Source organism: Mauremys mutica, chromosome 7 (genome assembly GCF_020497125.1).
Source record: "Mauremys mutica isolate MM-2020 ecotype Southern chromosome 7, ASM2049712v1, whole genome shotgun sequence".
Classification (NCBI taxonomy): domain Eukaryota; kingdom Metazoa; phylum Chordata; order Testudines; family Geoemydidae; genus Mauremys; species Mauremys mutica.
Genome location: NC_059078.1, coordinates 60215646 through 60358344, shown reverse-complemented (window position 1 = coordinate 60358344; position 142699 = coordinate 60215646). Strand labels below are relative to the sequence as shown.

The window sequence follows — 142699 nt, the reverse complement described above, 5'->3', positions numbered from 1 at the left end:
AGTCATGCCTGCGGGAGCTCAACCGAAGCCGCGGGACGAGCGCCCCCTCCGCAGTCATGCCTGCGGCAGGTCCACTCGTCCCGGGGCTGCGGTGGACCTCCCGCAGGCATGACTGCGGCAGGTCCGCCGGCCCCCAGCCTCCCGCCCTCCCCGGCGGCAGGGGACACCCCCTACATTTTGCCGCCCTAGGCACCAGCCTGTTTTGCTGGTGCCTAGAGCCGCCCCTGCATCCAAGGGTATGTCTATGCTTCTTGACTTTAGCAAAGCTTTTGATTCTTGCCAGCAAGTTAAAGAAGTATGGATTGGATGAATGGACTATAAGGTGGATAGAAAGCTGGCTAGATTGTCAGGCTCTACGGGTAGTGATCAATGGCTCCATGTCTAGTTGGGAGCCGGTATCAAGCGGAGTGCACCAGGGGTCGGTCCTGGGGCCAGTTTTGTTCAACATCTTTATTAATGATCTGGATGATAGGATTAATTGCACCCTCAGTAAGTTCACAGATGTCACTAAACTGGGGGGAGAGATAGATATGCTGGAGGGTAGGGATAGGGTCAAGGGTGACCTAGACAAATTGGAGGATTGGGCCAAAAGAAATCTGATGAGGTTCAACAAGGACAAGTGCAGAGTCCTGCACTTTAGGACGGAAGAATTCCAGGCACCGCTACAGGTTGGGGACCAACTGGATAAGCAGCAGTTCTGCAGAAAAGGACCTGGGGATTACAGTGGACGAGAAGCTGGATCTGAGTCAGCAGTGTGCCCTTGTTGCCAAGAAGGCCAATGGCATATTAGGCTATATTAGTAGGAGCATTGCCAGCAGATTGAGGGAAATAATTATTCCCCTCTATTCGGCATTGGTGAGGCCACACCTGGAGTATTGCGTCCAGTTTTGGTCCCCCCACTACAGAAGGGATGTGGACAAATTGGAGAGGGTCCAGCAGAGGGCAACAAAAATGATTAGGGGGCTGGGGCACATGACTTACAAGGAGAGGCTGAGGGAACTGGGGTTATTTATGCTACAGAAGAGAAGAGTGTGGGGGTTTTTGATAGCAGCCTTCAATTACCTGAACAGGGGGGTTCCAAAGAGGATGGAGCTAGGCTGTTCTCAGTGGTGGCAGATGACAGAACAAGGAGCAATGGTCTCAAGTTGCAGTGGGGGAGGTCTAGGTTGGATATTAGGGAAAACTATTTCACTAGGAGGGTGGTGAAGCACTGGAATGAGGTTACCTAGGGAGGTGGTGGAATCTCCATCCTTAGAGGTTTTTAAGGCCCAGCGTGACAAAGCCTTGGCTGGGATGATTTAGTTGGTGTTGGTCCTGCTTTGAGCATGGGGTTGGACTAGATGACCTCCTGAGGTCTCTTCCAACCCTAATAGTCTATTATTCAAATGCTACAGCCGCACAGGCAGCTTGCAAGTCCAGGGTCTGATGTGGTCACTTTGTCCTCATAGATCATAAGCCCAGCTGGCAACTGAGCCAGGGTGGGTCACAATTGTGGGATATATATCAAAGGAGGAAGGTGAGTATCAGTGACCATTGAGAGGCCTCTGCCTCCAACAGGCTGTGGTGCATTTCCAGCCACCTCTCTGCTCTTGCTGATTGCAGCTGTCCCTCCCTGAAGTAACCCATTGAACATAGGTGGGAATAGGCTCTGTTGCTGTGTAGCTGGCCCTTTAAGAGGAAAGTGGCTTCAGCTCCATCTGTGACACAGCCCACTCTCCTCCCCAGGTGGGAAAAATGAAGTTCATGGGCCTCAATCAGACTGCAGGGGTAGATAAGGGAGAGGCTGTGGGGAGGTACAGTAGGGCCTGCTTCAGAAAAGCTGCTTAGCTGAAGAATGCAGCCTGTACAAAGCCTTAGGGGAGCTGTGGAAGCCCTACTTCAAGGGGATTTATTATAGGAGCTGGATTAGATTAAGTAATTTACACCTTCCTTCCCCTACCCTGTACATGTTTGGGGGAATATTGTTTTAGAGCTTCTTTGCTGTGAGTAGATTATTTCTGGGACCCTTGGAGGGAAATTGAGGGGGGCTATAAGACTGCTCCAGGCCATGCAGGTGGTGTTCTGAATGTGGTAACCCTCTTACAAGCCCATTTCCCTCTACACTTGGCACTGAGGAGCAGCTGATCCCATCAATGTATAGGGGAGGTCCCAGCAGGATTGTGTCCTAAGTGACCCCAGGTTGTGGGGCTGGTAGTGCCCCCTGAAGGATGATGGGTTTGAGGTGATTCTGCTTGGGTGGTGATTGCTCTGGGTCTCTGGATGAATTCCTTTGTGTTCCTTTATTAGAGACATTTTGCACAGGCATCCTGTTCCGTAAGGGCCTGATCCAAAACCCATTAGAGCTGACTGACAGATGGCCACTCATGTTGGATCAGGAGCCCATCTGTTCCTACTCACTTGCTGTTGCCTCAGTCCCATGGGTGGGGCAGTTCTGAGCAGCATAGAATCATAGAATTATAGAATCTCAGGGTTGGAAGGGACCTCAGGAGGTCATCTAGTCCAACCCCTTGCTCAAAGCAGGACCAAACCCAACTAAATCATCCCAGCCAGAGCTTTGTCAAGCCTGACCTTAAAAACCTCTAAGGAAGGAGATTCCACCACCTCCCTAGGTAACCCATTCCAGTTCTTCACCACCCTACTAGTGAAAAAGTTTTTTCCTAATGTCCAACCTAAACCTCCCCCTCTGCAACTTGAGACCATTACTCCTTGTTCTGTCATCTTCTACCACTGAGAACAGTCTAGATCCATCCTCGTTGGAACCCCCTTTCAGGTAGTTGAAAGCAGCTATCAAATCCCCCCTCATTCTTCTCTTCTGCAGGCTAAACAATCTCAGTTCCCTCAGCCTCTCCTCATAAGTCATGTGCTCCAGCCCCCTAATCATTTTTTGTTGCCCTCCGCTGGATTCTCTCCAATTTATCCACATCCTTCTTGTAGTGTGGGGCCCAAAACTGGACACAGTACTCCAAATGAGGCCTCACCAGTGCTGAATAGAGGGGAATGATCACATCCCTCGATCTGCTGGAAATGCCCCTACTTATACAACCCAAAATGCCATTAGCCTTCTTGGCAACAAGGGCACACTGTTGACTCATATTCAGCTTTTCGTCCACCGTAACCCCTAGGTCCTTTTCTGCAGAACTGCTGCCCAGCCATTCGGTCCCTAGTCTGTAGCAGTGCATGGGATTCTTCTGTCCTAAGTGCAGGACTCTGCACTTGTCCTTGTTGAACCTCATCATATTTCTTTTGGCCCAATCCTCTAATTTGTCTAGGTCCCTCTGTATCCTATCCCTACCCTCCAGCGTATCAACCACTCCTCCCAGTTTAGTGTCATCTGCAAACTTGCTAAGGGTGCAGTCCACACCATCCTCCAGATCGTTAATGAAGATATTGAACAAAACCGGCCCCAGCACCGACCCTTGGGGCACTCCACTTGATACCGGCTGCCAACTAGACATGGAACCATTGATCACTACCCGTTGAGCCCGACCATCTAGCCAGTTTTCTATCCACCTTACCGTCCATTCATCCAGCCCAAACTTCTTTAACTTGCTGGCAAGAATACTGTGGGAGACTGTATCAAAGGCTTTGCTAAAGTCCAGAAATAGCACATCCACTGCTTTCCCCTCATCCACAGAGCCGGTTATCTCATCATAGAAGGCAATTAGGTTAGTCAGGCATGACTTGCCCTTGGTGAAATCCATGCTGACTGTTCCTGATCACTTTCCCCTCCTTTAAGTGGTTCAGAATTGATTCCTTGAGGACCTGTTCCATGATTTTTCCAGGGACTGAGGTGAGACTGACTGGCCTGTAGTTCCCTGGATCTTCCTTCTTCCCTTTTTTAAAGATGGGCACTACATTAGCTTTTTTCCAGTCATCCGGGACCTCCCCCGATCGCCATGATTTTTCAAAGATAATGGCCAATGGCTCTGCAATCTCATCGGCCAACTCCTTTAGCACCCTCAGATGCAGTGCATCCGGCCCCATGGACTTGTGCTCGTCCAGCTTTTCTAAATAGTCCCGAACTATTTCTTTCTCCACAGAGAGCTGGTCACGTCCTCCCCATACCGTGCTGCAGAGTGCAGCTGTCTGGGAGCTGACCTTGTCTGTCACGCCCTGCATGAGAAGGACCAGGTTATAGGGAATCAGGGCTTTGTATTATCAATGCACTGCACACACTCATCAACAACCTCACAACTTCCACTCCAGCCAGCAGGGGCTGTGTCAGCTCAGCACCCTGATCATCAGGTCCCTTTAATTTGGGCATCTGAATGGGGATTTAGGTGCCTCACTGCAGTCACCTGGGGGGGGGGGGGGAATGGTCTGCTGAATGCTGATCCTAGCACTAATGTACTTCATGGCCTTGGTCAAGTTGTTTTTTTTGTGTGCCTCAGTTTCCCCATCTGAAATGCTGGGCACCCTAGCCTGAACCTTTGGGCCCTGGTTCTCAGTGGTCAGCACTAGACCATGCTGTCTATCCCAAACAGGAGGTTTCCCAGCAGTGCTCTGTGGGCAGCAGCAGCTCTTGGGGTTCACTCAGTGGCAGTTAAGGGGCAGGGCTGGCTTCCCTGAGCTGCCCTGGGGGTGACTCATGTGTGGTGGTAGCATCCAGGCACCTCACAATGCGCTACAGCAGGGACCAAAATGAAGTGGAAACATAGCCTGTATGTGTGTTTGAAGCTAAGGAAAAAGCCTGGTGTCCATCTGTTCTCCTGGGCTTCACCATCCAACCCCAGTGTTGCTTTACCCAGCAGGAGGCTGCGGTGGTCTGGAAAACATGGGAGTAACATGTCTTCCCTGGCCCTGCTGCAGAGGGGTGAATGTCACCCTGTCACTGCAGCATGATGACTCTGGGTTTCTTGGCCCTGAGCTCTGGGCTGGGCATGCTGGTTTGGAATGTTCAGCTCCAAAGGAGATGGAGGAGACTGAAACCCCACCCAAACAGGGACTTGGAGTGACTCTCCACACCCTCCATGGCTGCTCTTCCAGGCCCTCAGCTGGGAAAGGGGCCCTAGCCTTTCACACCTCTCATGCGGCTGGCTTGGATTAATCACTGATTCAGTGGTCAGATCCTTGTCCCATCCCTCCTGCTGAGCCCTCCCTGCAATGGATTCTGTAGGGCTGATGTAGCCCAGCTCTCATGGGAGGCTTTCCGTGTTCTACAGTCGATCTCCTCTTCCCGCTGTCTCAGTAGCAGGGCAGGGCTGTGCCATCTGACGTGCGAGGGGATGGATTCACCCAGGCTGCAGTCTGGCAAGAGGCCGAGCTTCAGAATCCAGGAATTGCAGGATTAGGGGCATCTAGTCCAGTATCCTTAGGGTGACCAGATGTCCCAATTTTATAGGGACAGTCCTGATATTCGGGGGTTTGTCTTATATAGGTGCCTATTACCCCCCATCCCTTGTCCTGATTTTTCACACTTGCTATCTGGTCACCCTAAGTATCCTGTCTCTGACAGTCACCAATGCTAGCAGCTTCAGAGGAAGGAGCAAGAAGTCCAGCAGCAGGGAGTTATGGGATGATCTCCCCATCCCTGGAAAATTCCTTCCGGACCCACAATAGCCAGATGTCCACTCATGCCCTGAAGCAGGTGGATTTATCCCTTCCAGAACTCGTCAGTACATTTTAGTCCTTACTCTGGATATTCTTGTTATCCCTATAAATGATGCAGGTGAGCGGCTGTTTCAGTTGTCTCAGTGCTAGCAAGGGGTAGAGTAGAGAGGGTTCTGAGCAAAGCCCCCCATCTGAGCATAACTGTGGTGATGAACCTTTGGCCCCTGTGGCCATCATGGACTGACCCAAAATCCTAGATCTGGCCATCAGGTGTCTCTGTGGCTCAGGCTCATCTTACGATCAAAGCTGTGTGTTCCCCCTCTTTCTAACAGCGAGTCTTTCCCAGGGCCGATGAGAGGGGTGGAAGCCGGTACAAAATTACCGGAGCCCAGCGGTCCAGAATGGGGCTTGGGGTCTGGCTTCCCTGGCTTTGTTGGCCCTGTTTAGCTCATCCACCCTTGCTGGGGGCCCAAAAAATGTTTTTCACCGGGGCCCGAACCCGTTCTCGGCGGCCCTGGACTCTCCCCCTGTGGAATGGGCTGGGGATGTCTCTGTTTCCTACCTGCGTTCCTTTCCCTGAATTTCAGCAGACATTGGCCTAGCATCAGAAATACTTTCCAGCCCTAAACTGCCTCCGGCTACATGGCAAATTCTGCCCTCCGCTAATAAATACATAGGTGCAATTCCTATGGCCTTCAGTGGAAGTTGCACTCCTTTCAATAAGGACCAAAATGGGCCTCTTACATCTGGGACACTGATGACTGAAACAGTGCTATTTTTAGATTAGCCACTGGAGGCCAGTACATGACAATGTATTTCCATCAAACACACACAGCAAAGCCCTGATGTTGCGGTTCATAGATTCCAAGGCCAGAAGGGACCACTGTGATCATCTAGTCTGACCTGCTAGAGGCACCACAGGGATCTGAATCCTGGATTTCCTGTTTATTAGGCAGGCACCTTAACCAACTAAGCCACAGCACCCTCTAAAAGTGCCTCGCTGATATTTTGCTATCGGCTGTGTTGTGCCTTGCTAGAATGAGTACAGCTGGGTAGAAAGTTTCCAATAATGTTTTTCTGTTGGAAAATGCGGATTTGATTAAATGGACACATGGTGCAGGCATGTGTCGATTTCAGTGAAATTCCTCTGGAAGCCAGGCAAATTTCTGACAGACTCCTGCCTGCCAGACAGGTTTGCAAACCTACCTGGTTTCTCATAAGCTCGCCTTCCAGATCCTCAGCAGCCTTGTTCTCCCAGGGCTTCCTGACTCCTCAGCAGTCCAGAAGCCCCAAGAGCCTGTTCCCAGACCCATGAACTGTCCAGCTCTTTGCCTAGTAGGCTGCCAGGGTTCCAGGCATCTCTCAGGAAGCCTTGGAAACATTTCAACAGGGAGAAAATTAATTGTCAGGTTTTTTTAAACAAAATCTTGGGATTTCTTTTCTTTTTGGTTCCATTTCAGAACAAAATGTTTTTTTTGAAATTTTGAAATTGCCCACTGAATGGGGTTTCCAGACACTCTAATAATGACCTGCCCCCTTCTGCGAGGCAAGCATTTAACGAGATAGTGTCAAGGGTTTGGGGGGAATCCACAAACAACTGTGACTCCTCGATGTTTTTAAAACTCATGGGCGCTTGCAAATAACATATTGCCTCACCAATACTTTCCATTAATAATAGCAGACTTTACAGATGCAAATACCAAGAGTATGCTGCTCTCCTACAGTCACTGCAGTGACTCAGCAATGAAAAAGAAAGCCACCATCTCCTTATCATTGGGCAACATTTTCAAATGTGGGTGCCCACATGTGGGCATACAAGACACCTCAATCAAAGTGGTCTGATTTTTTTCAGAGCTGTTCAGCTCCTGGCTAAGCTAATGAAGTGGGAGGCGCTCGGTATTTCTGATGGTCTGCATGGGGAAATTCACCAGCAGAACTACACTGGGATAATTATACCACTAGAGTTGTACCATATAACTCCCGAGGTGGACATTCAGTCCAGAATAAGAGTGTCCACATCATAGGGAGCTATACCAGTATAATTTCAGCAATAGAACTATCCCAGTATAGTTCTGCTGGTCAGCTTTCCCCATATAGATAAGCCCTGAATCTCAGGCCACTTTTATTTGGATGCCTAAATATAGTTTAGCTTAATTTTAGGCTTCCAAGTTTGAAACATTTAGAGCAGAGAGAAATTCACAATTTTTGTTGTTGTTTTTTTTTTTCATTTCCCATTACTTACTTTTGCAATTGGTGCAATTTTTGCAACCCTTTCAAACTGAGGAAGGCTGGGGGGTCTTGTAGCTAAGGCAGTGGGCTGGAACCCAGGAGATCTGGCTCTGATTCTTAGCTTGCCCTCGGACATTGTGAGGATTAATGTTTGCAAGGTGTTCAGATATTATGGTGATAGGGCTATATAAAGACACACAATTTATGGTCAATTGGATTTCTTTTTAAAGCAACAAAACGACTCTTTGCTCTTGCAGAAGACTTTAAAAAAACTTCACTTTATTAATTGCATTTTTGGGACTATTTTTCCTTCTCACTAGTGCACAAATTATTTGTGCACCATGGCAATTCCCCACCCCCCATCAGCCTCCCCCTTTTTGTTTTCTTGGGGTTTTATTTTTGCTTTTTTTTTTTTTGCAAGTTCACTATAAAATTGAAAAACCCTGTATTTCAAGTAGTTTTGCATTCGTCCAGATGAAAACCAGTACTCAAGAGTTGCCTCGAACAGGACTGTCTGGATTTGTTTGTTCTACAAGTAAGCTTCCACATTATCAAGAGATCAACTGTGGAGAACCACCTGTACCTTTGAACTGCAGGTTGAGCTCACAGTACTGCTGTGCTGGGCCTACTAGGTAGAAAATGAGCCGTTACCTTGCAGGGCCCAGTTCTCCAAGCCTGGTTCGTGTCAATGAGTACTCTTGCAAAGTGTCAATGGGACAAAGGTCAATCTGAGTGATGTGAGGGTTGCAGATTCAGTATCAAAGAGAAAGCAGCAGCGTGTGTCTATTTATTTCTGCCTCCCATTGCCAAAGGCTTTTGAGAATCATTTATCAGGGAAATGCTATTGCCATGATCAGCAGAACATCTAAATTTATAAAACTTGAGGCTGGATTCTGATCTCCGTGTAAATGGGGCATAACTGCACTGACTTTGATGAAGTCGGTCTGGGTTTCTAGCAATGCAAGTAATGAGAATCTGGCCCCCAGAGCTTAGGGTCTGGTCCGACACCCTTTGGAGTCGGTGCCTCTCTTAACTTCCAAGGGCATTGGATCAGGTCCTCAGAGTCGGGGAACATGAAGAAGTAGCTGCTAAAACAACTGATTAAAGAATCTGTCTGTAATATTTAAAAAGGCCTGTTTCTTCTGCTGAAGAGATGAATTTCTATAGCATCTTCTTAGATTGTCAGCTCTCTGGGGCAGAGACTGTCTTTCTGTTCTGTGTTTGTACAGCACCTAGCGCCTTTCCTGTTCTGCTTATAAGTTTGTCATTGAGTTCACCATTATCCTAGGCTATTGAATGTAAGTACTCCAACTTCTGTCCCTTTGGTAGTGGCTAGCACTACAATGCTGGAGTTAGCCCCTATTTTTACCAAAGGGATCTTCAGTGACCATATAGTCTTGGTTTCTCCTCTCATCTTCTTTATTATAGATTGTTACTGATAGTGTAATAAATCTCCTGGCTCATTACTACGCATAACAGTAACTTGCGTCCCCATGATCATTTACGATGTATTAATACACTATTATTTCATTTCCAGTTCCTTTTTTTAAAGGTTCTCTCTTTAGATGGATCTGTGCAAATGTTAAACCGATGCTGCTAGATTGCATTTGGGTTTTGTAGAAACATGGGGGCTAATTCGCCTCCCACTTTCGTCAGTTTATATTTATGGCTAGCCATTGACTCGCTCCTAATTCTCACCAATGTGAGAGTGGAATTGGGTGTCAGGTTTTTACTAAGCCTTTTGTTTCCATGCTTTCTGAACTTTCTTCTATCCTGTTTGCTGCCCTAACACAGCAGGGTCTGACTAGCCTGTTGCAGTAGCGCAGGAGAGCAGGAAAGTGAGTGACTAGAGATAGGCCATGAATATCTTCACTGTGAAAAATGGCAGCAGGGAAGTGAACAGCATGGATGGTGGAACGGAGGTAATCTGAGTTTAAAAAATTTATTACAACTGAAAAATTTAAAACATAACAGCAAGCTACAGCCAGCACTGTCCGTTCTGCTTTCTGCAGGCCAAATCCCTCATTACTTTGCGCAGACACACCCACATCCTTACATAGCAACGACAGCTACTCCACCCGATGAGCTCAGGTGCTCTTAATATCAGAGGTAAGGAAATTTTGTTTAATAATGTGAGATTTGTTTTTTTTAAGTGAATGACATGTGGGGTCACATCTTCCCATGTAGCCAGATGGCTAAATGAGCATTTAGGGCTACCTGCTGGTAAAGGGGATGTGGCTGGTGGAAGGGGGCATGACTGTGCTGTCCCTACACCCTAGTTATTCTTCACTGGCCTTGGTATCCTTCAGATTGTAGCAGGCTGGACCAGGTCAAACAGAGCAGCCCTAAGTTTGAGAGGGCAAAGATCTCTTAAAGCAGCCTTAGCATCTCCTGAGGCCCCGCCTTTTAAAAACATATTTTAAATCTGTTGAAGTTTGAGCAAACTCTTGTCAGTCATTCTTGAATTCCCCAAAGCTGCCAGTGAGGAAATCAGCACAGAGATTAAACACCACAACCCCAAACTTTTGGTAGTCCTGACAGCAGAACTGAGAAAACCTGAGCACAGAGCTAACGTCAGGAGTGGCCCAGAACTCCAGAGACCCCCGACAATCTGGGACGGCTTGCACAATAGGCCAGACTCTGGAAACTTCTGCGTGATCCTGTGATCATCATGGGGAAACAATGTGAGGGGTGGAGCTGCAGCTGGCAGCGTTGTTTGCTACCTCAGGGCGTGGATGCTGCTCTCCAGAAAGGAATGTTACTGAGACAGTTATTGACCCCAGAAAGCTGGGCACCGTTCTGGGGTGTGGGAGGAACCACTCCCTTACAATCTGTTTTCCAAAGCCTTACAATAACTGCAATTCTCCCAGGGTGGCTTGAGCACACGGTGCCTGGGCTCAGTCTCTGAAGGGGAACGGGGTCTAAAGTGGAGATCAATCTCTCCAGGTTGGGCTGGTCTGCCTAAGTCAAGTTGGCCTAGGCCAGTGGTCCCCAATGCGGTGCCCGCGGGCGCCATGGTGCCCACCGGGGCATCTATGTGCGCCCGTATACTGGCCGGCGGACGAGCATCTGCCAAAATGCCACCAATAAGCAGTGTCATCCAGAGCTGTCGCCGCTGAAATGACGCTGATTTTCAGCGGCAACGCCTATGGATGATGATGCTTGTCAGCGGCATTTCGGTGCCGACGCCTAATGACATTGCCGCTTCTCAGCGGGATTTCGGCAGATGCTCATCCGCTGGCCACGGTCCTCAGTGACTCGTTGTCTGGTGCCTGCCAGACACAAAAGGTTGGGGACCACTGGCCTAGGCTACTATGGGAGTGGGAGGGCTGGGAGGACCAGCCAGTCTCTCACTAGAGGGGCCTTACAGTTCATAGTAGTCCAGTCCCTGATTTTCATTGGGCTGCCTGGCATTTTGAGAGCCGTGGGCCCGTTACACTTGTATCCATCTTGCTCAGGATGGGCTGATTCCCTCCCCCTCCCCCCCTCCCCCCAGGAAGGCACACATGACCAGGTCTGTGTATCCCACCGAGGGATTCGGAAAAGCCCCAAAGCGGCCTTGTTTGGCCAGCTTTAGTGGGTGGCGGGGGGGAGGGGGGGGGCTCATGACTCCATCACCCTGAGAGTAGGTGATAGAAATGGAATTTTCACTGGGCTACATCTAGTTGCTTTGGGCCTGGCTAACATACCATTTCCCTCCTTGTGTCATTCTGGTGCTGCTGTGTTTGTCAGAGGCCCTTGAGTTCCCAGACCTTGCTCCGGCAGAGAGGGTGCATCTCACAGTGCCTTCTCCACATGGGGCTCTGGAACACCCTTCCCTCCTGGGTCTTCACAGCCTCAATGTAGTGCACTTCGGTGCAAGCTGTAGGTGTCCTTTTTTTCTCCTAGGCTTTGTTGGGAGGGGTGGGGCACCAAGTGGGGATTAGCTGAGGGAATTAGTGACTTGTTTTGTTAGGGTACAGATAGTCTTTTCATAATTAGAGAGCAATTGATCCGAGTGTTGTAGGGTGCTCTGGGCCACACTGGTATCTTGACATTTATCTGGCTGTAATTTCCATGTTGCACAAGCCCCTGGGGCTAAGACAGGCACATTGTAAAAAACAGAAAGGGAAATTCAAACTTTAGTCAACCAAGTTTGCATGTGAGGCTTTTAACCAGGGAAGACCTGTTACTAAGCAACCGCATCTCTGCCAGTGAGATCATCTGTACAAAAACTGGTCGAACCATGTCTTTAGGGTGTTGCCTTGTGAGGTTTATAGAAAAGGAAGGCGCTCATTTGTACATTTTTGGTGCAGAGGTGCCAGTTAGACCCTGCAGCGGTCAGTGTGAATAGACCTCCAGAGAGCAGAAGAATTATTTTTTCTTATTTTCTAGTGGTGAGTTTGCAGGAAACTTTTTTGTCTTTCCGATTCACATGTGCTCAAGACCTTTAACTTTAAAAAGATCTAACGTGTAACTTCCTTTATTTGCAGGAAAAAGAATTGCTACCAAGTGTACCATGGCGTGGTGGAAGGGCTGGGTAAGTAGAGGAAATACTGGAATGTGAAACTCTCTGTACATGATTTTAGAGGCATATTGTCATGCCTCAGACAATATATAAAATCTATGTGTAGAGACACAGTAAAATCCTTCCACTTACAAACTGACCACACCTGCTGCATGATCACTCTGTGTCCATGTGTTTGATTGAGGAATTTGTTAAATATGTTTGCTGGTTTTTAAGCAACAGGCTGGCACTGTTATTAGCTGGTTGCTTATGAGAGGGGTTAGGTGGGTGGAGAATTTACTGAAGGACAGCTAAGCTGAGGAAGTGAGTTTTGCATTTAGTTCTGAGAACTGTGAACAATTTGGTCTGTCTTCTCCCTTGTGGGAGTGAATTATATATTCTAGTTCCAGCGCCTGCAAACATTCAACCTCCCATTGTCATCAGCCTCTCGACTGGCCACCAGGCTGATTGTTCCAGCTGTGGTGGTAGGTCCTGGTCCTGGAAGGAGATGTGGTCTCAAGTAGCTATGCCATTGCCATGGAGAGTTTTGAATATCAGTACAGGGAGCTGGACTCAATGGGGAGCCAGATTACAATGTTCCTTTAAAGTTCATATTACTTTGAAATGTATGTTTCAAATCTGGTCGAATGTCTGAATGGCTTTCACTGAGGCAGACTAGACTCATCCTGTACCTAAGGTCAAAAGTGGAGGGCAGCAACTGATAGTCTGTGTAATCTAGGCCCCACTGAAATTATGGTGTGACCTGAAGGCACTCAGTAGGGAATGGAATTGCTCACCCTGAACAGTCACCTACCAGCCACCAGAGTTACCAGGAGCCCTGTCCGCCGTAGAGCGGGTCAGAAACATTTTGATGGCACATTTTCATTTGTTCCATTGGAAGCCTCCTGGCTTCTTGCCAGCTGGGCCATTCAGCTCTTCCAGAGCCCACCTAGCAGGCTAATGGGGAGTCAGGGAGATCCAGCTCCCCAGACTCTAAGGCACATGGCTCTTAGGCAGCTTAGGTTCTTGCACTTTCCAGGGTCTCTGGCTCTAGGGCAGCCTGTCAGGCAAACTGCCCCACAGCTGGGCAGAGGATAATTCCCTTCTGCAGAGAACTTCAGAGCTTTGGCTTTTGTTCCAAACTGGAATGAAACCAGATTCTGAAATCTCAAAATCCTCCACAGAATGGTGGTCCAGTTCTCCACCCAGCAATGGCCAGCCGTGTTCCAAACACCAGCGCCAAACTGTCATCATCCTTATGGGGTTTGTTTAGCTGTCTTCCATTAACTGTTTTGTCCCAAGGCCGCCTCCTCTCTCTATTGCCCAGTAGTTGGGCTCTATGGTTCTCATGTGATACAGATCCGTGTATACCTCAGATCATGCATCTCCTGGTGCTTTTACTCTATCCGGTATAAAATATGGAGAACAGTGAGGGCCAGGATTCTACTTCAAGTGGACAAAACATTTGCTCTGGTTTTTGACTGTGATTGTTACTGGTAGAGTTGATTGGAAAATGGACAAACCATTTCATGGAAAAATTTCAAATTTGTTTCCATTTCACAGGGTCCAAATGCAACAATTTTCTGTGTTTTCTCATTTTGCCCCCCTCATATTTCTCCATGAAACTATTGAAATGTCAGCATTCCTCTCCCCCCATTTCACCACCGGGTCCAAGAAGATGAATAATGGGGGGGAGGGACATGACTTTTTCCTTTTTTTCCCTTTGTTTTTTTTTATTTTTAATTTTGCTGCTCTGTCACTCTTCCAAAGTTGGAGGCACTTTGAAAAATGAGAGTGGAAAGAGGAAGCAAAGCACGGAACTACGACCACTCCAGAGCCCTGGAGATTGTTCTTTTTAATCAATAAAAAAGTGGGGGAGGGAAACAAAGTTTGAATTTTCTTTTAGCTTTTGAAAAACAGAGTTGAAAATTTCAATTCAAAATACAAAATGTTTTTTTTTGTTTGTTTGTTTTTAGAAACTTTCCATTTAAAAAAATCCAGGCAAAACCCACATTTTCCCATGAAAAACTTAGGTTCTTGGACAAAACGCCACTTTTCAGTTAGAAGAAAATTAGTTTGGAAAATTGTAACTAGAGATGGTCACAAGTAAAAAAGCCTAAATTAGGAGCATGTCAGGTGGAGTAGATTCCTCTGCTTGCCTGTCTAATAGTCTTGCTCATTATGGCAGTGACACATACATTTACTCATTTCAGTCAGCTAGCTATGTGGAGTCACCTGGAAACAAGCAGCCAGATGAGTCTCAAACGGATTCTTGTCCTAACCTGATATGGCCACACCTTTCTCCCTCCAGAGGCTATGACAGCCAGAGAACACAAATAGAGGACTTGGGTGGTTGTGAGTCATGCCTGATTCCTTCTAGCCAGAACTGACTCAAATCCCTGATTGGGATTTTTTTTAAAAAGGGTCATTTAAATTTGTCTGCCTTGCCACCAAACCCCTAAACATTAAAACTCTCCTTTGCACTCCCCTAATCTTGGAGTCACGGTGCACCAACCTGGAGCACTCCCCAGGCTGCTCTAACTCACACTCAGGCTGCTAACAGCCCACAGGGACTGAAGCTGCAGCCAACAGTGGAGCATCTCAATCTTGCCTTTTTTCTTTGCCCACATCACTTCTGCTAGTAGCAAGGAGCAAGGGGCGTCTTGATGTTGGTTATAAGGAACAGTGTGGTGATCCTTCAATCCAGGGTCAGGAATGCCAGCTGAACTGCCACCTTCCACCAGAAATATAGCACAAAGTGGCAGCCCCTCACTTGAGGATTTGGCCCTTCGCATGGCTCTGGAGGGCAGTGAAAAGGAGGACAATGAATTTGAATTTCATGCAGTGGCGAAATGGGAGTGGGAGGGCTGAGGAGACAATGCAATCAACAACAGGGAGGAAGATGTTTAGCAGGGCAGCTAACTTTGGGTGTCCATAGGGAGGTTGACGTAGGTATGAGAACGAGGATAAATAAAAACAGAGAAACAGCAATAAACCTAATAGTCAAACTATGGGCTAAGTAAACCTAACCCCAGTTAACTAAATCTAGACAGAGGAACCCCCTTGGCCCCTAATATAGAAGGAACCAAGCTTCACATACAAGGAAAATTATGTAAGTAACTCTCACTATTCCAACTGCTTACAGTCCTAGACTGTGTCTCAAAGTGAGCTAGATACAGGAGCATGGATGTACGCAGACAACTTTCCATCCACACGGATGTTTTCCTTTGTTTCTTCTGCATAGAGCTAGGCCACCCCAACAGCTGCTTTCAGGCAAATGTAGTCAGCTGGCAGGAACCTTCGATTCATAGAGAATAAGAACAGAAGGGACCATTATGATCATCTAGTGAGTCTGACCTCCTCTTGCGTGACATGGGCCATAGCATTTCACCTTGTGGTTCCTGCTTAAGTATAAATCCTTTCTGCTATTACCACTGGTGCAGCCTTGGCCTCCACACCTCTTTTCCTAGAGATTTACTGAGCAGTCCAAGTTCTTCCCACATACAATCTCTCTGCTGCCCACATCCTTCCAGCCCACAGCCTTCTCCAAGTGAGCCTTGCCAGGTAGAAGAGCTTGAGAAAGATTCCTCCAGGACTCGCATGCCTGGTTTCCAGTGAGATTTTGCAAGGTCACCAGCATGCATCTCCACCCTAGCATTACTATGGGCATGGTTCCCAGGCTCCTGCTCGGCAGATAGCGCTAACAAAAGCCGAATAGGGGTGACTATTGGTTCCATTAGCTCTGCATTGGAAAACTGAGTCCAAGGTTGTCAATTGCCTTTCATGGAGAAAAAGAATGTAAATAAACACATCTGACTAGTCAAAGAAGACCACTGACTTCCCTGTAAGGTTCGGGATAGGCTTGGAGGCAGATGGTCTGAAAGTCTAGCAAGATATGTCATGTTGCTTTCACAAAAGCAGTCTCCTAGACCTGAGTCCAGCTGATCTGGAGACTTTGGGGTCGTCTACATGGGCAAGTTTCACCAGTTATATTGAAATGGCTATCCCATATGGACTCCTAGTCTGGCACGAGTGCCTCTTTCAGGTTTAGCTTCAACCCTTTCCCAAGCAACATAAACTAACTGGAAAAGGCCCTCTTATACTGGAAGCTGTCCACCAGGGGGTAATACCAGAACAACTGTATTGGTGTAAGTTCACACTTTTAGTTTACATCAAAAATCTTTCCCATGTGGACAAGGCCTAAAGCCCCAAATTATCTGGAGTTGGTGGGTAAATCGAAACCTGTCCCCAACTAGCTGCATTAGGTGAACCCTACACTGCAAGGCTGGGTTTGGGATGTTTGCATCACAAGATTGAGATGTGTTAAAATGCTACCACTTAATAAAGAGTACAGGGAGGAGAGGGCTGGCCATTTCCCTGCAGTTTGCCCAAAGATCACCTCTAAGCCAGGACCCCAGGCCGTGCATGAAGGAAAGAGATTCTGGCTCAAATTTGCTAAACCTGAACTTCTCCAGTTTCATCCACCCTTGCAAAGTACACTGGTTCCTCTTGCTTGGCCTGTAGCGCTCCTTTGGTATGCCACACCCTGTGAAGCCAGTCATGCCAAACTCCACCTCAGTCAAGGAGCCAGCCAAGTAAAGCTATGGCATAGAAAAGCCCATGTTTTCAACAGGGATAAGCCATGGAACAGATGAAGTTATGTGTAAAACTATCCTGCATGATAACACTCTGGTTATAGCAGCGGTATAGTATCACACACAAATACTCAACCCTGCTCATGATTTACGTGATGCCTGGAAAACTGTGCTTAAAATGGCAAGCTATCACTTTAAGATCGAAGGGTTTCCAGGTCCTGCTTGCAGGATAGGGGCTCGGTAGGGAAGCTTGTGATCTGGGCTTGCAGAGTCAGTCTACAGAAAGGCAACCAAGAAGAAGGTGGGGTGAGTTGTGCTGTTGTTTTAGGGAGCAGCCTGCTTTGTTTCTTTCTGTTTGGGGTCTTGTGTGTTATCGTTCTGGATTCTGAGAAATAAAGTTGTATTACATTGCAGCCTTTCCAGCAAGAGTATTTTGTGTGTTTATCTAACTTGTGCGTGTATATGTTGTCAACATAACAAGATACCACCTTTCAAGGCAACAGGAAAGTCCAGTTTCGATAGTCAGGTCTTTCTGCTGGGACTGCCATTAAGGAGTTAATGAGCACCTATTGCAATAGTGTAATTTGTGCTCTAGGTCCACCAGGACCTGGACTGAGCCCCATCAAACTAATTTCCCATGTGATACATAGTTGCCTTTTCTTACAGCGTGAAGAAGATGGCAGCTCAGTGAGAGGCGCCCTGAGCTTTGACCCCACACCCGATGCCCAAGTTCTGTATAAAGCCATGAAAGGACTGGGTGAGTTGACTCTGTCTATTACCAGCCATGTATTCAAAACATTCTACACTTCAGTTATAGCATTAGCACAATTCCCTACAGAAAAGCACAGCTGTTTATGCCATCACGCGGGAACTCAGAAGCCAAGCTGCTCCAAAATGTGCCTAAATTCCCTCATTATCAGGGCAGTGAGTTTGGGAAGGTCAGATGGGTAATATCCTTGGGCGTTTTAGACATATCTTGCCTTATTCTCCTGCACAGTGTGTTTACATCCTATCATTGTTCATTTCCAGGAACGGACGAACAGGCTATAATTGATGTCCTCACCAAAAGGAGTAATGCACAGCGTCAACAGATTGCCAGATCGTTCAAGGAACAGTTTGGAAAGGTTATCCAGAGAAAGGACGTTGTGTGTTTGTGTCACCCATTGGTCTATAGGCACTGGTGTTGTAGCTGTGTTCGTCCCAGGATATTAGAGAGACAAGGTGGGAATATCTTTTATTGGACCAACTTCTGTTGGCAACAGGGACTAGCTTTCAAGCTTACACAGACCTCTTGTCTCTCACCAACAGAAGCTGGGCCAATAAAATATTCCCTCACTCACCTTGTCTCTCTCTAGGTATTTTATGGAAAGGTACAGAGGTGACGGGCACTGACACTACTACAATGCAAGTCTACCTTCTTAATGGAGGCCTGTGTTCTTGGGACCAAAGGGTCTATCTACTGCAGATATGTGTATAATTAATGGCCATGATGTTCTGCAGCATCCAGATTTCTTGTCCAACACCAGTCCCCTGATTTATTACCAGGCTTGGGCTGGCCAAAGCATGTGTGCATGAAGAGCAGAGCTGGTTGGAAAGCCACAAACTTCCCTATGGGAAATTTCAAGGGTTTGGGTTTGTGGAAGGGTTGTGGGGATGAATTCTAGAATGTTTGTGAAATGCCCAGATATTGCAGTTATTGGCAGGGGCACTACAGAATTACCTAGACAGAGTCCACTTATAAGGGTGGCCTCCTGATCAGCCCATAGGTGCTTTTATAATAAGCCAGTCAGCATGACACTGTGCATCAGCTTTGTTGCTGTAGCTCATCATGAGGGTTACAAATGAAGATTCAGGGAAAGTGATGTGCAACGCAGTGAGAATTGGATGCACTCTTCCCTTAATTAGATCTTTCGTGTTTAACAGGATCTTATTGCCAGCTTGAAGTCTGAACTGAGTGGCAAGTTTGAGAGACTCATCGTAGCCCTTATGTACTCACCATTCAAATACGATGCCAAGGAATTACATGATGCCCTGAAGGTAAATCAGTGACATGCTGCTTATTAAGTGGTAGCAGGAACACTGTGCTAATTTCCTGTGCTAATACAAGTGCTTAGTAACTGAACTGGATGAACCCTTTCCACGGTATCGTTTCTCAGCAGGCCAATGTTTATAGCAAATATTTGGTTGGATACGCTATTACAGCACCTCTTTAGTGGAAAGGGCACCCTTTAAAATATTATTTATGCCTTTGACTTGAGGCCAACAGCAGAACTGTGAAAAACTCCCTATTTCTGGTGAAGAATGATTGCTGAAAATTACAGATCTCTGGTTTATTGCCATTTCTTGCTCTATAAAATTCCAAAGATCCTCTTCTTTCTGTCCAGACAGCCACGGCTCTGATCTAGGCCCTCCTCTGCTGTCTTGACAACCATAACCTCCTTCTCTCTCGGGCCTTCCCTACAATGTCAGGTCCCCACAAACACAGCTGCTAACATCATCATCCTCACCATCAGTGACCACATCACTACATTCTTTGAATCCCTCCAATGGCTCAAGTTCGAAGTTCTTGTCATCTCCTTCCAGGCCCATCACATAGGAATGGATATACTGGGTCACACAAAGTTCCATCTAGCCCAGTATCCTGTCTTCCAACACTGGCCAATGCCAGGTGCTCCAGAGGGAATGAACAGAGCAGGCAATCATTGAGTGATCCATCCCCTGTCACCCATTCCCATACTTCTGGCAAACAGAGGCTAGGGACACCATCCCTGTCCGTCCTGGCTAGTAACCATTGATGGACCTATCCTCTATGAACTTATACAGTTCTTTTTTGAACCCTGTTATAGTCTTGGCCTTCACAACATGCTCTGGTAAAGAGTTCCACAGGTTGATTGTGTGTTGTGTGAAAAAATACTTTCTTTTGTTTGTTTTAATCCTGCTGCCTGTTAATTTCATTTGGTGACCCCTAGTTCTTGTGTTTTGAGAAGGAATAAATAACACTTCCTTATTTATTTTCTCTGCACCAGTCATGATTATCATATCACCCCCCCTCCTGCCTTAGTAGTCTCTTTTTCAAGCTGAAAAGTCCCAGACTTATTAATCTCTCCTCATACAGAAGCCATTCCATATCCCTAATAATTTCTGTTGCCCTTTTCTGAACCTTTTCCAATTCCAATATCTCTCTTTTTGAGATGAGGCGACCACATCTGCATGCAGTATTCAAGATATGGGCATACCATGGATTTATATAGATGCAATGTGGTATTTTCTGTCTTATTATCTGTCCCTTTCTTAATGAGTCCCAATATTCTGTTTGCTTTTTTGACTGCTGCTGCACATTGAGTGGATGTTTTCAGGGAACTATCCACAATGACTCCGAGATCTCTTTGTTGAGTGGTAACAGCTAATTTAAGACCCCATAATTTTATATGTATAGTTGGGATTGTGTTTTCCAATGTGCATTACTTTGCATTTATTCACAGTGAATTTCATCCGCCATTTTGTTGCCAAGTCACCCAGTTTTGCAAGATCCCTTTGTAATTGTTCGCAGTCTGCTTGGAACTCACAACACATCCCTTGTTCCCTGTTGTCTACATCAAATTTGCTCTGCAAGAGAGGCCATCATCAGCCGCTCATTCATCAGTTTCTAACACCAACATCCCTGCACCTCCTCCCAGCCTGTCCTTTGTGCATGGGAAGCCCTCCTTGGACCAATGCATAAGGCTACTCCCCTCTCCTCTTTCAAATCCCTAACCACTGGCATGAAGCCCATAAGAAATCAGCCAGTGATGATGACTGGAGGGGCAGGATAGGGTAATGTCTTCTTCCAAGTCAGAAGAGCTTGGTATGGGATATTTGCATCCCAAGGTTGTGATGTGGGACTTTATTTCTCTACTTCTGACAATTTTCAAAATTACCAGTAGGAGAGCAGCTTATGAAAATTGTATGTAGGTGGCTAGATTTGATTGCATCACTCTCCTCACACCCTTCTAATGCCACTTGTCATCGAAAGCCTTGATGAATGCATTGTACATGGGCAGAGCCCCATAAAATCAACCTCAGCTCTAGGATTACTCAGAGGAGGGGTGAGCCTTAGCAAACAAATCTGTACTGAAACCGAACAAGTTGTGTGTGGTTCCTGGTTTCACAGTGACAATTTGTCACAGCTCGGCACACAGCCTATGGCAACCCTCAGACACTTTAACTTGAGGCCTAGTTTCTAAAGATAGCTTTAATTGCATGGCAAAATATTTTCTCCCACTCTTTTTTTCCTTTTCCACTTAAAGGGTCTAGGAACAAGCGAAGGTGTCATTATAGAGATCCTGGCATCACGGACAAAAGTGCAAATTAAAGAAATAATCAAAGCTTACAAAGAAGGTAAAGCAGCTTTTGCTACACTGTGTGTGATGGGAGCACTGCAAGGGTGTTTTGTGCAAATTGAATTAACTGCTAACATTTTGTGTAGTAAGGCGGGATCTTTAAAAGAGCTCAGTGTTGACTTCCCAATGGAGTCAACAGGAGTTGGGCCTATGCTGGCTGCTTCTGAAAAAATCCCACATTTAAATGTCCCATCTAGTAACAGGCAAACCTCAAAGGTGTCATGGGTTTAGTTCATGTGGGTAGCAAGCAAACCGATGTTGGAGTTATGGAATCTTCCTGTCTATGGAGCGTTATTTGTTCACCAGTGTCCACTTTAGTTGGACATGCCCCAGTTGGGAATCTGTCAAATTTATGTCCATGCCCATCCTTCGGTCCCTCAAGGCTCCAGGCTCTGGCCTTGAGAGAGGGTTTCAGAAAATAAGGCCCGGATTCCGTAAGGTACTTAATTAAATACATGCTTGGCTTTTGAGCATGCGCTTGGCCCCTTGACTTCATGGAACTACTGATGTCTTAAAATTAGACACCCTGCTGATGCGCATTTCTGAGTCGGGGCTAAGTGAGCTGCTCACAGCCATGTCTTTCCCTCAGGTTACCTTCTTGGGGCCTGCCAAGCATTCATTCGTCTCTGGAAGGCATGGTGACACCTCAGTGACTCACTGTGCCTTTCAGTGAGCACACATCACCCCCGCCTCTTTTTGCTCCTCTTTCCCTTGCAGAATGTGGTTCTAACCTGGAAGAGGACATCAAATCGGACACAAGTGGCTACTTTGAGCGGATATTGGTTTGCCTCCTTCAGGTAAGGTTGTGATGAAAGAATGGGGAGCCAGGGCTCTTCATCTCCCCTTCTTCCAACTGGGGTTAGCAGTGAGTACAGGCCTTTTATTGCAAGCCCACCTGCTGCAGGTAGCCATAAGAATTACTAGATAAATCACCCGCACAGATAGACCCCCTGATCTAGATCTCTGCTTTAAAAGCTGATGCCGAGTCGAGAGTTCCTTTAGGCACTAGTAGTTAGCCTCCAAAGCTGCTTCTGTCAACTCAGCCACTGGGGGCACCATCCTACACACCATCCATTCCTATACAGCAACCAGGGCATTGCTCTCCAGCTAGTTTCAGAAGTGATGTACCCCAATTGCATTGTGCCCCCTTTCCATATCCTGCCCCACAATCTTCAGAGAGCATCTACACACATCAGAATTATTGACCTGAGTTAAGCAATAGCAACAGATTGGCTCCGCATCATATGAGTGGTTTTAGCCAATCACCAACCAGGATTTTTCTCTTGTAGTGTACGTAACAATATGGCTTCCCTACCTTGCAGGGATGAAGGGCTGGGAGGATGAATTAATCCATCTGTAAAGTGCTTTGAGATCCTCATGCGGGCAGCATTGTAGGAAAACAAATAACTGTGTTTCCATTGTACCCTCCTAGGGTGAGAGGGATGATCCAAGATGCTATGTGGATTCAGTGATGGTGCTTCAGGATGCACAGGTATTTCTATAAAGTGACCGGTCCTTTACCATAACACTGATTCTTATGGTGTGACCTGGTAGGGAATGCAGCAAAGAATCCTGTGGCACCTTATAGACTAACAGACGTTTTGCAGCATGAGCTTTCGTGGGTGAATACCCACTTCTTCACTTGCATCCGAAGAAGTGGGTATTCACCCACGAAAGCTCATGCTGCAAAACGTCTGTTAGTCTATAAGGTGCCACAGGATTCTTTGCTGCTTTTACAGAACCAGACTAACACGGCTACCCCTCTGATACCTGGTAGGGAATGGAATTACTCACCCTGCTGTAATAATTAGTTACTGTCCCAGTTTAAACAAAGGCAGCGGTGTGAAAGGGTCTAGCTCGCCTGGCAGGAAGTGACACTGTAAAATCGGTTATCCAAGCAGTGCTCCAGCACACATCCAGCAGGAGAGGAATTGCTGCTTTGCACCAAGCCGCATGAACCCCTCCTCTGTGAGATCCATGCCTCGAATGTCACTGGGAGCTGTAACTGATGTATTTCAATCACAGGCTCTTTACGCTGCTGGGGAGAAGATACGGGGCACTGACGAGATCCAGTTCATCACGATCCTGTGCACCAGGAGCGCCACCCACTTGCTGAGAGGTACAGAGCAGGGGGTTGCATTCCTATGCACAGCAGCGGCTTCCAAAATGAGAAAGCATCCCCTACAGAAAGCAGAGGCGAGGCCAGCCAAGGCCAACCGGGACGCCCAAAGTTAGGCAGCTAAATCCACATTTAAGGAACTAAATACACACCCTGACTTTTATTCAGAGGTGTTGAGCATCCAGAAGCTCCCATTCACTTTGGTGGGTGATCTGAGCACTCAACACATCTGCAAATCAGTCCATTTACTGAAGATTCAGATACTATAGAGACTGGTGTGTTAGACAAAGATGGCTGGAGATAGAGACCAGGTGGGTGAGGTAATATCTTTCACTGGACCAACATCTGCTGGAAGGCACAAGTTTTTGAGTTTCATGGAGTTCTTCCTCAGGTCTGGAGATGGTAATCACCTTGTCACCTTCTCCAGACCCAAGGAAGAGCTCTGTGATGCTCAAAAGCTTGTCCCTTCCACCAACAGAAGTTGGTCCAATAAAAGATATCATATCAGAGAGAGTGTGTGTCACTTCCTAAAATGCATTACAACATGCTGTTCATACCTGTGGCATTGTTCTATGTTGAAGAATCACAACACACCCAGGTGGAATCTCTGCACCAGGATCCTAAGAACATGATAGATATTAGTGACAGAGGGAAGTAAGACTTCAGACCGTCCCCTGAGCAGCATAGAGCTGCCAGTGACCACAGACTGTTCAGCCAAACAGGCTTTGTTACATTGGCTGTTATGCCAAGGTTCATAATAGGCCAGTCACCCGGTGGAAATTTAGACCATGTGCCTACAGCAGGTGAACCTGAACTTGGCTTCTGTGGCCTCTTGCTAGGAATCTGAGACCAACTCCCTCTTACATTTCCAATTATAACCTCACAGAATCAATTCAATATTGCTGACCTCGAGAGATCAAAAATCATGAGTTTTTTAAAAAAAATCAAATTGTTGATCAGAGAAGGGCTGGAGGGTAAATAGTCTGAGATCCACTCACCTAATGAAATGCATCATGATTCACATGCACACATTGCACTTATATTACTTTTAAAGGTCATATTAAAGAACATTAAACCTCTATCAATCATTCATATAAGTGATAATGTCACAGTAAAAACAATATGGGTTTGGTTTAGCCTTTTGTAAGAAGCAGCTCTTCCCTGATTTCCCCCCACCGCTCTGAGAGCTGAGTAATGGTATCCATTTAAAATTCAGTTCATTTCAACTTTGTTCCAGCTCAACTTATTTCTGATATAGGCCTGAGCTGAGGAGGTCATCTCCAATCTGTTAGTGTCTTTCACTGTAGTATCTAAGCACTGAGGTTAGAGGAGATAAGCTTGAACGCTGCTGAGGTTTAAATTTGAAGCTCACTGTATTACACAGAACCATAGGGTTAGAAGGGACTGTAAGGGTCATCTAGTCTAATCCCTTGCAGTTGCAGGATTTGTTGCGTCTCAACCATCCAAGACAGATGGCTGCCCAGCCTTGTTTTGAAAACTTCCAGTGAAGGAGATTCCATGGCTTCCCTAATACACAGCTCTTCTTTAATGGCTAGCTCTGTATGCAGGTCTAGAAGTCAAACTTGAGGCTTAATAGTTCTGCACTTGCAGTGTCTATGCCCTACAGAGAGAGAAAACAAATCTTCACTGCTGTGGTTGAACATGAACTTTTTGCAGGAATCTGAGTAAACCCAAAGATCTTGGAATTTACCTCTGCATTTTTGCTTATGGTTTTCTCACTTAGTGGTTTGTTTCTTTTTGCATGGAGGAAAACAACACGTTCCAAGCTTCCCCTGGTGTTTTTCCCCATCCAAAAACTGAAGGCCCACAAGCAACCCAGATCTTGTGTTAGTTCAGTGTTACTTCGGCTCCCTGAGCCAGTGACAGCAGCAAACACAAAACTGAATGCTAGAGCCATGCATATCCCTCTGGAACCTGATTTAGATCAATAGCCAAAGACAGGGATTAAGGGCCAGATTTCCAAATGAATATAGATCATTGGGGTTGGAAGAAACCTTAGGAGATCATCTAGTCCAGCCCTGTGCTCAATGCAGGACTGATCCCCAACTAAATCCCCAAATGGCCCCCTCAAGGGTTGAGCTCACAACCTGGGGTTTAGTAGGCCAATGCTCAAACCACTGAGCTATCCCTCCCCACAATGAGCAAGCCTGTATTTCCATATGCAAGCCAGTAATTACATACACCAGCGCCCATCTTCGTGCATTCTTACCCATCATATGCACATGCGGATACTTACTTGGGTTTATGTGGTGCCAGCATTTTTGTTTCTCATTTTTGGACCTGATCTAAAGTCACTGAAGTCAATGGGAATCAGGCCATCCACTTCTGTGGGCTTTGGGTCAGGCCCCTCAGAAGTGCAATCAGTGGAAACAAGGCACAAAATGCCTGGGGAATTGTTTGGTCTGGATGTAAAAGTCCTTTGTTTGTTGTTTCCCACAGTCTTTGATGAATACCAGAAGCTCGCCAGTAAAAGCCTAGAAGACAGCATCCGGAGTGAAACCCATGGCTCGCTAGAAGACGCCATGCTGGCTATTGGTAGGGGACACAGGACACCCTTACTCTTGTCTACACGTCTCTTCTACTGCGGTAGTGGGCTAAGCACATCCATCCCATAATACCGGGGCACTTCTTAGCTGCCTGATCCCATGGGGCTGTTTAGAGAAGGCGATAGGGAGTTGAATTATTATCATCTGCTGTCCCTGGGTTAGACCGATCCCAAGCACTAACTGAACGTTCTCCTGTGTCTAGTGAAATGCACAAGGAACATCCACAGTTACTTCGCAGAGCGGCTGTACCATGCCTTGAAGGTAAGACTGTTATAGTACAGGCTGTTCAGAGCGGGCCTGCGTCTCCTCTCGCTTCAGTCTGAAGCACTGAAGGGGCAGTGGGGTAAAACTGGTGCAAATGAGAGCAGAGTCAGGCCCAGCCCCTTTGGAAGAAGAGGGACATGTAGGGTTGAAGTCCTGAAGGAGCTTACTTCTGTGGAGTTGAGACTGGCACAAGGAATCCAGTTCCGCCCTCAGCTGCATAAGTGCAACCCCTACGGAGGTCATCGGATTTGCACTTGGTATAAATTCGGGCTGGGTTTTGCCCCTAGTGGTGGTTAAATTGTTCTGGTACCAATAAGTTTGCTGGGTTTTAGGATGCATTTTTCTCAGTGACATTAAAACAAACAAAAGAAGTCTAGGAGGAAGTGCATGAAAATCCCTGAAGCCTTTGAGGCTGAATGTGTCAGTGCTAAAGGGGCTGTTTAGCCCACTGATCATAGATGTAACAAAGAAATGTGGGGTCTATGCAGTCCCCCTCAGTGGAAGACTGCAAATGAGAGAGGCTTCCCCCAAGTTTTTTGCTACTGATGAATATCACCTTCATACGGGTAAAGGACTAAACAGATTGGCTGGAGCCCTGGGCAGATGCTCTGAAACGCTATCATGCTTAGCTGTGCTGTGTGCACCAATAAACCTCCGTTCTTGCTTGCAACGCTGCAGGTCTCTGGCTCCTGAGTTTTTCATGCACAAAGATTGGCAGTCACACCAAACTGCAGGATGGGTTTTGTGACACCAGGGTGAGAGGCAGAGATGTGCTAAATTCATTCCCAGCAGCATCTGAAACCTGATCTCCTCCATCTTGGACCAACTTGCAAACACTAAATCTGCCTTCTCTTCTCCCCACCCCCATCCCGAAAAAGAGAGAAAATGAGATCATGCTTGTCATAAACAGATAGTTAAGGGTTAAGGTCTCTTTTACCTGTAAAGGGTTAACATGTAGTACCTGGTGACCACCTGACCAGAGGACCAATCAGAGATAAGATTTTTTCAAATCTCTGTGGAGGGAAGCCTTTGTCTGTGTGAGAACTGGTTTTGGTTTTAACAGAAGACAGTCATGTCTCCAAGTTCTCCTGGAGTAGTTTCTACTAATTAATAGTGAGTATTAATTAGAAAGGCGAATTAGTCTTATGATTTGATTTCTATATTTGCAATTGTGTGTTTGCTAAAGGAAATGCTTTATTCCTGTTTGCTGATATTGCTTTTACTGAGAAAAGGGGGAGAGGGGATTCTCTCCAGAGATTGATAAGGTTATACCCTATGAGTGTCCAGCTTGGGCTCATAGAGATTCTGTATTTTTCTTTTTATTCTTTAATAAATTCTTTTCTTTTCTTTGGACTTGGTTAATTCCTTCCCTTGGGGAAATTCAGGGGAAGGGGAGGGGGAAGTGGGCTGCTTCCCTGTGTATGTGAGATTCAAGGAGTTGAATCAGGGGGGAGGGGGAAGGTTCCTCCTCTGTGAATTGATCTGTGTTCCCAAGGGGGGAAACAGGGGTGTCCCGGCCCACGGAATTGACCGGGTGGTGGCAGCCGAAGGGGAGACCTACCCTAGGATTTTGGGGTGGGGGAAGACATGCGGGTCCTCACTTTGAAACCGCCCAGTTTCAAGTGAGGGTAGACTCCTGACAATGCTAATACCCAGCGAAGTGATAAATGTGTCATTGCAGGGGGCAGGCACTTGTGATGGGACCCTCATAAGGGTCATCGTTTCCAGGAGCGAAATTGACTTAAACCTCATCAAGGCTGAGTTCCTAAAGATCGCAGGCAAATCCCTCTCCACCATGATTCTGGTAAGCAACAGCTTTGTTGTTGTTATGAATCACTGACATGCCTTTCTGGTACATCCATCACCATGGTGTCTGGGTGCTGTCATAAGTGTTCTGGGTGAAGGACTATCCCCCAGTAAGATTGTGACTCTCCCCTTCATAAGTCCTCCGAAAAGAGTCAAACTCCAGAGGGAATTGGGGATCCCTCCTTGTCCATTAGGGAAACACCTGCCTGAGCAGATGAGTTATGGAATGTCACCTGCAGGTGATAGGACTTGTGCTCAGACTAGTTGCTGATGGAAGCTGGTTCTACTGCCATAGGCTCTGCACCAACCAAGCTCTGCTCCCACGTGCTTTGAGCTCCGCCACCTGAAGCACTGTGGTTGAACGCAGCTGCTGTCCACTGTCCTAGCTCCCTTCCAGCCCCTGTGTGGTTCAGCACACGTTGCCCATTCTGCCCTAGTTCCTCTGTCAAGCTGAACACCACCAGCTGGCCTAGCAGAGCAGTTTGGAGCCAGCAGGGGCAAAACAGTCACTCATTTAATCTCTGTGGTTTTGCAGCCACGGGGGATGGTGCTAAGGGTGGGGTTTTGCAGAGGGCCGTGGCCCTGTTTGGATTGGTCAGAAATATTGCAGGCAGAGCTTTCTGCCTGTCCTCTCCCACGCAGAGCCAAGGGGCATGGAAATCTCTTGGGCCAACTCCTCCAGGGGGATTACATCCATGTTGCTCTGTCATAGATCCTAGCGAGAGCCCCGTCCAGCCGCTCCCTAGGGCTGCAGCAAAGGGAATGCCAGGCTCTGGATTGCCCAGAGTTTTAAGCCCCTGGAGCCTAAATAGAGTCCAACCATTGCCCCAGTGCTGGGTTCCCTAGGCACACTCTCAGAACACAGATCTTCTCTCTGGCACCTCCCGTGGGAAGCTGGAACCAGCTGTCCTGTTCCTCGCCCCTGGGCACAACGGTGACTCTTCAGACTCCGGTGTGTTTAGACACGCCCTGTCCCAGAACTCCACCCCAAAGGTGTTTAGCTTAACTCACTCAGGGGCACGTGGCAGCTGTGAACACACACTTTGCACAGAGTCTAACGCATTGACGCTCTTCTTCTTAATCATGTAAAGCACAAGAGGGCACAGATCATATAAAACAATAAACACCAGATGCCAGTCCCTGCCTGTTTCCTTTCCACTCTAGGGTGTCCTTTGGGCTGGGGGAGAGAGCCTTGCATTGTCCAGAGGCCTTCTGGGTGAACTGGAGGAAAAATGGCTATGGTGATATACGCTAACTGGGGATCTGGCCCATATATTGTGTGTGACAGGTCTAGAAACTGAACATTTTCCAACCCCCCATCCAACCACCGAATGCTTTGGAGTGGGATTCTTTTGGTTTCCAAGCTGGTTGCTCATCCCTAGTAAAAAGCCCCATTGTACAATGGGGTTGAAATCGCAGCGTTCTGTCATTATGGTTTGTTCCCTTCCCCTGTGCAAATAGCACAGAGGCCCCCACGAGCAGTCCCCTGGGAAATCTTTCTGTAATTAAGGTCCCTTCTTCTAATCTCCATTGTCAGTATCTGTCAGGTTGATTAATGATCGGTTGTCGAGGGTCCTGACTGAATAATAATTCCTGCTGAGACGTTGCAGTAGGTCCCCCAAAATACCCAGAGAGGATGAAATGAGCATCTCATCACTTTCTCGTTAACACTCCCCTTGACAGAGACTGAGAGATGTGTCTGTTTCCTAAAAACTTGACTTACGAAGCACATTGACTAAGGAAGAGTTCTACGCTGCCAGCGATCACGGGGGCACTAAAACTTCGGTGGTGCAATGTGATAATCAGTGATGGACGTAGATTGAGCAGCCAGCCAGGCCATTTTAAGGATGCACTGTAGGCCCTTGATCTGTAAGCAACAATGCTCTATGCCCCTTTGGGATTTGAAGTGGTGATGATACAAATTTGATGCTTCACAATTAAGTGCTCCACCCTTTCTCTGCCAGTGAGTGGGGAGAATGATGCGTAAATGCTCAGGCAGTTTGAACCTTGAGTACAACAGGCTTGAGTCTACTTTTCATTTACATGATTTTTTACTCCTGAGTTACTCCATTGACTTAGTGGAGTTAGTCCTGATTGGTTGCAAACCAATATAAGCGAGAGGAGAATTAGGCTCAATATATTACCATTAGGCCTGTTTCTCCTCTCACTTACAATGGGGTGTAAATCAGGAATAAATCCATTGAAGTCAATGGAGTCTGTCTTTCTCAAAGCCCTTGTCAGATGTGAGTTTATCCTATGGAGCTAGAATGCTAGCATGGTCCTCCATGTGCCATTCTATTTTTATTCTTCCCTCTGTCAGGAGGATACGAGTGGCGATTACAAGACAGCCTTGCTGAATCTCTGTGGCAGTGATAAATGAAGAAATCTGAAGGGAAAAGGCAAGATGTTGAAATGGAGGCACGGAAAATGTTGGCAATGAATAAGTGTCTGGGAATGAATGTCTAGAAAATCCCTAGCGCTGAATAAATAGAAAATGGAAAATCTGCTTAGAGGCTAAGATTTTTAAAGGAATCTATGTGATCTGGGTGCCCAATAAAGAGCTAGTCAGGAATTTTTCAACAAAACATTTTCACAGGAAAATGCCAATTTGTCAGAATTGAAACTGTTCACAAAACAGTCCATTTCAACTCAATTATTTTTTAATTTCAAAGTTATCAAAACATCCCATTTTGACACTTTCAAAACAAAAGTTCTGGTGTTTTGACTTGAAATTGCTTTTTTCATTTTGAAATTGAGGTAAATTTAGACTAAAAACAGGTTTGAAATAAAAATGAAACATCTTGGAAGGCTGCAATTGACCTGAACCATTCCTCCCACCCCTCCAACCCCGCTTCATGAGCGTTTTTGAGATTTTAACTTTGTTCTCATTCGGGATGGGAAAATTTTCAAATTCTCAAATACTCACAGGTCGGAAGCCCCATTTTCTGCCCATCTCAAGCCCTATATCCATAAAAACCAATGTTCCCTAGGACCCTCTAGAGATCTTACCATTAGTGTTCTAATGCTTTAGCTTCCCTCTCTTCTACTGGGAGCCCTTCACTCCCCTGGACTTCAATAGGACAGGGTCGGGCATAATCCACCCGTTAGCTCTTGCAGGATGGGACCCACAGTGAGTCCCATCCTGCAAGGGGGCATCAGAGATTGGCTTTGAGAATTCAACCCTAGGGGACTGGGTCTCACAGCCTTTATTTGCAGGAGAAGGCCTAAGGTTTCAGCGGGACTGCTCCCAGGAATAGGGGGTGCCGGAGCAGGTGGGTGCTGAATGCATAGTTACAAAACCAATGGAGTTGATTCCCCTCTTGCTAACACCAATGGAAGCCGGGATAACTCAGCTGAAGACAATGGAGTTACATCAAACTAGTGTGAGATCAGAATTGGGCCCCATATGTTGTTTTTTTGTGAACACACATGTTTAGCCTCATTCTGGTCTTATTAGGCCTCCTTCTGCTCCCGGGTACAGAATCAATCCATTTATCTCAGTGAAGTTTTTCTGCCTTTACTCTGCTGTGACTGAGAGCACAAAATCTGTCTCAGGAGCCAGACAGTGGCGCAGGGAGAACAAGATCAAATGTTCCTGCAAACTCTGTTCTCCTCTGACCAGCAGTTCACCCCGCGGCTCCTTCCTTGTTCCGAGCAGGCAAATTAATGTGTAATTACCAAAAGCCATTATGTTCAACCTGGTGATTTTTCTGATAGGGCAGAGGAATCAGCCTGCGGAAGCCAGTCTCCCTTTTTTTGCATGCCTGAAATTAACAAGGAGATGTGCATTTAGGATGGGGAATTCAAAGAGGCCTAGATCCCCTTGAGCTGGGCCCCCAACTCCCTTAGGAGCCTTTGATGATGTCATCCTGACACTTGACACTTCCCCCACCCTGACATCCCCAAAGTGGTTGTGCTTGAAGATGTTCATGTAAGTCACATGGACTGCAATGAATCAACACAATCTCCCTGGATTGGTTTCTTCATTGTAAGGTTTCCATCTAGTTTTACAAGTGGGAGGAGAGTCAGGAGGTTAAGGGGATGTTCCCCCAGCCAGGGTGACAACCTCACTTCCCCAGGAAGCTCAGCACCACCTCCAAGCTGTGTGGGCACCATGTGACTCGCAATCCACACTACGCACCATTGGAGTGTGAGCAGGAGCAATCACACAGGTGTTTCAACCTGTCAGTGGGGGGCAGGGAAGGACCGCATGACCTGCCAGCCCCCCTACAGCTGCAGCAACATGTCTCTCTTCCTCAGATATTTCCCTTCCTTGGGGAAGCACTGTGGCAGGAGATCTGTGGGTTTGTGTTCACCCTTTGTGTCATGGGAATGCCTGAGGGGTTTGCCAGCTGGCAGGGATTAAAAGTCAGGGCTTGCTTTCAGGGGGATGAATGGAAAAATCTAGAGGGGTTGTGGATGCAGAAATGTTACCCAACCCTCGTAGGCCTCTCAGTGTGAAACTTTTCCTACCATGGCAACAGGGAAGTGATGACGTTACACAGCTCTGCCATTAGCTGTGCAGTGCTATATAGCAGTTGGTAACCTATTGCTTCTACTCTGCTCTCCTGGTCTAGAGGTCAGAGGTGGGGGAAGGAGGTTGTTAGACTAAGAGCCCTGTGCTCTAGCCCTCACTTTGCCACTGACTCATGTTGTGACCCATGTTGCTGCTCTGTGCCTCAGTTTCCCCATTTGTTCAAGGGAAGTAATTACACTTATTGGTGCTGTGGGACCTAACTCCTCTCTGTAGAGTTCTGTGACATGCTCAAGAGAATCTCTTCTGAGGTGGAGGGCAAAGCAGTGTAGGTCAGACTGTGCTGTCAGGGTTCATGCCCTGTGGTATTCTGCCAAGCGGGGGAGAGAGAAAGAACCAGACAAAAGAGAACAGGGCCCTGCAACAATGCCAGGCTTGCCTGAGGCAGGTGAATGGGGCTGTTCCACCAGAGGCACTTTCCCCTGCTGATAAACAACAGGGGATGTGGACCTCTTACCAGCACAAGATCACAGTTGCGCAACTGGCACAGAGCACAAACTCTCCCCATTTGTGTGGCCGGCTGGAATCTTTTCCAATGGCCACATGAGCTGTCGAGGTCACATCTGTCTGTGCTCCAGCTGGGATCAGCGCCAGCCATCCCAGCCGTGTTCCACTCCTGGACTGCTTGATGTAGTCACTCCATTAAAGTAAGCAAAGCAAAGACAATCTCCTTTTCCCCCGCTGCTGGTGCCAGATCAGGAGGGAGGCTTGAACTACACACCCCAGCAGGACAGGGGAGTAAGAACTCCCCCCACCCTCCCCTTGCTTTGCACTGGCTGCGTGGAACTGGGGTCCGGCTGCAGAGGGGTAAGGAGGTACTGAGCATGCACAGTCCCTCCTCAGCAGGATGGAGTGAAGTCTTGGCTTCGGCCCCCCCTGCTTGCTGGCCACTCAGGGCCTGTCCTAATTTGTCCCTGGTATAAGCCAGCAACATGTTACTGGAGCAAGGGGCAATCAGAGAGAGGGGTCTGAGCAGCTTATGCACCATCCCTTGCTCAGGGGTTGTGACTAAAGGCACAATAATCTAGCTCTAAAATGATAACCTTTGTACTCGGTCCCTTTAAACCAAAGCACTGCACATCAGCTGCAGTCAGGAAGGAAGGATGGACAGGGCCAGTTTAAGCACATGTGGTGCTCTCTAGCTGCAGGGCTTAAAATTCAGGCCCTGCTCCTGCAGTTGCATTCATGCGGCCCTGCACTGGAACTCAGTGCAGGGGTCCAGGCTGCAAAATCAGGGCCTAGGGGTATAGCAGTAACCTATCCCCACCCTCACTGGCCCCAAGCTCTGATGCCCCAATAGCTGGTGGGCTCAGCTCTGGACTGAGGGGCTGTATGATGCATGTACCACCTCCACAGGGCTACACACATCAGACTACTCAGGACAATGCGTATCTTGTGCTGTGGCAGAATCAGTTGCTGTTTTTTAAGGGAAAATCCTGCTGTCATTGAAGTCGACGGCAAACCTCCCAGTGACTGCTACGAGGGGAGGATCAGGCCCTTCACTTTCAAATAACGAGTGAAAAACCGATCTATTTCTCGGAGTGAGACAGAGACAAGCAGATCCGGAATGCTGGATGCCACCAAACAAAACTGGGCTTGCAGCACCACCTTGTGGATCACTGGGGGTGAGGGACTAGCCCAAGTTAGAAAGAACTAGAGATGTGGGGTGAAATCTTCAAAGGGACCTGGACTCCCTGGTGTCCAACAAACTTAATGGGAACTGAGCACCCAAATCCCCCAAGAGATGCTGAAAATCCTACCTGTGTTCTCTAAAAGAATGTGAACACAAATCCTGCGCTAGGAACCCCGAAATGGGGAAGAAACAGCCACGTTACCCCAACTATTATTATTATTCGGAGTGTGATAGTGCTTAGATGTCTCAGCCATGGTCCCAGGCTCCCAGTCACAGTCCCTGCCACAAAGAGCTGAATATCAGTGCCTCAAAGGCATTTAGGTACTTAACTTCCATTGAATTAGGCGCCTAAATACCTTTAAGGATCTAGACCTTACAGTCTAAGTAACCAAGACAGACTAAACTTTCCAGGGCAGGGACTGTCTTTTTGTTCTGGGTTTTAAAGGCAAGAACTAGCCCCACCAATGCAGGAATAGCGGTGAAGTGCCCGAAGAATGAGTGGGAACGGATGTAGGAATTGCTTGTCCCACCTGTTAGTGGAATAGTACAACAGCCCCAGGTTCTTGCCACTAGTGTGATGGCAGGAGTCAACAGGTGGCGCTGTTACACACAGTCTTGCAAGTTCTTTGTACAACACCTAGCACACTGGGGTCCTGCTCCATAATTGGGGGCTCCTAGGTGCTACCACAATACGGGGGCGGGGAGAGAGAGAAAGTGACTTGCCGAGGTGCCACAAGGGATCAGGGGCAGCGCTGGGAAATGAGGTTGGTAACAGAACGAAGCCTGGCTCGAACAGCGCAAGCACTGGGAAGCAGCATGACTGTAAGACATCGATAAGGATTTAATTATGTATCGATTGCTGGTAGAACATTCACTAGACAAAAGCTGTTTTAATAAAGAGGAATCAATTCCTAACCTCTTCGAGCTGGCCTTTTCAAACTGCAAATATTTACATGGGGGCCTTTCATTTCACTCACCATTTAATTAATAGGATAAACTTGAGATAAACGGCAGGAAAAACAAAAGGCAAAGTAGCCTGTGGCACGAGAACCTTGGTGAATGCTCAGCTGTGATGTGCTCCTTCCACCAACCAGCATGTTGGCTGGCCCCACTTGCTTGGCCATCTGTAGAACATGGTGACCTGGGACCATGGAACCAGAGGATAGCCCATCAAAACAGGTCTCCAGATGAAGATGAGCCTCAACCTCAAAAATGCAGGAGGCAGTGATGGGACCATGCCGGGGTGTAACAGTCATTCCTCCAGCATTTTGTATGAACCCAGACACCTGATCCAGGGTGTGGTGGCTTGATTGACTGAGCCTTCAGACTCCTGGGATGAGCCCTCAGACATCCTGGTGGCCATGAAATCCTGAGCCACTTGTCATCCACGTGGGGGTTAACATCACCATGCACTAGGCACCTTAGAGCCTTCAACATCATGGCAGTGAGGAGCTCTGTTGCCTAGGCAGAGGCTTCACTGTGCCCAGACCTCAGAGTCTTCCCACCACTTGGTTCATGCTGCATTCAATTCCTGGTTGGAAGCAACTGGGCCCCGTCCTGCAGAATCATACATGCAAACCCAGGACCCTTGTCTCTCAGGAGATCAGGAACGGTTTATGTTATTCACTGCTGGCCTTGCATTAAGCAGCACACACCAAAGGCACCCTCCCCTCACTCACCACCTTCTCCTCCCACAAGACAACAGACCCAACCAATGACACCAAGACTCATCCTACATTCCCACCTGGGATTAATCTGCATCTGGCCCAGGGAAGGAAACACATCCCAGCAAACCAAACCAAGAGGCGGGATAGACTTTCATCAGCATGTCCCCCCCAGTGAGTCTCCTACTTTTAGAACTTCAGACACTCCCCCCCACTCCCCCAATCCCCTGGTAACCAGCCTCCCAACCAACCCCTAAGCGCCATCAGCGGGGGAAAATATCCACAAGTTCCCCCAGCTAATACAGATGGGGGTGGGCTAGGGCAGGCGCCCTCTTAATGCGACACCTGCACACAGCAGGACTCCCAGCCCTTTGCTGGCAGGGCTAGCAGGGCATCCTGCTTCATCCTTCTCAGGTCACCAGCGAGCCACAGTGAGCTGTCAGGGTGCTCCTGAGAGAGAAGCTGTTAATGAGTCTGGTTGCACTCAGTGTCTGATCATGACACTTCACTAATCTTCAACTCTCAGACCCATTGGTTCAGCATGATTTTCTCTCTCAAGTTTGATCAGATCCATGAGCTCATGAGGGTGCCTCATAATGGTAGGCATCCTGCTTGGACAGGCTCTTCTCTCTCTTTGGAGGAGATACTAGTCTGTTCAGGAAGGGTGGGTGGGATTTTGTGCTCCTTATTCTCACTCCTGTTCCAAAGTTCAGCTCCAGTGTGTGTCTGCATTGTGCCAAGGACTAGCTATCACTCACTGGAGACCTAGAGTGAGCAATTCTGATAGAAGATTTTGGGCCATAGCAACATGTGTTAGTGGAATGAATATCAGGTCTCTAGTCCTGTCCAAAATAAATAAACAAAATGCATTCATTGATTTAATTATCACCAAGAGCCAGACAGTGTGTGTCATCCTACCTCCACTTACAAACCCTAGATTTAGTTGGTGCACTGATCCAGAAACCGGGAATTAGGGGATGATCCCAAACCAAAGTGGTAGCATTCCTGCACATTGATATTCCTTTCTACTTCCTACAGTTAAAATTATACACAAATCTTGCAATCGTTTGTTATGCAAGATAAATATGGCAGGACAACTTCAGACATGTACAGGCTGTAATGCTTCCCAGATGCTTACAAGAGTTAATCTACAATAAACCCTGGGGACTTCAACATGAACAACGTTTAGCATCGTTAGCAGTTCCTCTAGGAAACCTATAGCACCTGGAGCTCTGTAGATTGGTGGGCTGTCCATGACCCCGCTACATTTGCAGGCCCTGGGAATCTGCCTCTGCGTTTCCAGCTGGATGAAAACAGCTATTGTGAAATGGATGCAGATTTCCCTAAATTCTGTAAGTGAAACAACAAAAGGGAAGGTATCTAACCTTTGGGCAGATAACTAGCTCACAGTCACTCAGAGGAACCAGTGCCAGTCCCCGAGTGATGATGAAACCCAGGATGTGTTGTGAGCACACTATTAATAACGAGTGAGCACTGCGTTGTGAGTCTGTAATTGGATGCGGGGTTTCAGATGAAATTGCTCTTTGGGATGACAAATGACAATGAGCCTTCAAATCAAGTTACAGCCTTGCCAGGAGCTGACTCATGGATGGGTTCGTTCTCCTGGGTAAAGATGGGTATTGTTTACAGGTGCAAGAAGGCTTCTTTGGCTTAAACTTTGCCTGACGTTTTCCCCTCCTTGAACAATGAGTCCACACAATTTCGTGGGAGTTTAAATCCACTCTTCAAAAACAAGTGTCAAGAGAAAGGGGCAGGGGGAGGGAAATGTAAAATTCACTTCAACTTTTTACTTTTCCAATGTTTTCCAACCAAAGATCTTAAAACACTTAAGAAACTCCCCAAACAGTTTATCTAGCTTGCTTTGTTGTTTATGGTCTAGACATTGACAGCTTTTTTCACCTTATTCTTTGCTCCATTATTTTATTAGGATCAATTACAATAAGAACACTCTGAGTTTATTTACTGCTTTCCACGTGACTGCCTCAAAAGCACTTTGCAATTATTAATAATTAAGCTTCACAACCATCTGCAAAGCACAGTAGATACGTCTTCCCCATTAAAGCTGGTTGGATCATTTTTTGTGGGTAATTTACCCAACATATGTAGCTCCTTGTGTTTTGTTTGTTTGCAAATCATCCCTAAAGCAGCCGTGATTACTGGGAATGTGTTCATGATTCGTGTTGATCACTGAATCAGTTGATCATTTGCACACACAAGGACTGATTCTCATGGACATTGAGGTCATTTTGTGCAGCCAGGATAGGATCCAGAGGCCTTACTGTAAATGAAAATATTAGTCTGTATGGCCCAGATCCTTGAAGGTATTTAGGCTCCTTTTTACCTGTGAGGATCTGGTTGTTTTTGCAAACTGGCTTTATATGATTATTTGCTATTCCTGATTCAGTCTTCATGTAGTGTGATTGGTCACCTGAGTCAGATGGTGTTGTTTCTATTTTCTGATTGGACAACCTCAGCTTTATAAAGGAGAGTCTTGTCTCTAGTTCTGATCACATCTTTGATTACTTACTAGTAATTCTTTGATGGACCTTTTGGGCAAATAATAAAAGAGCTTTTCAACACGACTGCCAGAGCATTCTTAGCACAAATACTCCTGTGGCTGTTTATTCACAATAATAATCTTGGTGGTTTTGCTTGCTTTTTTGTGACTAAAGTGTAGTTCACTCAAATGTTCATGATTAAGTGAGTGAATTAAAGGGAAAAAGAATGATCAGGTTTTATTCTTGTCAATGCTTTTGCTTCCTTAACACTTTTAAAAATGAATTACCTGGTAACAGCCTGCCTTAGGAGAGGGTATAAATGCACCAAACCCTGTCTAAACTAGTTGCTAACATGGTATTAAACAGCACTTAATTAAAACCTGTTAGCTAACACACCTTTTTCCTGGACTAGACAAGGTCGGTTATTCATTAGCAGAAATGGGAAGTGAACCCAGAGAATGCTGGTTCTTTTCTCCTTTTCTAGCTACAAGATGTAAAGGTGGGGCTAGTACCTACATGGCCCCTTGTGGTTGAGATTGGCACTGCAGGTGTGCTTCTTGATTTCCCCTGAGTAGGGCAGGGATAGGTTCGCTTTAACAGCTGAGGCAGGTGGGAAGGAGGAGACGTCAATGTGCACTAACAAAAGACCATGTTCTCTTTTAATAAGGCTTGAGGACAGAAGCAATTACAGCAAACAAGGTCCTCAGCACAGGACCCTGGTTCAGAGCTCCCAAACATAACCCCACGTCTTTGAGTTTATAGGAGCCTCGGAGAACCCATTGCAGTCCACATGGCTTCTACTCCCCGCTCTCTCCTGCAACTTCCTTTTCCTGTTTATCCAGCCCATCCCTAGGGTGGCACAGGGTGTCCTTGATTACATCCCGAGGGGGTAGTACTCCATCACGCCAGACCACACATAGTCACTGGGCCCTGGTTTTGTTACCGTTATGCATCTGAGGGGTGAAACCAGATGTTTTGATTGACCTGAATTGAAGAAAAAAATCACTTTTTCCATGTGAGACAATTTTTGAGACTTTGACTTTTCCCTCTGGGATGGGAAAATTTTTTGAACTCTTGAAAATATTCCCAGGAAGGGAAAACCATTTCCTGCCCAGCTCTGGGCCTTATGTCCCAACAAACGTGTGGGGCTAGGGACCAAAGCAAGCCCCAAAAGTGCCAAACCCTAGATGAGAACACCCTATAACAAATCACTCTGCAGCTGAAATTGGGACGGATGTCCTCTTGGCCGACACACTGGAGATTGAACCAGGAACGTCCCAAGCAACAAACTCATGCCCTAGTGCTTAGTTTTTCCCTGGTAACTTGAATTCTAGGGTGCAGCTACCATGCCCCATCATGCCTCATTCGTAGCGTCACACTGGATAATCTTTCCCCTGCAAAACCTCCTGAGCTGGGGCAAACCAAAGCCCAAGTAGGTGTCAGTGTGAGACGCTGGCATGAGCAGGCTAGGAGGCAGGCTGGGCCCCTTTCCACTGTTGCCACTACTCTGGATATGGCACCATCTGTAATACAAGCACACGAGCATCCAGCTTTTCCTGGCTCACGGGTTGTTTTGTCTTTGTGTGTGTGGCTGGGGGCAGGCTCCCACTCCAACTGAATGGGCCAAATTATCCCTGTTCCTATGTAGCTGTAATGGGAGTGGGGGAGAGAAGAGTGTGCACAAGGCAGCTGTAATTTGGCTGCAGGCACCAGCGAGTGCGCAAGCTGGGGATGTGAGTCAGATCCGCCTAAGGCAGTTAGGACTCTCGAATGGGGGCAGGGCTAAGGTGGGACTATAGCTCTGTGTCCCTGCAGACCAGCAAACACCATAAGGCCACCGGGGGAGAAGCACTGCTGACATCTTTTTAAAGGGGTAGCAAACCCAAGGCTTGGGGACTTACTTAGCTAAGCACACACAAATCCCACTCTCACTGATGCGGCAGAGCACTGCCCAGGACTCTGCAGAGCTCTTGCGGTGGTCCCTAAGCTTCCGGCAGGCCCTGTCTGCAGCACTGGAGTCTGGTTTACAGCTGGTACAGGGGTGGGATGGGGGATCCAGAACAAGTCTCTACAGCCTGTAAAGAACAACTGAGATGAGCTCAGCTGGGCTTCTTGGGCTTGGCCAAGCTGCTTGGCTTGTTTTGGGCTCATCTGGTACAGCTGGCCGCAGGGTCTCAGCTGGGGCAATGCATGGGCCGCAGCCCAGCCAGCAGATGGGAAGGACTCTGCTGAGTGCTTTAGTCCACACATGTGTCAGGCTGCCAGATACAGAGCAGTTTTCTGGCAACGGAGCCTTAGAGCTGCTGTCCTCTTCCCCTGGGGATTTCCAAGGGGTCAGCAACCCAGAGGTGAATCTGGGGGAAGACATCAACCCTTTAGCTGAGCACAGCACAACTATTCCCAAGTATTTCTTTACTCAAGCACCACCAACCACCCCTAGAGAGACCCTCTGCTCCTTGGGCGGGAGTCATGTTGTAGTGTTCGTGCCCATGCTAGAGGTGGATGTAGTGGTCATGGGTGACGGCCAAGAGCCACTGTTTAGATGGGCCACCAGAGGGCATTATGGGAAATCTATAGATGCTCTAGGCTGGCAGGAACTAAAGGTCGCTCAATGCCTAACACCCATTGGGGTGGCCCTTGTATGCCATGGCTCAGAGCGGATGAGAAGAAGACAGGATTACAGATTTGCACCTTTCCTCACTGTTGCCCAAGGTCTGTGACACAGGACTGACCATTCTTTTTGAAGGAGCAACGTGCACCTCCTCTGCGTGCAACAGGAAGCAGAAGGAAGGACTGTGCCTCTGACAGCCAGGAGGCTCTCCAGTGCTCCCAGCCCAGGGCTGTGTTTTAAAGGCAAGAACTAGCCCCACCAATGCAGGAATAGCGGTGAAGTGCCCGAAGAATGAGTGGGAACGGATGTACGAATTGCTTGTCCCACCTGTTAGTGGAATAGTACCGGTACAACAGCCCCAGGTTCTTGCAACTAGTGTGATGGCAGGAGTCAACAGGTGGCGCTGTTACACACAGTCTTGCAAGTTCTTTTCCTTACTGTGGGAGCATGGGTCAGTCTTTGGACAAATGCTTGAATTATTAGTTTTGTGATCCAGTTGATTTTGAGGAGAGCTGTTGCAAATAGCAGGAGAGTTTGCCCCTTGCCTTAATCTACCTAGCGAACCTCTGCAACGGTTCTTGAGGCAGAGTTGCTCCCTGGGAACTGGGCATTGGAGTTTGGCTGATGTCCCTTAAGGAGGAGATTGCCTGATGTGCTTTGTGACCACCTCTGTTCCAGGGCTTATGTATGTAATATACATAAATAAGTTACAGTAGTAAAATACTCTCAGTTCACATCACTGATTTCTCATCCAATGGGGAGCCAGTCAGCAAGGCCTACCCCACTGCTATTACATGGCAAAGAGACAACAATAGTTTGTTTGATGTCCTGATGCCAGGAAGGGATGGAACACTAAGGACTGGCATATTTAAGTCTGGATATGGGCAAATGCATCAGAAAGCACTGACAAAGGCAAGAGAGCCTTTTAATTACAGCTGGGCTAGTTGTTCATGGTGAATAAATTATCAGACAGGTGTAGCCCTTTTCTCAGCTTGCTCTGAGATTGGTTTTCTCAGGCCCATGGAGGGTCATGAGGAAAAGTGAGGGGATTCTGAGCGGTGGAGAAGTTCTGAGCTGTGAGGAGCAGCAGGAATGGGAGATGGATTCTGAGCCTGGAAAGGGGAAGGGAGAAGGTTCAGGGATGGGTGGATCAGAGGCTGCTGGGACGTGGTTGTTAGTGGTGGGGGGGATGGATGGGGGGAAGTGGGAGGGTTCTGAAAAAGGGGTGTGGGTGGATTGGGTGGCACCCAGGGACTGGTGGGACCGTGCTTAGAGTCAGGAGGGGGATGGGTGGGTGTGATAGGGTGTTCATCTCCACACTAGCCCAGAAGGGGTTAGTGAGGCTGACAGTTAACTGGATAGGCTGCAGCTGAGAGGAATTAGGTGGCCTAAGTAATCTCCTGAATCAGTGGTTCTCAAAAAAATTTTTTCCCAGACCACTTGAAAATTGCTGATGGTCTCAGCGGACCACCTAATGATTTTTCCAAATGTTGTTTGTACCGTTAGCTAACTATTGTAAAGTATTTTGGATAAAATCACTATATAAAATTTTTTAATAATAATTAACTTTTTTGTTCTACAAATAAAAGCACACAACTCATATTTTAATATCAATAGTCTTACCTTTCTAATGTGATGGATGTGCCCTCTTTCCCCCACCACGGCAGCCCCTGAGCTGGGGCTGGGAAGGAGGGGGGGGTTTCCCCCCCGCCACAGCAGCCAGAGAGCTGAGGCTGGGAAGGAGGGCCATCTCTCTCCGGCAGCTGCAGCCCTGGAGCTGGGGAAAGTCACCTCATTCTCTGGCCACCACAGTCCTGCACGTCCCAAATCTGCCACCCCCTCTTCTCACTCCACTGCCTCCTCCCACCTACCCCTATTCCCCCCAAGGCCACCACTCACCTTACATGTGCGTCGTCTCCAGGGTCCAGGCACCTAATTAGTGTGTGGCTCGTGTGTGGCTGCCCAGCTGCGCACCTTAGAGGGAACTATCCATGGACCACCTGAATGGAGCTCATGGAACACCAGTGGTCTGCAGGCCACAGTTTGAGAACCTCTGCCCTCACTGATGGTGGAGCTGGCAGGGCTAGGATAAAGCCAGGAAACTGACAGTAGAAAGGAGACTGCAGTGAGGGAGCCTACTGCCACTCTTTAGACATTAGCGGGGGAAGGAGGGAAACCTTGGTGAGAGGGTGTAGGAAAAGGTTTGGGAAGATGGCAGCAAGGGGTAAGATGGCGCAGATGTTGGCTGTTGATTAGAAGGTCCCTGAGCTGGAATCTGGAGTAGAGGGTGGGCCCTGGTTCTGCTACCAGCCACTGTGGGAGTGGCACAGTCTGGGCAGTGTATGGGAAGACAGCCAGAGGCAGTGTGTACAGAGAGATTTTGATACCTCTGGAAGGGGAGGACTAGAGTGACCTGGCTAGAGAGCTGTCATGAAAATAGAGCACACTGGAGAGAGGGGGCAGGGCACATGAGCGAGTGGCAGAAGGGGGCATCAGATCTGGAGGGAGCTACTCCCCCAAGAAACCAGAAGGAGGGGCTCTAGGGGTGAGTGTACCCCATGACAGTGGGGCTGGCAGGTTACACGAGGAGTGTTAGCTAGTGAGTGGATGTATGACCCGGGGAAGTGGTAGGACAGGAGATGGGTCAATGAGTGAGTGAGCGTGAGGGAACTTGTTTTGCGAGTGAATTGGGAAGGCTGGGGGAAGAGCAAGACGACTTAGATCTCTGCTCCCTCTACAGGAGAAAAGCCAGCTGGGGCCAGCCTCATCTACATGAATGATTGTGTTGCTCGCTCCTAGTTTTGCACATTGTGTTTTGGTGACTTAGCTGGAATTTGTCTATGGTCTGATTGTATCAATACTAACAGATTGTTACTGTCATTGTTTGCATGAGAGGGCATAGGAATTGGGCAAGACATGCCCTGGAGAAAGTGAGTCACCCTGAGCATACAGGAGGTGGGCTCTGTTTTGGGAACAGGATTCAAATTCAACATGAGAGGTTGGAGAACTCTGTTGATAAGCCAGGGAGTGCTATTCCAAGGAGCAGGGTCTTTGGCTTGGGGCCCTGCTTTGCTCCAGATTCCTTCTTGGAAGTTCTGAGCCCCATGTGGAGTGATTTTGGGGGACCAGACTGGCAGCATTGGCACAAAGCTTCCTTTGGACCAGGCCTGCATGGAGCAATGATGGAAGTACAGAGCTGGCTTTATAGTGAGTTCCAGCTGGACCACAGAGCTGACCGTCCAGTGCCCTGACAGGCAGTGATGGTGCTGAGCTGACTTTGCTGTGGGAACCAATCAGAGCAGCTGCAAGTAGAGGTGTGGTCACGGAACTGGCCCAGGGAGAGACCCATCGGAGCGACTCTGGAACCTGGTGGATTTCTCTGGCCTAGGCAGATGGGGAGGCAAGTCACCTCCTGATGGCTGCCAGTCTAACTGGACCAGTGAGTGGGGTTTAAGGTGGGGGTGGGGAGACTGTTGTGTGACTAAGTTTTGGACCTCAGCAAACCAAACAGTTAATCCTTGGAGCTGTGGGGTTGATGCGGTGAGGGTGTTCGACTCTGTTGTATCTAAATAGATATCTAGCTATCCTGCTCTTTTTGCTTGGTTATTCCGCCCCTTACCCCACATTTGCCTTCAGTAAGACTTGAGCACTGGCTCCTAGTTAAGCGCACGCTTTGATGCTTTGCTGAATCAGGGCATTAATATAAAGCCAATATTGGGCTGGATTTTCAGGGGAGCTGGGAACCCCCAGTTCCCACTGACTTCAATGGGAGCTTGCTCAGCCCTTTGACAATCAGGCTTGACTCTCAGAGCAAGGAGGGGCTTGCGGTGAAGTCATTGGTTTGCAGTGCAGGAGAGCTGGAGTCATTTCACAGAACTGGAACTGGCTCCCAGGGTACGCTTGGGCAAATTACTTAGGGCAGGGGTGGCCAACCTGTGGCTCCGTAGCCACATGCGGCTTTTCAGAAGTTAAGATGCAGCTTCTTGTATAGGCACCAACTCCGAGGCTGCAGCTACAGGTCCAACTTTCCAATGTGCTGGGGAGTGCTCACTGCTCAACCCCTGGCTCTGCCACAGGCCCTGCCCCCACTCCACCCCTTCCTGCCGCCTCCCCCCTTTCCTCTGCCCCAGAGCCTCCTACATGTGAAACAGCTGATCAGGAGGTGTGGGGAAGGTGCTGGCAGCGGGGGGAAGGAACTGATGGGGGGCTGCTGACGTATTACTGTGGCTCTTTAGCAACGTGCATTGGTAAATTCTGGCTCCTTCTCAGGCTCAGGTTGGACACCCCTGACTTAGGGCATCCACAATAGCAGCTCTTGAATGGACACAGAGCAGAGCACTGTGGGTAGCTGTCCTACTGGTCACAAGGTGCTTTGAAATGCTTCCTGGAGGCAGGTACAGCATCACATGATGCAGGTTTCTCAATCCCATTGTTCCATGAGCATCCTACTAGATTGCCAGCCACTTTTCAATTGGCCTGGTAACCTGCAAGCCATCCGTCTGTGTCAAAAAGCATGGCCCCTATTGAGTATTGTGGCCTAGAAAGAACATTTTAACACTGAGCCACAGGAATGTTTATTTCTGTAGCATGTTGAGCCTGGCATGTTTGTTTGCACCCTGCTATGACCCTTGTAATAATGATTGCTCTGAGGGCTCCACTGTAACAGTGCACACACATCTATTGCTATTCAGCATAGACTCTCAGAGTTGGAATGGACCTCAGGAGGTCATATAGTCCAACCCTTTGCTCAAGAGAGGGCCAATCTCCAGACAGATTTTTGCCCCCAGATTCCTAAGTAGCACCCTCAAGGATTAAACTCACAAGCCTGGGTTTAGCAGGCTAATGCTCAAACCACTGAGCTATTCCTCCCCCCCACAAAGTGAAGTGCCCATACAGGGGCTTGAAACTTGGACCCACGGACTAAGAGCCTGATGCACTACCAACTGAGCTAGCTATTGTTGGGGAATGTTAGCAGCAGCCACCCTGTGATGGAGAATAATGAAGATAAATTCAGTTTCCAAAGTAGATTTGTATTCCACACCCATGCAAACATACCTATGTAATGCTGAGGGAAACTTCATACATGCGGGGGAAAGTAACCTTAAAGATGGAGGATGGAACAGGGAATTTACAAGAACATACACTAAAGAGACTCTCTCAGCTGGGTGTATGTGCAGCTGTCACTGTGTTCAATCTCCAGAGAAGGAGTGCCTTGGGTACTGCCGTGACCCTGGAAGATATGTGGAAAGAGAGGCGGGGGAGAGACTATAGGGAGGTCCTGGAAAGTTGTTTCTTTTCTAATTAAGCTTTGTATGACTGGAGAAGGTAAAGCTGTCATGAAAACTGTTTTTTTTTAACACACAAAGCTTACCACAGGAGAATTAAATCTCCTTTCTTCAAAACTTGTACCCATTTCCCTCCTTCCATCAGTAATTTAACCCTGCACAGTTTACATCTATATGAAAAAGTGAAAGTTAGTGGTATCTGCTTTTACTTGTCTAGGGAAAGTTTTAATTCTGTTTCTTTTCATTCTTCCTTAAAACCATGCCCTCTCTTCCCACACCTGGAGGCTAAGGACCCTCACCCCCACCTTAACTGGTCCCCCTCCCCAACCCATATACCACCACCTGGCCCCAGCCTCCACCTTCCCCTTCAGCCTCCACCCTGACTGTGCCCCCACCAGTCTCCCACCCATACACCACGTGACCCCAGCCCTCTCCTTGTAGGAAGCAGCAGGTCTACGGCTCTGCACCACAGTGAGTATTTGCCTCCCTTGCCTTCTGCTCTGCCTGTAGCAGCTTTATTTTACAGGGCACGGCTGCATGTCCCTAGCATAGCCCTTCCCCTCCATGCCCCAAGCAAGTCCCTGAGGCTGGAGCAGATCTGTGCCTGCACAGCTTCTTCTGCCCACACACCCAGGAGATCTACCACCTCCCATGGAGGAGCATGTTTGCTGCATGGACCCGGCATGCTCAGCTGGGCAGTTGCTATGTGGGCTCTCCACACGGAGATAAGGCAAGTTCAAAACTTCCTGGGGTTTTAACCCTTCCTGAGGAGGGGCGTTCACCTGTGTACCTGGCTGCAGGGCAGTGGAGTTCAAAATGGTGGTCACGGTGGGCATTGTGGGACACCTCCTGGAGGCCAGTTACGTCGACATAAGCCATGCCATGTCTACACTGACACTGCGTTACTCTAACTACGTCACCCTAAGAGGTGAGTTAAGTGGCGGGAGGAGCATTGCAGGGTGCACACCTCCATAGTTAGGTGGATGTAAGCTGCCTTATGTCGACTTAACTTTGTAGTGCAGACAAGCCTTAAGCCAACAAGGCAGTGGGCCAGAAAGCAAGTGTGTAAGAATGACTGTAGTCCAGGAGCTAGGCACCCTGCCGCCAGGAGGTGAGACCCTGGGCACAGTCCCCCCTGCTCCAATCACTCTTTAATTAGTTATTCACCGTGGAACGGCTTCAGCAGGAAAGACTGAGGGATCCCCACCTCAGAGTACCAAGTTACTAAGGGGCAGCTCCCCCTGTTCTACCTTGATCATCCTGTTCTGAACCTGGAACCCTTCTCCTTTGCCTTTATTTTTTTCTGCCTCATTGTTCTCCTGGGGAAAGGTGCTGGCCTGACAACTGAGGGGACTAAAGTCTATCCCGCATGCAGCAAACAGGTACAGCCATGATTCAATCTACCTACACACATGCTTCAGGCAAGCCAGGGTTGGATGGAAAGTTAGGGTAAAACTTTTCAGCCAGCATTAGCCACAACTCCAAATCCCTCTGTAAAATGTTACAGCAGCAGCAAACAGGCCAAAAAATAATTGTCTTGAGGACATTGTGTCTTAAAGCTCTCCCATTAGCTAAGAAATATTGTGGCTAAAAACTGGTGGCATTTGGATGACCTTCCTCTTGCTGTTCCTCCAGCTGATCCTAATACTAGACTCTAGTCTAAACAGAGGTCACTATCAGCAATAATAAACTCTCAAGTGCTATTACTCCATTGCCAGCATCTGGATTGCTACTTGAGGGATCCAATGTAATTTAAAAGGTACTAAATTGAAACAAAATCAGCCCGTTGATGGCCCTGCCTGTGGTACCTTTTAATTTGGTGTTCTATTCATTTGGGGAGAATGAAATTATCCTATTCATTAGAGGCAGACACTGGTGATGAATGGGTCGGCATGCCGCACGGATGGCATTAATTAAATCCTCATGAGCACAGATAATATCCCAGCAGGAAACAGGAGAAAACAGAAAAGTTTAATGTAAATATGGCAATAATAACAGGGCTACTGGCTGGCTAGGATTGCTGGCACCAGCTGAGTGCTTTTTTGCAAGGTGGTTTAAAGAGCAATTATTATTAAAGTTGCCCCAACCAAGATTAGGGCCAAGTTGTGCTGGGAGCTACATGCACAAATAGTAGGAGACAGTCCCTGCCTTGAACAGCTTACACTCTAAATAAGCAAGACACGTAAAGGGGAAGACAAGACAGTAGAATTATCCACAGTTTACAGCTGGACTTAAGGGAGAGTGAGACTAGACATTTCAAAAGCAGCTGTGTGACACAGGAGCCAAAGGTCAGATTTATTAAAGTATTTAGGCACAGACCTTGTTAGGTACCTAATGATGCAGACAGGTACCTGATGGGCTGTACAAAGCACCTGAGTGAGTTGCCTATCCTGGATGCTGTTTCTTGTGAGTAGATTCCTTTACTGTAAACATTCTTGCTGGGCTCAAACCAAATCTTTGCAATGGGATGGCCCCAGACTTTTGGGACCAGGAGTCTGGGATCCAAATCCTTATTCAGATCTGAATTTCATAGCTGGTCCCAGTGGGTGAGATTCTGGGCATCGCAGAGGCACAGCACAGGGCTTGCCATCCAGGGAGAGGGGAAGCTACGATGGTTTTAAGTCCCTTTGTGCCCTTCTAGTTCTGGCCTGTTATTGGGGCCAAAATGTTCCCTGGAGTAACTTATGCAGCCCATCTCCTCCCACCCCTAACAGGTCCTTTTCTATCCCTGGAATTCTGGGGCTAGTTACAGCTGTCCTGAGCCCTACCTGCTCCAGGAGGATTCTCCTGGGTACAGTGTATAGGGGCTGTAGCTGGAGGGAAATATTCTGATGGGGTTGAGCCAACATTTTGGACCCATACACCCCCAAACTTTGTGAGTGGTATGAGGGGTACACAATTTGGCTCTACAATAACAACTGGATATTAAATAGAGCTTTTCACCTGTAGATCTCTCAGCGCTTTAAGCAAAGTAAGCATCATTAGCTCCATTTTACATATGGGGAAACTGAGGCACGGAGAGGGCCATGACTTACAAAAGATGACCCAGCAGGCCAGAGAACTCAGGTCTGCTGATTCCCTGTCCAGTACGCTGCCTCTGTTTATTACACCATTTTCTTTTCTTTACAACATGCTGTTTTCTTTACAACATGCAGCTGTAGGAAAGTGCTTTCACAAAAAGGTTAAAGTTGTAATAGCCACAAACTGAATGACATCAATATCCATAAAAAAACAACCATTTCAGGGCACTAATTTCATCAGCAAGCTAATTGCAACTATTGCATCTCCGAACATTTCCAGCCATCTGCAGGAAGGGAATGTCATAGTGCTTGAAAGGCATCATGTATTTATGATTGTGTCTTGGTGACAAATAAGTCTGCAGTAGGGAATTTTGGAAGTCATGAGCATATTCATTGAACACAGCCCTCTCCTTTGTCAATCTAAAGTACTTGCATGATCCCCATTACCATAGCATCTGAGCACCTCTCAGCCTGCAATTTATTATCTTCTCAATACCCTTCTGAGGCATTATCCCCATGTTACAGATGGGGAAACTGAGGCACAGAAAATTAAACTCATTCCCCATTGGGGAAGTTTTTGCCATTGAATTCAGTGTGGCTCAGAGACTATGTGACTAGCCCCAGATCACAAATGCCCATCCTTACGACTCACTTTTCATGACCCCTAGCTAAACATTTCCATTTCCCAAGCATCTCTTTATCAGAACAGAGAATGAGGTCAAGGAGTAAATGGAACAGGATGAAGAGACCCCCCCCACACACACAGAGGTGGTCTCCCCATGTCAGGGCTGAGACAGTTACAGGGCAGTGTGGTGGAAGCTTGCACTGCCACTGCCTATGTTGTGTCTGAACTGAGGCTAAATGGAGAACTTTATTCTCTAGAGCAGAGTTTCTCAAACCGGGGTCTGCGAGGATACTCCAGGGGGTCCACGAATCATGTCCGGGGGGCTGCTGGCCACGCTGATCAACTCCTCCCCTTCCCTTCCAGTGCCTCCTGCACGCACTGGGGGTCCTCCAGTTGCTAAAGTTTGAGAACTGCTGCTCTAGAGCCATCTCTCTGGCACCTCTTACCAGCACCAAGTTAGGTAAAAGGTAAATACACTTTTTTTAACTGGCCATTATGGCCGAAGTCCACAGATAGCGTGGTTACATGTAGTATTGCAAATGGAGAGTATGCTTATAAAAACTGTCGATGACTTGAAGCTGGGAGGGGCTGTAAGAATTCAAAATGACCTTGACAAATTGGAGAATTGGTCTGAAGCACTAAAGATGAAATTCAGTAAAGACAGATGCAAAGTACTTCACTTAGGAAGGAAAAATCAAATACTCAGCTACAAATTGGGGACTAACTGGCTAGGTGATAGTACTGCCAAAAAGGAGCTGGGGCTTATAGTGGAACACAAACTGAGTATGAGCCAACAATTAACATTTTACCAGCAACTAACCAGTGGAACAACTTACCACAGGTCGTGGTGGATTCTCCATCACTGGCAATTTTTAAATCAAGACTGGACATGTTTCTAAAAGCTCTGCTCTAGGAATTGTTGTGGGGCAGTTCTCTGATCTGTGTTACACAGGAGGTCAGACTAGATGATCACAGTGGTCCCTTCTAGCCTTAAAAGGTTGTGATAAAAACAATAACGAGAAGTCCGGTGGCACCTTAAAGACTAACCAATTTATTTGGGCATAAGCTTTTGTGCGTAAAAACCCACTTCAGCTGCATCAAGTGAAAATTACAGATGCAGGCATAATTTTCACCCCATGCATCTGAAGAAGTGGGTTTTTTACCCACAAAAGCTTATGCCCAAATAAATTGGTTAGTTTTTAAGGTGCCACCGAACCCCTTGTTGTTTTTGTGGATACAGACTGACCGGTCCTTTGGGGCCACTGCCAGGGGAAGCGCTGTTTTCTCCTGCAGCAGCCCTGGGGCTGGGAGAGGGCTGTCAGCTCCTGCAGTGGCCCTGGGGCCGGAGGATCTGTCTCTTCCCCCTCACTATAACGAACCCCTGGCTATACTGAACAAATGACTTGGATGTTAAAGCGAGGGTGTACTGTATAAGGACAGTTAAGCACTAGAAAAAGCTAACATGGGAGGTTGTGGAATCCCCATCACAGGAGGTTTTTAAGTACAGGTGGACAGATACCTTTCAGGGATGGTCTACGTTTACTTGGTCCAACTTCAGCGCAGGGGGTTGAATTAGATGACCTCTCGAGATCCCTTCCAGCCCTCCATTTCTATTATTCTTTTTCTTAGCAAGCGAGCCATGTTCAGTCTTTGAAGAAAATGCTGTATCATTGGTGGGTTTCTGCTGTGCTTCTCATCAGTGGAGCTGTGGCAAGCAGCCAGGGGCGTCTCCAGGCCCCAGCACGCCAAGCGCGTGCTTGGGGTGGCAAGCTGCGGGGGGCACTCTGCCGGCGCTGCAAGGGTGGCAGGCAGGCTGCCTTCAGCGGCTTGCCTGCGGAGGCTCCGCTGGTCCTGCAGCTTTGGAGGACCTCCCGCAGGTGTGCCTGCGGAGGCTCCGCTTGTCCCGTGACTTCAGAGGACCTCCCGCAGGTGTGCCTGCGGAGGCTCCGCTTGTCCCGTGACTTCAGAGGACCTCCCGCAGGCATGCCTGTGGGAGGTCCTCCGAAGCCGTGGGACCAGCAGACCCCCCATAGGGAAGCCGCCAAAGGCAGCCTGCCTGCCATGCTTGGGGCGGCAAAATGCCTAGAGCCGCCCCTGCAAGCAGCAAGGGCATTAGCTGCCTGCCTTAATCTCTCTAGTTCTTGACATGAGTTGCTCTCTGGGAAGCAGGAATTAGTATCTGGGCTGAGATCCCTTAGAGAGATTTGCCTGTGTGCTGCTTGTAACCACCTCTGTTCAAGGACTCGTGTGTAAAAAGCAAATAATACAAATTACACTAAGAATATGCTCAGATTTGGTGCCACTGTTTTTTGGCCCTGACATAGCCCATTGCTTAGCAAAGGGGCAACTTAACAAATAACCCACCAGATTCTCCCAACTCAACCCCTTCTCTGGCTCTGCAAACCAGCGCCTGCAAAATGGAGCAGGAAGGACTGCACAGCCTGGCAGTTCATCAAAGCCACATGCCTGCCTATGAGCCTGCTGGGTTTGGAGGTCGTCCGGTCAAGGAGCTGGGATGTTAATGATGCTGCAGCTCCCATTTTACCGGAGCCCTATAAAGGTCAGGCAAACAAATCTCCAAGAATGTTTATTGCGGGGTCAGTTCAGCTTCCCTTTGCAGCAGCCGACAAAATGATCAACAGAACCCCCCCCCCCCCCCGCCTCAGGAACACTACTAATGGCTTCTTGCAATGGCTGCAGAGCTTGAACTTTGACTTGGGCATTCTGCCAAGTACAAGAGCATTGCTGTGGTGGGACAAGTTCAAGTTCCTGGAACTGGGCTGAAGCCTGACTCATGCCAAGAACTAGGGTATTGAGGCCAACTTGGCCACATAGCTCTTAAAAACATGCCCCATTTCCCTATGGGCTGAGCCTGTTGGAACAACTTGGAATTGCATGTTTATTTTAGCACACCCTTGTCAGGGAGAGCAGGAACTGAAGCCCATCATGCAAGCAATGGGCTTTAAAAGGATTGAGCATAGGCCCTGATCCTGCAAACCGTTCTGCACAGACAGACCTTGCAGCCACACGGAGACCCTATAACTTTAATCAGGCCCTGCGTGGGTGCAGGGGTCCAGCCATGGGACAGCTTGTAGCATCGGGGCTTATGGGTCTGATTCCGAGGGGTGCCGAGCATCTGTGGTTCCTGCTGACGTCAGGGAGAGCTGTGGGAGCTCAGCACCTTGCAAGTGCAGAACCTGATTGATTGCTCACTGAGTGACACTTGCCCTATCACGTTATACACGTGCAATGCAAGGATCGTCTGAAGCCCTAGAGCTGTTCTGCCCACCAACAGACTGTCCTGGGAGCAGAGCTGCTTTTGCTAACAGTCCCTGCCTTGTAGCTTTTCCAAGCCAGAGACAGACACTCCTCTGGCCGTCAGACCTGGAATTTGCTTCCCCTGCTGCTTTGACACAGCCCGGGTTAGCTGGCCACCAGCCCCGTGTGTTTTCTGTACATGTGACTTGAGGGTACGTTATGTGGGATTTTGCAAATCCATTAAATAAGGATTCAGGGTTCATGTTCATGAATGAACGTCAGCTCAAGCTCACGATTCCGGGCTCAGGTTCACAAACACCCCCTCCCCGCCCCCATCTCTCTCCCTCTTCCTAACAGTAGCCCCACCTGGACAGACTGCACATTGGGTCGGGGTAAGGTAGACTAAGATGGCCCCCTCTTATGGACCCCTCCTAAACTCTGCAGCAGAAGGGGAGAGAGGAGCTGTGTGCAGCCCATCTGACCGTCACTGCTCTCCACATTATGTAGTGTTAGCTCTTGTTAATTATTAGTGTCAAGGCATGCCGGGGATCGGGGCCCCATTTTGCTCAGGGATATAAAATGCATGGGAAGACCCAGTCAAGGTATCGACGCTCCAGTTACTCCTCTGAAGTTAGCCTAGCTCAAGTGAGAGCAGCCACACTGGGCATGTCCACACTGCATTGTAAAGCTGGGTCTGTGGGACCCAGGCTCCTGGCCTCACTGGTTCCAAGCCCACGCTTGAGCGGCCACACTGTATTGTAAACCAGCCATTGTAAAATGGCTGGTCCTGGGTCTCACAGCTGTGCTAACGCGTCCAGACTGCACTGCTCAGACCTTCTGATTCGAGTCTGTGGCTTGAGCTGTGACCACACTGCAAAATGACAGGGCTTGGACCTGAGTCTAAGCAGGACTTGGGCTCTGACCCACCCCACTAACAGGGTCCTTGGACCTGAATCCTGAAGGCTTGCTGACCTGAGTCAGACTGATTTGTGTGTAGACAGAAGGGGGCATGGGCTTGAATTCAAAACTGAGTCAGAGCCCAGGCTTATTGTGCAGTGTAGACAGATCCACTGCAAAATAACCCTCAAGCTGCTGTGTCTAGACTAACACTTCACTCACTCACATCTGGCATTAGGACTTCTGTGGGGACAGCCCATGGGTCTTTGCACTGCAGCAAGCTGAGTGGCTCTGACTGCTTTCCCAGGAAATAGTGGGAGAACTTGTCTGTCCTTGCAGGGCACATGGAGGGGGGGGCGGGGGAGATTGTGGGAAGGCAGCGGAGGACCAGCTGCACTCAAATGGCACTAGCTTGCATCCACACTGCCAGCAACTTTGTAGTGAAGACAGGCCCTAAGGGCTAAATCCTCAACTGTTATGAATCAGGGTGGCTCTGCTGAGGCCAGAGGAGGACTATTTAACTGACTACAGGGGAGCTCTGCTGATTTGCACCAGCTGTGGATCTGGCTCTACCGCCACAAAATTTCAGCACCCAAGATTAGGAAAATTATGAGTGACTGAAATAATAATGCCTAGATTTTTATATAGGGTTTTTCAGTGGTAGATCTCAAAGGTCTTCACACTCTTAATGTATTTAGCCTCACAACAACCCCGTGAGGTAGGACAGCACAGATGGGAAACTGAGGCGCAGAGAGACTAAGTGACTTACCCCGAGTTTCAAATTAAAATGCTACTCCAATCTTCCCTACAGGGGTCAGTCCTGCTTCCCCATAATAGTGTTGGCCTTGCTCCTAGGGCTGTTGTGTGGCATCATTAATGTTTGCAACATACCTGGTGATCCTCTATGAAGTTGCTACATAAGCATGAAGCACCGTTATTACTTTTAATACACAAACATCATAAATGAGGAAGTATCAGAGGGGTAGCCGTGTTAGTCTGGTTCTGCATCTGAAGAAGTGGGTATTCACCCACGAAAGCTCATGCTGCAAAACGTCTGTTAGTCTATAAGGTGCCACAGGATTCTTTGCTGCTCATAAATGAGGAAGTGGCTCAGTGGTAAGACGTGGACATAGAATCATCAGCTCTGAGGCTGGAGTGTAGGGAATGGGATAACAAAGCGCAGCTATTGTTCCCATATGAGGCAATGAAACCCATGATTATCACTGAGGAAGATCCCTGAAGATTTCTCCTCTGACTCAGCTGCTGCAGAGGTAGAATTTAGGCTCTAGGGAAGCTGTATTTGAAAGTGAGAAAGGTCTGGAGCCACAGGAGTGGGATTGGCATAATCGGTTGCTGCTTTCTCTCTTTCCTCACGGGAAACCAAGCTAAAGCCCAGGATTCCTGAGTGATTCTAACCCCCCTATTTGCAGCAGCTTATTGCTTTTAGAGATGTTCACCTGTTGGTCTGGAAACATGCTGGCCTGGTCTCTGCCTGATGGTGTATTTTCTTTGAGCAAGTAAATTTCCCATGGTTTCTGTGAATGGAAAAAGATTCCTGCTGCTGCTCTGCACTGCTGAAAACCAGGTCTGAGGTTTCTCATGCAGGGAACCTGGTCATGGAGGCGCTCCCAATCAGTGCATGCTTCTGAAAACTTGGTTGTCTGTGCACCTCTGGGAAAGGGCTGATTTTTATCACCCACATGATACAAATGGAGGAACTGAAGCACAGAGGATTAAAGGACAGGATTAAAGGTGGCAGGGCTGGGAATGTCACTCAGCTCTTCCAGCTCTCAGTCTTAACCAAATGACAACATACCGTAGAGCTCATCTGCCATGCAGATCCTACTCACTGGATCTGCCCTGTTCTTTCCAATATGCTAAAGGCTCATAACTTTTATCTGTGCTCTGTGCGAGTGCCGTTTCCATTGACCGGTCTCCTGGGACTGACCGCTTCCAAATCTGTTCATCTGAATGATATTTTAAATGGCAGGGCTTCCTGCAGAGACTAAAATAGGTTGGAAGGGTGACGAGCTAATGTAAAGTAGGGCAGGATCTGTGTGTTCCCACCTCCTGAAGGAGGCCCACGGGTGTGCGAATAAAGCAAGCCATGTGGGAAAGCAGCAACAGTAGGGGTTAGTGAACAATAGCCACAGCTGGAGGGCTACTCTCCAGTCAGTGCATACCAGCTTACGATGAAGAAAGTATGGTCCAGTGGTTGGGTTGGTGCTGTAGAGACCTAAGTTCAGGCCCTCGATGTGCCTCATACAGGAATCTGAGTGTAGATGAGATATATTTAGGCCCAGATACGTAGATTCTGAACTGTCACTGAATTCAATGGGAGTTAAGCATCTAAAACAATTTGGAGGATCTGTGCCTTAGGCTCTCTGTGCTTCAGTTCTCCACCTGTAAAACAGAGATACTAGCACTGCTCTACTTCACTGGATGTTGGAGGATAAATACGATAAAAGTTTGAGGTACTCGGGTACTACAGATCTTGGATAGAGATGTGTAGAGCTCATGGAGTTATTGCTTGGGAAAACTGTGAGGTGAACTTTGCTAACTTTTCTGTTCATTAATAGTTTTATAAAAGGCCCTGATGACAAATACTTCCATAGTTCATTCAAGTCCTCATGAGTAAGAAACATGAGCTTAGTGTGAACTCCTTGCTTCAGCTCTTTGCAGAGGATTCATTAACAGAAAACAAGGCTAGTTTCACCAGCTATATTTTCTTGTTCTGAATTGTCTCCCCAGCTCCTCATGGACAGTAGCAGCTGTTTAAAATCTCCCCAACAGTTTAGGAGGGAAGGTTAAAAAGAACACTCTCCAATCCCACTGACGCTCCATGGAGGAATTGAGGTCAGCGCTCCATGATTAGCTGAGCTGGAATATGACCAGGTTGCCAGACACACAGCTGGTGAAAAATGCCGCAAAGTCTTTAATGACCACAAGGGAGCAGGACCTCAGGTCTATAGCTCATTGGAAAGAAGGACTGGCCAGCTGTGACATTAAAGCTATTGCAAGCCATGTATATGTACCCTTATACCACCTGGTGCTATGAGCCTCTTAAATATAGTCTGCTCAGCAGAAGCTGCATGTGCTAGTAGTGGGATGAGAGACCTCTAAAAGGATTCTAAGGGGGCCTGGGAATTCAGCAGCGAGTGCTTTTCCACCACTCAGTGTTGCATCAATGCAAGAGCATTGATTCAGGAGCTGCTGTGGGTGCCTTCTTTTTGGGGAGGTCTTATCCATTTGTAACAATTAAAGATTCCACATCATTCCCCGCTCCCCCCCAAATTAGATTTACTAGTTCCTGTGTTTGGTCCAAATTCCAACCTGGGTGGTTACATTCTGCCTATCTATAATCCCCCCTGCATTTTCAGTAGGATACAATATTCTTCAGTTCCTGCCCTAAACGCTTGTGTAGCTTTGCTGAGCTCTGTTAAACAGCTGCAGTGTGTCACCCCAGAGTTGGCTGCATGTCAGTGACGGGTACAGTGATTCCTGTAATTAAAGTTTCAAAATGTTTTTAGCTGAAAAACACTGTGGGCAAGTCTTTATTACAAGCTATTATTATAATTATAGCATCCTCTGTTTAATGAGGACGTGTTTTCTCAGGATAGTCATTTAAGTGGGACATTTCCCAAGGAACCTGAGTTAACTAATGATATAGCGCTGTTTAATCAGGACAGCTTAGAAAAAATTCTACTTTTTAAAAATATTAACGTGGGGGGAGGGGAAATCAAGTCCTGGCCGAGGAAAGGTTCACCCAAGCTCCTGCCAGAGTCAGCCCCTGGCCAGTCAGGGTTCAGTGCACACCATGAAGTCACAGGACAAATTTGTATCCATTCCCCATCGTGTACCCGCTCATATGCCAAGTGCCACCTGATCTATTTGTACTGATTTCAGTGGAGTTTCGCCAGGGTAAAACTGGTGAATCCAGCCCATTCATCATATTAAGTCTAAGAGAAAAAGTCTCCACTAACAATATAAATGACAGTTGTAAACACCGTCATGTTTCAACCACAAAAATATTCATGAGGCTCAGGAACAAAATTGCAGGTGAGAATGAAGACATAAAGGGGGAGATTTCAAAGGCATGGAGGGCAGTTAGATGGCCCTTTCTCACTGAAAGCCAGTGGGAGTTGGGCACCAATCTCTCATTTGTGCCTTTGAAAAATCTCTCTCCAAATCATTTTGTTTTTGAAATCCATCCCATTATCTCTATTTGCTAGGCACTTCAGCTGCAGCCATCTAACTAGTATTGTTTTCGACACTATGAAAAAGTATGAAATGTTATCACTTAGTCTCAGTTCAACAAGGTACTTCAATATGTGCCTAACTTTAAGCACTGACCTCAATGGGACTATTCACATACTTTAAGTTAGGAACATGCTTAAATACCTTGCTGAATCATGGCCCATATGACCCAGTGAGCTAACATGATCCAAATGGATAACAATAGCTGGAACAACCTTCATGGAACTAGGAGGGAGACGCACAGGTGGCAAGAAGGCAGAGTTTGGAGGCGGCACCAGAAAGCCAGTCTGTGTGCATATGGCTGGAATGTTAGCTGCAGTTGCAGCACCTTTGTAAGTAGTTTTCTTAATAAAGAGCCAGGTTAGTTTTAGAAACATGGAGTCCATGTTATTACCCAGCACATGCCACATGAAACAAAAGCCATAATTTGACCAGCACCAGAGCTACCATTCAGGTTGGAATTTCAAAGAGCTTTGAGAAATTTGGAGCCAACGAGTTTGAATTGGGGACAAAACCTCAGCTGAAGTAAATCAGTGTAGTTCCATTGAAATCAGTGTAGGTTAACTGATTTACACCACTGGCCCTTGGCCAGTAAAATGAATCAGTGATACTTCACTTGAGCAAGAGTCTGATCTCATTTACACCAATGTAACTCTATCAACTTCCTTGCATTGATTCACACTGGTGGAGCTGAGGTCAGAATATGGCCCAGTAATAGCAGAAATAACTGCACCCTGTTTTTAATTAAAAGATGCAGCCAGTTATTGCTATTCAATAGTACTTCTTAAGTACTGTTCCTATGGATCTAGACAGTGCATGTAAAGCTCTGCCTTTCCCGGTTAGGTAAAGGAGGTCTAGTAGTTAACAGAATAGGAATAATCACACTGGAAATATATCCAGCAAGCATTGCACAGGAATGCATTCTTTGGGGACTGGATGGCTCATTACTGCTACAAAGCCTACAAGATGTGAACTAACTCCAACTAAGTTAATTACAAAATCAGATGGTTCCCCAAGAAATGCACCTGGGCTAATTGTGTCACTGCACGATCTCATTAATGTCACCTTGTACTGCCGCCTTGTCTTTGTAATCCTCACACTCCTGGTGTCTAGGCTGAATTCTGGATTGTAAACTGGCAGGCACCAGTCTGTGGGCAAAGTAGAGGCAGGCTGGTTCAAGTAGTTAAAGCACTAGCCTAGGACTGGGGTTCAAGTCCCCAATCTGCTACAGGCTTCTTGGGTTATCACCTACCCCTTCTGTGCCTCAGTTTCCCATCTGTACATTGGAGATAATAGCACCCCCCAGCCACTCCTAAGGATGGAAGAAGGTGATGGTGTTGGAAAGAGAACTACCTTAGAGAGGGGAGGTGTTGAGCTAATATGGTAATAATGGGGGCCAGAGGAGTACCACAGACCAGTAAATAAAAGCATCCTGTCTCCAGGACTGTCAAGCCAGCATCATTCAGGGTCACTAGAAGGGTTCCCCTTGATTACCCATTGCCACTGCTGGTCATTTTCATTTTCTTCTATCATTAGGAATGGCAATTTGAGGGGGGTCAGGGGAGCACACATGGATGCTTCACGGGGATGGTGAGAAGTGTCTCTGGCCACTGGGAGGAGGGGGCTAGTTAGTATTCCTGAGTGAAGCCCCTCCCACCTCACATCCCATTTCTTTGCTAATAAACACAGCCCACAACTGTGGATCCCATGCAGGATCAATAACGAAAGAATCACTGGGCCGGAGAGAGCAGGCGAGAAAGCAAGTGTGAGACTGACTCTGTGGCTGGTGGTTAAAGCACTTGTTGAGAGGTGGGAGACCCGGGGTGTAGGCCCCTTCTCCAATGACACTTCAAGTTGCTTATCCACAGTGAAAACAGCTCTAACAGGAGAGAATGAGGATAGGCCACATCACATCCCATGTGATTACCCTCACCACGGGGCTAGAAATCATCTCCGCCACCATGTTATGTCTGAGTTTGTCTACGAGGCCTGGTCCGGGAGGTGAGCTGTGAGCATGCTTACTGGATCAGGTGAGCTAGGCAGAGGAATGCCTATCTTCCTCTAGTTCAGGAATTGCTCTGGGGCTTTGGAGTCTGGACGCTTCTAGTGGGGCTGCAGTGCATGTGCCCAGAGGCAGAAACATGGCACCAAGGGACGTCAGGCATCTACAGGGTTTGGCAATGGCTGAATCCCAGCGGGGCCTGATTCTGGGATTTAGGTTCCTAAAGTGGCAGGCACTAAGTCCTTTTGTGAAGTAAGCCCAGGGTATCAGAGGGGTAGCCGTGTTAGCCTGTATCCACGAAAACAACAAGGAGTCCAGTGGGACCTTAAAGACTAAGAGATTTATTTGGACATAAGATTTCATGGGTAAAAAACCCTTGAAGAATTTGAGGCCTTTGAAGAATTCCACACAAGAGAGCCACTTCCTGGACACTACAATGCAAATAAGTGATGGTCACATAAACACCACCCTATACCAGAAACCTACTGACCGCTATACTTACCTACATGCCTCCAGCTTCCTTCCGGGACACATCACATAATCCATTGTCTACAGCCAAGCCCTAAAATACAACCACATTTGCTCTAATCCCTCAAACAGAGACAAACGCCTACAAGATCTCTATCAAGCATTCTTAAAACTACAACACCGACCTGGGGAAGTGAGGAAACAGATTGATAGAGCGAGACGGGTACCCAGAAGTCACCTACTACAGGACAGGCCCAACAAGGAAAATAACAGAACACCACTGGCCATCACATACAGCCTCCAGCTAAAACCTTTCCAGCACATCATCAACAATCTACAACCTATCCTGGAAAATGATCCCTCATTCTCACAGACCATGGGAGACAGGCCAGTTCTCGCTTATAGACAGCCCCCCAACCTGAAGCAAATACTCACCAGCAACTACACACCACACCATGGAAGCACTAACCCAGAAACCAATCCCTGTAACAAACCCTGATGCCTACTCTGTCCCCATATCTATTCAAGTGACACCATCATAGGACCAGGGGCGGCTCTAGGAATTCCGCCGCCCCAAGCAGGGCGGCACGCCGTGCGGGGCGCTCTGGCGGTCGCCGGTCCCGCGGCTCCGGGGGACCTCTTGCAGACGTGCCTGCGGAGTGTCCACTGGTCCCGCAGCTCTGGTGGACCTCCCACAGGCATGCCTGCGGATGCTCCACCGAAGCCGCGGGACCAGCGGACCCTGCATGCCTGCGGGATGTCCGCTGGAGCCGCCTGCCACCCTCCCAGCAAAGTGCTGCCCCAAGCGCGCGCTTGGCGTGCTGGGGTCTGGAGCCGGCCCTGCATAGGACCCAACCACATCAGCCACACCCAACAGGGGCTCATTCACCTGCACATCTACTAATGTGATATATGCCATCATGTGTCAGCAATGCCCCTGTGTTATGTACATTGGCCAAACCACACAGTATCTACGTGAAAGAATAAATGGACACTAATCGGACATCAGGAATGGTAACATACAAAAGCCAGTAGGAGAACACTTTAATCTCCCTGAACATTCTATAACAGATTGGCTACTTTTCAGTCTTCAACAAAAAAACTTCAGAAACAAACTTCAAAGAGAAGCTGCAGAGCTACAATCCATTTGCAAACTTAACACCATTAATTTGGGCTTGAATAGAGACTGGGAGTGGCTGGCTCACTGCAAAAGCAATTTTCCCTCTCTTGGTATTGACACCTCCTCATCAGTTATTGGGAGTGGACCACATCCACCCTGACTGAATTGGCCTCGTCAGCCCTGGTTCTCCACTTGTAAGGTAACTCCCTTCTCTTCATGTGCCAGTATATTTATGCTGAATCTGGAATTTTCATGCCATGCATCTGAAGAAGTGGGTTTTTTACACACGAAAGCTTATGCCCAAATAAATCTGTAAGACTTTAAAGCCCAGGGTGTGTGGGCTGCATTTAGAGCAGGTCGGACAGTCCCCTGCAAATGGATGGCCAGATGGATCCCCATCTCCATTGATTTAAACCATTCGGGTCAGATCTTCAGCTGGAGCAACTCCATGTAGCTCCATTGAAGTCAATGATGCTATGCCAATTCACACCAGCTGGGGGCCTAGTCCTCTAGCCACATAGACATTAATTTTGTCTTCATTTCCTCCTTTCCCCCAACACATCTTCACTCTTACCCTCCGTATTATTTACTATTGGTATCAGGGGTGCACCTAGAGGCCAGGGCTCCAAAATGATGGGCACACGCCATGTCTTCTCCCTATTTTTCACTCAGATCTCTCTCAATGGGACAAAACGTGCAGCTAATTCAGGCATTAGTGTCCCAGGCCTTCGCAGGCGGAGATGCTCTCCTTTCCAGTTCTATTCTTCTACAACTCCAGTGCCCTCTATGCTGCCAGAGCTCCCAGACAGGCTCAAGTCACTCAACACTGTTGTTTTTTTGTACTGTGTCTGTGCTTCTGGCAGGTTTTTATGAGTAATGAGGGGGAAATTGCAGGGCTAAGAATAAAGCTAAATATAAACCGTGGGCTAACATTTCTATAGCTCCCTGCTGGCTCCCATTCACAGTGTGTCTCTCTGGGCTCTCTACATCCTCTCTTTTGTTTGTGCAGAGACATAACAAGCATGGCTCAGATCCTCATCTGCTGTAAATCAGCATAGTCCCTTTGGCTTCAATGCTGTAATGTTGCTTGACGCTAACTGAGGATCTGGCCCTGTATGCTGAAGATTTTATGTCTTTTTCACCCCCACCATCTTCCTCGCAGAGGAAGGGACAGCAACTGCCCAGACGAGTTTACAATCTGCATAGACAAGACAGACACAAAGAGGGAAAGGAGAGTGAGGCACAACTAAGTGTTTTGCTCAAGGTCACACAGCAAGTAAGTCAGAGGCATCGAAGCCATGTCTCCAGACTGCCAGTGCAGTGTTTTATATCCTGTATGCTGGGGGAGAATGTGAAAGGACTCCATGCGTGTCAAATTAAACTGTGGCTGTATGAGGAGAACTATTTACAGAGATGCTGCAACTGCAGTTGGCATTCCAGCCATGTGCACATGGACTGGCCTTCTGGTCCCATCTCCAAAGCCTTCCCTCCTGCAACCTGTGCTCCTCCCGCCAAGTTCCATGCAGTGCCCTATCCACTAGATCACACTGCCTCTCCGTTGTGTAGATGCATAGTAGTGAATGACTGGGAAAAACTTACAGTCTAGTACCCACTGTATTTCCAGTTCATGAACCCCACTTGCTCTCATGGATTCGGGGTGGAGGGAGGAGGAAGAACCATGGTTCCTGGATCTTCAGGGTTTTGAAAGAAGGGAGATCCCAGGAGGGCTGGCTCAAACCAACTCAGAAATCAGATGGGATTAAAATATTTAAACTCTCTGGGGGGTGGGACTATCTTTTCATTCTATCTCTGTACAACACCTAGTATAATGGTGGCCTGATTCCTAAGGGGGGTCTCTAGGCACTAAAGTAATTGAAATAAGAAGAATCCGTAGGGGTGTGAACTCTGAATTTGCTGAAAAGAGGAGAGTCTACTGAGGGCCAGTGTAGAGCCTGCAGCAGTCTCCAGTCAAGGTGATTCCAAACAGGGGGATATGGGATTACCCAGGGGGCAGGAAGGTGGGGGTGGAATTATTGAAAAGATCAGTAGCATCCCTCCATGGCTCCCAGATGCAACATTGGAATCCAGATCTGCACTGTGCCCAAGTTTGGATTGGGGCTGTCAGTTTGGCCCTGGTCTCTCTTCTGAACATTACTGAGCCACAGACCCCAAACTGTGTGTCCTAGGTCACTTGGGTACCAGGCCTTTGGGCAGCAACAATCTTCCCCTGAGACTTCTCTGCCTTGCTGTGAGACTCTGGGAATCTTCCTGAACATGCTACTCAGCCTGTAGTCCTAGGCAGCTGACCAGGCTGAGAAAGTTACAGCAAGCACTGGGCAGGAAGGAAAGGACGAGGCAGGGCAGGCAGCTTGCTGCATCTTGTTAGCCATGGAGCAAGTGCTCTTGCTCCCCACTCTCTCCCTGCCCCAGCTCCCATGGGGCATTGCCCCTTGACCCAGCATTGTGCCTACTGATCTTCCATCCCCATTCCCTGCACAGCTCTGCCTCTGAACGCCTCTGATCCAAAGCCCATTGACATCAATGGGAGTCTTTGCATTGACTTCAGTGGACTTTGGATCAGTCTTTTTCTTTCCAGCTTCTCCATTCCCCTTTGAGTCCTGATGCCGTGGTAGGTGCTGGAGTGGAGGTGGAGATCATGAGCAGATGATCTGACTAGTCAGTGAATCTGGCATCAGTGCTGGGGGTCTGCACATGTGCTTAGCAGGAGCCCATGCAGTGGAGAGGGAGATCTATTTCATTGGGACAGGAAGAGAGACCACCCCACAAGAGAATCTGTGCCACAGACTCAAGGGCGACATATGGCCAAGACTCCACCCCACAAGGAAAATGCTAGTATCAGACCTCCCTTGACTCCACAGGAGCTAAGCTGGCTGACACCAGCCAAAGATCTGGGCTCTCAGTGCCCTGCTCTGTGGTGTGAAGTGGGTGAGACAGCTGGTCCAAAGAGCAAAGTGCACATCTGAAACACAGATGGAACAAGAGGCAGGGGAAAGGTCTATCTAGCATCAGAATGCACCTTGGGTGGGAATTCAGCTGGCCAGAAAATTGCAAATCTTTCAAAATTTTGATGACTGAGAAGTGAAGGGTGAAAAAGATCAGTGACATTTTTTCAACTTTCTTTACCTGCTCTAAGTGGGATGGATTTTTAGCCAACAGGACAGCTTCCAGTTGCTAAGATACACAAGACATTGTCATGCTGTTCCTTAGCATTTTGTCCAGCTTGGAGTTATTCAGTAGAGTGTGTATGGGGAGGGGGAAGGTGTTTGGTATTTTTCCTTTTAATTTCAAGATGGCCCTTGTCTGGTTTTATTTTGAGGGAGTAGAGCAAGCAACAGAGAAATGAAGGATGGTCCCATCTTTAAAGTGGCTAGGGAGAATCGGTGTCTGGGAATTATTGAAGCTGAAGTATTTTCACTTTGCAGTGCCATGAGGAAGCAAGAGCTAGCATAATGAGGTTCGTTCCAAACAGGTCATTGATTTGAAAACCCAAAATGTGCATTCAATTAATTGTCTCCTTTTTCCAGTACCGGTTATACAACTGGGGAAACTAAAATGGAGAGATGTGAAGGCTCAGACCCTTAAAGGTATTTAGGTGCCTATCTGGCTCTTTAGGCACCCAAGTCCACTGTTTAGGCTCCCCTGATATTTTCAAAGCCAGCACTAAGCAGCCACCTAACTCTGTACCTTAGGGTACGTCTACACTGCAATAGAAAACTTGTGGCACCATGTCTCAGAGCCAAGATCAATTGACTCAACCTCATGGGGCTAACAATTGCAGTGTGGATGTTTGGGCTCAGGCTGGAGCCCAGCCTCTGAGACCCACCCCTCTTGTGGGGTCTCAAACCCCAGGTTCCAGATCAAGCCTGAACATCTACCCTGCAATTTCATAGTCCTGCAGCCCGAGCCCAGTGAGCCTGAATCAGCTGTCCCGGGCCAGCCACGGCCATGCTGTGGGTCTTTTATTGCAGTGTAGATGTGTAATAAGCTTTCACCAGTCAGGATTTTCAAAGCAAGCTATGCTACCCTATAGCTAATGAGCTGCTCAGAGCCCTTGCTCCAGGGCAAGCCCAAGAGGCCCTGACGCAGGAATTGTAAATGTGGCAGGGGAATGCCTAGCTCCCCAATGGTGCCCTATCCTGTAGGTGTGCTTTGGGCAGGCCTAGGGCCTGGTACCCGTCAGATCCTGCAGCAGGAGGGCCAGATGCCAGTCACCAGGAAGCATGGGGGCACCAGGAACCTGCACAACACTTGCACAAAGGAGAGCTGGGGGCACAAGGAAAAGTAAGGTGAACATGAGAGGTCTCAAACGCAAGCAGGAGATAGAGAGAGACTGTTTCAGCTGCTAGGACGTGGACTGCATAAGCCAGGTCAGCCACTTGTCACCTCAGCAGTGAGGAGTTTGGGTCCTTTCCCTCTGACCCATCAGCCAGGCGAACCAGGTGAGCCACTTAGGTGCCTAAGTGCCTCTCCTCAGCCTTTCATTCTTGGCTTGTTTCAGTGGCTCCCCACTCAATTTGCTGGCTTCTGGGGATCCCTTCCTTAGGCACTTAATTCTTTATGCATTGTATGAGGCGCCTCGCTTGGGGCTGAAGGGTCAGGGGGGTTAGGCATTGCAACACTGCACAGAGCAACAACAAGGGTCTGGGCCTGAGGGACTGACCAAGGGCACAGTGACAGAGCTGGGAACAGAACCCAGTCATGCTGGGTCTCAGTGCCCTAGCTGACCATGCACCCCAGAATGTTATCCAAAGGGTCTCTCATGCCCGACAGTGAAACAGAACTGACTGCAGATGCGCATCCCTGTAGAGACTAACACAGAAAAACAGACACCTGAATTTGATTATGCAGCTTTGACTTGGCCTTCTTGTGCCTCAGTTTCCCCATCTGTAAAATGGAGATAATAGCTCTCCACTTTTAAAACCAAGATAATATCTACAGATTAAAAATGGTCTATGAAGAGTGAATATTATTATTTATTATTTGCTATTATTTCTTGGATTTATTGATATTTATTTATAAGTATTGGTAGCAATATTTGTGGTATTTATTTAGCTGCAAAAATAAATGTTCTTCACCTTTTTCATTGCTGGCATCCTTTTGTCTGCGAGAGATGGTGGGAATTGCAGCCTATGGTGTAGATGGCTTGCAGTATCTCACCTTTTTATTCTCAGTGTTAAATGGGGATTTGTCACAAGGATATTCGAGGTAACCAGGCCAGCGCAAATTTCCATTCCCTATTAGCAATAATAGACTATTGAGATCAACACAAACACAGCCAGCCCAGCTGATGGCGGAATCATAGCAACCGCATCAATTCATTTGTTTCCAGGTCTAAAAAGCTAATAAGCACCCCGTGTAATCTCCTGGATACAGGAGAGTCTTTTACAGAATCTTAAATCGGTGTCTTACACTTAACTAATCCTAAAGAAAAATGTAACCAAATGTGACTTTTTTTTTTCAACTATTGCTTTTGTAATGACTTGTGTTTGTAAAAATGAATATTTACTTAAGATAGCAATAATCAAAAAGCAAATTCCATGTTATTGTAGTAAAGGGAATGCGGATTAGCTGTGCTACAGTGCACAAAACCATGCCATTTACTTAAAATCCAGGGACATGATGCATTTAGATCCCTTTTATCCTGCAATATTATAAATGTCTCCCAATTTCTTTGTGATTTCGTTTCCAGTGAAAGCAAATGTTTACCATTTTAAACATACAAACTACAGTACAGTCGGTTGGCTGAAATTGAGCTGCGTTATTTGTGTGTCACATCATTATTTTCTAGGGAACACTTGATTGAGTCTGTCCAACCTTTTTGCTGAACGATGGACTTTGTTTCTTCCTTACTACTTATCGCAGGGGGACGGTCAAAATAAAAACCATAAATATTTCTAAAATACTATTTATTGGGCCAAATAGTGAGAGAGGCTCAAAACTTGGCTAGATTTGTAATAATAAGAGTAACCTATTTATTGTTGTTGTTCCACTTGTAATTTATAGAAAACTATAGAAGTGAATAGTGTTCTGCCAGACAAGTTTGCCATCTAGGGACCCAATCCAGGAAACACTGCGGGCCCAATCCTGTAAAGACATTGAAGTCAATGGACCTACTCACAGTGCATAGAATTAAGCATCTGCAGAATGAGGGCCTTACTTCTGGACATGGTGCTTATTACTATTAATTATTTATTATTTATTTATTTATTTATTATAGTGGCAAAGCACCTGCCTTCTGATTCTGCTCACGGTGGGTTCCCTCTAGAGCACAAGGGAATACTCATAGGTGAGCTCTATTGCTAGTGATCCTCTGTCTGGCCAGCAGCAGCCACTCACCCAGATATGGAACGCAATTACATTAATGCAAAGCTTTCCATACAGGCATTTGCATAGAGGACACAATCATCTCCTAGGTGCATAGATTCGAAGGCCGCAGGGCTAATTCGAACATCTAATCTGACCTCTCCTGTTTAACGCGGGCCAAAGAACTGCTGCACAATAATTCCCAGAGCAGACCTTGTAGGAAAACATCCAGTCTTGATTTTAAAATTGCCAGTGATAGAGAATCCACCACACCCTTGGTAAATTGTTCAAGTGGTTAATTTCACTACCACTAAAAATTTAGGTCGTATTTCCATTCTGAATTTGTCTAGCTTCAACTTCCTTGTTAGAAGTTGGCTCTTGTTAGACCTTTCTTTACTAGATTGAAGAGCCCATTATTAAATATTTTTTCCCAGACTGTAATCAAGTTGCCCCTTAACCTTCTCAGTAAGACCATGGCCCATCGGGGATCCCTGAGAAAGAGGAAGTAGATTTGCCAATTGCAACCTTAATAAAACAGGAGAATCCAGAAGATTAATTTATGTTGTCTGGTGTGATATTGTTGTACTTCATAGGACATGTGTACTCGTTCTGACATATCTGCTGTCTGTGTCATGGTGAGATTTATGAGACATGAACATTGTGGAATTTTTACTTATTATGTGAGGACACCTTTTTTTATAATTGAAACAGTTTAGCTGTCTGTCTAATGTGGAATTTGATGTAGGGTGAGATTTAAATGGAAATGAGTATCCAAATCCCTTAGGCAGCTCTGAATCCCTTAGGCAGTCTCAGCCATATTGTTCTAATAAATGGTCATGATCACTTTAAACATATTCTTGCTAGATCTCTGCAGTGGTTGTTACTGCAGGTCAAATGCTCTCTTTACAGTGCCAGGACGTTGCAGTAGTTCCACTAACTTATTGGAGTTACTCTGGATTTCCTCCATGTAACTGAAACCTGAACTTGACCCAGTATTTGAGTGTAAATACACCTGGGGATTTCTTGCAAGGTATGGAGCTATTTCTGTGTTTACTAAAAGAGAAAGAAAGATTCAGTTAGGGACAAGAGATTTTCGTAGATCTATACATTTTAAGACCAGAAGGGACCACCGGGATCATCTAGCGCAGACCAGTGAATTTCAACCAGTGCCTCCTCTTAAAGTGTACTGATTTGGACGCCAAAGTCCAGAATTAAAAAATCCCAGTATGTTCATTTTCACTACAGTTACCTGAAAGCATTTAGTTAACCTTCCAGGTGCATGAATTAATGGTAATTGCTGTAAAAAAAATCATAAACACAGTGTAATTACACTGTCATTACAACTACTGTATTAGAAAGTGTAACCAACACAAATGGTCATGAATGATTGTGGACACCATTAACCCAGCTCTAGTTGGCAGGAAGGCTTCTTATCATGTTCTGGCCAGGGGAGTTAATTAGACTTGAACTAAAGCTGGTGTATTCTAAGGATACAGAGATGTTTACCTGGAATTCGAGCTGCAAGAGATTATTCTGATTTTCAAATATTAAACTTTAGAGTTTTGCATTCCATTTGCTTTCACATAACATGTGTGTCTGCTGCCAGACATTTAATCTTGAACCTAGTAGAAACAGGCTATGAATGTACATAAGAACATGAGAAAGGATATACTGGGTCAGACCAAAGGTCCATCTAGTCCAGTACAAGATAGCAGATCTTTATTCATAATCATACGCAAAAGATCTGCATTCATATTATTATTATTTCTACTCTTCTGCTTAAGTGACTTAACGCACTACTTTTTGCAAATAAGTACAGAACGTGTGTAGGGCTACACATGTGTATATATCCTGTGGCTTACTTGCTGTTACTAGACAATTATCCTGTGTTGTAATAGTCAGGGAACCACACATTTCCTACTGTATGTGGCTAATAATATAAATCATTCAGCTGGACAACTTTTGTAAACATTCAGATTGGCCTGTAGAGTTTTATCGATTTTAGTCCAGCAGAAAACACTGAAGTTTAGTTCCATTCCAGGCAACTACCAAATAATCTCTGCACTGGGACTGGGTTGCATGATTGCTGACTATTAGGAACACAGCAAAACAGTTCTGATTCATAGACCTAGTGGGTATTGTCTAGCAGAAAAACCATAACATACCAAAGGGCAAATCTCAACCTTATCCTCTTTATGAATTAGGGTATTCAAACCACCACCTTTAGAAAACAAACTATGATAGAGTGACGGGGAGAGTCATAAAAGTTACATGGATGTTGGTTTCCAAAGATCTAGGACCAGATTTTCAAAGGGGCTGAGCAACAGCTTCCACTGAAGTCCATGGAAGCTGCAGGTGCTTGACACTTCCGAAAATCAGACCAATACTACATGAACTGGAAAGCTCTGGGGAAGGGACATCACTGCAGAACATGTGAGAAGATATTTCTTAGCAGTCCTGGGGATAGAAGAGGCCTCTTAGATCAGTGGTTCTCAAACTTTTTTTTTCATGGACCACTTGAAAATTGCTGAGGGTCTCGGCGGACCACTTAATGATCTTTCCAAATGTTGCTTGTACCATTAGCTAACTATTGTAAAGCGCTTTGGATAAAAGTGCTATATAAAAAAACCTTAATAATAATTAACATTTTTTTGTTCTACAAATAAAAGCGCACAACTCATATTTTAACATCCGTAGTCTTACCTTTCTAATGAAATGGATGTGCCCTCTTTCCCCTGCCATGGCAGCCCCCAAGCTGGGGCTGGGAAGGAGGGGGGTCTCCCCTGCCATGGCTGCCCCTGAGCTGAGGTTGGGAAGAAGGGTCATTTCTCCCCAGCAGCCACAGCCCTGGAGCTGGGTAAAGTCGCCTCATTCTCTGGCCGCCGTAGCCCTGCACATCCCAAATTCCCCACACCCCCTCTTCTTACCCCACTGCCCCCTCCCACCTATCCCCTATTTCCCCCCCTCCATGAGGCCACCACCTCACCTTACATGTGCATCTTCTCCAGGGTCCAGGCACCTAATTAGTGGCGCCATGCCTGCGCGGCGCCACTAATTAGGTTGGTGGCCCTTCATTCTCTCATGTGCGGCCACCCAGGCACACACCTTAGAGGGAACTATCTGCGGACCACCTGAATGGAGCTCACGGACCACTGGTGGTCCAAAGACCACAGTTTGAGAACCTCTGTCTTAGATCATCTCTCTGGTGGGTCTTCAGCATATGTCTTCTTGATGTAGACCAAATCCCAATGAGTGTAGGGAACTTACCTTGCTCAGAGACAATGACTGTACTTGGGGCAGTTTTGTTCTCCAGATATTTCCCATGTGCAGAGAATGGAAGCCCTTCTGTCTGGGTAAGCTCAGAACTTGATTCAACAAGTTTGCCTTACCAGAAAGCGGCCTCATTCTCAAAGGAGGCAGCCTTACCTCTTATTGGGACTGGCTGCCTCTGGACTGGGCTAATGAGCTTTTCACCTGTAGGTCACTAGTTGGAATCCAGACCAGCTCAGCAGGGATTAAAAGGTATTCCCATGTAATGAACATCTGGTGGCCCCAGAGGAGATGAGTTTGGTGGGTCTCAGTTCCAGCTCTTCCATCACAAACTCACCACCCTGGCAAATGGAACAGAGAGGCCAAGGCCTGCATTGCCCAGGATTCCCTTGCTATAGATACGCTTGGGGCTGTGATGAAACTGTGAGCCCCAAACTAAAGCAAGTGCAGAAGGGAAGTAGCTTTGCTCTTGCACATTCACCTTAGACCCAGCTGCCTTGTTCGACACTTTTAGGAATGTGAAGAGGAAATGGTGGTCACAGGGCTACTGGGTCTAAACACATTCCTAAGGGACTCTCCTTCCTGATGGAATCTGGGCTTTCCATCTCAACCAAGGAGCAGTGCAGCAGCATTCTGCTTTACTTGGCAGCTGGCCCCAGATGCGCTACTGACTCATGGCAATTCTTGACTCCTCCACGCCATAAAATGGAGCTAGCAGAGAAATATGGGGCTCCAGGTGAAAGGGACAGCCACGTCCTATGATCACAACTGTATATTCAAGTCCCTCCTAATACAACGTGAGGGCCCAAAAGTCCATGGTAAATGTGTAGGGTGAAATTGTGTCTGGCCCTGCATGGATACACAAGGGGAGGAAAGACAGGATGAGAGACAGAGGGAGTCACAGCAGCGGGAGGTTGCTTCAGGGGAAGGGATGGGGCGAACATGTCCACACTGGTCATGGGAGTGGCATGTGTGAGCACACCAGCATCCTAACAACCTCTGCTTTGGTCTGTGCTCACCTAGCGTGCCCTGAATTCAGGTATGTACTATTGGTATAGAACCCACTGCTCCTCCTCCAACCCAAAGTGTGGATCATGGCATTAAAAGCCATCAGACAGCCCCTCATTTTCCATCTTTGCCAGTTACCTACCTGCAGTAAGGACCATGCTAGGTCCCTCTTGAAATTGCAAACTCTGGAACATAGTGCCACTGGGGATGGCATTACACTGCAGATGCTGATTGGATCCCATTCTGACATTACTCCCACCAGCCTACAGTGACATCATAGTGCCTGAAGGCAAGAGGTTACCCAGCAGTTTGCAAGGGTCTATCCATGGCAGGACAGCTCTGCCACTGGCTTCCTCAGTGTCACTGTAAGAAGCATGAACCATCAACAGCTTGGCTCTGCAGTCCTTTAGAAGCACCTTGTTGTATTTCAAATAGGGATGGGTGACCTAGTTGGGATAAACAGACCAGGCTAAAATGTCACCAGCCCTTCAGGCACAACCAGAACCAAAACATTCAATAAAATTTGGGTCACGGCTGTTTCTGTGCTCCCAGGATCCAGACAGAGCCAGAAGAAGTAGCACAGACACATCATGAGAGGCTCAAAGTTGTTCAGATGACCATCCTAGGACAGATTTCAAGCCTCTTTGTGCTGCCAGCTTCACAGGCTCCCAGAGGATTACCCTGCTTGGCTGGTGTAGCAGAATAGGGGTGAGTGCTCAAGGTGTGGCAATCCCTGGCTGCTAAAATGACCCCAACAGCCATAAGCAGCTAGATACAACATAGCAACCCTGAGGCTGCTCTAAGTTGCATTGAGGACTGAACAGAGCCTGAGCTACTGCAGGTTCCGAGAAGTCAGAAAAGTGGCTTACAGCTACCTTTGCCTATTCCTCCCTGCCACAAGGTGACCAGCCCCCTGAAGGGAAAATGGAGCCAGCCCCACTGTGCCATAATTAGCTGCCTCCCAGCCTGAGGGGGTGGGACTAACAGGGTCAGCTCATAGTCTGATGAACACCTGGGCCTCATAGAAAGGGTTGCGAGCACTCAGTAAAAGGAGAAGAACTAACAGGGAGTAGGCTGGGCTCCTGCGGGAGGCCTAAAGGCAGGATTTGTAGGAAGGCCCCTGGGAGAAGCTGCTAGAGTCCCCTGGGAGGGGAGGCAGTGAGAATCTGGGAAGATAAAGGGTGTCCAGGGATAGAGCCTGGGGGCAGTGCTCAGCTAAAGAAGCAAAGGGAGGCAAGGCCCACAAGTAGGGTGAAGAGAAGAGAACTTCATCGAGCGATGGACTGCGAGAGGGACGTCAGGGAAAGCAGCCAGGGGGTTGGTACTCTGTAGCAGGGCAGGGGAGGACCTAAAGGTAGCCCAGAAAGGGCTGAGAACTGAGCCCAGATGGCAGGCTGAACAGGAGGCTAACAGGAGCAAAAGAACCATTTCTTTAGATGATCTTTTGACTGGAGTCCTGTTACTGGGGACTGAACTTGAGAGATGACCTGCGCCACGAAAGCTGCACACTGCTGGAAAACCATAACAGCAGCCAATAGCGTTTGCCTCTTGGATGGAGGGAGCACCCTGGTGAGTTCCCCCCGGCACACCCACCTCTTCCAGCACCCTGACTTTTGGGTGTTTTCTTCCCCTGAACTTACTTAGCTTCGCCCCTCACTGATTTTCTGTCAAGGCCTTGATGAAGCCAGCAGCCTGTGATCTGTATCAGTGCCGCTGTGTGCAAACCTTTTGAATAGCTGGTACTCCCACTTTTCCAGCAGTATTAGCAGTGGGATGCTAGGCTGCAGAGATGGTGCAGGGACCATCCTTCTGAGGTGTCTCATACAGTGTCAAGCACACTGTTGGCAGTTAGCTATAATGAATCAGTCAGAATACTCTGCACGTGAATGGCACTTTCCATATATAACATTCCCTCTTAACTAATACAAGGATCTCAAATCAGGTGTTCGTCACTAATTAAGCTAATGAAGTAAGTAGTATTATCCCCATTTTACAGATGGACAAACTGAGGCATACATAGAACAAGGGATTTAGCCAATATTATTATTTTATTTGTTATTTTGAGGTCCCCAAAGTGTGCCAGGCATTGCTCAGACACAAGCAAAGATATTATCCTTGCCCTGAAGGGCTTACAATTTATATTAATTGTGTCACAACAAGCGGGGCCATAAAATGGCAAAGTGGGGCAAGAGGACAGGACGGACAAAGGTGACAGTAGCTCATGGTTACTTAGTAAGGCATGTAGACACGTCCTCCCCATTCTCACAGTAATAATTTCCCAAAGCATCACTCGAATACACAGTAAACATAAAAGGCCCAATGCTCCATTACCCTGAACCTCATTAGTCTTTTACACCTGTGCAGAGTCAGTTAAAACACTACTGTAATGACACCCCAAGAGGGTGGTTTTGAGGACTGAACCCAGGACATCTGCAGCAAAAAGCATTCACTGGTATAGGCTGAGCTAAAGGACCAAGGAAGCTAGGAGCCTAAATACATCTGAGAATCTGAGTCCAAGTCCATTAGCTCAGAGCAGACTCATAGACCTCTGTGCTTCATCTAGCCACTAGAGTGGGACAAAGCCAGTGTGTGTTAGCATGACTTCTGCTACCCCCTCTGATCTGTTAGCCTTTGCATATGCTTTGCACTCACAGGTGTAAATGATTGCACAAAGCGCAGGGCAGAGATGAATCAGACCCAACAGCTAACTTCATCCATTAAGAATGCAGCTTGAACTTGATGATACTGTACAATGCAAATAGCTGAGCTGATGTATTACAGTTACAGCCATATAATAAGTTCTCTGTCAAAAAGGTTTCACTTAGCATTAGGTTCTTGGAGCTTTTCATGCTAATCAGTGACAAACACAAGCCTTATGTACATGCACTCTGCTTGGAAGCAAAACTTCCATGACTAATTGTGTTGTTCCCTTTAACAGACTGGTGAGTACAAGATCACCTATTTACAAAGGGCTACAGATCAGATATCTTCTGTGCTGATGTGTGATCAGAGCTTGACATGCAGCTGTTAATTAAATATTAGAATTCTAACAAGTGCAGGAAACAAGCAGAATTACTCAAGGCTAATTGGGAGAAACTCACCTCTAGGAAGAAGCCCAGTGCACTACTCAAATCCCACTTAAGCCCTTGAATAAAACATAGTTTATGCAAAGTTCCGGTAAGTCAAGGTCAGTCGGAATGAATATATTTTGTGCTTCTCAGCACGGATTGGTAGGACCATTCCGGTTTCAATTACTGTACCAATATTGATCTAGGAATGTGGCCTAGAGCCCACTTGGTCTATAAGGGTACAAAGTCTTCTAGTGGACTCAACCTCTAGCCCAGAAGTAGCATCTTCTACACACTAATCAAGAGAAACAAATTCTCCTCATTGTCATGGCAACTAACATCAGAAGAATACTGCAGAAAGCTCATCGGGAAGGAGCAGAAATGTGTGTCTTTTGCAGATTGCCAGATCAATAGGTAAAGATGCAAAATGAAATCATACACAGATCATCTGACTGTAGCACGCAGAATTCTGTCAGATTTGTGTCCATTTATTCTTTTGCCAGACCGGACAGTCTCTACGCAAAAGAATAAATGGACACAAATCTGACATCAGGAATCATAACATTCAAAAACCAGTGGGAGAACACTTCAACCTCTCTAACCACTCAGTGACAGACTTGAAGGTGGCAATTTTGCAACAAAAAAACTTCAAAAACAGACTCCAAAGAGAAACTGCTGAACTTGAATTAATATGCAAACTAGATACTATTAACTGTGGCCTAAACAAAGACTGGGAATGGTTGGGTCATTACACCAATTGAATCTATTTCCCTATGTTAAGTTCTCCTCACACCTTCTATGGGCCATCTTAATTATCACTTCAAAAAGTTTTTTTTCCTCCTGCTAACGATAGCTCATCTCAATTGATTAGACTCTGCCTGTTGGTATGCATACTTCCACCTTTTCATGTTCTCTGTATGTATAAATTTCCCCTGTCTGTGTGTTCCATTCTATGCATCCGAAGAAGTGAGCTGCAGCTCACGAAAGCTCATGCTAAAATAAATTTGTTAGTCTTTAAAGTGCCACAAGTACTCCTGTTCTTTTTTGATAAAGAGAGGAACTCAGACTCCAGAAGCATGATGTACTATTCTTTTCTAAAGAAGAATGAGTATTATGTTTCTTATGGCTTGCAGGTAAGTTGCCCAGACAAAGGGTAAAAAATATCACTGACGTGAGAAAGCACAAAGCTCACTTCCATGACACAATTGACAACACACTTGATTTACATGTGGCTTGGATTTAATGTGTGTGACTCAATCCTATTTCATTGCTCTTCCATAAACTTTTCACAGTTTTGGCATCACTCCTTCCATCAAGGTCCTTTCTCTTCTTGAGGAAAACCGAAGCCTTGGTGCCTATTTTCAAAATGTGCTTCACTCCTCTGGAAGTGTCACGGCTCATTACAGCTGGCATTTCTATATCAGAAGCCTTTCTCCCCAGCCATTTGGTCCTTCCACATGAGAGATCCTGTGAGCAGAGTGAGATGCTAAGCAAAGAACGGGTGTGACGCTGGCTAAGTGTCATCTCAGTCCCCCATCTGAGATCTGTCAAAGACTCCAATGATGCAAACATCTTAAAGTATCAGCATTTGTGACTGTACCTTTAGTAGCATGGAGGCGTAGGATCTACAGCCAGGAGAAGGACAGTCAAGTCAATCTGACCAAGTTCCCATGTAAATCTGGGATTGTTGGTTTTGCATCATCTGAAAAGGGAAGTGATCTGCATAGTACCTGAGAGGGGTAACAGAGGCAACGAATAGAGTAACACCTCCAACTGCTGTCTGTCATCCATAGATGGTGCAAGGTCTTGATGCACCTTGTTAGTGAGCAATGGTTCTGGTTTGTGCTCGTTTAGTGTGCCGTGTGCTGTAGTTTTCTGGAATACTGCCGTCAAGAAGCTGGTCAAGAGAGGGTACACGAGAAGCCCTGGCATGAACAGAGATTTCCTTGAAGCCCAAGTGGTAGAAGCCTGTGGGGGTTTTGAAGTGGCAGGTTCATGGTTGTATCCCCATGCTGCATGGGCAGGTTTAACTGCCACCCCCCAATATCTGTATGTGAGTAGTTACAGACGTGTTACAGATCTGCTGGATGTGAACTACTGTGAATCTCATCAGCTGAGAAGATGAGTGTTACCTAATAGTGGGTGAGACGGGGTCAGTAATGTACACATTATATATACCCACATTCCTAGAGGAATGTAGGGAGAGAGGACCTAGGGCTGGAAGGAACCTCCTCGTCACTGAGTCCAGTCCCCTGCTATTGCAGGCAACCGTCTTATAATTCTGTTCATAAACTTAGTGGTCAGCCTATAGCATGTAAGTGTCCTACTAATACTGACAGAGGAGAATTTCCATTAACTCAAGTGTTTGAGTTGGAATTCCTGGGTTCTACCCTCAGCGATAAGGGTGTGCAGCTTAATTGATGACTCTGCTGTGTGTGTGCAACCATAGATATCTATTAAGTAGTTAGAAACAAAGCAACTTCTTGTGCCCATGTCCTGTTTGTGTGAAGTCTGTTTTCAGAGCTGTGCCACTTCACCGATACATACAACTTGGTATCTCCTTTGATCTTCCTTACTTATCTATACTGATTATCTTTCCTTGCAATCAATGACTGTTCTTCCAAAAATTGGACAGCAGCTGGCTATGGTGTATATGTTGGAGTCAGACTATGGAGCCATCTGTTGCTTTGAGCATCCATGTGTAATAACCTTCCTGAAGTCTCTTCAGTGGAGACTTCAGAAGCTGTTCCCTGGTGGCTAGATGAATTATGCTGGCAGCTCAGTATCAGTGACTTCACTTCATTTTTGAAGTTATTGTTTAGGAACCCATAGATAACAGGGTTGACACAGGTGGAAGCCATGGCTACTAGATGGCACAATGAAAAGATCAGGTTGTGGTGGCAAGGGGAAATGGCTTTGTAATCCCAGTCCTCAATGCTATTGAAAACGTGCAATGGTAACCAGCAAACAGCAAAGGCGATCACCATGGATACTAATAAAATGTTTATCCTCCTCAGCTGAACCACCCGGCCATTGTATGCACTCTTCTCAAACATGTCCTTTCTCTTCTGCAGGCGTAAATAGATACGCAGGTAGCAAACCAGGATAAAGAAGAGAGGGATGCAGTACTGGAACAGCAGCAAGGCGGTGGTGTAGATGAGTCGGTGCTGGTCAGATGGCCATGAGTCCATGCATATGGCCTTGTCGGCAGAAGAATCCGTAATATAGGAGAACTGCTTGTACAAGTCATATGTCAAGACGGAGGTCGTCAGAAAGGGCAGAGACATGAGGCAAGCTAATGTCCAAATGACTACAATCCCTAGATAGGCTTGGGGGATGCTTGGCCTCCAACCAGTTGGGTTTATGATGAGCTGGTGTCTTTCCAGACCAATGAGGACAAGGGAGAGAATTGACACACTCACAGAAGTACACTGGATGAAGGAAGTCATTTTGCACATGACCTCACCAAATATCCAGTAGTCCATCAGGGTGTAGATGATGGTGAAAGGCAGGCAGACGATGCTCATGAACAAGTCAGAGACTATCAAGTTGGTAATGAGTATGCTGGTGACATTGGTCTTCTCCTTCTGCCTGATTATGACACTAATCAGGCAAACATTTCCCAGGATGCCTAGGATGGTTTCTAAGCTGTATGAGGTGACTAGAAAGACAGTAAGGTCAGTTGTGTTTCTGCAATTACCTGGGATATGTGTGAGGACGCCTCGCTCTAAAGTCCAATTTTTATTGAATGGAAAGGGAAGGACCATGTTAAGATCTTCAGTCTTGCTCATGCTGGAATCAGAAAGAGAGCCCAGAAATATGCAGGGAAATGAGTAGGATCTGGGTCTTCAGGGCCCTACCCTAAGTTCTTCTGTTCAGTCATGCAGAGACTCTGGAAATGCCTGCAAAGGAAAGAGAGAGATTAGTTAATCTCTTCTAGCGAAATTAAACAAACAGAATTTTCTGGGGGTGATGAGCGTTTTCTTCCCCCATGAACACTTTTCCATCTTCCTTTGGTTCACTGCATTAGACCATAAATTGGAGTAGTTTGCTGGACAGTGAAATGGACCAAATGCACTACTGGAGTAAGCAGGTTCAACTCCACTGGAGTCAGTAGTATTGTGACTGAATGAGCCAATAGGGCGGCTAAACCAAAATAATTTCCTGAAAGTCAGTAGAACTGCAGAGTTTCACTTCAAGTAAGCCAGGGTCAAATGATGGTTTGGGGTGAAAACCACATGAAACTCATTGGAGTTGCAAAGTTCTGATGCCAAAGTAGGCTGAATTAGTTGGCTTTGGCCATATTTCACCTCTAGTAGTTGAAGTGAAAACCAAGAGGTGCAAACTCCATCAAGCGGAGTCAAAAATCATGTGGCATGAATTGTACGTGAATGGAACACACTATTACATTCTTAATGCCCCCTATCTCCGGTGTGAACTGGACAGCAGCACCATACAAATATTCACACCCAAATCCTCACCTGGTGTAAACTGGCTTTGCTCCACCAAAGTCAAAAGGACTATATGATTTACTCTGACTGTGGAAATGGCCCTTAATTTGTGCAGGGTCTAGTTTCAAATCATCCATTTTGTGAGTTTCACAAAGACTGAAATTGTCGAGTCACAAAATCCAAATGAAATTACAAATATTTTTTCACGCATCTTGGTAAAAGGTTCTTAGTCAGTTTTGGATGCTGCGAAGGAAAATTAACCATGAGTGAAGTCAGAAAGAAAGAGAGAGGGGATTAATGAGCTAAGGGATGCTGAAGGGTTTTTTTTTATTATTAATCCAATCAATACTTTATTTTCAAATAAAGTTGGACAATAAAGACCTGATTTTCAGAGGTGCTGAGTATGCACTGCTCCTATTGACTCCAGCAGGAGTTTGGCTGCTTGGTACTTCTGAAAATCAGACCCTAAATCTTTTATTCAAAGGTGGAATTCATTTTTGGCACAGCTGGAGTTCCCATCAGATTTGTTCATTTGAAGGAATAATATACATTAGGTTTTCCTTGTCTTTTCCATTGTTATTTAGAGAATAATAGAAAGAAGCCAATAAAGGTATATTTTTCAGTGAGTTGCGTAGGTAACTGGACTCTTGTCTGTAGTAATAAGAGTTGCATAGCTGATTTCATTCTGTCCTTTGCAAATTTCTGTGGGAAAATTTCAGTTTTGCCAGAATTTTTCAATGTTCCATTAGGAAAACCAAAATGAAATATTTTGTTTCAGGATGGGCCAGCTCAAATTGAAGCATTCCTTTGTCCAACCAAATACAAACATTTCATTTTGGGTCAATTCTACATTAACCTTTTTCTTCTTGAGCTGTTGCAGTTCCTCCTGGGAGTTTAAGTTCAAGTGCATTATGCCCCCACTCTCCTCAATGGGCTAGGCTCCATGGCTGCACTGTATATCCCGTGATGCACAGCAGTCTCCCCCTCTCCCCCCACTATGATGGATGATCCCATCAGGGTGCATCATGGGGAATATATTCCAGCTGGGGAGCCCTGCCTATAGAAGAAAAATGGGGGTATGTGTAACTCAAACTACAACTCCCATGATGCAATGCAGCTACTCAGGCAGTCAAAGTTATATGTTGACCTGACCTTCCATTATGTGAAAAAAATGATATTTTGACTTTTCATCCTGATTTGGAATGACAACAATTTTTGAGATCTTGGAGTTTCCCACCCAGCTCCAGAGGTTTATATTAGTTCCCATTTTGAAACCACCACATAATTTGGCAGAAGAGGAAGTCCCTAATCAAGGGTGGCCCAGCATTGTAATAACTGCATAGACAGGGCATTGTGGTCCTTGACTACTACTGAAACCTATTGTCAAAGGGGAGCTGGGCACACAACACCCATTAAGAGTCAATGGAAATCCCAGCCATGGGCTCCAGTTGTGTCCGTAGTCCATCTCTGCTGATACCCCACTCGCAGCCCTTCCCCCCGACCCCAGAGCAAGGCCCATTTACTCCGGCTTTGCACAGGGCTGTGTATTCCATTTCTGCAGGCATTTACCTCTATTCTCCACAGAGCCAGTGCCATGGTCCTGTGCTGGAGTCCAAATCTTCTGATGCATCCAGGCAGGGAAGGAGCAGACATCACCCCCTCAGGGAGCTCGCCTGAACAAGCAGGCTGCTACATGCATGGAGTATTGAGGCTCGCAACATGCAAGGTAAATATATACTCACCGAAAGCCATTATTTACTGATTGCATAAATCTTTACTCTGCAATAACTGCTACCCAAACAGGCTTGTGAGTTTGAGATAAACTTTTTACGGCTGCAAAAAAGCAATCATCGGAATATTACCATGTAAATAAAATGGTCTGGCAAGCTTATCACATTGTTTGAGTAGCGTTTATTGCTGAGGAACAGCGTGTGCACAGGTACCCCACTGTGGTGTAGAGGAGGGCTGGTTTTTTTCATCTTTATTCATTGTATCAGTTGTGTCAGAAGTTGCTGCTCTCAAGAACCCAAAAGAAAAGTTTCAATCTAAAATCTAAACCAATCTAAAAGTAAAAGGAGCTTCACTCTCTTTTCTCCGCTTCATCGGAGAAAATTAAAGCAGCAAAAAAGTGGAATGTTCTATAAGACAAGCCCGCAAGAGTGTCTAACTGCGATATTCAATCACACGTGTAGGAGTTGGTGTTCTTGATTCTGATTTGGCTTAAAAGCGATGTTAACAGTTGATCTAGATTCCCCTCCTCCCCACCCTCCTTTTCCTTCTCTCTCTCTCTCCCTTTCTTTTCTTTGAGATATTAGGTGTTTGGATAATTCAGTCTTGGAGTAAGTGGAGTAAGTGGAAAATGTCCATATTCTTTCTAGGAAGAACACATATGGCTCAGTTTCCCCCCATTCACTTTTGTATTGTTACCGCCTGTGTGAAGGGGTTAATTTCCTTTCTGGGATGGTGGATAAGGGAAGGCAGTGATTGGGTGCGAGTCATGACCTGAAGAAGAGCTCTGTGTAGCTCAAAAGCTTTTCTTTCACCAACAGAAGCTGGTCCAATTAAAGATATGACCTCACCCACCTTTTCTCTAATATCCTGGGACCAGCATGCTACAACAACACTGCAAACAGCCTGTGAATGCAGCTCCCTTGTGGATGCAATGAAGGCCAACCATCAGACCACTGATTTTTAACAACTATTGGCCACGGGGGGCAGGACATGTGAAAACAGCATGACCAGGACTTGAGACCATAGAATGGAAGATCCTGCCGTACCAGGGCAGGGATGCAATCGTGGATGTCTGAGCAAGACAGGCAGGTCGTGCTTCCAGCATGCACGTGAGTCTGTAGGCCTTGCATTATCATTCTAACCTAATGACCCTAAATACTGTATTCCAGGTGACTAATAGATGACGTCTCGTTTTTGAGAAGGCTGTCCTGTGTCACTGCAGCCATCTGCTGGTTGCATAGCTCCCAAAAGGGTAAGTCTCCAGTGGGGGTCCAGGTTCATCTGGACCTGCTGAAAGAGGTACGGTGAGAAATAGGGTTGTTGGAGCCAAGGTCCCCATTTTAGGATAGCTGGGACACAGGGCTTCCCCTTGTAAAAAGTGGAGGCCCAGGACTATCACTAAGGGTATGTTTGCAAAGCAATTGGGAAGTGTGATAGCAGCACATGTAGATACACCCTAGTTAGCTTTGTGATTGGAGCAGGTGTAGACACTTCTGAGTTACTTACTCAGATACATACCCAGGGCTAGCCCATGCCACTGACTGAGCTGCTGCAGCTTCGCTGCTATTGTTACTCAAGCTAGCTTTGAACTAGCTAGATTAAAACTAGCTCAGATATGTGTATACATGCTGCATTTGCACCTTCTGATTGCAATGTAGACATACCCTACGAGTGGGATGCTCCCAGAGGGGCTATACAAAGGTCAGAGACAAAGCACCCCCTGTAGATCTGTGACAGAGAGCCTGTAGGGTGGGGATAATGAACGTTATCATGGAGTGTATCAGAAGGCTCTGCAACACAATTTGTTGTGTTAAAAGTCCAATATTTTTAATACTTTGCATTTCTACAGCACCTTCCACTGGAGGATCAAAGCGCTTCCAAGACATTTACTCTCACGACACTCCTTTGAGGTAAGAGAAATTGTTACCCTCATTCCAAAGAGGCGGGAACTCAGGCACAGGGAGGTGAAAATTTATTTGTCCACTATCCAGAGGGCATCAGTTTCATTCTCTCCAGGTTCACATGCCCATCAGCCTGGCGTGTGTAGTAGAGCCAGGAATAAAACCCGTATCTCTTGGGTTCACAGTTCTGTGCATCTCTTCCTCCACTGACCATGATGTAAAAAGTAGTTCAAGGAAAATAAGGGATAATATGGTGACCTTCTATTTATGTCCTACCTTCTCCCCCAAAGGATCTCAAGGCTCTATCACCTAGTCACAAGCATTGCTTCATGCATCACTCATGGAATTATAACTAAGCACTCCCTTACTATCAGAAGCCTGCCCGGACCATTATTTCTTCATGTTAATAATCGTGTTTATTACAGTCGTGCCTAGGGATCACCCAAGAACATATCCCCGTTTTTCGAAAGTTGCTCAGATAGAGAGTAGCAGACAGTCCATACTGCCAAGACCTTACCATCTAATGAGCAAGACAGACAAAGGCCAGAGGAAAGGGATGTAACATAGAAGAAGATCTATTGCCATTTTGCCACTCATGTCACTCTCTTGGGACCTGATTCACAGCCAATTGAAGCCAATGGGGATATTTCCAATGACTGCAATGGGCTTTGGATCAGGCTCTAGGAGTGTTTTCACCATAGGTTTCAGGTATCATAGGCTGGGGAAGGCTGAGCCTCCCCAAACTTCTGCTTAACCTTGTGTTCTATTTTTTAAGCATGTTTGGTAAATGGGAAGCTTACTCTTCATGGCATTGTCTTTTAACTGTGTCTGTTTTTATTCTAATATTTACTTCTAGTGTTGGAAGCTTTTTTCAAGCATGGTCCTGTCCACACTCCACCCCCCTAGTCCTCCTTCCTGTCCCAGCTCTGCCGCTCGTCTTCCCCTGGTGCCGCACCGCCCACCCTCTGGGTGCTCCAGGGCTGAGGCTGCGCCGCCCGCCCTCTGGGCACTCTGGGGCTGGGGCCGTGCTACCTGGCCACCCGGTGCTCCAGAGCTGGGGCCACACTGCTTGCCCTTCTGGGGCTGCAGGAGGGGCTGGGGTTACACTGCCTGCCCTCCCGGCACTCTGGGGCTGGGGCCACTCTGTCCACCCACCCGGTGCTCCGAGGCTGGGGAGCGATCCTGTAGGGGAAGCTGGGGCCGTGCTGCCTGCCCTCCCAATGCTCTGGGGCTGGAGGGGGCTGGGCTGGGGAAGGGGCCAGTGGCCACAGTAGGGAGATGGCTCTGGGCTCCAGCGGTGGGTGTGGAAGGGGTGGGGACTCGGGCAGAAGGGGCAGGACTGGAGGCTAGCCTCTCTGAGCCAGTGGTTCACGCACCACAAATGGTTTTCACCTTTGCCTCTGGATTGGAGTTGAATCCTAAAAAAACCTGTAACATATACGCAAGGGACTAAAGGGCTTCACAAGAGTCCTTTGTTTCCGGGAATCTGACTTATGTAAACCCTGCATTCCCCAAGCATCTCTTGATTTCGGGCTGCACGCCCCAGCCAGCAAACACGGCTCTATTTCTAACTGAAATACAAATGGAATTAGACAACTAGAGCAAACTGGCATAGAGGTACATTTGGACTGGTAAAAACGCCACTCACTGGAGCACTGTATTGCAAAGCAGTCTAGACTCTAACATTTTCCATCTAGATTCTCCTGTTTTAAAACTTTTTCTTTCTTAAAAGCCTCTAATAAAACAATAGCCCAATATGGCAACAACTCCTACTTCTAATCCAATCGTTTCGCTCAGGTAGAGAGATCATAATGCTGGTACACAATACCACTTGCCCATGGACTTGAGTTTAGATCTCTTGGTAAGTGTTTTCTGATAAGAAATCAGACAGAAATACCTAGTACAAAGACGAAGATCAGAACAAGTAACAAAATCATGATTACAGCATAAACTGACAGCCTCCCGAGTGGCAGTTTAATACATCCATCAATTCTAAGGCCAGCAGAAACCAGTACGATCATCTAGTCCAGGGGTAGGCAACCTATGGCTCGCGTGTCAAAGGCGGCACGTGAGCTGATTTTCAGTGGCACTCACACTGCCCGGGTCCTGGCCACTGGTTCGGGGGGCTCTGCATTTTAATTTAAATTTAAATGAAGCTTCTTAAACATTTTTAAAACCTTATTTACTTTACATACAACAATAGTTTAGTTATATATTATAGACATAGAAAGAGACCTTCTAAAAACGTTAAAATGTATTACTGGCACACAAAACCTTAAATTAGAGTGAATAAATGAAGACTCAGCACACCACTTCTGAAAGGTTACCGACCCCTGATCTAGTCCGACCTCCTGTAAAGTTGAAACAAAGTATTCAGAAAATTCTCACCTGGTAACATCCACACTGATTAAGAAGGTTGCTGCTCGTGCTGGGTACCTGTGCCACAGCAGAATAGAAGAACTCGGGAGCAGCAGAGATTTGCTGTCCTCGCTCTGTTGCGATGGGAGATTTGGAAGGCATCTCTCTCTCTCTCCCCCTCTGCAAAGGGAACTTAGCCAATGAGTTTTGTTCTTTGCTGACAGCCCAGCTTTGAAGTGCTAGCTCCCTCTGTTGATTTAGAAATGTATGTGTTCTACTGATAGTTAAGACAAACAGCAGCTGTGCGAAAGAGATATGAAACTATTTGAAGCGCGCTACAAGCTCCTGCACGATGAGTGGCAGATATACTAACACACAAGAAATAAAAATTAAGCTATGGGACCTGATGCTGTGTTCCTTACTGAGGCAAGCCTCCCTTTGGATTCGATGGGGATTTTGCCTAATGTGCATGATCAGGCCCCAGGTATTGGACACATTCCAATTTCACAATCCGCTACTGCCTGGCTATGTATTCAAACTACAGAGAAACCCAAGCTTCAAAGCCTTCATGATTCAGTGTGTATAAAGGGGATTGTTTAGGTAAAGTATCTGTAGGTTTGGGGCCTGAGGAATTGCAAATTATGGGGACTCAGAGCACGAATCCCACTGACTTCTTTTCATCTTCTGACCAAAAACCAGTGCCAGAGGTGGTACTACATCCATAGCAGCGTAATTTAGGCCTTCAGAGCTCAGGCATTATGGCTGCCAACTAACCTGGCAACCCTCATAAATGAACATTACAGCAATTGTAGCTATTCTGTTTCCATATACAGACCCTGCAGTTTTGCACCAGGGAGTGAACTACAGACTTTCAACAGCAAAAAAACACAAGGTTCTGTTATTTGAGCTAACAGGATAACTATGGGAGCGGTTTTTAAGTTGCAAGGTCTTATGCTTTCTGGGACTGGCCATTAGCAGGGGGCAGGACCATTTACACCAGACCATTGCATTACATTCTTCTTCACGACATAAGCCAGCCCTGAATATCTGAAGTCCATGGGTTCGAGTCCAATGGCTGCAAATAGGGTCTGATCCAAACCCACTGAAGTCTGCCAGTTGGTACTTCAATGGGCTTTGGATCAGATCAATGTACAATAAAGGGAGTATCCTCGAACCTTCTAAGGCCACGTTTACACTTACCTGCTGGGTCGACGCGGCGAGTTCGACTGCTCGGAGTTCGAACTATCGCGTCTGATCTAGACGCGATAGTTCGAACCCCGGAAGCGCTAGTTTGAACTCCGGTACTCCACCGCGGCAGGAGGAGTTGCCGGAGTCGACCTTGGAGCCGCGGAGTTCGCTTCCGCGGCGTCTGGACGGGTAAGTAAATCGAACTAGGGTAGTTCGAATTCAGCTACGTTATTCACGTAGCTGAATTCGCGTACCCTAGTTCGACCCCCGACCTTAGTGTAGACCAGGGCTAAGTCAGGCCAATTCAAATACAGTAATGCCACGGTTGTAAATTCAGGTCTAGCAGCTTTTGAGTCATGATAAAAATGTCCTAGGATCTTGTCACTGGTTTAGGAGAGACCTGTGCTGTAGCTTGGGCACAGTGATAGACAGATAGATACTGACTCTCCTTCAGGCTGTTAAAAAAACTGAGGTTTCCTGTTTGCCCTGTCCAAAGATACTGAAGCCAGAGAATCTGAGATGGTTTATTTCACTGGCTTGTTCACTTCTTCCCTTATTTATTCACTGTCTGTTTGTTTATCTGTGCTACTGGTCAGAGCCATAAATAAAGTGGAGATATTCTAGAGCAGTGTTCTCAATCTTCTTGCTACCCAGGACTGGCTTGCTGCCTTCCTAAACTGTGTCAGGGAGATCTCAGGGACCAGTGCCAGTCCAGGGACTGGTCCTTGAGAAACACTGTTCTAGAGCACAGGCTGTCCTGTTATGGAAGTAAAAAGAGACTTTGGAAGCTGGTCTTCAGACATGAGGGTTTCTTTGACTTGTTCTTCTCTTTCTATCCCGGTCTGCTTGAGTTATTCCTTAACTAATCTTATCTCATCCCGGGTCCACACCTGGAAAGGTGTTTGCCATGTTGCCTATATTCTCTGCCATTAGCATCTGCTCTCTTCTTAAAGTCAGCTGCAAGGGACTTAACTCTTAGCAGAATCAAGGTCCATCTCCTGACCACTTATTGGTGAGGCCAGTTGTGTTAACCCTGGTGTCCTGGCCACATTCTCACTGGGGTAATACATCCGACCTCCTCACACACTCCCTTGCGCCTTTCAGTGGAATATGGCACTTTTCTCCACTTCCTTCTGCATAGGGTGGCAGTGTGCTGTTAAGCAGCTGATGCAGGGCTGCGCTTGAGTGGAGAATGAAATTATTCCTACACTGTATATCGTTTATACAGTCCGACCTTGTACAAACAGCATTAGAATCATAGGACTGGAAGGGACCTTGAGGTCATCTGGTCCAGTCCCCTGCACTCATGGCAGGGCTAAGTATTATCTAGACCATCCCTGACACGTGTTTGTCTAACCTGCTCTTAAAAATCTCCAGTGATGGCAATTCTACAACCTCCCTAAGCAATTTATTCCAGTGCTTAACCACCCTGACAGGAAGTTTTTCCTAATGTCCAACCTAAACCACCCTTGCTGCAATTTAACCCCATTGCTTCTTGTCCTATCCTCAGCGGTTAAGAAGTACAATTCTTCTCCCTCCTTGTAACAACATTTTATGTAATTGAAAACTGTTATCGTGTCCCCTCTCAGTCTTCTCTTTTCCAGACTAAACAAACCCAGTTTTTTCAATCTTCCCTCATAGATCATGTTTTCTAGACTTTTCATCATTTTTGTTGCTCTTCTCTGGACTTCTCCAATTTGTCCTAATCTTTCCTGAAATGCGGTGCCCAGAACTGGACACAATACTCCAGTTGAGGCCTAGTCAGTGCAAAGTAGAGCAGAAGAATTATTTCTCGTGTCTTGCTTACAACACTCCTGCTAATACATCCAAGAATGATGTTCGCTTGTTTTGCAACAGTGTTGAACTGTTGACTCATATTTAGCTTGTGATCCACTATGATCCCCAGATCCCTTTCCACAGAACTCCTTCCTAGGCAGTCATTTCCCATTTTGTATGTTACTACAAGCATAATAACGTTCGCAGACTACCATTGTTGTGATGCACAGTGAAAGTACCATAGATTTGGCTGTTACAATGCATGCCCTGGGCTTGATCCAAACCTCACTGAAATCACTGGAAAGATTCCCACCAACTTCAATGGGTAATGGATCAGCCCTAGTTGCTGCTGATGGTGAATGTGAAAAAGAAGCCAACACAAGACAATGAGAACAATCACCCTGGTCCTCTGCACACTGCATGAGTTTCTGGAACCTGAGAATTCAGAAACTGACCCTCATTCTCTGTGATTTCCTCTGTATGACAGCTGCATTCCCCAGACACTGTCCTGGGGTGCAATTTGCATGTCATGGGGAATCAAGCCTTCTTGGCACTGGGTTTGGAACTTCCTTCCTCAAGATGTTAGCGTGGTCATGGGTCTTATACCTCCCGAACCAAATGTGCATTTGCTGACATCCACCAACTCCCTGGAAGATAAGGATGAGGGCTTGGCCTTTTGGTAACTTTGTCAGTGCTCACATTCTATAGCTATGAGCATGTTATACGTTCAAATACACAGTCTGGATAGTAGCTAGAGCTGGTGGGGAAAATGCTGGAAAAATGTTGTGTGCTGTGTTCTTGTAGCCACGTTGGTCCCAAGATATTAGAGAGACGAGGTGGGTTAGGTGATATCTTTTATTGTAGCAACTTCTATTGGTGAGAGAGAGAAGCTTTTGAGCTTACATAGAGCTTTTCAGGTCTGAGAAATGGACTCAGAGTGTCACTGCTAAATACAATGACTCTAAGAGAAACTCTACAACCTCAACCACATGAACACCCTGGGACCTTCTACATGCTTCCCAAGATACACAAACAAGGGAACCCAGACAGACTCACCATATCTGTCCACAGCGATCTTACTGAAGCAATATCAGGACTCATAGAAACCATCCTTAAACCACTCACCACACAGAGAGCCAGCTTCCTCCAGGACACAACCTACTTCCTCCATAAACACCACAACATTAACAACCTTCTTCAGAAAGCCATCCTTGCCACCGTGGGTGTCACCTCCCTACGCACCAACATCCCTCACAATGACAGCACTGCTGCCTGCCTCAACTATCTACAAGACAATAGACAACCCTCAGCTCTCCATCCCAAACACATCACCAAACTCATCCCTTTCATCTTCACCCATAACAATTTTACATTCAACAACAAACACTTTGTCCAAACCATGGGAACAGCCCTGGGTCTTAGGACGGCTCCCCAGTATGTCAGTCTCTTCTTAGGCCACCTCAAGAAAGAATTTATGGATAAATGCACCACGAAAACAATGATACCTGAGATACATCAATGATATTTTCATCCTCCCCCACAACCATCATCCATTCATTAAACTCTCTCTGGAACACTCCCACACTAGCATCAACTTCCTGGACACCACAATCAACTTCAGTAATGGAACGCTACAGACAACTGTATACAAGAAACCCCCGGATCACCACACCAATCTTGCAGATCCAGTAACCACCCAAATACACTATGAAATCTGTTCTCTACAGCCAGGCACTCAGATACCACAGAATATTCTCTGAGGAAAAAGTCCTGGATATACACCTTAACCCACTTAAAACTGCCTTCACCAAACAAGGACACTCAACCGGAGAATGATATCATGGAACAGGCTACCCAAAAGAATTTGTTTCAATCTGGAAATTAACCCCTCTCTGACTGCACACCCCAAGTTATCACCTCCCACCCCACACTGGAACCCCTATGGGATATCATTACTCAATCATAATGCATATTCAATGGGGACCACATCGTAAAAGAAATCTTTCCTGGACCTTCAACCTCCCAATTTCTCTCCAAGCTCATTATCAGAAGCAAGCTCCCCACAGACTAGGACACACCAATTCAAAGTGGCACCAGGCCCTGCCAGAACAACAGATGCAAAACCTGTAAACATATCTCCACTTCTATAATGATCAACACCTTGCCCCAACACACTTTTCATGATCCCTGGGTCCTACACATGCCCATCATAGCATGTGGTTACCTCATCTAGTGCACTAAATGCCCCAACGACAGCTATGTGGGTGAAACCAGACAATCACCACACTCCCATGAACTCACAAGGAAAATGATAAAAGACAAAAACACCCTGTCACCTGTGGGTGAACACTTCTCACAAAGCAATCATTCTAGATCTGACCTCTCAGTCCTCATCCTCAAGGGAAACCTGCACAACACCTCCAAAAGATGAGCCTGGGAGCTTCAATTCATAACCTTGCCAGATACTAAAGTTCATGGACTGAACAGAGACACTGGATTTATGGTTTATTACAACAATCTGTAACCCACTAACCACCCCACCCCAGATGCCTCCCTTTCTTTCTCCCTCTTTTCCTTTCCCCCCTGTGACCAGGTGTGCCAGACCCTTTGAGGCCCCATGCTGGTGGCCTTCCAGTCCTGCCACACCCTGCCCTGGGAAAAGGAGCAGTGAAGGTGGGTCCTCCAGGCCTGCCTAGAAAGGCTGCAGGGAAGCAGCCTATCTGAGCACAGCAGGTTCACTTTACAGGCGCTGCAGGGGTTGAGCAGGTTAGTTGCTGTCTGGGACCAGAAGGGTGAGGAAGGACTGAAGCGCTGTGAGACTCTCCAGGCGAGGAGGCCTGGGAGAGACTCTGCTCAAGCAGGGAGCAGACAGAGAACCCTGCGATGTGAGTGAAGAGGAAAGGGCTAGGTGGGAAGCAACCCAGGGAATAGCAGCAATGATGGAGTTAAAGGAAGCAGCAGGGGGCTGCTATTTGTAGGGTCCCTGGGTCAGGACCTGGAGTAGAGGGCATGCCCAGGTCCCCCCTACCAGCCATTGGCAGGGTGGCCAAAGCCCCAGGAAAGGGACAAGTTTAATTTAGAAGCCCAGGCCTAGGGCTGGAGTTTAAAGGGCTCAGGGAGGGGGCTGAAGACCCTAGAGAGGGCCAATCGTTCACTGAACTTTGTTACCCTCTCCCCCGGAAGGGGACTAAAGTGAAGGAGTGACTCAGGTGGAGAGCTGGGGACATCACAGAGCCACTAAAGGTCCTGGGGACACTGCTCCATTCCAGGGCAGGGATGGACTTAAAGCTGGCCCAGAAGAGGCTGAGAACTGAGCCCAGAGACAGGGCTGCAGGTACCAACCAGGGCGGCCCTGTTGGACTTTTTTTTTTACTGTTTGTTTGTTCATGCATAGAGACTGTGTGTGACTTGGCTGGAGGGCTGGGTCACTGAACACCTGCCTGACGAGGCAAGAGCCGACAGGGGGCACCAGGAAAGTAAAAGAGTGCAGGATTGCACCCAGCCAATGGGAGGCACTCATGAGAGGTGAGTGCACCCCCTCTGACTGAAAGGTGGTAATAGGCTACTTCACCTTGAATGGTCCCTTGAAATATGTGTTAGCTGCTTATGCTAAACAAACTGTTCCACCTTCTGACACTCTGGGTATGTTTACACAGCAAAGAAAAGCCTGCGCTGCATCCTATTCCCTGGGCACTCTCACCTCGCAGAGTCCTAGAGCCCAGGCTCCAGCCCAGACCTCTACACTGCAATTAAACAACCCGAGCCCTTCTCCCCCGAGTCAGCTGGTACGAGCCAGCTGCAGGTTTTTCTTTGCTGTGCAGGCATACCCTTTGAGTACCTTTCCCAGACCTGAAGAACAGCTCTGTGTGGCACAAAAGCTTGTCTCTCTCACTAATGGAAGTTTGTTGACCAGACGTTCTTACCTTACCCACCTTCTTATTCAAAAAATTGTTGACATTTTAGAGTTTTAAAAAAATATTGACCACTCTCCAGTAGACATGTAGTCTGCCAGGAGCCAGCCTGAAGTCATCCTGTGGGTTTTTTCTCTGCATCTCAGAAGAATACTTCCCACATTGAAACTGATCTTAACTAGCCATTTCTTCATATGCTATAAATCTGCTCCAAAATGACCACACGTTCCTTGTTATGTTTCAACAGCCAAAGTAACAACCCCATTGTTGTCATCTCCGTAGTGGTCTTGTTGTTTCCTTGTGCTCCCTGTCCCTCTGTATCCTCTTCTTTTAGATTAATAATAATTCTAGGGGCTGGAGCTCTGCTGTGATCCACAGATGAAACACAGCAGCACTGACCATCACTCCACACTTTCCTGCCAATATAGCTCCTCACTTACTTGGAAAGAAACTGCATAAGGGAGGATGTGGAATTTGGTCTCCATAGTCCATTCAGGTCTTGTCCTCGTTATATGGCCTATACTGCCAGTTATGGTGGTGGTTTTTGGTGTGCCGTAGACCCTAGGCCAGTGGTCCCCAAATTTTTGAGGGTCATGCTGTGATGGTGCCCCCTGTAAGTCTTTACGGAAATATGCTTGTGAATGTATATATAACATAACTAGAATATGTTTTATGCTACGTATGCCATGTAACACATCTCTGTAAAGGTTATAATCTACTGAATCTATTAATCCTACTTGTATGCATGTATCATTTTTGTATTTAAAGTTATTAATATTGGCTGTGTACTGGCTTGATTTTTAAGCAGCCTTTGTAAAGCATTTGGTCAGCTTCTTGAGAAAGGAATGTGCAAATTAAGTGCCCAATTAAGAAGCACTTAAGGGACAATGGATCTTGGAAGGCTCCAATCCACATAAGAAGTCTACATGAGGATGTTCGAGGTAGCAGGTAAGCAATGGCTGCTGCCTGTAAAAACTGAGTGATGCATGGACATGTGACTCCAAAACTCCATCTTGGAGCTGGACTTTGCATAAGAGAGAGGAGGGGGTCTCCATCCACAAGAGAGTTTATTTAAGCCTGTGGGAGAGGTCTCCATTTTGTCTTCAGCTGGCTAAAGAGATAGCCTCTCCACCCCCAAGGATACCTGAAAGAAACTGGAACAAAGGACACTAATTACAGGGTGTGTGAGTGATTGCTGGACCCAGGCTAGAAGGAGACTAGTTTGTAAAAGGAAGCTTACTGGAATTCCTCTAAGGGTGAGGTTTTTATCTGTATTCAGTTTTTCTTACTGTATTAGACTTGCATGTTTTATTTTACTTGATAATTCACTTTGTTCTGTCTGCTATTACTTGGAACCACTTAAATCCTATTTTCGGTATTTAATAAATTCACTTTTTAACTTATTAATTAACCCACAGTATGTATTAATACTTTTTGGGGGGGGAGGGCAAACAGCTGTGCAGCTCTCTCTATCAGTGTTATAGAAGGCGAACAATTTATGAGCTTATCCTGTATAAGCTTTATACAGGGTAAAACGGATTTATGTGGGTTTAGACCCCATTGAGAGTTGGGCATCTGAGCGTTAAAGACAGGAACACTTCTGTAAGCTGCTTTCAGTTAAGCCTGCAGCTTTGGGGCATGTGGTTCAGACCCTGGGTCTTTGTTGGAGCAGATGGGCGTGTCTGGCTCAGCAAGACAGAGTCCTGGAGTCCTGAGCGGGCAGGGAAAACAGGGGCAGAAGTAGTCTTGGCACAGCAGTTGAAAGTTCCCCAGGGGATTTCTGTGATCCAATCCGTCACACATGCCCCCTCATACCTCTGTCCATGCCCCCCACTTCCTGGAGCTGGGACTCGGAGTGGGGCTGCAGCTTGGGGGCGGGAGCGGGGTGACAGAGGCAGGGGTAAGGGTGCCAAGGCTGGGCCCACAGCTGGGGGTGGGTCTCGGGCTGGGAGCAGGCCAGGGATTAAGCTGCAGCCAGGGGCTTAGGCTGTGGACAGGGACAGGAGCAGAGCCGCAGCCGGGCTGTGGTGGGGACCAGCAGCTGGGCCCCAGGCCAGATGCGACTCTGCTCCCGGCCCCACCCCCACTCCTAGCCCTAACTGGGAACAGAGCCATGGCCAGCAGCCGAGGCTGGGAGCTGGTGTGGGGCCAGGAGTGGAGCCGCACCAAGGCTGGGGTGCAGGGCCGGGAGCCAGGGATGCAGCTGAGGGTGGGACTGGAGCAGAGCTGGGGGTGGGGAGGGGATGGATGGTGCTTCCTCCCCACCTCCCATGAGGGCTGGCCCAGCCTTGCTGCACTCCCCTAGCATTCCTCTGAGCCCCCTGGGGGGCACACACCACACTTTGGAGACCTCTGTCCTAGGCAATAGACTAATCGAATGGGAGATATTTCACAGGCAGGGGCGGCTCCAGGCACCAGCATGCCAAGCGCGTGCCTGGGGAGGCAAGCCACAGGGGGCGCTCTGCTGGTCGCTGTGAGGGCGGCAGGCAGGTTGCCTTCGGCGGCATGCCTGCGGAGGGTCCGCTGGTCCCATGGCTTCGGTGGACCTCCCACAGGCGTGCTGCCAAATCTGCGGGACCGGAGACCTCCCGCAGGCAAGCCGCCGAAGGCAGCCTGCCTGCCGTGCTTGGGGCAGCAAAATACCTAGAGCTGCCCCTGTTCACAGGGGCCATATACCATAGCTGGTCAGCTTTCCTTAATTAAAATCAAACAAGATGGCAACGTGGAATCAGTTACCAGCTGCATCCACTACCTTGGCAGTAGAAAACACAGAATATGCTTCAACTGATCATTGCGTGGAATAAAATTGCTCCTGGGGTGGGGGAGGCTTATATACAGCCTAAAGCCAAAGCTCCTATGAAAGCCAATGCTGAGCAAATGAAACAGCTGCCAAACTGTTCTCTCGTTGAAAAGGATCAGATACCTTGTTCCCTGGGGCAGCAGGAGCTTGCCAAGGCCTGCGGTGCTATTCCAGGTCACACCTCTTGTTGGTGATGAAGACCAGGGAACTTATATCCGAGGCCATGTGAGCTTCACAACCTTTTTTCAAACCAAAGCTACACCTGCAACCTCCTCTAGTGGTGTGTGCCCCCTCCTTGGCCTCCTATGAGAAGGGTACGTGCGTCCTCACCTTTCTGGGTAAACAGAGGGGCCTGGCTGTGAGGGGAGGAGAGAAGAGGACCCTGGTCTAAAGAAGGAGCATGTTGGGTCTGGGCTGAGGCCAAGGCTAAAGGAGGAGCATGATGAGCCTGGTCTCCACACCTGAAGGTAGAAGAGACTCTCCATACAATGTAATAGGGGAAGGGCCTCACTTTTGCCTCTGCCTATGATTTGGGCTCCTCGAGCCAGGATCACTTCTCCCATGCCTGGAAGGAAAGGGGGTTGGGCTTTCTGGGTGAGGATCTCCTCTCATTCCAAACTGGAGATGGGCTGATACTGGGGGGCGGGGAGAAAACCCCTAAGAACATTTGTTCAACTAAAAACCTGGAATTTTCCCATGGACATTCATACCAGGGATATTTTGTTTGCTGATAAAGAAAGGAGACTCGTGCAAATGCGATTCTCTGAGAAATGGGAAAGAAATTAAGAGCAAATTATCAAAGCACCAGTTGCAGCAAAAAGTTTGTAGGAAAATGTTTTGGCCTAGGGCCTGATCTAGTGATGTGCCTGGATCCTTAAATGTGTGATCGGCAAGTCCTGGCTCCCAAAACTTCTGTTCAAACCACTGCTAGTCCAGGCTTCCAAGCAGGTTGTTGGAAAGCAAGGGTGGCAAGTCTGCTGCAGTTAGATATGGAGCATATTGGGGAACAATGTTATAGCGTCTGATTGCATCCCAAATCGGCATATTAATATGAGAGGAGCGGCACCAACCCACAACAGCAAAGAACTTCTGAGTCGAGGGTGCTCCACTTTGTTGCTTCTGGCATTGTAGAACATGTGTAATTTCTCCATACTCCACTGGATGCAGGGGGTTGGAACAAATGCGCCAGGCCATGCCAACATTGCTAACATTCAATAGGCTGTCACTGAAACAGAGCAATTGTCTTTAATCAAAATCCTAAATGATTTGTGAGTCCTACCCAAATGCAGCTAGAGCCTTTTATTGTTGACTTTGTTCTGTCTCAGTGAGCATTATTTGGTCAACTCAGCTCTTGCATTGAAGTCAATGGAAAGACTCCTGTTGATGTCGGTGGAGTTGAATAGGGTTCCTAATCTGTCTCCTGGCCCGACCAGTGCAGAATTCTCCCTCAGCATATTCTCCAGGACTTCTGCCAGTGTTATCTAAAATGTACCGAGACTGGTTTGTGGCACTTATCCAGAGCAGTTCTTTGTAATGCTGGGGAAGATCATCCCAGTCATCCAGAGGCTTAGTCCATGTTGGTGACAATACCATAATGCTTCCTGAGTTTTTCATCAGAAATCTCAACACACTTTACAAGGGGGAAAAGTATCATTAGCCCCATTTTGCTAATGAGGAAACTGAGGTACAGAGAGCGGAAATGATGTGCTCAAGGTCACATGGAGTCAGTGGCAGAGACTGCACTAGAACCCCGCTCTTACAACTTCTAGTTCTGTGATTTAACCACTATATGCCGCCACTCCTCCTGTTGCTGTTTTCCCAGTGCTCTGAGACCCTGTGATAATGAACCACGCCATGGGCTTCCTAATGCCTCTGCCATTGCAATCGCAGTAATGCCATGTTAGTGGAACAATGCCAGGTGCTAGCAGAAATAACATGCTCTTATCTATAATTTCTTAGCACTGCTTCCCTCTGCACTCTGAAACCCAAGTTAGTTCAAGTCACCCCCTACTTCAGAAGTAATATCCCGTACAGAGCACTGTGGGTGAAACACTCACAAGTCAGGAAACACCAAAGCTGATATTGCATGCACAGCCTTTTCATAGAGTTTTAGACCTGCTGTCCGCCTTAACGCTGCCCTCTTGTGCACATGCATTAAGATATAGGGCCAGATTCTCTGGCCCACTAAGTCCCCTATGCACTGCTCCGGGGCATAAAGTGGATGCAGACTGGTCAGTGGAGAATTCCCACCTCTTGTGCCAGTTGTCCTGTGCACCCACAGCACAAAGGAAAGGAGGGGTCATGGCAAGGGCACACTGGGTGTGGGTTGGGAGGGGCACGGTGAGCTATGCTATGTCCAATCCACCACTGACATAAGATAATGGAGGGTCCCTACTCTTATACAGCTGTCACTAAACAGCTCTAACTTACAGCAGAGCTGGATGGCATAGGATTAGGTAGCTGCAATCATTGATATTTCTCATATGACTTCTCCTCAAACCAACTAAGTTCCAATATTCCTTTGGCTGGATGGACTTTCTTTTAAATCTGTTTCTTTACTAAGTGAGAATGTGTGTAGAGACTTGTATGTTCCTGGCCTCAAAACTACCGCTATAGTTTGAAATGGACAAGTACAACTAAATAAGCAGATGTAAAACTGTTTCCAGGTGCAGTTGTATTACACTGTGACGGAGTATTTAGAGTTGCATGGATGAACAAAGCACCAGTGTTGTAATTACTGACTGAAATGATGCTGTAATTTGAGTCTAAAGACTGGTCGGCACCAGCCTATTTTTCACTATTGCTATATACGTCGTTACATTTCATCATTAGTATATTGTCTACATGGGGTATTTTTCATAAAGACTTTCATGGAGTTTGTTTGGTTTTGAACTTTGTACCAAACCAGATTATACCATGAGATGCTACACATGTATTTAAGACTGTAGAAAATATGAGATAGCATCTTTTTCCCATAGGTTGGACTTAAAGGTGTGGGCTCGCTCCTGCTTTCTAATACACAACACGTATCCTGGCAAATTTGTTTTGCTTGTGTGCACCTGTACAGAGGACCTGGTTTTCACAGGATATGGGAATAGTGTTCAAAGGATTCTTTGCTGCTTTGTTTCAACCATTCTTCCAATACATCCTTGCATATACTGAAGGAAACATCAAATGAGGGAGATACCACAAAGTATCTAATTATCTATCTGGTTTGTACAATGCCTGCCAACATAGTATCTAAGCCAGGGATTCTCAACCTTTTTCTTTCTGAGGCCCGCCCCTCAATGTGCTATAAAAACTACATGACCCACTTGTGTCACAATAACTGGTTTTCTGCATATAAAATCGGTCTGGTGTTAGGTGGTAGCAAGCAGGGCAATTGCTTGGGTCCCCATGCCACTGGGGCCCCTGCAAAGCTACATTGCTCAGGTTTCACCTGCAGCCCTGGGTGGCAGGGCTCAGGGCTCCGGACTTCAGCCCCATGCAGTGGGGGGTTTGGCTTTCTGACCTGGGCCACAGCAAGTCTAATGCTGGCCCTGCTTGGTGGCCCCCCTGAAACCTGTTCTTGGCCCCCCAGTGGGCTCCAGACCCCTGGAGGAGAACCACTGAGCTAAGGGACTCCCAAGTAAATTAGGTTTGCATACCTAGGTTCTTAGTGAACTTCATGGATTCTTCTACACAACTGTTTATTAACTGCTTAGAAGGAAAAGAGCTTGATGCTTGTGTCTTTATTTAACCCCAGATTTCATCAGAGATGATGTTACCGTAAATGATCTTTGATTAAATCTCAGTCACAAATCTGTACGTAACAAGAGAAGTCACAGCAGAGCATGTGTGAAAAGGGGGACACAAGCCTGTTATTCCTGAAACCACACTGATTCGCTGCTTTCCTCTAAGGGAGTGGTGCTGGGTCTGCTCAACTTGCAAGAAAGCTGCTGAATGAGAAGACCACTTCAAAGCAGTCTTAACCAACTCCGGCAAAGACATTGCAGGGTTCCTGAGGATCACTCTTCCACACCACGCGCATAGAGCAGCTCTTCCTATGGAACAGGGCGATGCAGTTCTCTCGGTCGTAGTTGGTGGGTCTGAAAACGCTGTCAGTGAGGAAGATGAAGATGAGATCAGGATGCAAGATATAGGTCAGGAAAAAAATCATATTTACTGTGCCAAATTCATCCCTGGTACAACTCCAGTGACTTCAGGGGAAGTAACTTCAGGGATGAATTTAGCCCATAGTACTTGCTGGTGGTATTGACTGTTGCTATGGCAACACAGAGCTCTGATATCCAGTCTTAGCAGGTGAGTAAAAAAATTAACTGATTTTTTTTCAATATTTTTTCACTCAAATGTAATTCTCTGTAGTAGCTTTGCTAGGAATTAAACTTATGGAATCATAGAATGTCGGGGTTGGAAGGGACCTCAGGAGGTCATCTAGTCCAACCCCCTGCTCAAAGCAGGACCAATCCCCAGACAGATCTTTACCCCAGTTCCCTAAATGGCCTCCTCAAGGATTGAGCTCATAACCTTGGGTTTAGCAGGCCAATGCTCAAACCACTGAGCTATCCTTCCCCCCACATTCACCCTGGACCTGGTGCAGGGCCAGAGTGGAAACAGCCTCTGCCTGCCCTGTTGAGAGATTGCCAGGGAGTGGTTCAGCTCTGAGGTCTTTGGGCCACCTCAGGGACAGGGAGCTGCCAGCACATAAGAACTGCTCCTGCCCTTGCTAGCTCCCTGCCCCCTCCAGTGGGTGGAAGGTTGGGGGAATTATCTGTAAGGGGGTCCTCACTTACAGCTGGGGAGGAAATGGTTTTCCCATCCAGTGACTATTTTCCAGAGTTCTAAATTTTTCCTGTCTAGAATCAGGACAAAAAGTCGAAATCTCAAAAATATTTGTGCACCAAACCCCCCATTTTTTTCCATTTTGGGTCAATCAAAACATTTTGTTTCAATCATTTTCAAACGTCTTGTTTTGATGCTAATCTTTTTGTCTTTTAACCTTCTTTTCAGTCTTGTTAGCTTAAATTTTTAAAGGTGATTTGAACAGGGCAACTGGAATTTTTTGTTTCTAAATGGCAAAGAGCAACGTTTCAAGGGTTTGGAAACTTTTATTCTCGACCTTGTTTTGAGTTGGGAAATTTGTCAAACTCAACCCTGTTTTGCAAACAGTTTTGGTTGCACTAAATCGGTATTTTTCATTTCATTTTTCAAAACAATTTGTTGAAAAATTCTCAACCAGCTGTGACCTTGGTCAGTATTCCAACCATAAGCCCCCTCCAGGGTTTTTTTCCCACTCACAGGACCTCTGATAGCATCATGAGCCCAGGACATAATCATGATTTAAATTCTGGAAGGCAGGGACTCACAATGGGATCAAGAACATGGGTTCTCAACCTAGGGGCCATAACCACCCTGCCCTTCCTATATTGTGGGGCACAGAGTCTCGGCTACATACTGGCTAGATAGGAAGGTGTTCTGAGTATACGGAAAAGATTGAGAAGAACTGACCTAGAACAATTAGGGGCCTGAGAGATGCAAACAGACAGAACCTTGTGCGGTGCCCCATAGACTACAAGGGGCCGCACTAAATATCTGTGCTTTATTGCATGTTTAGGGCTCTAGAACTGGAGTGATGAGTCATGCATCTCCAGAAATGAGAAAAGCTGCCATAGAGAGGGAGGGCGAAAAATCCGGGGAAAGGGGATCCGAGATCCTGCCGGTGGCAAAGTCAAGAGGAGGGTTAGGAGGAGTAATAGGGAAAAGCTCTGAGCTGTGTGTTTGCAAGTTTGTGGCTGTGTTTTTTTCAAAGAAGTCTGGATAAAAAGAAGATTGTTCTGCTTTGTCAGGGGTAGAGCTGGATGAAAACCTGGAGAGAGGATTTTGCTCCAATTTTGTTGAAATGTCAATGCAAATTTTCACTGAAACTTCCAAATTTAGAAAATTTCAACCCGCCCTTACGCTTGGTACAAAAGTAGCCCTAGTCTGCTTGGACTTACAGGCTGCAGCAGATCATTGCTCGTGGCTGACATTCACATCTGAAACAATCCTTGGTCTTCCACACTACACCGAAGTGATACAGCTTTCTGTTTTCAACACAGCCTGGATACACACAACAAAAACAATGCCCGGTAGATCAATGGTGACATTTAGAGGTAAAATACAGCATTTGGGTTGGGTGCTGTCAGTTAAAGCTCTGACTACTTGGGTAGAATTACGCCAGGGACGAATATGGGCCGTGTTCTGTGATGGGATGCAATGCCGTTGCTCCTAGGATGCGGACTAGCAGGGTGAAATGTTATCTGCTGCACACCCATCTTTAGCAGAGAAATGCTATTCAAAACATGTTGTGAGGCTGAGAAATGCTTTAGTTTATGGCTAGTACTACTTTGAGCATCGTTCTGCTACTATTGATACTCACCTCCTAGGGCTAGATGGTGACTTGGACTGCACATCTGAACTGTGCTGCACAGTCCTAGAAATATAGGAATAAGCAGACCTGGCCACATACCCCTGTGCCCACCAAGCTGCGTGGGGGGATGGACAGATTATTGGCTCTGGGGTGTCATAATTTACTGCTGAAAGCCAGAATCAAATCACTATCTCCCTCCCCTTCCCAGAGCAAAGGAGAAGCAGGGTGGGAATTGGCCTTGGAGGGGTTTCTCCAAGTCACAGCACCTCCCATGGCCACTGTGGGAGTAGTGCAGATTATGCATCCCCCCTTGCTCAGAGCTGTGCCCCAAAGCACAATCTAGCCCATAGTGATTTTAAAGTTCTCAAAGCACTTTAAAGACTTTGGATGAGATACTGGCCCCATTGCAGTCAGTGGGAGTTCTGCTATTGACTTGAGTAAGGCTAGGATTTTACCCACTGGGTAACAGTGGAAAAGCACCTATGTGTGGTAGGCACATAGGCTCAGATGCTTAAAGGTATTTAGGCACCTCTCATCAATGGGAGTTTGGTGCCTACATATTTTGAGAATCTGGGTCTTAAGTCCTACAGCAACTTAATGGGACTTGGACACCTAAGACACTTCAATGTTTTGAAAATCTAATGAATCCTTACAGCAACCCTTGGAAGCAGGTAATACCATGCCCATTTTACAGATGGGGAAACTGAGGCACAGAGCAGTTAAAAGACTCACTCGAGCTATCGCAGCAAGTCAGTAGCAGAGCTAGGAGTAGAAACCAGGTCTCCTGCCACCTAGCCCCCCTTGTTCTGACTACTAGGCCATCCCCCCTCCTGACACAATAAAGCAGGCAAGTAGTTCTTCCATTCTGGTTTCCATGTTTGACAATGAGTAGTAATAGAAACAGTGAGGCCAGGACAGAGAGGTGCCAGCTTTTTAGCATCGCTTCCTCTTTCTCCCATGTGATATTCTATTTGTTTAGGCAACAATCTCATATCCAAGTCCATAGGGAACTCTACCGTGCCTTTCAGTTTGGGAGTATGTAGCTAGCTAGCTGTCTGGCTGGAGACACTCTTATATGACATAGTATCTAACTGCCTATGTATCTTCATCACACTGCAACTGACAGCACAATCCCCACATTTCTAAGCAAGTGCTCCTTTCAATCCAGTAAATGGAAGTCCTGTGCATGCGTGGAGAATTTGCCATTCTTACCGTATTTGTTTGGGGGTCTCATGTAACACTGGGCAGTGCACAGGGACCCCAAGGTGAGAAGGACGAGGAAGAGGAACAGCAGGAACTTCTGGAAGAGAAAGGGAAACTCACTGCAAACTTGGCTGGTTTTTCACTGGTAACGTTGATCAGTTCATTCACACAGATTTAAGGAGGACAAATCTCATTATTCGCAAATAAAGAGGAGAACTGCTCCCAAGCACACAGTCTGCAGTTACACAGTCAGGTACCACCAGCCACTGACTTACCATGGCGTAGGCAAGCTTCATGGGCCGCTGGCGGGTTGCTGTGAGGAGCGGTGTGTATTTATAGTCCATGCAGAAACAATGGTTGCTTAAGGGTAAGCAATGAAAATGTGAGCCTCCTGCTGAGGCCAAATCATGCCAATGGCTGCTCTAACCTGTCCCAATCACTTATCAGAAGGTCTGGCTTTAAGAGGTGTCTTTGGACATGAACTTGAAGGCAAGTGTTACCCATTCACAAATACAGCAGGGGCTCAATTCTGAGCTCCGTTACCGTGGTGTAAATCTGGGGTAACGCCAATGGCTACAACAGAATTACTCTGCAGTGACCCCGGTGTAACCAACAGAACCTGTTCCTGACAACTATGCTCCCAGTCCTGGCCAGCCATCAAGAAACAGAGGGGGGAAAGCACATATTAAGCAAGGTGGTTTATTATTGTTCTGTTGACCTGTCACAGTGAGAGCTCCACCGACCAGCATAGGGAACAGGGCATTCACACGGTGCAGTGGCGTGGAGAGACCTCTGTTCTATGACGGATTTATTGATTACACCTCTCAGGTCTTTTATATATGGCGCTTCAGTGGGGTTGTCTCTGAAAGGCCGGCCACCGCCAGGGCCTGGAAAGGTGGCACCTGGTACCGCTAGGTCACTGATTCAAAGCCAGGCTGGGTTGAGAGCAGCTGACAATTGTTACCAGTTGATGGCTGTGAGATGAGACAGTGAGTCTCAGTTTAGCCCCTCATAGACAGGGGACTACCTCAGTAGAAACAGCTGTCACAATTAGGGTGACCACCCATCCCTAAATGGGTGGGAAGTCACAAAATGTACATTTCAAGTCCCAGTCCCCGGCTGACTGACTCCGGAACACCATTTGTCTTCGATTCCCTCTCGTGCTGCTCCGCACCTACCTGAGGCTCAGGGGTGGTGCCAGCCTCTTCCCAGTGGGGGGAGGGTGCTGAGGTGGGCCTTAACCCCCCCTTGCCATGAGGTTCTGCCCCCTACTCCTCCTCTCCCCCCCGAAGCCCTGCCCCTGGCCAGGCCAGAAGCCAGACCTGAGCAGTAGGAGCCACCCAGCGAGCCCAGGCTGCTGTGGGGAGCCCCAGAGTCCCAGACCCTCCACCTGCCCCGGGCAGTGCATCCTGTGGGGCAGGGACACAGGCCCAGGCTGCTCTTGGGCATTCCAACACCCCACCCAGGGCAGGTGGAGGGTCCAGAGATTCCGACAGCAGCCTGGGCTCCTTGGGCAGCTCTTACCAGGGCCCGGTTCTGGCTTGCCGCCTGGCCAGGGGGCGGGGCCTTGGGGAAGAGGAGGAGCAGGAGATGTGGCCACAGAGGGGGCAGAGCTCCTGCATGTGCCCTGTTTTGCATTTTGAAAAGGTGCTCACCTTAGTCACAATGGGCTCTCTTCCTGCCAATCACAGCAGAGAGGTGGAGCCCAAATTCCCAGCTCTCTCCCATAGAGCTGGTCATTCCAGAAGAAGATACCAGTATGTTAGCAGGACTCTTGTACTGGCTGTGGGATAAAGAGAGGCCTTCACTCTGCAGGGTGAGTGCTCTGCTAGCTGCCCCAACAGACACTCATGTTGAACATTTAATCCCACTCATTTTTGTTTTCTCCCCTGACCTGAGGCGACCCCAGTTCAATTTAGGCACCTCCCGCCTGCATGGGAAAGCATACGGCAGCCATGCTCCAGAAGCTGTGCTGGCTACTCATCACTGCCTGGTAGCGTTGCCAACTTGATAATATTTAAAAACTGCACACTCCAGCAGGAGTGCTGGAACCTCCTCTGACCCACCTCTTCCCCCCCGAGGCCTCACCCTGCCCTGCCTCTTCCCCTGAGGCCCTGCCCCCCATCCACTCCTCTTCCCTCCTCCCGCATCACTTGCTACTTCTCCCCTCCCACCCCGGATCAGAAGGGACTTGCCTGTGGGGCCTGGAGCTGCAGCTGCCTGACGAAGGAAGGAGGTGGCCCCAGCTGAGTAGGGGCTGGTGCAGGTGATGACCCAGTGCCTCCCTGCCTCCCCCACCTGCAGTAACCAGACTTTGGGTGTCTGGTCAGATCCCCTGTTCCCTATGCCAGGGATCTGACCGGACACTGTCAGGTCCCCTTTTCAGCAGGATATTCTGGTCAAAATCCAGGCATCTGGCCACCCTAGTCTCTGGGTGGAGTTGAAGGTGTTGGTTGTAATCTAGAGAGCTCTAAATGGCCTGGTACCAGCCTGGCTGTGAGATCACTATTCTCCCCAGGCCATACTGCCACAGCTGTGGTCAGCAGCGGTGTGTGAGCCAGATCCACCTCTTTATAAAAAAGAAGGAGCAGCTGGCAAGGTATCCGCTGGGAGGGCTCCCCAGTTCTGGAACATAGGATCATAGAATCATAGACTATCAGGGTTGGAAGGGACCTCAGAAGGTCATCTAGTCCAACCCCCTACTCAAAGCAGGACCAATCCCCACATGTTCCCCACCCCTGGGTTTGAAATAGCCTGGATTGGATGGCTTTCTGGGTGCATTGCAGAAGACACTTGTGCTAGAAGGAGGTTGGAGAGGGCCGAGGTGGTAATTCCCAGACAATGAAGAGGTGCAAAGGAGTTTTGTAGGTGGCTGGCTGACTGAGCTTCTTCTGAATTGATCATCTGAATGCTGCTGGTATAGATAATGTATTGATACTGGTGTGTGAGCCTTGGCTAGGCTTTTTATTCATTTTTAAATAGAAATAAAAATTCAGCACTATGTTTATGACATTATTGCCTAAGGGCCAACCAGAGACAGGGCCCCACTCTGCGAGGCACTAGCACCTAGCTCTTATATGGTGCTTTTCACCCATAGCTCTCAAAGAACTCAGTATCGTTACCTTCATTTTGCACATGGGGAAACTGAGGCACAGGGCTGTGACATGACTTTCCCACAGTCACTCAGCAGGCCAGAGGCCTTGAGCCCATGTCTGCTGAGTCCATATGGCTCTAGCTAGTCCCTTCCCCAAGGACCTTGCAGGTTAAATAGACAAGACAGGCAAAGGGGGCAGAGTGATCAGCATATTAGTGCCACCATTTGGGAGCAAAGTTGGAGGGTTTGGGGGGATTTTTGTTTGTTTGCTTTTGGTTTTTAGCTTCTTTGGGCAGAGGTTAGCTCGGAGGAGATTAGCTGAAGACAAGGGAAAGGAGCGGGATGGGGGAAGTGAAGGGGCAGGGCAAGGGAGCAGGGAGGGCACTCAGCACAGGGGAGAGGGACAGCAATGGAGTCTGTGTGGCTGCCAGGGTCAGTCAGCTTGCTGGACTGGGGCTTTGGTGCAATACATTATCCCTGGTACTCAATAGCTCAAGGCAGAATGACCTGCCCTCCTCCCATCAGCCTGCGTTGCCCAGCAGGTCTGGGGGGCTTTGATTGAGACACCTGAGCTCATTAGAACCCATATGACTGACAAGAGATTAGGCCAACCTGTGGTTCAGGGAAGAGGTGAAAGAGCTGTGGTGGAGGTAAGACTTTAGATAAACCTAATGACTGAGGGCAGGTGTATATCTGCTGGTGGACCTGGAGCAGAGAGGAGGACAGAATTGTGATAGGAGCTAGTGGTGAGTGGAGCTTTTGTAAGTCTATCAAGAGGTGGGGAGGATTAAAGCAGGAAACTCTAATTCCTTCATGTTATTTGGTTTTTTATTCTTGCAATGTGTGGTGAGACTAGCAGCTCTTTAGCATGCTGGTGTTTTGTGGCTTGTTCTCTGTGCTTGGCTTTGTTCTGAGAAATAGCTCTTCTGAAGGTCATTGTCAGTTCTTGTCTCTTTGTAGAAACTGTAGAGGGACAACATCAGTTCAACTTGGTGCAAATATTGTGGTGGTTGGTTGGTGGGTTGGTTTTCAAATCAAGCTCTCTATAGAGCCAAATGCTTGGTGAAATGTCTTTACAAACTGTTCTTGAAATGTTCCACTGCAAACAGTCCTCTTTAAGTTAAATCTTTCCTGCAGTGTTTCACACCCTGATGTTGCAGCACTAAGAAATTGGTTACTTATGGACTTGATTACTTAAATGGAGAGAAATGCAGATGGTGACCAAAAGTAATGATAGAGAACTAAACTCCTCCACTGTCAGCAGCCTAACACAACAGCTCATACCACAACTCTGCCTGAAGTTGTCATCCTTTAAAATATAAAAGGCTTGGATAGTTTTTCTTTTGGACTGTGATCCTCTGCGTCTGGGAGCTGGTGTAAGTGGAGGTTCCTTTGACTAACTTCTCCTTTCCCGGTAGTTTCCAGTTCTTGCCAAAACTTGTGGTGCTGTCAGTCACCAAGACATGGGAATCATGCTAGGTAACAGCTGTAATTAAGAGTAACTCTTTTTTGACATAAAACTAGCTTTTGGCATGGTAGGCTTAAGCATGGTGTGTTAAATACCCTAGCTAGAAGAGAGTTAATTGTACCCCATTATCATGATATCTGAGTACCCCAATCTTCACTGCCAACACTCTTGTGAGGTAGGGCAGAGGCGAAGGCTCACTCCTCAAAGGGCCTGAGGCATTGACATCCTTTTAGGCACCTAGAAAATCACAGGAACAACATTGTGATCCACCAGTCCTGAATTAGGCACCTTGGCTCCAATACAGTGACTGGGGGGAGAGAGAAGCCTTGGACTGTGAGCCACCAAAGCAGCATGCTAGATGGGGCACAGGCTGCCTAAGGTAGGCACTGGGAGGTGCTGGTGAGAGACATGTCCTAAGTTCTGCCCCTCTCCTGGAGCTAATCTGCTCTGCAGGGAGGCATCTGAGGCAGCTTGCTCTGTGTAGGGAATGGGAATTCACCCTTTGGGCTTAGGCACCTCCAGCATTTTCTGTGGAAATAAATTAGGAGCCTGCCATGCCCCACACAAAACAGCAGCAGGAGACGGTGGTGGTGCTCCCTTATAAAGCTTATCCCAGTGGTTAGAGCACTCACAGAGGACATGGGAGACCTAGGTTCAAATCATCCGCCCTCCTCAGGGAGATGTGGGAGACCCTTGTTCAGATCCACTCAGGTGGGTGCTCTGGTCAGTGGGCCAGAGAGAAATAGTGACTCTGTATCTCAGTGGTTAGGGTGCTGGGGCAGGAGACCCAGCATCCATGCTCCACGCTTTCATCACACCATAGAGGGCTCTTAGTGCACACTAGCAGGTCTTCTCAGACCAATTAATGGGTGACCCTTAAGAAATCACACCCCCTACAGTGAGCATTCATGCCCTGTGTAGACAAGTCCCTAAATACACCTCTTCAAGACTCACTTCAGAGTAGCAGCTGTGTTAGTCTGTATCTGCAAAAAGAACAGGAGGACTTGTGGCACCTTAGAGACTAACAAATTTATTTGAGCATAAGCTTTGGTGGGCTACAGCCCAGTTCTTCTTTCTGTGTGTTCACTTCTATGCATCTGAAGAAGTGGGCTGTAGCCCACCAAAGCTTATGCTCAAATAAATTTGTTAGTCTCTAAGGTGCCACAAGTACTCCTGTTCTCCTCAAGAGAACAGGAGTACTGACACTGTTAGCTGACACATGATCAATCCACTGTGATCAAGAAACAAGTCAAAACAGGATGCCCTGTGGTACCAGTGTAAATACTCTGCACCTTCTTCCCCTGGGGTACACGAGTGAGCTGGCAATGCACCCTTTGTAGTGCTCATTGTTAATGGAACATGGCTTGAATTAAAATTTGTCTCAACCAACAACTTCTCCTGACACAGCTTGCCTAGCTGCTGTCTGCTGCAAACTGACTGTCATGTGATGGCCAAGCAACCTAAAGCTGCTTCTCCTTTTATTTGTGATATCCCCACCTGCCTGCTGCTACTCTTTTATGCTTGCTGGATGTGTAGTATTGGAATGGCTCCTAATGAATCTCTCTAGATGAACCTTGACTTAAGCTGCCTGCTGCTTCAGTTCTAACAAGCCTGCTAGACGGGGGTGTGAGGGAGAATAGTGGCATTTCTTCAGGTCTGGCTCTAGTTTTCCCCTTACACAGCTACTGTATTTATCAGTGGAGCTGGTAAAACGACTTTTAAAATAGCATAATTAAAATGCTCCTCTTTCCAGCTCAGAGCTGGAGGATTAATTCTCAAATAGGTACAAACTTTGCAAAACTTTTCACTTTGAATTCCAGGGAGGTGAAGTAGAGAGGTGGCTGGTGCTATGCATCCATCTCTTAACCAATGGAGCTTTGTACCTGATCCTCCTTCGACTCCAAACTCCCAAGATTTCAATGGCATTTCGATTCCTAAATATCTCTTGCGGATCTGGGCCCATGACACCGGAAATGAACTCAAGCTGTAGAACTCTGATGTTGGCCTCTAAGGAAATGTCTAGCCTTCAAGCTGGGGATGCAGTTTCCAGCTCCAGAAGGCTACTGGACTTTCTGAGCACCTTGCTACCGTCTGTCCTTAGTCTGGGACCTGCTGTGGGTCAGCTACCTGGCTCCACAGGCATCACAAGCACACCCCTCTAAGCCTATGCAGGCTGCACTGTTACTTTACAGGTTAGCGATGGGCACACCCCAACCTCTGAGTGTCCAGCCCCTGGCGTAGACCCTGGTGGACACTTGTGGCATACACAGATTCACTGCTTCCAAAGAAACCATTCATTGCAGCTTACCATTTTCACCTCAGATCACGACTCCACTTAACACACAGCACTGAGATATGCTTGTAGTGAAATCAAGTATGTTTATTTAGCAAAGCATGCAGATTCAAGTAGAAGTATTGGAAACAAATGGCTACATATCACACAATCCTAAAGCGTTCTAGAGCAATTTAATTGGTTACTTAATGATACTCTGGGTAGAGTATCGCTCACCCAAAAGCCTTGCAGTGCTTTACAGACAGGCTCGCTGGGACCCTCCTTTCATGAGACAGACATGCTGTCTGTTTGCCTCCCAGGCATAGGATTGTGTGTCTTTTTGCACTCCAGAATATACCAGACCAATCCTTCCTCTTCATTCATAAACACAACACACCCACCCCTGCTATTTATTTCTTCTTGTAGATACCATGTCATGGGCTTTGCACTCAATTCACCCCAGCTCTGTATGCAGACACCCTCACAGTGTGAAGTGTACAATACACAAATAGCCAAACATGGAATTAAGTGTCTGTTATCCCCTGCCTGGAAGAGATTTCTCCAAGGTATGTCCCCGCCAGTGACTTGCTTTAACTCCAAGACCTTAAGAGCACTATTTGCAGAATAGTTTTACAACTCTTTGCAAAATGTATTTTTGGATAATAGCTACTATGATTGACAACCAGAAGGCTGCTGGCTCTTGATAGAAACCTCCCATGTCACTCTTTGGTGAATGACTATGCAGATATCTGACCCAGAGATCCCTGTAAACACAATGCACTAAGGGGTCCCTGAGTCAGAGGCATATCCATGTTCTCTCTGATCAAGCCAGTGCACTAAAAACTGAGTATAGATGTGGCAGCATGAGCAGCACAAGGGGCTAGCCATATAGCCACACTCTATGTAATCTCTCTGCTGGATAAGTACTTATGGCAGCTAGCCCCTGCTGCAGTGGCTCAATGTTATTTTTAGCACACTAGCTTAAGCAGCATGGCACCTTGAGCTGGGAATTATGCTCCAAGTATAGATGTCCCCTGACATTCTGAAGTCGTATGTGTTTCAGCTTTGAACAGCACCTCACATTGCTGGTCTGTAAATGCAGACTCGGTCTGCTAGTTGCTTGTCACCGGACTTGGTACTGCTTGATTTCAAACTCTTAGCACACTATTTTAATTAATAGTAAGTACAGTGGTGGGACTCTGCTCTTTGCCTAAAATGCATGAATAAGATCTGACCTGGCACAGAAATGGTTCTGCCAGGTCTAAGCAGAAGATGGAGGAGGATGGGAGGGGAAGTCTAATTCTGTAGCTAGCTTTTTGTCACTGACTGTCTCCGTCCATTTCTAGACCATTCATACAAGGGAGCCTAGGTCCAACACTCCATCTGTCCAGGGCCAAATGTGGGAGGCCTGACATGAAGGATAGATGAGTAACTATTCACTCAGAAAACATAAAATGCGATTGGATTTTTTGCCTCTAGAGTGAATATCTTTCTGCTGTCTTAGCATCAGGAGCATCTGACATAGTTTGCATAAGTGAAAGGGCACCAAATTTCTATGGAATGCAGGGGACTCTGGGACTAAAATGAGCGACAGCGGAGAGTAATGAACAGAACATGCCTTGGAAACATCATCTGCCTATGAGTAAATGACTCTGTTGCTTATGCCTTTATAACTATAGTGAGTCTGTCTGGCAGAACAGGAGTGAAGCCGTTCATCGGCTCTGATGGCTAGATCTCTTCCTGGCCTCCTCAAATGATCCCTTCCAGCGACGTGACTCTATTCTCTCATTTCAGTTGTGAGTCTTGTATCTTCAGCACACAAGGCCGTGGTGCCCCTTGGCACCAGAAGACCGTCGGGAGCCTCCGTAGCAACAATGGACGTCTTCTTGATGATCCGTCGCCACAAAATGACCATCTTTGCTGATGCCAAGGAGACGACTACTGTGCAGGAGCTGAAGAAGATTGTGGAGGGCATCCTGAAGAGGCCTCCGGAGGAGCAGCAGCTATACAAGGATGACTGGTTGCTGGAGGATGGTGAGAGGACCCTGATAGAATGTGGGTTAAGCAGTCAGACTTCCCGTCCCCAGGCACCAGCCATGGTGGGCTTGGCCTTATTCAGAGCCAGCGAGGGCTCCTTTGAGCCATTGCACATCGACCCCTTCTCCAGCACCCCTGAGCTGCCTGATGTCTTGAAGCCTCAAGATTCTGGCAGCAGCTCCAGCGAGCAGCCTATGCAGTGAAACCAGGGTCCACTGCTCCATCCCATAGATTTGACTAATAAAGCTTTTCTGTTAAACTTCTCTGGGGTGCCAACATCTTCTGTCTCAGTCTCTAGAGAGCCAGTTGACAATGATTGTTCACTGGGTTCCTTGCATCTAAACTTTTGTGCAGAGGTGGTGGGGTGTGTGACAGTCTATGAAGCAAACTCTTAAACCTCCTTGTCCAGCCCAATGTCCGTAGACATAACCTCAACATTTACTTTTTCCAAGAACAGTGACATGAATAAACTACAGACAGCCAGCGTGGTCAGCTTTCCTATAGAGTCTTGTTATATTTGGTGTCTTTTCCTAAAGCCTCAGCTTCTGGAATCATGTGACTACATCAGAATCTTGGCTTGCATTATTTGTCTTCTAGACCTCAAATTGTGGAGAGAAGCCTGAAAAAGGTTAACCCTGATGGCTGAAATAATAGGCAAACTGCCACCAGACCTCATGATTATTTTCAAGCCAATCTCCTGACCTTCTGGAAGCTGACTCAGGACTCATGGAACACCCAGGTGGCAATATTGTGCCAGTACAATGTATGTGGCAACAAATAACTCTTCACTCTAAAGGTCTGCTCCTAATTGAGAGGGAGCTGTTTGACAAAATTATTCAACAATTGAAGAGGGAGCAGCTAGCATGTTAATTAACAGGGGATGTTAAACTTAGAGGATAGGAAAAACAATGCACGTGCACCCACCTGCCCTAAAGATATAACAGGAGATGAGCCTCTGACAGAAGTGCAAATATTCTAGCTTGGTGCTGATCTTGGGGAACAAGAAAATACTGGCATTCAATGAGAGAGCTAGGGATGACAGACTGTAACGATAGCAGCAGAAGGGTCAGTACAGCTGGGGGCTCATGGTCATGAGTCATCGCATGGTGTGACGGAGTAAGAGCATCTCCTAAATGACTCTGGTAGAACCACCTCTGGAATGACATTCTTGGTATCTCACTGGCCAAGGGAGGGAGCTCCAAGGAGACAGACAATTCATCAGCAGGTTAGAGGGAATCACTTGTACATGCCTAGCTCTTTACTTGGAGAAGATGTAAAGGAATGCTAGTTGGTAAGTCTACAAGGGGGGGTGGGGAGGGGGAAAGAGATTATCTAAAGTTGTCTGCAAATTTGGATTAAAAGTTGTCTGGAGCCCCCTTCTAATAGAAGGATTTGGGTGTAAAAGCTCTGGGATGAGGGAAGGGACACCTTTTAGCTGGGGCGGGAGGAGAAGGTGACCTAACTAGAAGCAGACTAGCTTTCTTAGAAAGTCCCTGATGGGAGGCTGACTGAACTATGGAACTGTCTCTAAAGGAAGTGGTGACGGCCCTATGACTTGGTACATTCATGCCTAGAGCAGATGGAACACTGGAAACTACACCTCTAGGGGTCTGAATTGGAAGGGGATGACAGAATGGAACCATACCAGCAATAGCTGTGCCCACTTGCTTTAACTAGTATAATGGGATTTTATTATTCTTTTCCATTGACTCAGGTTGTTCTGACATGGTTCTAAAAGCAAATTCCCTGATTCCTCTAATAGTTTTGTTAGGCTGAGTTTTGTGCTAATATTTTAATTCCTGAATTAAGTTTTTTGAAGTGAGATGTTGCTGCTTTATCGTCCTCCTGCTCCGCTCTAAAGTGCAGTTCATCCTGGTCATTCTTCTGGGATAGAACAGTCATCACAATTCCCCCTATATCTGCTTGGAGGCTTTATTAAGTACAGTAAGCTAAAAGTATCTTTAAAAAAAAATGCAGGCCCTGATCCTGCAAGCATTCATCCATGTCAACAGTCTATCTAAATGCAAATAAAACTACCCAAGTGCTCAAGGGTAAGCAAGTGCATGTTTACAGGAGCAAGGCCTGGGTTTGCAAGTAGGGTTTGCAGTACAGAGCTAAGGTGCCATCTAGCGGCTCTGAGGCAAGTAGCTCTCAAACTATGTCTAGGGGTTCGAAAATTCAGGTGGATACAGAGGCCAGTGAGAGGTTTGAAACCTATTGTGTATGACTCATGTTTAATCCTTTCTCAGTCTCCCCTCCTTCCTTGTTTGCTGGGATGAAGCAGTCTCCTCTCTCCTATTTCCCTTATGCACTGAAAGGAGGGGTGGACCACTAGCAATAGACTCCTCTACAAAGGAGGAGGTGAGGAAGCAGGTTCACCCATTAGAAGCAAAATAGTGTCATCCAGGACTGATCTCATCATACATCAAAATTATTATGGCTTAACAGCTATGCATCACTTTGTTACAATACGATTCTCAAGGGTTGACTGTGCTTAAAATTTTAAGGCATGTTTTTGTCACAATAAACATGCCTCAGAAAAGGGACTTGTGGTTAAATCACCCAGCTCTCAACTTCACATTTCTGGAGAGGGTTGACTTTCCCCCTCACCTGGTAGCTGCAGGATTCCACATCGAAAACAGACTCGCATTTCTCTTGGTCGTAGCCAACAGGGGTGAGTGCTCTGCCATGGGGAAAGAGAACAAACAGCAGGGTGAGAGAGCAGCAGAGCACCTGGATCATCAGTCTCCCCCAAAGGCTGAGAGAAAAGCCCCTCAGGCTGCTGCGCTCTCTGTAGTGAGATTTCAATCTTCTTTCTCCCACTCCCAATTCCTTTCCCGCTCCTAATTGTGCCCACCTGATGGTTCTTTTTTTACAACTAAAACTCCTCTAGCATTTGGGGTAGGGTCACTGTATGCTTTTGCAGTTTCTTTGATTCCCCCATCTCCTCTTCTTTGTTCTGCCCTGATCTTCTGCCCCTCTCTCCCTCTCTGTATTTCAGGTGACTATCAACTTCTGCACTGGTGTGTGTGTGTGACCTACAATGTTTGAGGAAAACATTAACTGGAGTCAGAGCAATTAGTGCAGCAGGTTGGGCCCATGCCCAATTTAGGATCAGTCCCAGCTGAGCGGAATAGGGTGCCTGCTAAGGGAAGGACTTTAAGGCAGAAGAAAGGAGGCAAGAGGCCCAGAGGGACAGTAGGCTGTGTGATTCTCCTCCTCCAAGAAAGGGGCTCTGGCAAAGGGCCCGCAGAGCCTTTGGGAAAGGACAGGAGGGGATCCCCTAGATCCTTTTCCGCAGTACTCCTTCCTAGCAGTCATTTCACATTTTGTATACGTGCAACTGAATGCTCCTGCCTCAGTGGAGTACTTTGCATTTGTCCTTATTGGATTTCATCCTATTTACTTCAGACTATTTCTCCAGTTTGTCCAGATCATTTTGAATTTTAATCTTATCCTCCAAAACTCTTGCAATCCCTCCCAGCTTGATATTGTCCGCAAACTTTACAATGTATTCTCTATGCCATTATCTGGGCTGGAACTCACAGTAGGGGCAGGGCCTGGGTTCCCCTACAGGACCCTAGGGATGGTGGTGTGAAAGTGTCCTAATCTAAGTGGGTTAGGGACCAACATGCTCTGAGTTGGGCTGAAGGCCTTGTGGGAGGTCGTTGGACTGTTTTAGTTTTTTTGGGGGGAAAGGGGGCCCTGCTACCTCAGAAGTCATACTCTGTTCCACCACCTGGCTAGAGGCTGAGTCACAAGAAGCAGCCCACTGTTGGCGTGCTGGAGTGGCTGTCAGCAAGGGAAGCCACGATGGGGCGGGCTGGCTGATGAGTCATGCTTCTACTGGGGACCAGAAAAGCATCATTCTTAGAGTGGAAGCACTGGTGGGAAAGAGGGCCTAACACAGTAAGGGCATGTCTACATAGTAATGCAGGTATTTCTTTGCTGAGTCTGAGCCCAGGTCAATTGACTCAGGCTTGCGGGGCTTGGGCTGCAGAGCTAAAAATAGTAATGTAGATGCTCCCACTCGGGCTGGAGGCTGGGCTCTGAAATCCTGCCTCCTTGTCAGCTTGAGTGTAGAGCCTGGACCAGACCCAACAGGGTACTCTCTGGCTCATGGAGTTTCTGTAACTATGCACTGGAGCGGCCTGGCTTTCTCTCCATGCTGTGACTGGGGGACAGCATCACAGAAGAGGGCCCCAGCTGGAGGGCTGTTTGCAACATCTCCCCTCCCGTGACACAGAGGCTATCCTCTGGTTGCAGATTCTGGATGTTGACCCTGCATATGAGAAGCAGGGGGCTATAGATGGAAATCCATGTCTGAGTTGAGATGTGGGAATCTCACTTATGACCATCCTTCCTCAGTCAGCCAGGCCTATGCAGGATGAAGAGCCTAGGGCTTGAAGGTAGCTGAAACCCCTCACAGGTGATCATCCCCCATGAGGGATGAACAAGCCTGGGCAAACTGTGGGATGGCGTTTATTACCAGGGCAATGGGCCACGTGATTATGTATGTACAGCACCTTGTGCAAAGAAGCCTGGTCCTACCAAGGGTCTCTTGGAGCTATGGTAATACAAATACCAAACAATAATGGTTCAGGTCTTGCTGTTCTGACCAGGTTGTGATTCTTGAAGGTGGGGACACAGCCAGAATCACACAGGACTCTGAGCATATTTCAGTCTGCTGGCCCATCATGGCATCTGTTTGAAGTGACTTTCCATATTCTTCACTTGAGATGGGTCTGAGCCATAAAAGCTGGATCTGGACCCAGTTCTGGGGTTTGGACCCCTGATGTTTATGGCTGTTCTGATCCTGGGTTTTGGCTCAGCCTCTTATGAAGAAAAAAGCCAGTTGTGAAATTCTGATCTGGAACTTTGCTTCTGAGTCTGAGCCACTCCTGCATAGTTCAGGGTTGGTTTAGCCTCTTTTTTTTCTATTCTCTGAGGGCAGAGAGGAAGGACAGTCCAGGGGCTAGGGCTAGGATCTGTGACTTTGTCTGTCTGTGCCACCATTCCCCATCTGTAAAATGGGGATAGTAGTATTTTCCTACCTCACTGGGAGCAAAAGGTAGATACACTAAAGATTGTGAGATATTTAGATACTATACTTATCTGGTCCTATTACTGTAGTATGTTAAATAAGCAGTAAAGCTGTATTCTTCGGGGTTTTGTGTGTGCTATGAAGAGTGTTTTGTCCAAACCAAATAACCCAGTAATATTTTTTTTCCACTCACATGTTGCAACAGGACACTACTTCTCGAGTGCAATAACAGCGTAAGCAATCCTTGGTGTACCAGTAGACACCAAAGTCATGCATCTCTCCATCCCTAAAGCAGCCTGGATAGATGAGACATGTGAAAATACAGAATTAAAAATGTATATTAATACGTATATGCCTTGAGCTCGAATTTTGTGCCAAAATCTGGGTGCAGACTGGTGCATTAATAAGAATAACCTACCTGGAAATAATTTCACCCTCTGTCCTAGCCCCAACTACCTTCCTCAAAGGGCTTCCACTGTAGGTGTTGCACACCTCTGACCACTTAGCAGCAAATAAGTTTACTAAAGTGTGATGTGACGTGACATGATGGCATGCCTATGAACCAATGTAAGCAATGTATATTGTGGGAAACATACTAGTCCAAATTCACCCCTACTGGCACAGACCCTTGTTAATTGCCTAATGGAGTCCTCAGCTAGCATAGTGGCTCCTACACCAGCCCCTTCTGGGCCACCAGTTTCCCTGTGTCTAGGGATCCCTTGGCTGCCAGAACAGCAGTTGTAGACAACCTACACAAATTGGGGCGGCCTTCAGGCATAGCCCAGGACAAGTTGACCTCAGATCAGAGGATAGCAGAGGTGGCTAATATCTCACCTTTGCCTCTATCCATCCTGAGCAGTACCAGGAGCTCCATGGATGGACCTGAAGATATTGGGCTTCTGCTTTGTTTCTAAGGTTGCTTTCTGTCTCCAGGAAAATGCAACACAGTGGATTAACTCCAGTTAATATGGAGACTGTTACTGCCAGTGAACCAAAGCTAGGATCCTGAACCAGACCCCCTGAGAGTCTAACATCCTTCATTAAACTGGAGGGGGGAGAAACCTTTCTGAATGCTTGTCCTGATGCTCCCCATTTTTCCCAGGATGAATTTATTACCCCACACTCATTCCATCCTATTGTTTCATGCCCCTTCTTCCCTCCCCACCTACAGTGAATGGACAGTGACTAAAATGGACAAAACCAGTCTGACCTTGTATTCTATTGTAAGTGCCTTCTACAATGCTGAACATGGAATAGTTGAGGGTTTGCGGTTCCTACCTTTTTCGTTGGATACTTGCTTGTCTGGGATGGATTCATAAAAACACTGGGCACTGGACAGGGTCATTGCAATGACAAAGGTAAGAAGGAAGCTCAAGAAGTGCATCTGTATAAGAGAAAGCAGCAGCATCATAACTAGGCAGAAGCTAACTGAATGATAATTAGTAGAGTTGAGTAACTTGCAATGAATAATTTGTCTGCTTAACATAACCTCTTTCTGCCAACAATGTATCCATGACCAGATCTTCATTTCCTCAAATGCACTTGTTATGAAACTATCCAACAATGAGTTTGGTGATTTATTATCTCTAGGAGCTCTCTGAATTTATTCTCTATTTGATCTGCATGGGCTAGTCACGATGGGCTAGATAAGTAACTTGATCTTGTTTCTGGTCCCTGAGCCAGAAAGTATAGCAGAAGAGCAGGTTGCTGTGCACAACTGCATTGGATTTAGCTAATCACTGGAGTAGTGAATCCCACGGTGCTGGGTAAAAGTGATCAGCCAAAATGACAAACTCTGAGTTCAGTGGGTGTAATCCTTTATTTAAAGAACTATGGGTTCCTTTAAAAAAGAAACCTGACATTTAACTTTTTTTTTTTTTTAAAGTTCATTGTGTGGAAAACAAAACCATGATATTGTCCTGAAACCCACTGTTCCTGAATCCTTGTGACTCCATGTAGGGAAAAGGAGCTCCCATCTCTTCCCAGTGACCATCTCTAGTGAGACAAAGCTGAAGACATCTTGGGCAGTCACAGGAGCAAGATGGTTGTAAGACAGCCACTAAAACCCCATTGCTCAGAGCCAGTGTCAGCAGAGACCTCACTGATAGTTACCCCCTCCTCCAACTGATATACAAATGGTACAAATTCCAGGTGAATTATAATCTATTTTCTAGCTGAACAGGTCCTGCTGTCTCAAAAGGTTGCCCCACGCTCTCCAAGGAGGTACAGTCATCTGCTTGGCATGCCTACCAACTTCCCTGCGAGAACTATCTTACTTTGACCCAGTGAAAGTAGGATGGAAAAGATTTCTCCTGATCCGGAAGATCTAACAGGCATCCTACCTGTAACTTGCCAGATTTGGCTTAAGACCAATCACAGAGGCACATAATGCATTTGGTGGCTCTTCACTGCCCAACCAACAGCCTGAGAACTAACCAGCTGACACAGGATCTCAACTGCACTCAGCTGAGTGTGTTCCCTCTCCTGAGCACGTGCATTCTACATGTGCACACTAGTGCAAGGTGTCCCAGTCTGACTAGGCCCTTTTCTACAGCTCAGCGAAGGAAAGGTGTGTGCGATGGAATGGGCCAACACCAGGTTTGGCCAGTGGAATTAATTTCCAGGGGATGTTGTGAAGGCTAAAACTACAAGAGGGATCAAAAAAGACTAGATTAGTTCATGAAGGATAGCCTTTGATGGATCTATTAGTGAAGGTGGTCAGGGGTGCAACCCTATGCGCTGGGTGTCCTCAGCCTCTGACTGCCAGATGCTGGGAATGGATGAATCATTCAACAATTGCCTGTTCTGTTCATTTCTTCTGAAGCACCTGGCATTGGGCACTGCTGGCAGACAAGTTATTGGGCTAGATGGACCATTGGTCTGACCCAATATGGCCAGTCTTGTGTTCAGGAGGAGTTAATGAGTGTCTGAGAACTCAATCTGCCCTGCCCTGCCCTGCTACACATGGGGTCTGGACCGAGGAGTTAAAAGGGATTAACTGGCTCCAGTGGGGGCTGACTGGGAAGGAGAGCAGATGGTTGGCTGTCAGTGCCAAAACAGGGCAAAGTAGGAAGCGATCCAGAGAGGCAGTGGAGCCAGGCCTCAATGGCCTCCACAACAGTCCCTGGATGGGAACCCAGAGGAGAAGGAAGGCCTGGGTTCCTCTATGGGCCCACCAAGGAGGGTGAAGCAGATCCTCTTGGCAAGGGGCATGGTCTATTGGAAACCCCTTATAGAAGGGTAAGGACTAGTGAGTCTACTGTGGACCCAGCCTGAAGCAGGCGGGCTATTTGTTTACCCTGGGAGGGATGGGACACTACCTGTGACCTGGCTGTAAGGCTGAGCGGCAAGAAGAGGTGGGTGACTGCAGGGCTGGAGTGGCTGTCAGCGTGGATGCAAAAGGAGAGCCTACTCTGGTGTGCTCTGCCACAAGGGGGCATGCCCGGCGGGGGCTGCACAAGCACTAGGAATACTTGTGTGTGGCTTTAAAATCCAGTCTGTGTGATTTTGACCTTCCCTCTCTCTGAATGTTCCTGCCAGTTAAACTCAACGGCCCAACTGTTCAGGCCCAGTGAACCCAGGCAGGGTGAGATCACAGCCAAAGTGAGTCCATTTGCAGGCAGGGTGAAGCCTTAGGTGAGATGTGGCATTGCCAACAACTGCACCTTAAACAAAGAAGTGCCCGGTCACAACTGCAGGTCTGGCTCTTCCTGGAAGCGGTCTGGTTACCCAATGGAGCTCCTTCTGATGTGCCCCAGGGTGACTGAGAGCAGATCCAAGTTCAGGGGGCTCAGATTTTGCTTTTCATTTTGCTGGTGCAAATCTGGACTGGCTCTACTGAAGTCAATGTTATGGAGATGAGACTCTGGCCCAATGGAATTACACTGGTGTCAAACTAAGATCAGAAACAGACCCATTTAGTGCAGTCATGGAATCCCAAGTCAGTACAAACACCATTTAAAAAGAAAACCAGGGCATTCAATGATGCTAATGCACTGTTAAGATTGAGGATGTAAATGCATAAGGGACAGGAATTTAAAATTATGGGCACGTAGCAGCCACAGTATTGCATGACAGAACTTTATTAAGGCATAAAGAGAGGAAGGATGGTCTGATGGTGAGGGCTCTACCTTGGAATTTGGGGGACCTGAGTTGAATTTCCTGCTTCACCACAGATGAATAAATGAGCATGTCATTTATTGTTTCTGTGCCTCCATTTCCCATCTGTAAAATGGGAATAATAGCACATCCCTACATCGCAGGGGTGTTGTGTGGATAAATACTTTAAAGGTTGTGAGGTGCTCAGATACTATGGGAATGGTAGTACCTAAGACAGATAAAATTTCATGTCTCAGATTTTCAAATCTAAAGTTAGGCTCCTAAATTTATAGTTGGAGTCCTAAGTCAGTGTTCTGATTTTTCATAAGTGCTGAGTCCCCCTGCAGCTCCTATTGAAATAAATGGAGTTGTTCCTATTTACCGCCAGGGTTGAATTTGGCCCAATATGTGCAAGGTACAGTACTGAATTACTGCTGGTGAAGCTGCTGTGCTTGTAGCTTTGAACTGCCTACCTTTTAGAGTTAAATTCTCAACCTTATTGTTACAGTGATTGTGTGAAAGGTTCCACAGCAGTCAGTACTGTGGAAAAGTTGTCTGCTTGAAAAGTCCTATGGACCATACACTTAATAGCTGTTGTGCATAATAGATGCTTAAAGCAAAAAGGCTGATTTTTGCAGGTGCATGGCATCTGCATTTCCCTTGACTTCCATTACGAATTTTCAGCACCTCTAAATTCAGGCTATAAATGAATGGTGGTGAAAGAAGTAAACCTTAGCCTTGCTGTTGAGACTGCCAATCATGATGGTGTCTTTCAGTTATGTGGATCCTTGTCTACTAAGAAATGGACAGAGATCACCCAACATAGAGACAAACTGCCTATCAAGTGGCGGTGATTTTCATCATACTGCCTCATCTAGGATTGAATTCAAACCAGTAACCAAGAGAGAAGATACCCCACATTTGTTAAATGTGCGCACACACTTGCATTCATATTCAGGGCCAAATTCTCCCCTCACTTGTGTGTACAATTTCCACCAAAGGCGGTGAAAGTTGTACATGTATAATCAAAGGCAGACTTTGACCCTTTGTCTTCCATCAGACCTAGCTGCATTGACTCAGAATGAATATGCTCTAGATCAATATAGGCTAATGTTACAGTAGCCAGCCTGTAATAAGCCCCCTATAGCCTTCTAGATCCTTCTTTTGAGAATCAGAGATAATTTTAGCATCCTAACATCTTCCAAAACCCATCAAGTTGCATACACAATGTATATACTGCAGTAAACACTTTTTAAACTCAGTGGTAAGATATTAAATACATTAGCTTTCACTAATAAATCCATATTGCAACATTAAAATAAATAGCAGCATATGCTTCCCATCATACCTTTAAAATCTGGAGTGCACACTTTGACTTCCCTCTGCAAAGTGCTTCTCTTCCAAAGAGTACACGGTTGTGTTTGCAGAGTCTATTTCAAGGACTTCCCTTCTTCCCACCCCCATCACTCATTTTGAGCCACCTGACTCTTAATCCACACTTGTACAAAATCACTTATCTTTGTGCTAACAGGTGTAGCAACCAGTCACCAGGAACACCACTGTGCTCCAGGAGTCAGGGACAATTTCAGAGTCTCTAGTAACAGTAGTCGGGTGGGGGGGGGGAACCCTTAGAGTTATTGGTTTATTTCTTTCCATACTCTCATCCGCCAAGAACAGCAACCACAAGTCAGAATCAAGGCAGAAAAAAGTCAGAGGTGGCTGTTTCATGGCTTGATACAACATTTAATTAGATGTTAGCTCCCAAACCTAGAGTAAGAGTAGAGATGGGTCACTATTGCCAAATTCAAATGGAGATCTAGAATCTCCCAATGTATAAAGGGTGTTTTGGAGTTGGGGACTCATTGAGCTAGAAAACGCTGTGACTTTCAGATCTTGGCCTGTTTTCTGAACCATCCTCACCTGCACCTTAAGAACATAAGAACATAAGAAAGGCCGTACCGGGTCAGACCAAAGGTCCATCTAGCCCAGTATCTGTCTACCGACAGTGGCCAATGCCAGGTGCCCCTGAGGGAGTGAACCTAAAAGGCAATGATCAAGTGATCTCTCTCCTGCCATCCATCTCCATCCTCTGACGAACAGAGGCTAGGGACACCATTCTTACCCATCCTGGCTAATAGCCATTTATGGACTTAGCCACCATGAATTTATCCAGTCCCCTTTTAAACATTGTTATAGTCCTAGCCTTCACAACCTCCTCAGGTAAGGAGTTCCACAAGTTGACTGTGCGCTGCGTGAAGAAGAACTTCCTTTTATTTGTTTTAAACCTGCTGCCTATTAATTTCATTTGGTGACCCCTAGTTCTTGTATTATGGGAATAAGTAAATAACTTTTCCTTATCCACTTTCTCAACATCACTCATGATTTTATATACCTCTATCATGTTCCCCCTTAGTCTTCTCTTTTCCAAACTGAAGAGTCCTAGCCTCTTTAATCTTTCCTCATATGGGACCCTCTCTACACCCCTAATCATTTTAGTTGCTCTTTTCTGAACCTTTTCTAGTGCTAGAATATCTTTTTTGAGGTGAGGAGACCACATCTGTACACAGTATTCGAGATGTGGGCGTACCATGGATTTATATAAGGGCAATAATATATTCTCAGTCTTATTCTCTATCCCCTTTTTAATGATTCCTAACATCCTGTTTGCTTTTTTGACCGCCTCTGCACACTGCGTGGACATCTTCAGAGAACTATCCACAATAACTCCAAGATCTTTTTCCTGACTCGTTGTAGCTAAATTAGCCCCCATCATGTTGTATGTATAGTTGGGGTTATTTTTTCCAATGTGCATTACTTTACATTTATCCACATTAAATTTCATTTGCCATTTTGTTGCCCAATCACTTAGTTTTGTGAGATCTTTTTGAAGTTCTTCACAATCTGCTTTGGTCTTAACTATCTTGAGTAGTTTAGTATCATCTGCAAACTTCTGGGTTTGAGTCTGGGGCTTTGGTTTAGGCTCTAACAAAAGCCAGTGACTCTCTTATTCATCATTGCTCAACTTTCTGTGCCCCTGATCTTGGGTTTTTGACTGTCACTTCCTATCATTTCACCAAAATCCAACAACCCTCAGTAATGTAAGCAGTAGAGAGGTTCGTACACCTTCTCCCACTTGCTTGCACTTCACACCATCAGTTCATTCATACCCTTTGGAGTAAGAAGAGGGCCTGAAACATAAGGCCTTATACAAGGCCTCTGAAATGAGTCCTGAACTAAAGTAGTGGTCAAAACTTTTCTGAAACAAAGTCAGGTTGTGAGCAAGAGGCAGGCCCTGTTCACAGAATTTGGCAAGCACAGGGTTGATATTGCAAAAACACATATTCCTAAGAGGTGCTGGGCACAGAGCACTCACACAAGCACAGTCCAGAAGGGTGGTACCAGAATGCCTTGATACCAGCACATTCCCCAAAGATAACAGGAACACATTGACCCATCCTAATTATAAGGTCAGGATGACAGCATGATGGATAGAGATGTTTTGATGTATTTGTTGGTTTGATCAGAGAGTGGTACCTAGAGATGTCAGGGGTGATATGTAACTTGTTTGTATTTGCGTATAAAGATGTCTCTCTGAGGGAGTGTCTTTGGCTGGCCTCGGGGATAATGGAAAGTCACACCATTAACTGAGCTAGTCGATTGCAATGGGCATACATGTGTTAGTGTACCTGTCACCATTGAGCCAGGACATTAGGACCGTGCTTCGTTGATGATAAACCTGGCCAAGTTCCTTTGGTACGAACCGAGCCTGTGGATCTACTGGGCAGTACAGTATGCAGAAAAAACACACACAGCCAAACACCTGACCACACACTTCTGTAGCCATAAGGGCAACCCACCATCAGAGCATTTCCTGAACACACAGATCGTAACTGAAGGAGTTTTATGTTCTTTTCCGCCACCCCACGCCTCCCCCAGGCACCAGCCATCAGTTGATCTTGCTGCAAATACCAGAGTGTCCTGTCCTGATCCTGTTGTTTAGCTTGCCATCCTATGACATGTCTCAGGTGGACTGAATATTTTCCCTTTGATGTTTTGTCATCTGGAGCAGTTTTATGCTCTCAGCTTCTCCCATTCTGTAGTAAAGCTAAGCTTCCACTTTTTGGTTTGTGGCAATTATAAACTGGGTTGTCCTTTTAAGAATCTGAATTTTGAGTTTAAAGGGTTCCCTTTAATCAATTTCTTGGCTTTTGTGTCCATTGACACCTAAATTGACCCTTTTCCCTGGGTTCTGGAAGAAGAGTTTTGTTCATACAACCCATTGAAAAGGTCTTTTTGTCTCCCCCTTTAAGGCTGTGCACAGTTAAGGCAAAATTTCTGCTAGACTAAGTTTTCAGCTGTCCGTTTGTTCTCTCTCAATGGACTGATGATCCTGCAGTCTTGTAAGCCTACTTTGAATTCAGAATTGTTTGGCTTTCTAAGAAAAGGTTTAATACTTGCAAATTTATCTGTCTTCCCATCCATCGTCTGTTTGTTTGTCTGCCTGGCAAATGCTTCCATCAACGTGGTAATCAATGTGCCCAAAAAGCATAAGATTTTTTTGTTTTTTAACAAGGAATTTCCTTAACTTTTTCAATAGTTTTGTGTAAGAATTGCTATTACCAGCCCACCAACGTACTTTACAAGTCAGTGGATGCAGAGCTGTAGGTCCAGTAGATCCTCTGAGGCATACCATGCCCTGCAGCATGTCTTTTACCCTGTATATATTAAACAAGTACTTGCTCAATTATTGTTTTATTTAATCAGTTGAGTCTTTTGTTAATTACTTTTCTGCTCTTGGACCAATGACTTTAGCACAGTTAAGGAATGTAGTAACCAGGACTCTTGTGTGTTAGTCTGCCAGACTTAGAGAGACCTTTATAAATGCCATCAGATGTTTGGCGAATTCAATAAGGTTAACCAGACACAACAAAGCACATAACTTTAACCATCAGAGGAGTCCTGTTGACTTCAGCTGTTAATCATGGGCTTAAGAAAACACTTAGTCCTTTTTTGGAGTGGGGCACTGGTGAACTTTGTAAAGTCTGCCAAAACTTGATGGCGCATTCAGAGATTCAGAATGCAGAACTTCTAAACAGGTAATCCAGGCTTGCTAGAGCTAGCCCCATGCACTACATCTCAAAGACTCTTGACTGATACATGTTTGACATTTCTAGGCCTAAGCATTTTTGAGAACTGTAACTGTTTGTTCATGGTGTGGAATGTTGTTGCTGCAACGTTGCTACGGCTGCTCAGTTTCTAGCGCTCCGACGTCAGCTGTGCTAGCAGTGCGTGCAACTGCTGATTCGATGTTGTTCATAAAGAAAGACCACAGGCTCAGTTCAGTAGCAGAGGCACTTGGCCAGGTTTATGGTCTATGAAGCACAGTCCTAGCACCCTAGGTCTGGGGTTAGAGGTAGACTAGGGAAGTGGTTCTCAATCAGGGCACGTGTACTCCTGGGGGCATGCAGAGGTCTTTCAGGGGTTACACCAACTCATCTAGATACTTGCCTAGTTTTACAACAGGCTACTCAAAAAGCACATGCGAAGTCAGTACAAACTACAATTTCAGACACACAAAATGAGTCAGCATTTTTTCAGTAACAATGTACTGTGACACTTTTTTGTATTTTTATGTCGGATTTTTGTAAGCAGGTAGTTTAAGTGAGGTGACACTCGGTGTATGCAAGACACATCAGATTCCTGAAAGGGGTACAATAGTCTGGAAAGATTGAGAAGCACTGCACTAGGGTGACCAGATGTCCTGATTTTTATAGGGATAGTCCTGATATTCAGGGCTTTGTCTTATATAGGTGCCTTACTCCCCACCCACACTCCATCCCCATTTGCTATCTGGTCACCCTAAAGTACATTAACACATGCATCTCAAAGTTGGGCCGCTGCTTGTTCAGAGAAAGCTCCTGGCGGTCCGGGCCAGTTTGTTTACCTGCTGCATCTGCAGGTTTGGCCGATTGCAGCTCCCACTGGCCGCGGTTCACTGCTCCAAGCCAATGGGGGCTGCGGGAAGCGGCACAGGCCAAGGGATGTGCTGGTCACCATTGCCCACAGCCCCCATTGGCCTGGAACAGCGAACCGCAGCCACTGGGAGCTGCAATTGGCCGAACCTGCGGACGCGGCAGGTAAACAAACCGGCCCGGACCACCAGGGACTTTCCCTGAACAAGCGGCGGACTGGCTTTGAGAAGCACTGCAGTAACATATGTATGCCTGCAACAATGGTACCCGCTCAGTCAGCGCACCAGGATGCTGCTCCCCCTCAGTGAGTGCAAAGATACCCCTCTAATGACTTCTCCTTTTATACATCAATACAAGCAAGTTGCATATTACATTCCATATACTTTGTTACTATCCTGTACCTGCTAGTTTGAACAAAACATCCTCATCCCTTATCTAGTCATCCCCTCCTTATCTGTGTGTCCCTGTACCATCTCCTAGGAATGTGTTTACGCAGTTACTTGAGAGCTCTGGGTGTTCCTGTACCATCCTCTCAGCTCAGGAATGTGCTTGCTTGGCTTTAGCTAATACCTGATGAATTGCTACTTTGCCAAAGCCAGGCCTACTTCGGTTCACAGTCTTTGGTTCATACTGTGACTTATGCTTAGGGCTCGAGCAAAACCTCAGTAATAACAAACAAGAATGACAAGAACTTTCATGGAGAATTACACCTATTTTTCCTAAACCTCAGAGGTGGCTTGTCTGCTTGGCCTCCAGATTTGCCCCCAAAGTACTCTGGGGGTTGCAAGCAACACATGAAAACTTTTAAGCACAAATGACATCGGTGAAGAATTAAGAAGAGAACCCAAAAATAGCTTGTAATGGGAAACTAGTTACAACCTTAATGATCAAGTGACTGATACTGGTAGTGACAAATTGTAATTTACTTGTGCCTGTGGCTGTCTATAGTCATTACTGCAAAACAATTAGATCCATCAATGGAGCATAACTGTCCCTGAGGCATGGACAGTCTGTTAGCTCTGGGACAAGCGAGTCTGAAAAGTTCCTAATGTTCTTTTCCTTCATGATTTGGGCATGAAATGTCCTCACTGCAAAGAGATATTGCCATGCTCCAGTCCCAGTCTGGCTGCCTCCCACAGTCTTGGGGTTTAAGGCCTGAAGAGACCATGAGGTCATCTAGTCTGATCTAATATCACAGGCCACCACCACCTACCATCCGCACACTCAACCCAATGACCAAAATTAGATGGAAAATATTACATCCCACAAGAAACTACACTAGAATGAGTCACAGGCAGAGACTAGGTGGGACTGAGGTGTACCAGTGCTTGAGACCCCTGCAATAGCAGGGAAATAATTAAGTGAGACATACCCAGATCATCCTGGCAAGTGACCTATGCCCTGCAGAGGAAGGAGAAATCCCCCCAAGCTCACTGCCAATATGACCTGGACAAAAATTCCCTCTAACCCTACCTATGGTGATCAGTTAGACCTGGGACATGTAAGAAAGAACCAGCCAACCAAGCACCTGAGAGAGAGAATGCTCAGAGCCCCAGCCCACCCCACCCTGTGTCCTATCTCTAGCTGTGGCCATCTCTGGTGCCTCAGAGGAAGTAGAACAAAAAAAACCCCAAAATACAGTAGGGGCAAAAATCCCTTCCTGACCTCTGCATGTGACCAGCTAAAATCCTGAAGCATGAGCTTTGGAAACAAAACATTAATGGGGGGGGACTCCCAGGGCTTTGGAGTCATTTCCCCCCAAAGCACAAGCAACCCCATCATATAATCCCACTCAGACATTTGTCCATCTCTTAAAATAAATCAAGTTCTTTACCCCCACAACTCTTATTGGGAGACTATTCCAGAACCTCACCCCTCTGCTGGTTAGTGACTTAATAATAAGAGATATACCAATCCCCTAGAATGGATCTTGAAAGGTCATTGAGTCCAGCCCCCTGCCTTCACTAGCAGGACCAAGTACTGATTTTTGCCCCAGTTCCCTAAGTGGCCCCCTTGAGGATTGAACTCACAACCCTGGGTTTAGCAGGCCAATGCTCAAACCACAGAGCTATCCTTCCCCCCAGACTTAAAGGACTTAGAACATTCCCAACATATTATCCCTTCCATGACAGAGCCATGCCCTTTGCTCGAGGATGACTGAATGCAGCTGTGGCGTCCATCGGGGTCTCATTTTATTCAGCCAGAGTTACTGCTGCTGGATGGCAAGAAAGGCTCAGGAGTTCCTCACGTTGCTTTAGAAAACCTGACTCCCTTGAGCCAAAGTGAAATAAGAAACACAACCTTGTTTGAAAAATCACAGCCCTGCTGGCATGGGGAATTTTTACAAAATTCCAGTTCCCTTGGCATAAAGGAAGCATGCTGAGCCTATCAGCAGCCAGCACCATAATGGTAAAAGATGGGGTGCAGCTTGGCAGGGGTGCTCATCTATCATCGCAGTGCATTTATTGCATAGGCTTATTTCTATCTGACTTGACAATTTGCAGTGCAATAAAAGTAAAATAAATCAAAAAATACTGAGGCAGCTTGGATCCGGGACTGGCTGCTTGGGCCCAGCTCTGCTAAACCCACAGGAGAACTCAAGTGATCTAATGGAGTAAGCTACACTGGGAAACAGTAGTCACTTAGTACTTAGGCTCGGGTTAATCAGTGATGTATTTACCTCTAGGCTAGGACAGGCCAAGGCCTGGGGAAACAGTAAACAGGAACTAGCATCTAAGGGTCATGACCCAAGTTGGGGGTCTCTTGGATTTTCCAGGCGTTTACAGCCCCAGCCTGTTGTGGCTGGAGGGATTTTTCCCATAGTTCTGACCTCCACCCAGCTGGGGGCTGGGCGGAGAGGACAGGCCTCTGTCAGGCCTTGCTGCTACTGGTCTCGGGAGAGAGATGGGCTAGTTGGGCTCAGAGGGAGTAGCTGCTGCCATGATTCTGGGAAAGACGGCGGAGTCTGTGTGAATCAATGGGGGAAACATGATCTTTGGGGCAATGGAAGAACACCCAGAGTTTGAACAGGGGTTAGGGGCCAGGAGCTTGGAAACACATGTAGAATCAGCCTGGAGGGAGCACACCCAGAATCTGTGGTGAGGATGCCTAGGTTTCATGTGGCAGTGGGGGATGCACTTGGCCGGCATGGGGCAGGGAGGGACATGGAATTTATGTGAAGGGGGCACACAGAATCTATACGGGGGAGCAGAGCAGAACCCAGAGGATGGGGAGGGACACTTTTAATGTGTGTGTGTTTGGGGGGGAACATGGATGATCACACCCGGAATCACCCTTGATTTCTTAGGGATGGGGACTGTGAGACTAGATGGCTAATCAGCAGGGAAGAGAGTGCAATGGGGTGTCCATCCCACACAAGCCCTGAGCAGCTTAGTGGGGCCAGGAGGGGCAACTTAACCTTAGATGCTGCACCTGAAGGGGAACCAGGGCTTGATAAATATTAATGGCAGGTGAAGCCCAGCTGGGCTAGAAGTGTAAAGCCAGGAAGTGAGAGCAGGAAGGGCGCTGTAGTCACTCTTTTATAGCAGTGGTCACCAACCGGTAGATTGCAATCGACTGGTCGATCGTGGAGCTTCTGACAGTCGGTCTCAGTCTCAGTCTAGGGTTGCCAATCCTCCTGCAGACAAACCAGGAGATCGGCCGCTAACAGTCTGGTGGCACAGCAGGACTAAGGCAGGCTCCCTGCCTGCACTGGCCCCGCGCCACTCCTGGAAGCGGCCGGCATGTCCAGCAGCGGCTCTGGGGGGGTGAGGAGCAGGGGGTCTCAGTGTGCTGCCCTCACCTTCAGGCAACCCCCATCCCCACCCGCAGTTCCCATTGGCTAAGAATGGGGAGCTGTGGGGGCAGTGCCTGTGGACGGGGGTAGCACGCAGAGCCACCTGCCCCTCTCCCCGGAACCACTGCCGGATATGCCAGCTGCTTCTGGGAGCGGTGCAGGGCCAGGACAGGCTCCCTTAACCCTGCTGCACCACCACCTGGGAGCTGCCTGAGATAAATAGCACCTAGCCAGAGCCCAAACCCCCTCACACCCCAGCCCTCTGCCCCAGTCATGAGCCCCCCCACACTCCAACCCTTTCCCAGAGCCTGCACCCCCTCCTGCATGAGCCCCCCTCCCAGAGCCAACACCCTATACTTCCTCCTGCACCACAACCTCCTGCCCCAACCTGGAGCCCAGAGCCCCACCCACACTCCAAGCCCCTTGGCCCCAGCCCAGATCCTGCACCCCCTCCTGCACTCCAGCTCCTGTCCCAGCCCCATGAGAGTGAGGGATGGGGAGAGCAAGTGAGGGAGGAGGAATAGGTGAGTGGGGTAGGGGCCTCAGAGAAGGGGTAGGGGTGGGCAGGGCAAGGGTGTTTGAGTTTGTGTGATTACTGTTATTTCTCTGTTTTCTTTGTGGCAGATCCTGGGTTGCACTTAAATTCAAAAAGTGATCTTGTGCTTAAAAAGATTGGAGACCACTGCTTTATAGGTAAAGAGAGTTGAGTAAAGACAAGGGGGAAATGCAGGGGGAGAGTAAGCACTGGGGTCCTATCCTAGGGAAGAATTGGTTGGGGAAGTAGAAGTGGGCAGCAGTGACCATGAGATGGTTGAGTTCAGGATCCTCACAAAAGGAAGAAAGGAGAGTAGCAAAATATGGACCCTGAACTTCAGAAAAGCAGACTTTGACTCCCTTAGGGAACTGATGGGCAGGATCCCCTGGGAGGCTAATATGAGGGGGAAACGAATCCAGGAAAGCTGGCTGTATTTTAAAGAAGCCTTATTGAAAGCACAGGAACAAACTATCCTGATGTGCAGAAAGAATAGCAAATATGGCAGGTGACCAGCTTGGCTTAACAGTGAAATCTTTGGTGAGCTTAAACACACAAAAACGAAGCTTGCAAGAAGTGGAAACTTGGACAGATGACTAGGGAGGAGTATAAAAATATTTCTCAAGCATGCAGGGGTGGGATCAGGAAGGCCAAAACACAACTGGAATTGCAGCTAGCAAGGGATGTGAAGGGTAACAAGAAGGGTTTCTATAGGCATATTAGCAACAAGAAAAAGGTCAGGGAAACTGTGGGACCCTTAATGAATGGGGGAGGCAACCTAGTGACAGATGATGTGGAAAAAGCTGAAGTACTCTATGTTTATTTTGCCTCAGTCTTCACAGACAAGGTCAGCTCCCACACAGCTATCCTGGGCAGCACATTATAGGGAGGAGGAGAGCAGCCCTCAGTGGTGAAAGAACAGGTTAAGGACTATTTAGAAAAGCTGGACATGCACAAGTCCATGGGTCCAGATCTAATGCATCCGAGGGTGCTGAGGGAATTGGCAGATGTGATTGCAGAGCCATTGGCCATTATCTTTGAAAACTTGTGGCAATCAGGGCAGGTCCCAGACGATTGGAAAAAGGCAAATATAGTGCCCATCTTTTTTTTTAAAAAAGGGGGGGGGGAGGAGAACGTGGGGAACTAGAGACTGGTCAGCCTCACCTCAGTCCCTGGAAAAATCATGGAGCAGGTCCTCAAGAAAACCATTTTGAAGCACTTGGAGGAGGGGAAGGTGATCAGGAACAGTCAACATGGATTCACCAAGGGCAAGTCATGCCTGACCAACCTGATTGCCTTCTATGATGAGATAACTGGCTCTGAGGATATGGGGAAAGCTGTGGACAGGATATATCTTGACTTTAGCAAAGCTTTTGATACGATCTCCCACAGTATTCTTGCCAGCAAGTTAAAAAAGTATGGATTGGATTAATGGACTATAATATGGTGCGACAAAGCTCTGTCCTTGTCTCTGTGGGTTCCGCAGTTCCCGGCAGATCTCACTAGCCTGAGAGGCTCACTGTGACCCTCCACATGGCTCTTCTCTCTCTAAAGGCAAGGGTCACAGCCTACTAAGCCATTTTCATCATAAGCCAGCAAGGGAGGTGAGGAGAAGCTATCCTCCCTTGCACAGTTTCTGTTGTCTCCCAGTCTCGGTGATTAATCAGGGGGTAAAGAGGGGACCAGGGCCCATCCTCTACTCCGGGCTCCAGCCCAGGGGCCCTAATAGTATCAGCTATGGTAGGTGACTTTTTAGAAACAGGACACATACAATTCCCTGGGCCATTTCCCCACAGCAGCCCCCACTTCCTCAAGATCTACTTCACCCTTACCTCAGGATCTCCTTCCTTGTGGCTGATATGGTTTGTACTGCTCAGTCTCTCCAACAGCACAGCTCCTCCTACAGCCAGGGCCTCCCAGGAGGGGGGGGAGAGCAAGTGGGGCAATTTGCCCCAGGTCCTGGGCCCCACGAGCCCTGGCCTGGCGGCAGCCCAGGTCTTCGGCAGCATTTCAGCGGCGGGGGGCCCTTCAGTGCTGCTAAAGACGCGGAGTGACTAAAGGACCCCTCCATCGCCAAAATGCTGCCAAAGACCCAGATCGCCACCAGATGAGTACAAAGCACCACATCTCCCCTGCTTTACCCCAGGCCCCCTGAATCCTCTGGGAAGCCCTGCCTACAGCTCCTGACATGCACACCCACCTGACTAACTGGGAGGCTTTTAACTAGTTTCGGAGAGCCCCTAATTGGCTTCAGGTGTCCCAATCAACCTAGCATCCTCCCTGCCTTCTGGAAAGATTTTAATTGGCCCCAAGTGTCTAAATTGACCTGGAGCAGCTGCCATTTCCTTATCCTGGTAACAGGGATTTGTTTAGCCTGTTTCCCATTACTTTACTATAGCCATCTGGCCTTGCCCCGTCACAGTGGATAGAAAGCTGGCTAGATTGTCGGGCTCAACAGGTAGTGATCAATGTCTCAGTGTCTAGTTGGCAGCCAGTATCAAGCAGAGTACCCCAGGGGTCGGTCCTTGGGCCAGTTTTGTTCAACATCTTTATTAATGATCTGGATGATGAGATGAATTGCATCCTCAGCAAGTATCAGAGGGGTAGCCGTGTTAGTCTGGTTCTGTAGAAGCAGCAAAGAATCCTGTGGCACCTTATAGACTAACAGTCTATAAGGTCTATAAGGTGCCACAGGATTCTTTGCTGCATCCTCAGCAAGTTCACAGATGACACTAAGCTGGAGGGAGAGGCAGATACGCCGGAGGGTAGGGATAGGGTCCAGGGTAACCTAGAGAAATTGGAGGATTCGGTCAAAAGAAATGTGATGAGGTTCAACAAAGACAAGTGCAGAGTCCTGCACTTAGGACAGAAGAATCCCATGCACCGCTACAGGCTGGGGACTGACTGGCTAATCAGCAGCTCTGCAGAAAAGGACAGAGGATTACAGTGGACGAGAACCTAGATATGAGTCAGCAGTGTTCCCTTGTTGCCAAGAAGGCTAATGGCATATTGGGCTGCATTAGTAGGAGCATTGTCAGCAGATCGAGGGAAGTGATTATTCCCCTCTATTCAGCACTGGTGAGGTCACATCTGGAGTACTGCATCCAGTTTTGGGCCCCCCACTACAGAAAGGATGTGGACAAATTGGAGAGAGTCCAGCAGATGGGCAACAAAAATGATTAGGGTGCTGGGGCACATGACTTACGAGGAGAGGCTGAGGGAACTGGGCTTATTTAGTCTGCGGAAGAGAAGAGTGAGGGGGGATTTGATAGCAGCCTTCAACTACCTGAAAGAAGGTTCCAAAGAGGATGGAGCTAGACTGTTCTTAGTGGTGTCAGATGAGAGAACAAGTAGCAATGGTCTCAAGTTGCAGTGGGGGAGGTCTAGGTTGGATATTGGGAAACACTATTTCACTAGGAGGGTGTCGATGCACTGGAATGGTTTACCTAGGGAGGTGGTGGACTCTCCATCCTTAAAAGTTTTTAAGACCCAGCTTGACAAAGCCCTGGCTGGGATGATTTAGTTGTGGTTGGTCCTGCTTTGAGCAGGGGATTGGACTAGATGACCTCCTGAGGTCTCTTCCAACCCTAATCTTCTATGATCCTGAACTAGGGACTCTTATCAGAGGTTTAGAGGGGTGAAGTAGCCACAGGGAGTGGAGAAAGTTCCCAGAGACGGGCCAAGAGATAGAGAGGTGGGGTAGCAAGGAGCTCAGGGAGACAGCAACAGGCTCTGAGACTGAGCAGCCCTAGGGTGCTAGTCTCAGGGTCCCTGGGCTGGAACCTGGAGTAGCCGATGGGCCTGGGTTCCCCTACCAGCCCCTAGCAAAGTGGCACTGCACCTAGATTTGAAACAGAAGACTGCCTGAGATGACATATGGATGGCTTGTTACTCTGGCTGTGGGGGGCTATACAGTGACCAGGCTGGACGGCAAAGTCATGAACATGGAGCCCTCTGAGTCCTGGAGAGAGAATGGGGCCACAGCATGAGCAAACAGACAGAATGGGGTGCTAAACAGAGGCTCAGCCACGAGGAGGTGCACTTGTGGTGAGCAGAGCCTCTTTAGAAGGGGACCCTTGTGTGCTCGTGGTCTAACTCCCTGTCCTCACTACAGTTCCACTGGGAAAATGCAGCCATTCGCTATCCCAATTAGTGTGCAGAGTGATGCTACAGAGAAGCTGATGGCATCAGGCATAGCACAAGCCCCTGAGAATCTAACAGAGAGAGATGTCAAAGGAACAGTCTTGAAACATTTAAAAAGAGGCTGTGATGTCACCTCCTGGTCACCAGAGATGTATCTGTGAGGTATGAATGATGTAGAAAGAAACCTCTATGGGAATTGTTGCTGCTGATCAGGGCAGGAGTCTTGCTAGTGCTTTTTGTCCTTGCAGGGTTGGGTTTATAATTTCTGCAAAATCATATACAACTAGATGACCATGAGATTCCTGCCCTGAAAGAAGGGAACAGTCACATCTCAAAACAGGGTTGGAGGTGTCACTCAGCCATGTCTCACTGAGATTTCAGTGGCCATCCTAGAATGCTCAGAGATTAGTGTGCACATGAGACCTCATGTAGCTCTGACATTCCCCAAATCCCTATTGAACAAGTTTATAATTGGCCAGCCAGTCTTCCCTAAAGTTTCAGCCAGCCCTTGAATGAACCATAGTTGGGGCTTCTGGGCCATGATGTGTTTGAGATTTGAGGTTCTGAAAGAAAATCTTCCAACAATCTTATGAAATTGAAAGGGCAGTTTGAAAATTTGAGGTTCTATCCAAAGAATGCTGAGTCCAAACAAACTCTGCCCCGCAGTGGACCACACATGCTGAACATCAGGTCAATTGATTCAGGCCGATGTAGAATGTCAACTCACATGTGCAACAAAGTTCGCTTAAAAACATCAGTGTTTTCTCCCTTCTTATGTGTTTCACAAACCCACGCAATTTCTTGCTTTTTAGTGTTTTGAGGATGGATTTTCTTATGGACTCTTACAGCATTTTAAAACATACAGCATTATTGTATCTGAACTTCAACACTTTGAGCAGCTAGGCAAGGGTACGAGGCACTTTAAGATTTTTTTTAATGGTTATTACCCCCCTTTGAGTGTCAAATGGAAGCATATTGTTTGAAGATGTGGTGAGCTTTCTGTACGCCAAAGACCTGTGGCAGGCTAGGAGATGTATAGACGCCAGTGCTCAGCAAGGAAAGGGTCTATTTAATCCTCTTAGAGCTGTGAAAATTACCCAGTCTGCCCTCCGTGAAGTAATGGAGCAGTGAAGTAGTGAATTACCTGATTTCCCGGCTAGGGTGAATTATTTGATCCCTCATAAGATGGGTACACTCTACTGCCACAAGCCTTCTATGTGAGAAAGGGGAAACTGGCTAGTAGGCAGGCAGGGAAAGCTCTCGCTTGTGCATGCTCTTTCTCACCCCACTAGAATTGTTTTTGCTGGGCAAATCTCTTCTGTTTTAATAAGTTGAGTGGGCTGAAAGAAGCACTTCCTGAGTGACTGAATTTGTGCTTCAGCTGCATAAAATCTTGGAAAAGCCCTTTCTCTTTGTGAGACAAGATGGAGGAGGTGATATCTTTTATTGGACCAACTTCTGTTGGTGAGAGAAGCAAGCCTTCGAGCTTACATAGAGCTCTTCTTCAGACCCACCTTGTCTGAAGCCGATGACATGACTCCAACACCACCATTTTTGGTGTGTCTGGTCAGCTGGAAGATTGGCTCTAAGAGAGATTTCTTTTCTCTCCACGGTGTGGAGCTGGCGTCACAGCAAGCTGCATCAGTCACGGCTTGATATGGAAACTCATATAAGAGGCTGATGCAGACATCAGCACCAACAAAGTTGCAGCTGTTTATATCGTAGTCCATTACATGCTGCCAATATTTTAACAAATTGCCTCCATTATCTTCTGATAAGACCCCTGGCCTGGGTCTGTATGTGCTTACACGGAGTAGGAGGTGAAGGAGTGGGGAATCTCTAATTTCTTTTGTTTGCCCATTTTAACATATTCCTCTTCTAGCTATAGGAAGAAAGTCAGCACTATTTGGGAACCCTATCTATGAAGGGCCACTATTGGAGAAACAGAGTCCAGCACAGTGTTCTGGGAGGGTGAGCAAAGGGAATTGAAGACCTTGTGAGAAGAGAGAGGCTGTTATGGGTTTTGTTTTTAATGGTATTAAATCTGATATTTGTTGCACGATCTGATGTACTGAACAGGCAAACAAACATTTTAATGACTCCCAAGGCATCCTACTGTCTGACAAGGATTATTTAGAAGAGGGGGTGGCTCCTTATGCCAGGAGAACCCCCCAACTTTTGCTTCCTAGTGGTAGAATTCTGAAGAGAGTCAATAGCTGAAATCATGAAATTTACTATTTTTAAAATCCTATGACTGTGAAATTGACCAAAATAGACTGTGAATTTGGTGGTGCCCTAGAAATAAAGAAACCAGTTGCAAAAGAGATTGAGGGCATAAGCCTAAAATAGGGGATAGGAGTGTATTAAATGCCATGGGATACACACTGCTTGTAGTGTCCAGGTTATCCATCCAACTATATCTTCAAATAATGGTACAACGATATGGAATCTCCTTCGCTGGAGGTTTTCAAAAGAAGACTGAATAATCATTTGTCTTGAAGGGTTTAGACACAACAAATCCTTCATCTTGGCAGGAGGTTAGACTAGACGACCCTTGTGGTCCCTTCTAACCCTATGGTTCTGTGATTCTAACCTTGCCTAGTACTTGTTGAAAATAGATATGACTTTTAACCAGTCACTCGACCGTGTACTGCCAACACTTTCTTAAACCTGCCTCAGGTACCTGAAGTATTTAATTTGCAATATATTCTGATTTCCCAGAGCAGATGCATACTTAAGATCTATAAATGCTGCACAAGGCTTATGTATAAAGCAGAGATTTGGTATGGAATTCCCTTCCCTAGCCCTGTCTTGGGCTTTGCTAATAAATGATTTTGCACAGTGCTACTTCTGTCGGTCACTTAATAATATCTCTACTTTTTATTAGAAATAGCTTTAGTTAAAGTAGTGGTTCTTACCCTGTTTATCATTGTGAGCCAGCAAAAGGAGGTCTCATAACACAGTCTCCTTTATTTTGGTGACAGCCTGGAGTCTACGCAGGTTGAACAGTTTCCCATCAGTCCTGTATCTCAGGCTGATTCCCAAGGAACTGTTCTGAAAGGCGTCTGACAGCATGGCTGAGAACATTATGCTGAACAGGGTCGGTGCCAACACACATCCTTGCTTGATGCCATTTGTGACGGGAAAGGCCTCTGAAGCTTCTCCGTTGTCCAGAACACGAGCCGTCATGCCGTCGTGGAACTGACGTACCATCAGGATGAATCTGTCAGGGCACCCAAACTTCGACATGATGCGCCACAGACCTTCACGACTGACAGTGTCAAAAGCCTTGGTAAGATCCACGAAGATGGTGTACAGTTCACGATTCTGCTCTTGACACTTCTCTTGGAGCTGTCGGACTGCGAAGACTGTGCCCTGAATGCTGGATCAGAGCAGGAAATGCAAGCTAGCATGGATAAATTCGCAGCAGCATGCGATAACTTCGGCCTCCTTATCAACATAAAGAAAACCGAAGTGATGCACCAGCCAGCTCCGAAAGCCCAACACCAAGAGCCCACCATCATAGTGAAGGGACAAAAGCTGCAAGCAGTGGACCAATTTACATACCTTGGCAGCACAGTGACAATTGACATCGAGGTCAACTGCAGAATCGCCAAGGCAAGTTCTGCATTTGGCGGACTGCTGACCAACGTGTGGGACCGCCGTGGAATAAGCCTTGCTACAAAGCTTAAAGTCTATCGAGCAGTAGTGCTAACTACCCTGATGTATGCCAGTGAGACTTGGACTGTATACAGGAGGCACGCTAGGCAACTGAACCATTTCCACATGACTTGCCTCCGCAGACTTCTGAGGATCCGGTGGCAGGATAAGGTGCCAGATACAGAAGTCCTCTCTAGAGCAGGCCTACCGTCAGTTTACACTCTGCTTATGAAAGCCCAGACACGTTGGGCAGGCCACGTTGTAAGGATGCCAGACCACCGCATCCCCAAACAGCTCTTTTATGGTGAGCTGTCTCAAGGAAAGCGATCGCACGGGGGACAAAAGAAGCGATACAAAGACACGCTGAAAGCCTCTCTTAAGTCCCTGGATATTGACATCACCTCCTGGGAAACCCTGGCACAAGACCGATCGACATGGCGTACGCTGATCCACCAAGGCTGCCAGACATCTGAAGCCAGAAGGATAACCATAGCACAAGAGAAGCGAGCACTCCGTAAAGCCAGAGCTGTAAATGCTGTAACAGTGGTGCCCACACATGTCTGCCCGACATGTGGCAGAACATTCCGTGCCCGTATTGGCCTTACCAGCCACCTGCGGACGCACTGTGGACAGCTCACAACCTGCTAGATGTCAAGGTCTTCTTCGAATATGATGGACGAACATCATCATTGTGAGCCACATATGCGGCCCACAGAGTGTTACCTGGGCCACAGGCTGAGAGCCACAGTGTCCTCCACCTAACTCCCCCTGCAAAGGTGTGCAGACTCACCCGGCGGCACCTCCTGCTGGTCGTCCGTGGGAATTAGCTCTCCAGCCATCAAAGCGCCCCTTGTTGGCCGGTGATCTGCTACTGCTGGGCCCCTGTGTCCTTCCCAGACCCCAGTGCCCCTTCCTCTGGGTTGCTGCCCCCTGGCAATACCCTCACCCTCTCAGGTTCTGGGTCTCCCCACTCAGGGGAACCCTCACCCACTAACCCCACCTCACCTCAGTCTGGGCTACTGCCAGTCACCATCTAGCCCCACTCCCTGGGGCAGACTGCAGTATAAGCGACTCATCACAGGCAAGGGGGTTCGGACCTGCTGCCTTCCTCTACCACCCAGTACCATTTTAGGCCTTAAACCAGGCCTTGCAGCCTGGGGAGTTGTCAGCCAGGAGCTCCCCTAATCCTCTGGCTTTCCCCAGCCCTGCTTCATTCCTAGTATCCTTTCTGCTAGGCAGCCAGGCCCTGCTCCCGGGCCCTTTAAATCTGATTCATCTTAGCTCATGGCTCCTCATCCCAGCCCTACCAGGTTGGACTTGCATTTACATCATAATCAGGGGATCAAGAGAAGGGAAAAATCACACCCCTTTATTTCACCTTGTGTGCAGCTCCCTCTTCCACTGTCTTGGCCAGCCTTGCATTTGTCATCTCCCACTGGGTTCTTAGAGTTCGTCATCCACCATTCTGAAGCACCATGTTGTACATCACAAGGTTGTCATCCTTGAGTCCACATCTGTCCTCTCACAAAACATCTTTGCACAAAGAGAACCATCTCTCTTGCTGTTGACATTTTTTCACCCCAATTTAACTGCAGTGGCCAGAGGGTGCTGAAAGGTGAGGTGGAAGGAGGCAGATGGGCCAAATCTGAGTGGTGCTGTGATTCTGCACGTCAGGTCGCAGTGCCACTCGGTTTCACAGACTTTTAAATTCACAATTTGCATGATCTCTGTTACAAAATCACAGCCCTATTCATAGCGAACCCTAAACAACACTCCCTGCTCTGTGAAATCTGTATGTTGATTTCATCCTTCCAAAGCCCAGCATCCTTATTACTTTGCTGATGAGAGTGTGGCCTGGGCACAGGCTTAGGGCTCCTGGCCTCCCAGATTGGCCCAGCATCTGCATTGTGTCCTGCAGGTGGGAGGCAGCTGTGAAGCCCAGTGCTACAACAGTGGCCTATAACAGAGTCGGGCACATCCTGTCCAGACTCCTCTAAATACCCCTCTGGGCCTCCACAGCTCCACCCTCTGGCTCAGCATCATGTCCGTGGAGCTATTCTACTCACAGCAGCTGAAAGAAGGGGGTTTTAATTCTCTGGGACTCCCGCCCCAGCCACGGAGCTATAAATCCCATCTTCAAAGGAATCCTAATCACCAGCATCGCTGTGAGAGTCCATCATGGACTTGTCTCATCAAACCCTACATGCAGGAGATAGGAAAAACCCTTGATATTCCTTCGGCCATCACCTCTACCCTCTCTCTGGACAGGCCCAGGGCCGGATTAACCATTAGGCTAATAAGGCTATAGCCTTAGGCCCTAATATTTTTTAGGCCCTACTGGTGAAGCGGGGGCACAGCTGGGGCAGGGTGAGGTGGGGAGCGAGCTTGCTCACACAGCCCTGCTGGAGCGCTCCTGCCAGCAGGAAAGGCAAAGCAGCCCCCTGTAGCCTGGTAGGAGCTCAGCTGGCAGCCAGCTGCTTCCGCTCCCTGCGCTGCAGGAACACACTACCAGGTATCTGGTTCACACTGGTGACCGGACTCTAAAAATCCGGTTACCATGGGAACTTGTGCCACCCGTGGGTGTAGTTTGAGCAGGTACTGTCATCCCTTCCTCCCCCAATTTCTCCAGGGCTCTGTTTAGCTGTCAGGGAGGGAAGAGGCTCCCACTGTCCCACTCCTGGGCTGAGGCTGGCAGGCAGCTCCAGGACACTGCCTCCTGGTTACTAGTGACTGTCACCGTTCTCTTCTATGTGTGCTGGGTCCCATTTCTGGACAACTGGTAAGTACCTGTGGGGGGCAGGGCAAGGGAGTTGTGGTGGGAAGAGGCAGTACCAGAGCGGTAGGGTGGGAAGCTTGCACAGAACCTGCACACACACTATGCAGCTCCAGCCAGAACTACTGCCCCTCCCATGTATACAGAACGAATTCCCACACATTTGTAGGAAAAACAAAACAAAACATCCCATTCTGGATACCAGTACTTTAAAAGTTAAAGTATCTTTCATCAAAGGGCTTCAGATTTATGATACACTGTGTTCAATACATGAACCCACTGGCCAAGCTTTGGCAGCTGAGAGCAGACATTGCCCCTTCTTTATGCAGTCTTTTGAAGTGTTTTAAAACTCCTGTGCAATGCCAATGTAAGGGCGAGGAGCATGCTGTCTCCTGCTGTTTACTTAAGTTCCACTGTGATACAATACTGTGCATATACCCCCACGAGCCTCTAACAGTGAGCCTGTGAAGCAGCTCAGATTGTGGAAGGTGGCTGAATAGATGAAAGGTCACTCTTCGTGTTGG

At 47.2% G+C, this 142699-nt stretch overlaps 5 protein-coding genes across 9 annotated transcripts; 2 read left to right on the top strand and 3 right to left on the bottom strand.

The window, feature by feature from the left end:
* Window positions 1–11944: 11944 nt before the first annotated feature.
* LOC123374434 (annexin A8-like) lies at window positions 11945–30500 on the top strand. Of its 2 annotated transcripts, XM_045024424.1 has the most exons (13): window positions 11945–12155; window positions 12252–12298; window positions 17527–17617; window positions 17890–17984; window positions 18784–18897; window positions 21147–21237; window positions 21957–22036; window positions 22672–22731; window positions 23265–23358; window positions 25819–25914; window positions 26128–26186; window positions 27871–27993; window positions 30316–30499. In XM_045024424.1, the coding sequence occupies exons 2-13, from the start codon at window positions 12278–12280 to the stop codon at window positions 30373–30375; spliced, it is 984 nt and encodes a 327-aa protein (XP_044880359.1). In that variant the 5' UTR covers window positions 11945–12155; window positions 12252–12277; the 3' UTR covers window positions 30376–30499. The 2 variants fall into 2 exon arrangements, with proteins under 2 accessions (XP_044880359.1, XP_044880360.1); XM_045024425.1 differs by lacking the exon at window positions 11945–12155 and having other exon boundaries at window positions 12257–12298; window positions 30316–30500.
* Window positions 30501–76590: 46090 nt separating this feature from the next.
* On the bottom strand, window positions 76591–86147 carry NPY4R2 (neuropeptide Y receptor Y4-2). The gene is given in 3 exon segments (XM_045025091.1): window positions 76591–78247; window positions 78249–79460; window positions 86030–86147. Coding segments are annotated over 2 exon segments (1128 nt in total). The 5' UTR covers window positions 79350–79460; window positions 86030–86147; the 3' UTR covers window positions 76591–78220.
* A 13275-nt stretch (window positions 86148–99422) lies between these two features.
* LOC123375044 (beta-microseminoprotein-like) lies at window positions 99423–104898 on the bottom strand. Its single transcript, XM_045025610.1, has 5 exons — window positions 104811–104898; window positions 103562–103646; window positions 103296–103383; window positions 101671–101773; window positions 99423–99771 (listed from the first exon to the last, which is right to left on the bottom strand). The coding sequence occupies exons 2-5, from the start codon at window positions 103628–103630 to the stop codon at window positions 99642–99644; spliced, it is 390 nt and encodes a 129-aa protein (XP_044881545.1). The 5' UTR covers window positions 103631–103646; window positions 104811–104898; the 3' UTR covers window positions 99423–99641.
* Window positions 104899–106932: 2034 nt separating this feature from the next.
* Window positions 106933–112382, top strand: LOC123374874 (elongin-B-like). Of its 4 annotated transcripts, none has more exons than XM_045025256.1 (2): window positions 106933–107030; window positions 111915–112382. In XM_045025256.1, exon 2 carries the CDS (start codon window positions 111995–111997, stop codon window positions 112358–112360), a length of 366 nt encoding a protein of 121 aa, XP_044881191.1. In that variant the 5' UTR covers window positions 106933–107030; window positions 111915–111994; the 3' UTR covers window positions 112361–112382. The 4 variants fall into 4 exon arrangements, 3 of the variants coding, with proteins under 3 accessions (XP_044881191.1, XP_044881190.1, XP_044881189.1); XM_045025255.1 differs by having other exon boundaries at window positions 107004–107126; XR_006581231.1 differs by lacking the exons at window positions 106933–107030; window positions 111915–112382 and adding exons at window positions 107063–107126; window positions 111467–111905.
* Window positions 112383–114710: 2328 nt separating this feature from the next.
* LOC123374126 (beta-microseminoprotein-like) lies at window positions 114711–140901 on the bottom strand. The gene is made up of 4 exons (XM_045023660.1): window positions 140781–140901; window positions 118480–118585; window positions 117395–117497; window positions 114711–114840 (listed from the first exon to the last, which is right to left on the bottom strand). The coding sequence occupies exons 1-4, from the start codon at window positions 140829–140831 to the stop codon at window positions 114711–114713; spliced, it is 390 nt and encodes a 129-aa protein (XP_044879595.1). The 5' UTR covers window positions 140832–140901.
* Between the last annotated feature and the right edge of the window lie 1798 nt (window positions 140902–142699).

Bases quoted from the DNA above. Each gene is read 5' to 3' on its own strand.
- LOC123374126 (XM_045023660.1), bottom strand. From the start codon at position 140,831: ATGACAAATGCAAGGCTGGCCAAGACAGTGGAAGAGGGAGCTGCACAC. The intron at 118,586-140,780 runs GTGAAATAAAGG...TCTCTTATACAG, and splicing joins AAGAGGGAGCTGCACACAAG to ATGCACTTCTTGAGCTTCCT. The intron at 114,841-117,394 runs GTGAGTGGAAAA...TCCCCATGGCAG, and splicing joins GTAGTGTCCTGTTGCAACAT to AGCACTCACCCCTGTTGGCT.
- LOC123374434 (XM_045024425.1), top strand. From the start codon at position 12,278: ATGGCGTGGTGGAAGGGCTGG. The intron at 17,618-17,889 runs GTGAGTTGACTC...GTTCATTTCCAG, and splicing joins TAAAGCCATGAAAGGACTGG to GAACGGACGAACAGGCTATA. The intron at 22,037-22,671 runs GTAAGGTTGTGA...GTACCCTCCTAG, and splicing joins TATTGGTTTGCCTCCTTCAG to GGTGAGAGGGATGATCCAAG.
- LOC123375044 (XM_045025610.1), bottom strand. From the start codon at position 103,630: ATGGACTATAAATACACACCGCTCCTCACAGCAACCCGCCAGCGGCCC. The intron at 103,384-103,561 runs GTAAGTCAGTGG...TTTCTCTTCCAG, and splicing joins TGAAGCTTGCCTACGCCATG to AAGTTCCTGCTGTTCCTCTT. The intron at 99,772-101,670 runs GTAAGTCCAAGC...CCTCACTGACAG, and splicing joins GCAATGATCTGCTGCAGCCT to CGTTTTCAGACCCACCAACT.
- LOC123374874 (XM_045025254.1), top strand. From the start codon at position 110,557: ATGGGCTTTGCACTCAATTCACCCCAGCTCTGTATGCAGACACCCTCA. The intron at 110,687-111,914 runs GTATGTCCCCGC...CTCTCATTTCAG, and splicing joins CTGGAAGAGATTTCTCCAAG to TTGTGAGTCTTGTATCTTCA.